A 121,896-nucleotide genomic window follows, 5' to 3' on the forward strand; every position below is an offset into this window, starting at 1 on the left:
TAGATCGTAATAATATGCACACAAAACATTACAGTGCTCGATTTTCTATTCTGACAGATATTACGGAAGATTTACATTTCTTTCTTTTTTTTTAATTAGGGAGTTTTACTGCCATCTATGAGTGGTTTTCGAACGGACCTGTGTTCACCCAGGAAGAACGTGGGTTCGATTCCCCCGAAAGGGCAGTTGAATTTTTCTTTCATTGCTAAATATATCTTCCCGTTGCCAGCTGTTATAAAACCTTCGTATGGATAGCGGAGAATGACATCATCCTCAGATAATGAATACTATCCTAAACATGAAGTTGCCATGGAAACGGAAGAGAAGCATATTAAAAGTGATGTAGACAATTGGCGCTGTAAATAAAAGAAATGTAAAATGAGTGAGATTTCTGTACAGTAAAACTTCGATTTACCGTCACTCGTTTTACCGTGATTTTCTGCGGAAAAAACAGCCCCAGGTTTTAAGGTCCAAAAAGATTGGATCACTGCTATGGTCTGCGGAAATGCCACCGGCAATCATAGATTACACCCCCCTGCTTGTAATTGGTTAATCCAAAAACCACGTGCCTTCAAAAATTTAAATAGGAACGCACGCCTGTGAACCAAAAAAAGCCCCCAAAAAGTGCTTTGATGGACCAAACAATTTTTTCATAATGGTTCCACAAAGTATTCGTGAGTCAAGTTAGAGCCGAAAAAGGGCCGTTCAAGTATTACGTAAGCAAATTTTTAGCCATTTTTGACTCCCCCCCCACTGTCGCAAAACGCCGACCCCCCCCCCCCCCCCCGCTGTCAGCAAAATTTCGTCATCAGCTCTGCCCCTCTGAAACGTAACGCATATTGGTGGGATCAGAGACGTACACGGGGGGGGGGGGGGGCATAGGGGGCTCTCTCGTGCCCCCTTCCCACGATCAAAAATTTATTTTTTTAATGCAAAAAAAAAATTTTTTTTAATTGAAATTTCGGAAGAAAATACCTTCATATGTTGTTATTATAATAAATTTCTGTTAATTTCAATGTTATTTGAAGGCTATGAAATTTATCTTTAATAAATTCATTGCGACCCACCCTCTAAGCCATATAATAAGCTCTGGCCCGCGGACCAAATATGGTCTGGGGTTATCTGATGCGGCCTGCCCTCCTCAAACGTAATTTTGTAAAAATGAACTAAACGGCACTTTTACAGATCGCTTAAGTGTCCCGTGGTACAATTCTAGAACATTTAAGCGGCCCGTGGTACAATTCCAGAACACTTGAGCGATCGGTGACACATTTTGAGATCCCTTGAATGACATGTGACGTAGTTTTAGAGCATTTAAGTAGCCCTCAGTGCGGTTCTACATCCCTCAAGTTACCCGCAGCACATTCTCAGATTATTTTAGTGATCCGTGGCATATAATTACGGATCACTTGAGTGATGCGCATCACTGGAACTGTGCTACGTGCGTATAGTACAGTTCCAGAGCATTTAATCGGGACGGACACATTTCCAGACCACTTGGATCCGCGAAACATTTAGAGAACACTAAAGTGGCTCTGTAGGGCACTTACCAATAGCCCGCAAACTATCAAAGGTTTTCCTCGTTTTTGGCGCACCGAGTAAGATGCCATTAAAAATATTTCATATTTTCATAAAGGGTGGTTGATGACCTAAGCATTATCCGATCCCCCCCTCCGTCATCAAAAGTCAGCAAATCGGACCCCCCCCCCCCCATCGATGATGACGTAATACTCGAACGGCCCCTAATTGAAAATAGGAAGCGACGTTACGGAAAAGCTTTTCATCTGCTGATGCCATCCATGGCTGTTAAAGAATTTTGGATAAGATACAAAACATAAAGGACGCTATTTTCAATGTCGCTACTGCCTGGGCTGAGCTTATATTGATCGCTTTGTGTAAAATTGAACACAATATGTGTACTATGTGTATTATTCATTTTTAAAGGATTTTATTTTCATTTTCATCTCAAGCCCGTGATGAAATCACGTTACTGTACATAAATTGTATTGTATGTATGAACGTGTATCATGTAACATGATATCATGTACGTGTAACATGTATTAAGAGATTTCTGTTATCCGTCTATTCGGTTATTCGTCACTGCCCTGCGGTCCGGACGGTGACGGTTGATCGAGGTTTTACTGTATTTTCAAAACATCACATCCTTTACTCGGGGCTGTAATTTAAGATATTTGTGAAGATGGGACAGGGGAACAATCATGATTCGGCCGTCCCCTCCACTGCGAAATTTGATGATTTTATAATGGTATTTTTTTGTCTTTTCCGCCCCTCTAAAGTTTGCCACCAGGGGGAGAGTTGAATTCTTTGGAAACTCTCCCCCCCCCCATCCTTGTTCTGGCCATGCCTTTACTACATTACAGATGAGAATGGAAAAAAAAATCAATTTTTTTCAACAATCATTTATTTCTATTCGTTTTTTTATTTTTGCTGCCATCTGTTGACACAACATTGCATAATCAGTTTCGAATTTATTCTTGCCGCTAGATGGCGACAAAATTTCAAAATAACGCAAGCAATCGTAGTGAAGAATCATATGAATATTAATCGAAATTTCTTGATGTAAATTTTCCACCATTTCCTCAATATATTATCTTATCACTAAATTTTTTCTTTCTAAAATAAATGGAGATACGGGATTTGCATCGACCGGAAGGGGGGAAGGGGAGCGGCCCTTCCCCACCAGGACTGGAATTTTTAATGGGAGGTCCCAATAGTAAATTTAAAAATAGGTCCACCCGCAGGGCCGTCCTAAGAGCATCATGGGACCCCAGGGCAAGGTGAGTTTTCTGAGACCCTCCCTGGTTAAAAATGCTGGCTCACAAAGTTACATGTTTTCTCTCGAAAATTTCAATCTGATCTCAATTTTTTGTGTCCGTCTTCTCTTGGGGGGGGGGGGGGGGCTAGGCCTTGCCAGGGTAGGTCCATGCGTTAAGACGCCACTGCTACCCGGGCACGACCCAAGACCATCAAGTGAAGGGAGGGAGGACATGAAAATGAGATCTGATTAAAAATTTTGGGAGTACGCATGCAAATTGGTAGGCAAGCATTTCTAGCTAGGTGGGGGAACCTCAGAAAAATCACTTCGACCGGTAGGGGGGGGGGTGGTAGGTGGGGAGCTCCATGATGCTCCTAAGAAGGCCCTGCTGATAATCTGGGGTCCTTGGCAGGCTCTCCGCCCAAACTTTTCACGCGCGTGTTCATAGTGAATTTATAGAGTGAAAAAAAACCCAATTACAGTCGTCCCGGGCTGGAGCACAGTCAGCCCTACCTTTGGGAATATTTCAAGGCTATTTCTGGGAAGAAGGAGGAGGGGGGGGGGTGTACAGGCTGAAGTCTTTCTCTGGGAAGAGTTTGGGGGAGGGCGACACATACTCCCACTTTTGAGTATTTACCTCGGCAACCAAGTTCAAGATGGTTCTGTTATCATAGTTTAATAGCTGGAGCCCCTGGAAAAGAGATGTTTTGACGGGGGAGGGGGGCGTTCCGTGTCTAAAAGACTAAAATGACCTACTATTTAAAGAGATGACGTACTTTTAACATTTTAATACGGAGAGGGGGTGCGCAACCTTTTCGGTCCGCGAACCAGATATATGCAGTAATTCTGCAGCTCGCGGGTCAGAAATTGGTATATTTCCGAAATTGGTGTAGGGTGGCCGTGGTGTGTGTACATGGCCGTGTTTAGTAATTTTGGTCATCCTGACTGTAGACTCACTAATTCGTCGTGTGGTCATAGTGAAGGGTTCGAACCCCCCGTCGCCATAGCGATGGTCGGCTGAAGTTGGTTTTCTGGGGTTCCCAACTTCTCAAGGCGCGAATGTGAGCGGATCTCCCCCGTTATAAAAAAGTCTCGCCACAGAGAGCAACAGGTACAAATATTCAATCACTATTAACGTCTAAAATGTAGATGGCAGCACTGATGAACCACTATATACACACTCAGACTGTTACTACTACTAAACCAGACATGCACCTCGCCCATATTCCTCTGCGGAACCTCTAACGAGTTGGTGCATGTTGGAAATGTGTGTGGACGTGTAGTGCAACCTGGCGTGAAGTTTGTTTCTGTGTAAATGCTTGTTACGTGTAGTGCAACCATCTGCCACCAGTTTTTCGAATTATGCTCAGACTGTGTTAGGTAGACACACTCACACTTCCGGCGTGACTCATTAGGTAGCAATGGCGATGAACCGGAGTTGTGCCAACATCATCTACAGCAGAGGGAAGATGATGATTTCGCGCGAAGCTCGTGACGTCACTGAAGTAAGCCGTTTCACCTGTAGTCATTGGATACAGCAGGCCGACGTATGCAATATGTTTCTACTTTTTTTTTCAGTGACGTCACGAGCTTCGCGCGGAAGCTTTCTGCTATAGATGGCCGTGCTGGGTTTGAAAGAAAGAAAGTAAAAGAAAGCTCATAAGAGAGAAGTGTGGGGGGGGGGCGCAACATGGATAAGTCGTCATCTGGTGGCAATGTCGGTATATTGAGCTATAGCCTGAGTTAGGTCCGACCGCCTACGTACGGTTCCGTTCACACGAGCTCTGAGAAAAGATTGCGATTCGTTGCTTGGTGGTCTAGGGGCAGTGGTGCGCAAACTTTTCGAAACGGCGACCCGTACACAGGCTGACCATATGTCCCCGTTTTTCGGGACATTCCGATTCTTGCTCGTTTCGATTTCAATTAGCGATATTGACTTCCAAAGATATATTTCATTTTTTTTAGTTAATATCATTTAAATATTTTGTTTTTTGATGTACTTAGTGTTGTCTCTTAGGGGACGTTCAAGTATTACGTCAGCAAATTTTTAGCCATTTTTGACCCCCCTTCCACCCTTGTTGTCAGCAAAAGTCAGCAAAACTCTACCCCCCCTCCCACCGTCAGTAAAATTTCGTCAGCACTGCCCCCACCTCCTAATGCATATTGGTGGGATACATGGGAGGGGAGTGGCATGGGGGCTCGTGCCCCCCCAGACGAAAAGAAATTATTTTTTTAATGCAAAAAATTGTTTTAAAAATTTAAAATTTCGAAAGAAAATACCTTTATATGTTATTATAATCGATTTCTGTTAATTTCGATGCTATTTGAAAGGAAACAACTCAAAATTTGTCTTTAAGAAATTCATTGCGACCCACCCTTTAAGCCATGTATGGTGAACCCTTGACCCGCAGACCAAATGTGGCCCTGAAGGTTATCTGATGTGGCTTGCCTCCCTCAAACCTAATTTTGTAAAAATGAACTAAGCGGCACACTTACAAATCGCTTAAATGACCCGTGGCTTCATTCCAGAGCATTTAAGTGGCCCGTGGCACATTCAAAGATCACTGAAGTAGGCCTCAAAGATCATTTTCACATTCAAAGGTCACCTGAGTAACCCGCGACACGGTTACAGAACACCTAAACGATCCATGATACATTTAGAGATCCATTTATTGGCATGTGGCACTGTTTTAGAGCACTTGAGCAGTCCCCAATGCGGTTCTACATTACTCAAGTTACCCGCGGAACATTCCCAGATTACTTAAATGATCCGTGGCATAATTACGGATCACTTTAGTGATACCTGACACAGTTCCAGAGCACTTGAAGGATCCGTGAAACATTTAGTGGATCTGTAGGGGATTTATCAATAGGGAGAATGTTAGTTCAGGTGCCCAATAACTATCGAAAGTTTTTTTTCCCGTTTTTGACGCACCGAATAAGATACCATTAAGAATATTTCATATCTTCACAAAGGGTGGTTGATGACGTAAGCATCATCCAAACCCCAGCCCCCCTCTGTCATCAAAAATCAGCAAATCGGAAAACCTGGACTGTGACGTGCATTGTGCGTCCACAAATGTTTAATTTTCACATTATTTTGTGGTTACCATATATATTTTAATCCCCCCCCCCCCATGTACTTTGAAAAAGTGTTCTCATGTTTGATCGGGTAGGGTGGATGGATTTGATGGACTGGGGAAGGTGTTGCTACTTTTCCAACAGATACCCTTTACGTTAGAGGTTCCGTAAGGAATATTGACGTGGGTATCTGTCTGGTAGTTCAAGTTCAAGCGAATCGGAAACCCCCATAGATGCTGAATGACCCCTTAGGGGGGCCATTCAAGTATTTTGTAAGCTGATTTTCGGCCATTTTTGACCCCCCCCCCTTGTCAGCAAAAGTCATTGCTTACGTCATCAACCACCCCTTTTTGAAGATATGAAATATTCTGAGCGGCTGACGAAATTTTGCTGACAGGGGGCTCAAGAATGGCTGAAAATCTGCTTACGTAATACTTGAATGGACCCTAACATGGGTAGAGTAAACATTCAGACGTCATTTCCCACGTTCTTGTTTTGCAAGGACATTTCACACTCGTGACTCTGGCATGACGGAGCCGTTATATAGATTATCATACACAAGCAGGGCCGTCTTAAGAGCATCATGGGCCCCCGGGCAGAGTGAATTTTCTGCGGCCCTACCAGGCAAATTATGCAAAATTTCAACTAATTCTCATTTTTGTGAGGCCCCTCTTCTTCTGATGCCCCCGGGCCGTGACCGGGTGGGCCCATGCGTTAAGACGGCACGGTACACAAGTAGAATTCGGTAAAATTACATTGTATGGTAATTAGCCCTGCTGAATAAAGGCATTCTTTAGTTTTTTGACATATTTTTAAATTTAAAAAAAAAGGAATTTCTTCTTAGGAAATTTTTCTTCTGGTGAATCCTTCGCAAACCCCCCCCCCCATCCCCGAGGAGTCGTGACCCACGGTTTGCGCACCACTGGTCTAGGATACGCTCATCTGTGACCAGTGAGAGGACGTGGGTCCGATTCCTCACAAGGGCTGTTCGATTTTCCTGAATTCATCTTTCGCATCAGCCAGCCGCTGTTGAAAGACTTCGTATTGCTAAAATCACTTGAGAAACGACAAATGAGGGGAAATGGAGAAAAATGTCGCAAACACACGGCAGTGGATTAAAATTAATTCCAAAAAAAAGAACCTGACAAACAAATGAGATTAATATTCATTCATAATAAAGCCCCTCCTAACGGACACCCCCTCCCCCCAGATGCGGTCACTCCTCTTTTACGGCCAGATAATAATTTCCCCTTGTATAAAAGTATGCATTTCAAACCCCTGATTAACGGTCACCCCCGTCCCCCTCTTTTGTGGACGAGGTTTTACTGTCGGGAGAAAATAATTTTAATCCTTGATTTCAATGAGAATAAAAATTCGCAAGTTGGCTTTGTTTAAAATACGGGACATTTTCACAAGAGCGTCGAGAGGGGAAAAAAATCACGGAAAAATCTGGGGTCATATCTGGTCACCCTATTCATCCTTTATGTTTCTGTCAAACACATACGTATGTTCTTAGGTGATTTTGATCAATTTCCAACCATTGAAGATTTTTCAGCAATTTTCGCGATAAAAAGGGGTACCAAATTTTCTTGCTACCTGCAGTAGGGCATATATAGCCCCCCCCCCCTACTTGATGGGAACGGGATCTTTAGAGGTGCTCGTCAGTTAATATTTTTTGCGCCCCTCTCCCTCATGGTGCAAATTTATGTTATATAAAAAAGAAAAAAAAAACTAATATAAATTTCATTCCAGGTGTAGGGCCGCAACTAGGGGAGGCCAGGGAATGGGGTCTGATGCCCCACGGGCTAGATCAGAGTGAGGGCGCTGACTTTTATGTTTTTGTTTCAAAATTATGGTTCGGGGGGGGGGGGGTGTGATGCAATGGAAACTGGCCCTGAGCAACAGAGTAAATTTTCGTTTCTTGTGGCAGCCCTGCCCAGACATCAATACTGGAGCCCTATTCAGGGCAGCAACTAGATGCTTGGTCGGTCTGGGCAAGCACACATTTTGCCTTTCCCCCTTTGTAATGGTGAAGGAGGGGGTTAAAGAGTGAAATTTGCGCCCTCTCTGGTCCACCCTAAAACTTCAGAGTTTTCCCATGATCAACATTCTCTCTCGATGATTAATTCAGACTAATGTATCACAACATTGTTATGCGTGGAATGAATCGCGACGATCACCACATATTAAAACCGCAATCGGGTCCGGGTTGACCCCTGAAAGGTCGAGTCACCCTTTCCTTTTCCAAGCTCCAAATTCATTACATCATACTTAACATTATTCCCCCCCCCCCACACACACACACACGCACATCACCATCCAGACGTCATCAACGTTATTGGATACGCATGTTATACATTTTAGGTAGGGCGATGGAGAGGTAGTGGCATGCATGCATCCTCTAATAAAAAGAGGGCGACCGACCTAACCAACACCGGTTGCGCATCCCGTTCGAGATTAAGCACCCAATAGAGCGCGGCACCTTGTTTTCTTTTTCTGATGCGTACGTACGAACGTCTTGTCGAGAATCCGGTTCTGGGTTATATGTATGTGTTCTCAACACTTTGACATGCCCAACAAAACTCTTCTTTTCAACAACAGTTAATGGGTGAAGACACGTTAAAAATGGGGGTCGGGGTGTAAAGAGTCGGATCCGCACTATTTGATTTTAGTGCCTGACGAGATTGGGAGCGCAAATCAGTCCGGATCTTCGATAGCGTTGTTGTTATTATTATTATAATAGTGACGATAACAATCGATTTGTGAGGATGTTGATTCGAGTTCGATTAAGTAGCAGTTTATTTGTTTCGACTCGAGTCTACTCCCATGTTCGGCTGGATTTGAATACATTTCTGATGTAATTAGAAATGAGAAAAGCCACCCTAATTCCCATAAGTTGATTTTAAAGAAATGTTCGAATTGAGGGCCTCATTTTATGGAAAAAAATTATCATAATTTTATAATTATCAGGGGAAAAAGAAGATGAATTCACTTCGAATTTCTCACGCGCCATCTTTGGTTCTGAGCGTTTTTTCACAGGTTTTTCTGTGCCGCGTGCAACGGGAATCGCCTAGCGCCGTCCACTCACCAATAAGAAAATCAGTTTGACTGTTAAAATTGCCCATAGATGGCGATAGACTGATTTGTGCCCAGTTTGAAAGAAAGAAAAGGAAGTGTGTCTGTTACGTACACATACTCACACTTCCGCAACAACTCGATTCGGTAGGGAATTGCCCGTGGCGATAGATCGGTGTTGCGCCCGGTTTGAAAGAAAGAAAGTATGACGCTTTTCTAACAGAAAGCGCAATACGCCTCACGAGAGCGCTTTACGTCCGGCGTGATTGGCCGAATGCTTTTGCTCGAGTCACGTGCGCCGCGCGTTTCACCGATCTTCTCTTCATTTTTTTGTTGTGTTTTCTTTCCCTTCAAACCAGAGCTTGTAGACAACAGAATAGCTGATATAGCCGCCCTGAGCTGATGCGCCACACTGGAAAAACACAAACGCGTAGCGTGATTAAGTTGCACGTTTCTGCCGACGCGAAATGATCGTATTCGGTTCACGTGGCACAGAAAAACCTGCTCCTAAGAAAATCTAGCTTATTAAGTACTGGGCGTTTTTGGCAACTACATGCTTCAGTTGCCAATTCGTACTTTTTTTTTCATAATTCTTTTATTTCAAAAAATAAACATCTTTTGTGGTCATTTTTAAGGGGTACCACGTATAATGTCACACCATTATTAAGAGTATCATAATTAAAACTCATTGTTATCATAATTATTAAAACTAAAATTCTTATAAACTCATTGTTACAACAGTAAAAACTCACATTGTTGTAAACTTGTTATCATAGTTAAACTCATATTGTTGTGAATTTGTGATCACAGTTAAAACTCGCAATATTTTAAACTCATTGTTATCATGTTTAAAAGTCACTGTAATCACATTTAAAACCCACATTTTGTTGTAATTGTTAATAATTGTTGTAAACTCATTGTCATCATCATTAAAACCAAAATTACTGTAAACTCATCGTTATCATAGTTAAAACTCACATTTATGTCTTGTTATCATAGTTAAAACTCACATTCATGTCTTGTTATCATAGTTAAAACTCACATTCATGTCTTGTTATCATAGTTAAAACTCACTTAAAATTCACACTGTTATAGTCATTGTAACCAAAGTTCAACTCACATTGTTGTAAAATCATATTGTTACTGTAGTTTAAGCTAATTGTTAACACAGTTGAAATCGCACTGTTGTAAACTCTTCGGTATCATATGTACTTAAAGCTAATTATATTTATCATTGTTATGTGAACATATCATTATCATCATCTAATGTATATCTGTATGTATGAATTGACATCATCAGCATCGTGCCCCCCCCCAGACTTCCAAATCTATTTCCGCCTATATATATATATATGATTACCATAAATAAAACTTACGTTGTTTCGAGCCATTGTTATCATAATCTCACACTGTTATAAACTCATCGTCAAAAAAATCATCTTTACTAACTAATTGTCTCATCAACGCATTTTTATTCTTTGAAGGGCATTTCCATCACCGAGGCCCATTGTTAACTATTAAAATCAATTGTGCATAATTACCCTCTCTCATTGTTAAATATCCATTGTCAAAACCCTACGAGGAAAACATTCTCATAATCGTAGCATAAAGTTAACACACAAAAAAATAAAAAAATTGTATTGACTGTATTATTTACAGTTTAGGAAGTACGTTATTTAAAACGTACTTTTTGTGTCTGAATGATGATGTATTTACAGTTATACACGTCATAAACCTCGAACGCATTTCACAATCGCTGGAAATATTTACGACACCTTGTTGAATTGCATTATTGAATATTGAAGTGTTTCGGCTATAAATTAACTGGCATTATAGGCTTTTGTTGAAATTAAAACAATAAAAGAAAGAAATTTCTTCACACTTCGGATGTGAAAAGGGCCATCGGCAGGTCAGCCATAAAATGCCGAGCACGCCCTGTTTATAGCCCTGTTCCACCGACTCAATTAATTTTTATTTTTAGGGGGCTTTTTTCAGTTTCAGGCCGATAAGTTTTTGAAGATGTGATCCAACATGTGTGATCCAAATGTTAAAGTATCGAAAAGACGTTGATCGTCATTACCTTTCTGTTAATGCAGTCATTTAATCCTCCGGTTGTTTAATGCGCATCATTGAATGCACACGTGTACAAAGCAAAGAATGTTGCAAACGGATGATGCCTATTCGTGCATTAATATCATTGAACTTGCAATAATGGTTTGTTTGTCATTCATAGTTCACTGCACTGCATTCGTTAGGATGGCTTCCGAAGAAACTAATATGAATCCTTCATTTTTCATTTTAGCGCATGCGTATCATGCTTCAAAATTAGAATATGGCTTTTTATACTTGCTTTATCACCTCCCTCCCCCCCGCTTAATGTGATAAATGAGAAAGTTAATGATTATGATGAAGCCATTCCTGTTCTTGGAGCATGAGTTGTCTTTGCCCAGCCGTTTGGAATAGGCTCGAACCGTAACCCTCGAAAACTGAAACAACCCTCTCAGTTTTCGAGGGTTACTCTCGAACACGTACGTCCCGGTCAAGTCGACAACGACAGAAGGCCATCTTTGTGTCAGTCACAGGAAGTAATACGAAATGATCGTCTGTCACTGGCTACCGCAGGAGTATACAACAAACCTGCCGTTCGGAATCGGCAATAAATTGTAAGTCCCGGGGCGTGATTAGCCCTCATGTGCAGAAAATGACCGTGGTGCGACAAAAATGATCAAATGATCGTCTGTCATTGCAACGGCCAGACAACAATCGACCATTTTTTTAAATTTCTTATTACTACTGACACACACGAGGCTTCCTTCGACTGTGATTAGGGCCGGATCCAGTACGCTCATATAGTTAAAAAATTTGCATAATTTTTTATTTTTAGTGTTTGAAATTGTTTTTCCCCTTTCACCCTTGATTCGGAACTCCGTGCGTCCGCATAGGTTACACAGCCTAGAGCATAGTTTCCCAACCTTTTTGTCTCATCGCCCCCTTCTTCAGAACATTTTTTCTCCCATCGCCCCCCAACGCAATCTAACTTATAGGATCCTATGTCGTACCCGTAGCTTCTAACGTCCCATTGGAACTTTCATCACCCCCAAGGGGGCGTTAACGCCCACGTTGGGAATCACTAGCCTAGAGCCACCCTTTTGTGGTTTGTTTTGGATCCCGCTAGAGATTCTAGGTAATCAATGGCTGTGGTTTGGTTTATGAAATCCTAACAAGCAGTCGATGGGAGAAAATACAGTCGAATCCCGTTTTAACGAATACCGTTATAGCGAAAATCTCGTTTTAACCAACACTTTCCTAATCCTTCAGATAAATTTACACAGCAGAAACCTAGAATTCCTTCATAACGAAATTTCGTTACAGCGAAGTGATTTCTCCGGTCTCTTTGAGTTCGTTATAACGGGACTCGACTGTATATTAAAATTTTTTTCATTAGATAAAAACACAACTAAGGCCTGTCTTTTTGAAAAATATGAAAGAAAAATTTCCAAAATTTTCCAAATGATATTGTAGTTCCAAATGACTGAACTGTAGATCAGAGCCGCGTGCCCTTAGCGGGTTTGCGACAGGTGTGGTCGCACAGGGTCCTCCTCCTGGAGGCATCGCACTTATGGTAGCAGAATTGGGGGGGGGGGAAGGGCAAATATATTTTCAATCCTGGGACTTTTTCTCTCATTAATTCAGCATTTTCATCACTTTTCTGGGACTTTTTTTTTCATTCGTAAATTCTGAGTTTTCATTGGTGTGTAGATATCTTTCAGCACATTCCTGTATATTCTGTGATAATGTATGTATCTTTAGATGCCGATACCCCCCCCCCCCGCCCCCACAGAATGTATAGAATCGATTCCGAGGAGACCCGAAATTATTTTCTCACCGTGGCCCCGTGTCTGATGAGGGCGCGGCCCTGCTCCAGAGATCCCAATAAATCTGAAACAAAACCGCGTAATCTTATCAAAAAGAAAAACAACAACTTTGAAGTTTCATTCATTACAATAATTTAATAATTTAACGACATTAGTTACTTGTTATACGGCAAAGTTTACGGAGGCCATTCAAGCTGAGCTGAAGTTAATGAAAAACAAAACAAAAAAAGGCCGAGGAAGTCGGATTAAGCCGCCATCTAGTTTCCTTTTTTTCCACCTTGTTCTTTGTTTGTTCTAATGTCTGCTCTTGTCTCGGGGCAAAAATGAGGTTTATGTGCCTTATAGTTGCTCGTCAGTTTTACGTTTGGTTGCATATAAATAAATTCGCTGCTGAGAGAGAGAGAGAGATAACAAGTTCCGCCGACATCGTGCGCTATCTATTCCCTCCTTCGCTTTTTCTTGAGGGACAAAAAAAAAGTCGAGTTCACTTTGGATTGGACGGATGCTCCTGTTGCCACCTGATACTTACTTAATCTCCTTCTTCTTCCTCGTCTGATTTCGGGTCACCGAATATCAAATTAAACTGATGAAACGTTTCTTCTCTATTCTGTTTTATATTCGTGTTTTTGTCCAATGTGTGTGCTTGGCGAATAATTTCAACTCGTCGATCTCATTGACGTGAATTAAATACTAATAATCGTCACAACAGGCGTGATTCAGTTTCTTTTCAGTGAAATTCGTTATATATTTCGTGAATTCTGCTTTTTTTTTTTCTTTCTAATTTAAAAAAAAGTGGATCAACTCGTAAAATCCACCATCTTATTTAAGGTCATTGCTGTCATATATGTGACGGTGGTTGCGAGTGTAAATTTAGAAGTTAATTCATTAAGAACTCGAATGAATGAAACGAATGATTACGGAGCCAAGGATCAATTTTTTTAGTTTGAAATTTTTAAACATTCTTCATTTTGGAGCCGTTTTCAATCGTCGTTCCTTAGGGACGAAACGATATCAGTTTATGTTCCGAAGCAGGAGTTACTATATTTGACAAGTATTTACACGGACATTTTTCCTTTTTTTCCCATGGTTTTGGCTAGGGCTCCTTTAAAACATGTGTTGACTTATCCGCCATCTTTTGCACGAAGTGTGAAGCCAGTATTATCTCTGTAGCCAATCGCTGTTCCCTATCTTGCTTTTTTTTTTTGCTCTTTTTTTTTAATGATTAGACGTTACTTTGAACAAAAAACTAGTTTTGCTGCTCCAAGATGGAGGACAATGAGTCCAGCCGTTTCATTAGGTGCCCGAGTTAATACGCCTTCCGTATTTTACTATGTATGGGACTACAATTTTCCGTATTTTACTACGTATGGGACTACAATTTTCCGTATTTTACTACGTATGGGACTACAATTTTCCGTATTTTACTACGTATGGGACTACAATTTTCCGTATTTTACTACGTATGGGACTACAATTTTCCGTATTTTACTATGTATGGGACTACAATTTTCCGTATTTTACTATGTATGGGACTACAATTTTCCGTATTTTACTATGTATGGGACTACAATTTTCCATATTTTTCTAGAGGAAATATGGTCAGCTTAATAATATCAGCTGTAGCGCCACTCGTAATTCGCAGCGAGGCCTACGAAATATGATATCCCAAGAGTGAAAACTACTAGACCCAGACGCTCTAAACGATGTGACGCCCTCTTTATGTCATTGTTTTTATTGTCTGTGCTTGAGAGGACCAATGCTAGAGTTAGCAAAACTTTTTTAACTCTCATGAAGTACGGCAAGAAAACAAATGCTATATAATCTCTACAAAGGTTTTTCTAGAGGTGGATGAAATTAGTCATTGGATCAATGACCACGGTTATCTTCGAGCACAATCGCACGTATGGGGGGGGGGGGGGTCCTCCCGGGACAGCACACGAAAATATAAATAAGAATAGTGTTATTTTAGCGAAGTGAATGGTGCAATTGTGTAGAAACGCGGCATTTTTCCTTTCACTGTTAGAAGAAAGTTGTTCGCTCGACACGGAATGTATTTAACACGAGCTCTTCATGCAAATGAGCAGGCTGTAAAAAATATACAAGGTATTTTCGATGTATTTTTGTTTCAAGCACATATTCAGGTAAACCAAAAAGGAATTTACGTTACATTCCGAATCAGAATGACCCCGGAGCTACCCTTTGTTGGGTTAGGCTTCCGTATACAAAAACTGTAGGACAAGAGTGGATAGAGGTGAGTCTAATCTTTAAATAACAATTGTATATTCAGGGCAGGTGAGAACGTTATAAATTTATCACCGGAGCGTACCTGAAGTCACGTGCAACCTAAATATGCAACTGTTACAACATATAAACTCGTTCACGACTAAGATTTCAAGTTCGAAAACTTGACTCGCAAAAAATAAAAGAAACCAATTGAATGATTTTGACCTTATCCATAGGCCCTCCCACGGGGAATGCGTAGGACTTTCTGTGGTATTGATGTCTTTGAATACCCACCTTCTTATATATGCCGTACATGCATACATACATACATACTTTCACAAATCCCACAAATTTTAAAAAGATACGTGAACTCAAAACTACCGCCTCAACGTTGAATAGTAGAATCATTAGTGACCAGAATGTGGCACCAATTATTCAAGGAGGTGGGGGGGGGGGTTCTTCCATTTCTCCAGTTTTCTCTTGAAATGCCATGCATACAATAACCTAACGTCAGACAGCAAATCACAGAATGCGAACCGTGCATTGAGTGACTGCGCGGAGCGACGAAGAAACTGCAATGCTAAATCACGTAAGAACTGTAATCACTTGAAATTTTAGAAAATGAAGGATATCTGCGGGGTTATTTCTTGGACGACGGTACAGATATGAATAGGAACAAAGGTTACAACCAGGGGCGTACCCATTGGCTGCAGCAGCTAGGATGTGTCTTAACCTTTCTGCATCTATACAGCTTACGGGAGTTTCTTCCATCTCTGATTCTCGCTATATTGATATATTTTCGCTATAGTTATCCGGGAAACAGTAACCACACGATGTTGGCTTAACAATGTCCTGAATTTAGAAGCCAGCCGGAGGTGGTTTTGCGTGGTTCTCAATTATAGCGCAGATGCAAGCTAGCTTCTGGTAAAAAACAAAACAAAACAAAATCTCACCATAGTATTTGGTAGTCTTAAAAGATTCCTAAAATACTATCTACATACATCACACCCCCACCCAACGGGTCTAGCAAGGTAAATACTCCCGTAGACAGAGATACTGTCGACTCTCGTCATAGTGACTCCGTTAAACGGAAAACGGACGTTATATCGAACGTTTCTGAAAAAATCATAAAATGTAGCTTCTCCGAGATTCGATTATGGTGATTCCAATGTATCTCTTTGGAATATTCAATGATCCAGCGATTTTGGCTTTCGACAAAAATGTTCTGTCAACTTCGGCCAAAACTTTCGATTTGAGGACTAAAAGTGTGGCGCTCCGTCTATTTAAGACAGCCATGTTGTGAATGAATAATTTTTAGAGTGAAAGCACAGGTTCACACACTGGCCTTTAAATTCTCCCATTGAGAAATTGAGTAAAATTGTATAAAAATCATTCCACCACGTGGTGAGAGAGCCACCGTGAGAGAAAATAAAATCAACATCATCCAGTGGGCCCGCGACGGCGCAGTGTGTCTGTGTTCCTGCCACGTGTCCAGCGAGGGCGCTACTTAACCACAGGGGTTTTCCGTAGCAACGCTTCATCTCTTCTTTTCCAAGCATCAGAGGTCAAGGTCAAACACATTCAACAACGGATTTTGTCCCTTTATTTGAAAAAAAAACTGAGGGGCTGAGCTGAGTTCGGCCGTTGCAATGGATGGGATGGTATTTACTGGGCCGCTGTGGTGGTCGAGTGGTCATAGTAACGGAATCGCTTCGCGAGGTCCCGGGTTCGAACCCCACCGTCACCACAGTGGTGGTCGGCTGAAGTTGGTTTTCTGTGGCTCCCAACTTCAAGGCGCGAATGCGAGCCGATCTCCCCTTTAAAAAGTCTCGCCACAGAGAGCAACAGACCTACAAACAGTACAAATGTAATTCAATCATAACTCATCACTCACTTCACTTCTGAAATATAGATGGCAGAACTGAAAAATCAAACACAACGCTACGTACGCACGCAGACTGTTAGGTAGACACACAATTACACTTCCGGCACAACTCACTAGGTAGTAAATCGCCCACAGATGGTGATAGACCTGAAGTGTGCTCGGTTTGAAAGAAAAGAAAGAAGTCAGTATAACGAGCCGCTGTAGTGGTCTAGTGGCACAGTGACGGACTCGCATCGAGAGGAGCCGCGTTCAAACCCCACCGTCGATACAGTGGTGGTCGGCTGAAGATGGGTTTTCTGTGGTTCCCAATTTCAAGGCACAAATGTGAGCTGATCTCACCTTGAAAAGTCTCGCCGCATAAAGCAACAGGCCCACCACGGTATGCTATTCAATCATTACACTTCATGCATAGTTAGATAAATTGACGGCAGATGGCAGCATTACACATAACAAACATTACACAGAAACGAATTCCACGGAAGGTGCGCTACACGCACACCACTGAGCTATACAGAAACTGAGCTTTCCTTATAGCTCAGTGACGCACGCACATTCCAACATGTACTAATTCGTTGGAAGTTCCTCAGAGGAATATGTACGAGGTGCATGTCTGGTTTAGTAGTAGTCACTATAACGAGCGTCGACTGCATTATGCGATTTCTGCCAGTTTATTTAAAGGCAACCATGGGCTTACTTTTTGCCCACAGCGGCTGTTGAAATTTACGACTGTATGAAGCTGGCACCGTTATTTCTTTTTGAATCTGGGGTGCCTAGAACACATAGCAAATTTTTCCACGTCGGCGATGAGTATTTCTTTGGGAAAGTTCAAATCTTCATGTACAGTCAAATTCAGTTATAAATTAATATTTTGTAACGACACCTCGGCTATAACGTCAATAATTGGCGGTCCGGACTGATTTCCCTTAGAGAGAATAATGTTAATGAACTTTATGTATAACTTCAACGAAAACACAATGCCTTCGGATATAAAGACACGCTTTGCTAGCGTTTTCCCGAGAAATTCCTCGTAACACTCGTTAAACTTCTCGTACCGCAGGGAGTCTCACACCGAGGGGCTAACGCACCAACTTCTCGGTGCGTAATAAAAAAAAAGGCAAAATATCGAACGCCACCGTTTGGAATCGACAAAGAAAACCCGGAATGTAAATTGTAGTTCCCGGTCTAATTGGCCCTCGAGTGCAAAAAATTGAACGTGGTGCGACAAAAATGATTAAACTCCTTGTTAATGCTGTATATTCGACTTACCGTATATGAGGATCTTATTTTCACTAGGGAACATTTCCACTTTTTTTTCCCGAAATGCACTTCTTAACGGTTTATGAATCTTTGGAATAAACTGTGTCAGATTATGCAACCAGAATCATTGAAACGGTAATATTTTTGGTAGAAATTACAATGTATAAAGTTAGTCGTTTTTCTATCAAAAAGGAACACATATCCACCTTTTTTCTCACACACTTCGGTATTTTTTATCTCTCGATAACGGACACCCATGGGACCAAAAATTTTGTCCTCTAACAAGAAGTGTCCGTTAATGATACATTGTGTCCCGTCGATGCAACTCAAAGTTGTGTCCTTCAGTGGAGGTGTCCGTTATGAGAAGTTCCGCTGTAGCATGATCACGTTTCTTATGTTACCCACGAGGGGACAATACGAGTACCTTCCTGGGGTAGGTAAAGTTTTCTGGAATTGACGTAGGTGACGTAGAAATTTCCAATTTCTCCGACTTGACCAGTTTCAATTTTAATCAAAAAAAGGAACACATTTCCCTTATTTCCTATAATTTTGTATCAAAACGAAACATTTTCAAAATGCAGATGTGGATAACTCGCTTTAATGTTGATTAAGAAGAATAGTATTTAAATATTCTTCTACCATTCGTACATGCTGCTACCTATTGGGCTGTTTGCTACTTTTGTAAAGCAATTCCAGTATTCCAGGAATACGTTTCCTGGAATACGTATTCCAGCAATTCTTACTGCTACTGTAAATTTAGCAAAAGTAAAAATGTTCCCTTTTGAAAACAAGCTCCTCATTTGATAACGGCAATAATGCATAATAATAATAATGGCAGAGATACACACACAAATGCGTGAAGTGTGAAGTAGTGAGGATAGTAGTGGCGATGGTGGTAGAGATGTTGCCGAACGGGAAGTCGATTCCTCACTTTGACCTGTCGGTCAATGATTCGTTTCACTGATAGCCCCAACTCGCGTTAAGAGTGTTGTGGTCGGTGTTATTAAGAGGCAGCTTCACCAACAGAGCGCGTCCACTAATGGCCGGTAGTAGTAGTTAGCAATGGTACCGAGAGGAGAAAGAGACACATGCACACGAAAATAAGAAGAAAAAAAGTATGCTGCTTGGCGGACTCTCTAAAAATAATAAATATTGCGAGATGACTGGAAAAAAAAATAAGTCCACCATTGAACTTGGTAACCTGTTTCTTCCTGGCGGCGAAGTTTCCTAAACAAAAGCCCAAAGGAAAGGACGAGTTATAGTTGCTGGTGATGCTTCAAAAAATGGCGTTAATAGCCCTCTCTCTCTCTCTCTCTCTTCTTATTCCTCTCTCTCTTACTCACCTCGAAAAATGAACTCGATGTGTTTTTTCCACGTCAGTGAATGTAACTGAACTCTTAGTCTTATTCTTTCCGCGCCCCTAATGAAACGAAGTTCTTGGATAACAACGGTAAAAAAAATTGCATCAATTTTACCAGTCACGTGACTGGCCATCAGTAATGTTTCTGAGAAGAATCAAGCGAAATTTTGATCCGGCCGACATTTGGAGGATCAGGGAGAGGGCTTTAAAAAATAGAGAAACAAGGTGAAATAAATAAATAAATATATATATATATAGAGTATATTTCTCTCTTGGTCCCTTCTCTCCCCCCTCGGAAAAAACTGAAATGACGGGCCTGCTGGACGATTGAAATTCATATCTTCATTATTTATAGACCGAGCATTGCCATTTTTTAATCGAGGTTTTACTGAGAGAATAAGTAAGCTAACTAACTAATTCTATGCTGATAGTAAAGAGAAATTAGCGGGATTGTAAAGCAATAGATAGAAAAATGGTTATCAGTATTATTCACTGATCTGAAACCACTAATTGGAAATTCTCTTGATTCCGTTTTGGTCTCGAAATTTTCTTGAGTCATTTTTAGATTCAAAATTCATTCGATTTAATTTTAGTTTCGAAATTCGTTCGATTTAGTTTCGAAATTTTTTGTTTCAGTTTCGGTTTCAAATTTTTTTGTTTCAGTTTTGGTTTCAAATTTTTTTGTTTCAGTTTTGGTTTCAAAATTATTTTGATTTCGAGATTCTCTTCACGCAGTTTTAGTTTCGAAATTCTCTTCATGCAGTTTTAGTTCCGAATTTCTTTCAATTCAGTTCTACTTTCGAAACTCTCTTGAAACAGATTTAGTTTCAAATTTCTCCAATTCAGTTTTACTTCGAATTTCTCTTGAATCAGTTTTACTTTTGAAATTCTCTTGAATCAGTTTTAGTTTCAAAATTCTCTTGAATCAGTTTTAGTTTCGAAATCCTCTCGATTACGTTTCGGTTTCAAATTTAGTTCCGAAGTTCTTTTGATTACGTTTCAAATTTAGTTCCGAAGTTCTTTTGATTACGTTTCAAATTTAGTTCCGAAGTTCTTTTGATTACGTTTCGGTTTCAAATTTAGTTCCGAAGTTCTTTTGATTACGTTTCGGTTTCAAATTTAGTTCCGAAGTTCTTTTGATTACGTTTCGGTTTCAAATTTAGTTCCGAAGTTCTTTTGATTACGTTTCGGTTTCAAATTTAGTTCCGAAGTTCTCTTGATTACGTTTTGTTTCGAAAGTCTCTTGATCCATTTTTTGGTTGAGAAATTCTCTTCATGCAGTTTTAGTTTCGAAATTTTCTCGATTCAGTTTTAGTTCTAAAATTCTTTTGTTTCAGTTTAGGTTTCGAAATTATCTTGAATTAGTTTTAGTTTCGAAATTATCTTGAATTAGTTTTAGTTTCGAAATTGTCTTGAATTAGCTTTAGTTTCGAAATTATCTTGAATTAGTTTTAGTTTCGAAATTCCCTTGATTCTATTTTAGTTTCGAAATTCTCTTTGAATCAGTTTTAGTTTCAAAATTATCTTTCGATTTCACTTTAATTGGGAAATTATCTTTCGATTTCACTTTAATTGTGAAATTATCTTTTAATTTCTCTTTGGTTTGAAATTATTTTTATTAAAAATTTTCGTTCCGAAATTTATTGATTCTCAGCTTCAGTCCTGAAATTCTCTTTAGTTTTCAAATTCACTGAATTTTTTCTAGTTCCACAATTCCTTCTAATTTTGCAATTTAATAGCAATTGAAAAATTATTAAGTAACCAAATTAATTTAAAAATTTAAGGTAATTTAATTCTTGGAATTATTTCACAAGAGAATTTCAGAACTCAAAGTAGTCTATAGAATTCAAGACTAGAAAATTTCTCGAAATCGGATTACAATCGAAAGACTTTCGAAACTACGAAATAATCAAGGAAGTTTTGAAGCTGGACAATAATAGTTCAGGAAGTTTAGAAGCTGGACAATAATAGTTCAGGAAGTTTAGAAGCTGGAAAATAGTGGAGGAGGTTTGGAAGCTAGAAAATAGTCGAGGAAGTTTGGAAGCTGGAAAATAGTCGAGGAGGTTTGGAAGCTAGAAAATAGTCGAGGAGGTTTGGAAGCTGGAAAATAGTCGAGGAAGTTTGGAAGCTGGAAAATAGTCGAGGAGGTTTGGAAGCTAGAAAATAGTCGAGGAGGTTTGGAAGCTGGAAAATAGTCGAGGAGGTTTGGAAGCTAGAAAATAGTCGAGGAAGTTTGGAAGCTAGAAAATAGTCGAGGAAGTTTGGAAGCTGGAAAATAGTCGAGAGAATATTATATTTTACAGTTTCGAAATTCGTTGGATTATTAACTAATCACGATTTTCAAATTCTTTAAATGTTTTCTCTGCGCGCTTCCAAACTTTCTCGAATAATTTCGAAACTAGAACATAACCAAGAAAAATTATAAACTTAAGAATGATAGAAGATAAAAGTTAAGGAAGAGTGATTGAGTAAAACCTTTCAATTCCAAAATGAATGTCGCTTTTGTTTTTAAGAGAAAAGAAAAGGTTTTTCTACCAAAAGAAAAGACAGTAATTTTATAAACTATTTAATTTTGCTCATCATCAGCTAAAAAGAAAAGAAGCTTCTTTCTTCATTTCTCGTATAATGTTCCTTTTTCTTTCTCACTCGAGAGCAAACAAGTTTGTTTCTTTTCTTGTATACCATCGACCTGGTTACCTGACAGCGCCTTGCATAAAGGCCGTTACACGGGGAAGGTCGTCGCCATTTTGGGTAAAACCTTGAACTTGGACAGAAGGAAACGGTGTTACACACGTTACGTTATAAACGTCATAACATATACTTTGAGATACGTTCCGATTCCTTTTTTTTGGGAAGAAGTTTCTCTTATAACGGGGCTTCCGAGCTTCGATCGTCTCACATTTTTCTATTTTTTTTATATATATATTCCGATATCCTTCGCGCGTTGAGATGAAAACAGAAGTCGGTGCCAAGGTAAGCCTCAACCTTATATATCTCTATCATATAATTAATTAAATTTTATAAAACAAAAATATAATTTCGATTGAAAGTTAAAAATAATATGGATTTTAAACTGTTTATCAAATATTTGTAGCAGTTTTCGGAATTTTTGGTCCACTATATTTAACTATTATATATAACTATATTTAACTATATTATATTATCACTATATATATAACTATATTTTCCTATATTTAACAGTTTTGAGAGTTCTTAAAAGTTTCCGATTCTTATTTTCGAGAGGATTCTAATTTTTGAATATTATTAAGAATTGAAAGTTACTCATCTCCGCGGCTTTTAGTATTTATATTATTAGTTTTGAGATATTTCTTCCGATTTTAAGATTTTTATCGCATCGTTAAAATTTGCAGATTTTTAGCATTTTTTGAAGGTATTTTTCGCTATTTTTAGCTACTTTGACGTTTTTATCCCAGTTTCATTATATAAACTCACTTTTTTTATGATATCTTGTCCTATTTTTTTTAAAATCATTTTTATAACAATTTTATAGTTTTTTCGCCATGTTTTCACAATTTTTATCATATATAATTATGATTTTTATCCTATCTTTGCGATATATTTTTTTTGTCTTTTCGGTTTAATTTTAAATATTTTTCTCAATACATATTTTGAAAAGAAATTTATAGAAATTTCCATACTATGAAAGATTTTTGTAAGTGCTCACATGTTTAATGAGTGTTTCTAGATTTTTTTTTTTGTTTTCAGCACCAACGTAAATCGAAAAATGATATTAATTTTCATTATAATTTTTAATTAAAATTTCCTAGTCAAAATTCATGAATTTTCATTTATGCGTCCTTATCGAATCTAAAATAGCAATAAGAAAACTTGACAAATTCGAAAATTATTCAATTATTTTGAAAACGTGAAAATTTTTTTTAGTTTTAACCCCCTAATTTATTTTGATATTAAATACCATGTTTATATTACTATGCTATTTGCTTTATGCAATTCGTTTAAACGACGTTCATTTTTATCTTTGGGATGAATTAAATAGTATCCTTAAAATATGTTTTTTCTCTTCCTATAAGTCAATTTATTGTATTCAGAAATATTACTACGCAATCGAATATAAGTGAGAAAATAAAACCCAAAGAAAAAGGAGGTTGATTATCAAGTAAATGTTGTTTTTTTTTCTCGATAAGGTTCGAGCCGGTTTTGGCGTTCCGTGTAGACAACCTAATTCACACGAGGTCCGGGGTCCCTCTTTGGTTTTCTTTTCTTATTCTGCCCTGGTTTTCCTTTTTGAGAACATCCGTTTGTGTTAATTTGAATAATCTGATCGAATTATTACGCATTAAATTTGATCGATTTTTCTTTCTTCCCCCTCCCTCTGATAAGACTTCTGTGAAGATTGATAGGTTTTTACCCAGAAATATAAAATAAATATTCATATTTCTCAGATTTACACCACTCCGAATTGGGTACAATCTGAGACTTGACTGCTTTTGTTTCGGCAATTCAGAAAATTGTAAATTCAGGAATTCGGGACACAGGTGTGCTAATCAGATCATCATCATAATATTTCAGGCCAATAATACTTCATTGGAAATTGACTCACTCTTTTATGGTATGGATTACTAAACTTTTTCACCTTCGGAGCATTCTTAGGGATGAGACTAAAACTTGAAATTCTCATTGCATCTATACTTTGGATCTCAAGGCTCCTTAATAGCACCTTGAAGGCACCTTAACGCACATATTCTCTTAAAAATGTTTTTAATCACATAATAATTAACTGTCATTTCCCTCAGACGTGGAAACATTCATTAATTGACATGCATCCAAAATCCAAGGAGAAGCTTTTTTTTGCAGCAGACTAACAAACAGACCAATCTCATTTTCATCTATAAGTGCCAAAAGATATCAGTTTGAAAATCCTTGTTCTATTTAAAACTATGATAGCCGAAATGTTCACGTTCATAATAATTTTATACTAAAAATGTCTAGTGTTCAAATTGGTCCTCCAGGGCAGATTTCCGTGGTTTCGTACTCCTGAATGGGAAAACAATAGACTCATTATTTTTACAATGCTATATACTGAATATTATTTTGTAAAGGAATCGGCGACCTGTATTTTATTGGCCCAGAGAATTGCGGACATCATCTTATCATGACTCCCCCCCATAAGACTAAAGATATACTATTATAACTCTATGATTCCCCCCATATCCTGAAGCACGGCACCCAGGTTAGAATCTTTTTCACCCCCCTCCCCCAGACTGGACTTTCATGGGCTCCTTCATCGTGAATTAATACCGCGAAAAACAAAAAAATGATGAGAATCGTCCCGTTCCTCAGAGCTGGAGCCCCGTCAGCTCCACTCTTGTGGGGGGTGGGGGGGGGCAGCATGCATCTTATTGGCGTAAAGGGTCTGTAGACTTCATACGAGGCATACGTATTGCTGGCGCAAAGGGCCTGTGGGACACAAAAGATTAAGAGCCCCCCCCCCCCCTCCGTCCTAGATAATCTCACTGCACCCGAAATAGCCTAAGAATCACTGTTTTTGATATAATTTTGAGTTTCTTCGCAGGGAAACTTGTCATAGCATGAATGTTCAGTGATAGGACATTTTTGGATTGCAGTGCTAATTTTACACAGAACTAACGGCTTATCATTATCATTATTCAGCTTTCAACTTTAGTTATTTCCTATCAATTATTAATTGTCATTGAAAACGGGAAAACCATAACTGTGTGTGGTATGGTCATCTCAACAGCATTACGGGTCATCGGGCAAAGTAGTTTCTCTGGCTGGAAGGATACCAATTTACATACTGTCGAAAGTTTTGATGTCATTACCATGTGGCGCTTTCTATGTACCTAGGGCTCCGGGGAGTGGGGGGGGGGGGAGAGGAACCCATGCATGTCGCTCTTGTGCGACGACGGACTTGATTGTCAGGTTGATGGTTAGGCAATTCATATTTTCGTTTTTCTGATATCAAAGGTTTACTTCGGTATTGATCTTCAGTGGTTCTTACAACATAACATGGGAATTCAGGCATTTGACATTTCATTTCGAAATATCGAAGATAGTGGCAACATATCGGTATAACACGAAATAAGCTTAGTTCTGACAACATAAATACGGTCAGGCCACGCATATTAACACCCGAATAAGGTTCAGACATGTATCGATTCGTTAGAAGTTTCCCAAAAGAATGTTTACTAGGTGCGTGCATGGCCCTGCCCCCCGGGTGGAGACGACAGGCCTCCAGCCCTGGTTCTCGGCGCAATAACTCTCATAGTTTTTTCCATGCTATAAATTCTCTATAGAAAGGCCCCGAAAAAATCTGGCTTGGGGGACCTGCCAAAGATCCTAGCCTAAGGGCTCTGCTCTAGGATGTGGGGGCCTGGGGTGTGTGTACGGTTAAGTAGTAGTAGTGGTTATTACAGTATTCACAACTATTTCTCAACCTCATAACGGTCCACATTCCCAAGATATTGGAATACTAAGCAGAAAATAAGTGACTGTCAAAATTATATGGCAGCCAAAATCATCTTTTTCTAAGACAATTAATAATCTTTAAGGGTTAAAACAGTCACCAAATGACAAAATAATTTTCACCGCTGCGTTTTAAAGTGTAACTCATTTTCAACTTCCATTTCCAGTGAAAGTATTCATTTGTAAGTCAAGTATATCTTGAACGAGAAAAATAAGATCTATATTTCCGTATCGATTTTCAGCAATTGATTTTTATATCAGTAACAAGTGTTTTCCTGCTGACATATTATGAAGTACAGTCCTAGGACAAAATTTAACACTTCTTATATATTCGGGCGATTTTCAGCTGTAATCGTGAAAATGTTTTATCGTTTCTTTTAGGCGCCACACTGGTGTGATACTTTATTATAACCCTGCCGCCAAAAAAAACAAAACGGGATTTATCCTCACACACACTCTTATCTCGTTCTCACTTGTTTTTTTCCCCCCTCTAATTCAGCAGATGTACACACAAATTATGTATATAAATTCGGGCGCACCGGGTGCCCCGACTTCTAAAGGGCTCTGAAAAACACAAACTTCACATTTTTTCTAATTTGGGGGGGGGGGGGGTTGGAGCCCCAAATCCCCTCTCTTGGCCTTGAATACTGTGTAGCGTATTTATTTATGATTCGGAACATAAGTTTGCAATAGGGGCCCTGACCGACTTTAACCCGCCACTGGGCGTACTTTATACTTTACTGTTAATTTTTGTATGTGATAAGATATCCCAGAGTAGACCTGCGGCTTGCGATGTGCCAAGATTGACAGAAAGCAGAAATTCTCATCTATAAGCAGTAAAAACCTTCATTTAATTTCGTTTTGCATCGCATTTACCCACACTCGAGTGTTGAATCATGGAAATAATAAAAGCTACGTAACAATTTCGACGTTGATGACGTCATCGAGTCCAACTTCACTACGTTTTAAAAGTGGTTTCTAAACGGAAACTATCTGGAGAAGGTCATACAAAAATAATAAAAGTTATGCGAAGGTTCACGCTGATTACTCGCACCCCGTAAAAGGTGTTTCTTTTGACTTCTTGAAATATTTCCTTTTTTTTTTCTTTCCATAATCTGATATCAAGGAGAAGAACAACAACAACGAATAGAGAAAAAAGAACGGTCAGAGCCGATGATGCGGATGCACTTTAAAAAAAAAGTCGTTAGTTTTTTTTTTGTTTGCTTGTGGCCTGGTTACGCTGGCGGGCATCCGGGTTAGCCCGGGGGGCAATAAGATCGGTATTTGGAAGCTATTCATCCTCTCCCTGACCCAATTCCATTCGACGACGAAGAGACCACGTATGACGTCACTTAACGACCCAAGACGTTGAGGCAAGAAAAAACTGCGACGTGAAGTGCAACCTTAATCCGATTGGCCACGTCTCGTGATTTCTGTACCCCCGTGCGTGATGCAGGAGAGGTAAAAAACATGGAGAAAAGATCAATCCTAATGATAAGTCAAATAATGATCCCCAAACTCGTCAAACTTATGTTTCGAATCATATACGCTACACAGTATTCAAGGCCAAGAGAGGGGATCTGGGGCGATCCGACCTCCCCCTTGAAATTTACCATCACCATAAACTGTGCTCAGTGGCGTCGGTGACGGGGTTGCTCGAGCACCCAGAGAATTTCATACCATCCGGTTGAGAACCATCAGAAGTAATTCAGAAATCAAAGTCCCCTACGTAAAGCACAAGCCAAGCACCCACGGCTTTAAAACACTTCCAACACCCCCCCTGAAATTTAATAAAAGTTACTTAAATATACGAGAATAAACTCAACCAACCTGGTGCCTCACCCCACCCCTCAAAAAAATTAAATTGAAATTAACCGATTGTCCTCGTCTAAAAGGAATTTCTGTCTACATTAATAGTCTTCTATATACAGTAAGAAACGCTTACAACTATAATTTGGCGTTTGTGAAATCTAAAATAGATGGCACTGCTCACATTGTTAATATGGTAATTATTTCTTCAACCAATCACGACACTGGATATTTAAACTTCCTTTCCAGCCCATTGAAATAATTTATTAATAGAGATTTTGAAAATTGGGGGAATATATGATTTGAACGTTAAATATGGATGATGATTAAATATTATACGGATAATGTGCAAGGAAAAATCACAGTGAAAAGAAATTTGTGATTTAATGCGTTTAAGTATTAATAAAATGACAGTGAAAATTTAAAAATAATTATTTCAAATTAATTAAAAGTTAGAGAATATTAGTCTACCTTAAATGTGGTGACCTCGCGATAGACATATTTCTTCCAGACGCACTGTATCCAACCATACACAAAATAATTGATGATTAGTTAAAATAATAAATGAGTTACATTACGATAACGATTTAGAAAATAACAATATTAAATTAATAATCAGTGACAAAATGAACATTTTTACCAAAACATTAGTTACGGAACTTATGGCCACCTTATTTATAATTTATTTTTTCTTGTTTTATTTCTAAAAAAGTAATGTATATAATTATTTTAGAAAGAGACGCATTTTACTTGATATATTTAATTAAATTTTGAATGAAATTCCTAAAAAAAATTAACTTGTAGGAAAAAGGAACAAGAACACATTCACGGTTTCGGAATGTTTTCTTCAAACTTATTTAGGTTTCGATCCGGGTACGTGCCCTACATATGCATACAAATATATATATATATTATATGGTATTTTATATTTAGTACAACACACACACAAACACAAACACACAAAAGTGTATTGGGAACATGCAAAGAGATAAATTGTTTTGATCAAACGGAAACAAAAAACACAAAGAGAAGTTTCTTTTTGTTCTTCTTCTTAATGCGGATGTGATGTCGATTGTTTTAAGAAAAAAAGAAATTATGCTAATACGCCAATACGAGAAATGCTCCAGTTGCACAACACACATAATATTACATTATTATTATTATTATTATTATCATTTTTTTAAAGGACGTATTTTCTGGTCTAGTGAATATGTGAAAAAAATAATAATATATAAATGGTGGATCTCACGCATGCGCATTTGATATTTGGTTATATCGTCAAGGTAAATAACTGTTCATCACGCCGAAGAGGGCGCAGTGTATCATTTGCATATCTTATCGGGACAATGACCTTGAGGCCGTGGCAAGGTAAACTCTAGCAACCTTTATATATTTATGTGATATTTTCCCCTCGAAAAAGAAAAATAAGAAGAAAAAAAAAAGTCGCTTTCGAACAGATTCCCTTGTGATGGCCGCGGGCTGTTGGTTGTACGCTTCTGGTAGTGATGATGATTACAGTCTTCTGCAATTTTTATTATTATCATTTTTTTTTTACCTAACAGGTCAGGACCTGGGCTCTGGTTTACTAGGTCATGAGAAAGAAAAGCCCAAAAATATTTCTCTCGATAGATATAAGAAAAGATGGAGGAGGTAGAAAAAAAAAATAGAAGTGTTTGTTGAGGAATTTCTCATTTTTCTCTCTGTTTCTTTTTTTCTCATTCCAAGTGCTTTCATCTTCCCCCTCTTATGACTTATCGCACGAACGATTTCTAACCGAATTTGAACTGAAACTCTCGGAGAGAAAATGAAACGTCACGATATTTTCACTTTAACTGTATTATACAGTCACCACATTTCGGCACCAGTGTACGCATCTGGATACGTAATTCACGCATCAAAATTGAATTTTAGCCCAACGAATTTCATTAAGAAACGAAAATGCTCCTTCAAATTTTAGGTTTCTGTTGTCTTTTTAGAAGTTATTTCTCTGTTTTTCATTGAAAAAATATCCCTCTTTCTGCAAAACTACCCCTTAAAATTTTGGGGAGAAGTGAAATTACTATACAAAATTATTGTTTTTTCATATGCAATGGTTGGCACTAAATACATGGAAAAAACTTTTTAAAATGGGCGCATAGCCATGTTGGAACCTTAATTACATTTCGACAACTATTGTGTTGATTGGTTTTGTTTATTGCCGACACTCCGATACTCTGTCTGGATCTGTGTGAAGGATTATTTGAAAATTCTCATTTGTTAGACTGCACGATTAGTGAAAATCTTTTCTGAAATATTAGTATCACTCAAATGATTCCCATTCGAGTGGATTTATTAAGCCGAACGAAAAGATGAGTGAGAGATAGTGTCACAGATTTAAACAAACTAAGGAATCCGGAACACACCGTGCACATTCAGACAAGCATTCAACTTCTTGAGAAAACGGATTTTAAGACGGATATTGTTCGTTATGAACTTCGGTTGGACTACTACAATGACACACACACAAGGGGTTGGACAAGGTACTAAAGTCATCAAGAATAAGAAACAAATCGTGCTTCCCCGTTGTGTGATCTCCCTGCACGACAATCCATATTGCTCTTTTGTCACCAAGTTGGAAACATTGTGCACGAGGCTTCTACATGAAAATTGTATGAGGTTTTGCGTCAGCACCACGCAACTTTCATTAGGTTCAGATCTTGGGATTAGCTCTAAAAAAAAGACACAGATGCTTCCGAGCATTGTCATAAACAAAATTACACTACACGCCATACAGTCACGATTAGTTATGATTGCCTTTTGTGATGTCCAATGTTTCATTGTAGTAGTAACGTTTTTCTTTTACGAATGGTTATATGCTTCTCAAGAAGTCAAATGCTTGTTTGAATCTCATGATGGCTTGTTTTTAATAGATACAAATGCATTTTAGCTCACTTAACACAGATTTCGTGTTTCATTCTCATACATCACAGGATATACCATCTCATCAGTCGTTATTCGAACGAATTATATTTGATCCATCCATATATAGGGCATCTTGTAAGTCATAGTTAAACCTTTATCTCATCAACCGTTCGTCGTTGAGGTACGGTTTTAATTTAAAAATGCTCAAAATGTGTTTAGGGATCATTCTGTACCAGTTTCGAGATTGAAAATAGTGTGTTGTACAATGAAAAAACTAAATTTTTATACGGAGACCCCCCTGTTTTCTAACTACTAATTAGAAAGTTGTCGCCTTGTCTTTCCTGAGGCCAAAAAAAAAAAAAAAAAAAAAAAAAGGCTATGTTTCTAAGTGCAAATTCATTGATGTAGTCGAATTCAAATATTGGGGAAAAGTCGGTAAGGAATTAGCATAAACGATGGGAAAGAAGCATTGTCCGTTAGTTTATGCTGTTCTTTCCTAACTTTTCTCTAATCTTTAAATTCGAATATCTCAGCCAACATTGCAATCAGAAAAATGAAGAAAAAATTTTGGCCTTAGGAGAGACAGGGCAACAACATTTTAGTTGGAAAATAGAAGGCAAGCAGGGGACTACAAAAATTTAGATGTTTTAATTACACACTGTATTTTCAATCTCAAAACTGATGCAGAGTGATTTCTGACCACATTTTGAGCATTTTCAAACTAGAACCATGTATCTACGACGAACGGTTGATAAGATAAAGGCCGAATTAGGACTTACAGGACACCCTGTATATTCTAGTTTCTGAACCGCTGTTCATAAAACCAAAGCTCTCAAAAATACCAAGGTTATTTGTTTTCTCATGTGAATGCGTAAACATGTCCTTTTCTGCAGTTATGGACTTACACGGGCCTTTCTTTTCCTTTTTGTAGAAAATGCTGTCGACAGTTATCCTGCTCGTACTCAGCCTGGCAACAGCCTCGGTGGCAGAAACGTCCGACAAGCAATCTGCAGCAGCGGCGGCGGCAGCAGCAGCAGCATCATCTCCTTCTCTGGACGACTTTTCTGCATCGGCGGTTGCCGAATTCCGCCAGGCAGGAGGTGGCGGAGCAGCACTCGGACAGCAACTGCTAAACGGCTATCAAGGAGCCTACAGCGGTTCTGGATATCCATACATGGCAGCGGCCACTGGCGGTGCAAACGGAGCCTACGGTGGTATGCTGAGGCAAATGTACCGTCCTCAATCGATCGGTCTCACCGATAAAGTTCGAAATTGGGTGAAGTCGTTCCTGAATAGGCGCCAGTACGTCAAACCCTACTACAACCCATCAGGCCTGCTAGGTTATGGAGCTGACAGCTCCAAGCCTATCTACATCAACGGCGCTAGCTACAAGCCCATATCGGTTCCTTTGAGGCAACTGCAGAAATACTTCAAGCCCTTCTATGGTGCATCGGGCTCATCTGCTAACGCGGAATCTGCTGCACAGTCTGCCGTGATGGCTCAATATCTCGCAGCTGCTGGCTTGAATCCGTCTGCAGCTTCAGGTTTCTCATACGGTGATGCTTCCGGCTTGTACGCAAGCGAAAGCGCTAATGGTCCGCTGTTCAATCCCGGAGCCGGAAACGGCGGTAGCTTCTATGGAGGTTCCTCTGGCGTCGGTGGATTTGGCGGCGGCAGCGGACCTCTATCTTCTGGTGCAGCTGGAGCGTTTGGAAGCGCCACTGGAGACAGTGCATTCTCGCCGACTTCCAACGTGTACAGTGCCAGTGGCCTGTATGGATCGTCTGGTGCCAGTGGATCCGAATTTTTCGGAGGTAGCACAGGTGGTCAGGGCAATGGCGGTTCTTCCTTCTACGGATCCGTTTTCGGTCCCGGTGGTGCCGATGACCTGACCGCAACTTCATCCACTCACTTTTCGTCTAGTACGGCAAACGGATATTACCCTCAACAAGGAGGAGCCAGTGGTGTCCGCACCAGCGACATGTCATTCGCCGGTTCTAACGGCCCACATTCCGTACATGGCGGCTACAACTACGAGTCCGGTGCTGGCAGCTATCCCGTCGAATCAACCTATTCGTTGTCTTACCAGCGACCGCCACCTCAGAGCCAACACAGTTACTCCGGTGGTGGCGGCGGTGGCGGGCCATCCAACTTCCAGCCAGTCCAGTTCTCCGGCAGTCACAGCAACGAGGGATCTCACAAGAGTCCCTCGGGTAACAGCGGTAACATTGCAGGCCATTCCTCGTCGTCATCCTCTTCTCTATACGTATCCGAAAAGAGCTCTTAACGCCTCTGTATACCAAAAGCGCCGATAGAGGTTCCCATCTACTACAACTACTACCACCATAACTAGAATTCCACCGTCTCCGATTTCCCAAGACGGACTCTGCACTGGTTCAGTCGGTCGTCATCAACCAATACAAACACAACTAATTGCAGTACAAAACAAATCAAAAAATCCAATCCAGTTTTTTCTTTCTTTTCAGAACAGAAAACTGTCTCTAGGGGTATCAGTTCATTCAACAAATGTCGCGGTGCATCAGCGAATCGACCTCAAAGAACATTCAATTGTGCTCAATATCGTTTGAATTAATCATTATATCGGTATTTATAACGGTGCGGAATAATGGTACTTTTGTCGGAAGAACTTAATTTTTTTCGTTCCCCCAGCATTGTGCAGTAGTTAGGAAATGAACGGGGAATATAAATGAGAAGTATTTGGAGGGATGACGAAGATCATCCATTCATACATCCATTCCTAGCCGGACTAGGTGATGAAAAAAAAGCGCATACTTTTCTTTCTATGTCTCAATCTCTACGATCTATATTTCGTCTTGAAGACGGAACGTACTGTACGGCTTTTGATTGCCGAGAACTTTTTCGTTTATTATTATTATATTTAATAATATTTCAACATTTTTTTTAAAAATTTTATAATGTTGCAGGTAAATAACAAAATGATTCTACCTCTCCTGCTGACTAAATTGCAGCCGCTCATTTTTAATTTTTTTTCCCTTTAAATCTTAATGAATGTATGAAAAAAAAAAGACTCTCTCTAATGGCACCAATGTACAAATTTTTAATGTATTTTGTGGAAGGAAATTCTTTTGCGCAGACGACAACCGACCGGTTGCACTGAAGTCCGTGTAATTACATCAGTCTACGGTTTTGCGAACGCGAATTGTCCGTAAAACCGCTTGATTCATGCAGTCTACGGTTATCAGGTTTTCTGATAAGTTGTCATCTGCTTCCAACGATTAGGTCATTTTATCTATTAAAAACAGAATTTTAGAAAAAGAAAGAAGTTAAATTTGTATATTTCAAATAATTTTTCTTTTAAAAACCTCACGAGAGTTCTGAATCGATCACGTTATTTCATTCAAACAAAAACGAAACGAAAGCCATATCGCAATATCTACGAATAAAGTAGTTTCTCTTTCGCCATTTATATCAATTTAATTAAAAAAGAAATTACTTCAAATGTATTAAACATTAAATGTATTTTTAAACTACGTGTGTTAAAAAAAGTGTAAAATAGAGGTAGTATATACATATAAATACATATTAGATATCTTATTGTGAGCGGCTGAAATCGAAAAAAGTGAATTATTATTTTGAATTGCTCTCTTTTATCTGACTGGAAAACAGTGTATTTATTACTACTTTTTTTTTGGAAAATGTTTTTATGTATATTTTTTTTGTCCATTGTATACAAAAAATAAAAGAAAAAAACCAGAAAAGAGCGATTTCTTTGAATACTTTTAATGAGTTTCGTATTCTTTCTCTCGGGTTTCTTCTTCCCTACATTCTGCTTCAATATATTCTGAAAATATTTAGCGTTTAGTTTCACAACTAACTGACGGATCTATAAAAAATACATTATCTTTCATTCTTAAAAAAGAAACCGTATTGATTTTAAATATTTTTAATAGTTATATACTTCGAATAATTTCGATGAATGCGAAAAAAGCTCCGAAACGTTGATTTTCCAATTTGAATAGATTTCGCTATTGCATCTGAAACTCGATTGGTAAATTTTATCCGGAAAAAAGTGATGGAATGTATTCAATGTATGGAATTTGTTGATTGCAAAGATGCATTGTAGAATATACTTCTGAGCAGTTATAAAACAGAAACCAGAATACAGGATGATTCAAAACTCAACGTACAAACTTTTAGGGGAGGTAGAAAACACAAAAACAACAAAACAGATTCACATAGGAATATATGACCGGAGACCTCAACCCGATCAGATGTAGGATAAACGAAGATGCAGAAATGACACGCCAATAATGGGTGGAAAAACTCTTTATTTAGCGATACTTTTACACGAGGACAGTACGTGTACACGTTAAGTTTCACAACAAGTGCTCAAAGTTTTTATTTGTACCATCCACGTCGTAACAATTTCCGTCACAGCTGCAAACGCCCGCCAAATGGTAATTTTGAATGGGTTCGACAATCAATGCGTCGCCGTTGTGAAGCGTGCATAGCTGTAGGTGGTAAGAACTTTGAGAACTTGTTGTGAAACTTAACGTGTACACGTACTGTTCTAGTGTAAAGTATAGCTAAATAAAGAGTTTTTCCACTCATTATTGGATTATCATTTCTGTATCTTCATTTATCCTCCAGCTGATCGAGTTGGGGTTTCCGGTCATATATTCCTATGTGATTCTGTTTTGCTGTTTTCCACCTCCCCTGAAAGTTTGAATGTTGAGTTTTGAATCACTCCGTTTAAAAATATACAATCGGAAACTATTCTAATGTTAAAACAGTCAGTTTAGATTCAGAAGAAAAAGAAACTACCAAAATAGCAACTTAAAGGCCTAATTAACAGTCAGAATGAGGACATGAAAACGAAAATGTGAAGGAAATTTTTTAACTGATAGATAAGAGTGAACTATAAACTCGGGTGAGATCGAATTCCGATTCAAACCTGCCTTGCGGCGGATTTCCATGCGATGAGTTAATCATGGTACATATTAGATACCACTTGATGGGGAAAAGTTCAGTAACCATGGCAGCATTTCTCAAGGTTATGATTCTCACCTTTCTTGGATCTTCGACATTCTTTATCGAAAATAATTTCAATTAGACCTACATACACAGTATCTTATTTATCATCAATGCTCATTGTCAAAACGAATCGAGTTTCGAAGACTTACACATTAGTTCAAATAAATAGCGCGTGGCTTTCAAAGCTGCATGCAGAATGAGGATTAAGCGTTGAAACGGTTCATTTGATAGCCCCGGAAGGAAGCCAGTGAAGTTCAAAGTCATAAGTTTGAAGAATTCATAACAGAAGGCATGTGATTTCGATTCCGATTAGAGAGGGTTGAAGGTTCATCTAGAAATTTTTGTGTAAATTTTGGGTGTGTGTGTGTGTATACGACGACTGGGTGATAAGACATTCCTCACTCGCGGCTATACGACTTGAAGAATGTTCTTCTGAGCCCCTCGTGCATTTTTTTTCATCCATTCCTTGTATAAGCTTCCTTTAATAACACGAAGAAAAAAAAAGCAGTGTGCATTCCACAAACATCACCGTGGATCTTGTTGCTGGTGGCCTAGTTATTGAGAAAGAAAATGCACACACACACACACCAGCCATCCTCTTCAGGACCTGACAAGGATGACCTGACGGGTAATTTCGATTCCCCTGATCCCCTCGAGGGCGAAAACTCGCCTTGAATTTCCGATCAGGGAAATGACCCTGTACCTGTATGAACTGGATAGACGTTCGCGCGTGTTTGTTTGCCTGCAGTGGCAAAAGAAATTATGCTGCCCCAGTGGAATCCCTTCTTGTTTCTCATTTTGTTTCTGGCGCAAAGTGAACGCGAGAGGAAATTTTAATGAAGATGGCTCATAAAACAAACCACTGCTTGTCTGTATGATCAGATTCTTATACACGCCCTACGGTGGGATGAACGTCCATCTTGTAGTACTACTGGTGTTTGTATGAAAATGCATGTGAACTTGACACAAACGAGAGCTTTTTTAGTTGTTTTCTCTCCTCCAGGGAAAGAAAAGAAACTATGTATAGAATTGATGATGTTTCTGTTTCTTTTTTTGGAATACGCCCTTGAACTCGATGCTTTTTTTTGTTTGACTAATACCAGAAATATGATAAATAAGAATTATATGAATGGAAATAGGAAAATTCGTACCCAAAAACATCTGCTCCAGGCAATACCAACGGGTGTTAAAAGGACTCGTTTCTAGCAGATGCAGTTAAAATTTCAAATAATAATTAATAGAAATTGATAATTTATCTTGTATGTTTGTACTAAATTGGTAATCGGATCGATACCACACTTTTTTAAAAAGAAAATCGATATTTTTAATAAAGAATTGTATCATTATTATTGTTTTAAATAAAATAACTGCCAATCAGTAAACTTGATTGTAAGTTAAATTATTATCAAGGACGCAGGGGTATTTTCTCAAATTTGAAACAGCGTTAATGGTTTTATTTTCTTCTCAACGTTTCTGTTAGCATAAATAGAAGCAGTGTGGTCCAAATAGGTGGGACCCAGCCCGAATCAAACTGAGGCCGTAAATTGTTAACACTTTCATTTCTCCTGAAATTATTTCTTTAATTAATTCTCAATGTTGATATTACTTGTGATTCCGAAATTAGTTTTTTTCTCCAGTATATATATATATATATATATACTTCTATATATATATATATATATGTCTAAAATTGCTCTTCTATTAGTTTTCAATTTTTTTTTTACATTCTGATTCTCACCAATTCTGAGATTTTTTCTTTAATTCTGATCCTCAACGATTCCGAAATTCTTTATTTCTGATTCCCATCAATTCCGAAATTCTTGCTTTGATTCTGATTCCCATCAATTCCGAAATTCATGCTTTGATTCTGATTCCCATCAATTCCGAAATTCATGCTTTGATTCTGATTCCCATCAATTCCGAAATTCTTTATTTCTGATTCCCATCCATTCCGAAATTCTTGCTTTGATTCTGATTCCCATCAATTCCGAAATTCTTGCTTTGATTCCGATTCCCATCAATTCCGAAATTCTTGCTTTGATTCCGATTCCCATCAATTCCGAAATTCTTGCTTTGATTCTGATTCTCACTATCATTCTGAAATTCTTTCTTTTTAATTCTGATTCTCACAAGGTATGAAATTCTTTCTTCAATTCTGATTCTCACAAGCTATGAAATTCTTTCTTCAATTCTGATTCTCGGTAATTCTTTCTTTCTTAAATTCGGATTCTCGCAAGTGCTGAAATTCACATTCTCGCCATTTCTGAAATTCGTTCGTTAATTCTGATTTTCAGCTATCTGAAATAATTTCTTTCATTAATTCTGGAAATATTATTTTTAATAATTCTGAGTTTTTTCATTCATTCTGAAACTTTTTCATCTGTTTATTTATAGAATTTTCATTAATTTTGAAATTACCTCTCATTAATTCTGAAACTATTCCTTTTTAATAATTTTGATTTTTTTCAACCGATTCTTAAAATATTTCTCCCGAATTTTTTTCGCTCTCATTTTTCAGTTTCTAGAACATTTTTGGATTCCAGGTTCCAGAACAGTGGTTCTTAACATTTTTTCCATCCCGCGCGCCTAGTGCAATGCGACATACCTTCTTGCACCACCCTCGGATAATGTGGATGATCCATTAGGAAATTTAGTTTTTCTGCGATTAATTACATTTATCCATTATTTAATTTTTATAAACTCTTTCACTCATTATTGAATTCCGTTTTCGGGAATGGTTTTTTAAATTTTAGCTTCTTTTTTATGAAAATTAATTCAAAAACTAAACCAAAAAACTACGTATTTGGCTCTTGGGAGGGATGATTGTTCCTATTCTCCCCGCTAGATCCGCACCTGACCGAAGGCACACATCTTCGGCTACGAATTGAGCAAAACCACGCATTTTCATATTCGAAAAGGAGCGAAGGCAAACATCTTCAGCTTTCAGCTGTGAATAAGGAGGATGCAGGTATCTTCAGGGGCGTCGGAAGTGTTTCGAAACTGTGGGTGATCGTCTTTAGTTTTATATCGGAAATTTTAATTTCTGTATCAATTCTGGGGGTGCTCGGATCCATGTCACAAATTACCGTGCCCACAGCCACTGGGTATCTTCATCTGCGAATGAAGCCGAGGTAGACAGACTCAGCTTTAAATGGAGAGAAGGCAGACATCTTCAGCTTTAAATGGAGAGAATGCAGACATCTTCAGCTTTAAATGGAGAGAAGGCAGACATCTTCAGCTTTAAATGGAGAGAATGCAGACATCTTCAGATTTAAATGGAGAGAAGGCAGACATCTTCAGCTTGCCTATAGAACTGAGGGAGTCAGATCAACAGGGCGATTTGATTATTAATGGTTTTGTTTTTCCCATCGAAACAGAAAACAAATAATATTGCTAATCGAAAAAGAAACTTTTGCAACATTAATTTCACGTGACACATTTTTTTTTTGCAAACGAAAGCTATAATAACGTGTCAAAATGTCAGTATGATTCTGAATAATCAGCCAACATGTAATTATTTTTCCATCTCTCGCTCCCAAAAATGCTCGATGGATCTTAGGATTGCAGATTGCATAAACTCAGAAATTTTCATTAATTTGTAATTACTCCTTACATCAATTCCGAAATTATTTCTTTCATTAATTCCGAAACTATTTCTTTCATTAATTCCGAAACGATTTCTTTCATTAATTCCGAAACGATTTCTTTCATTAATTCCGAAACTATTTCTTTTATTGATTTTAAATTCTCATCGATTTCTGTTCAGTATGCTCATATTTTTGACTAGCTATACCTGGCGCTGCCCGGGTTTTCTTCAATCACTGGGAGGATTGAAAAATTGACTAAGCATTACAAAGAAATGAGCTATTATACCTAATAAGGGCAGCATTGAAGACGTGATAAACCATTGTAAAGGCATATAAATGTCTGAAACGCATTGCTAGGGAACCACGGTAACCAAAGTAAACGTTCCGAAAGAGAATTGGTGAGGCTCAAAAACCATTGTTGCCCGACAGTTTTTTGCCCATTTCGGGCCTTTACCCAAGTCTGATAAATTTTTAAAGTAGCCTATCGTTCAAGTCGGTTCTCGTTTGGCATACATGCAAAATTTGACAACGATCGATCTAAAATTGTAGATTTGTATACAGAACACACACACGGAAAATCAATTTTATATATATAGATAGATTTGGTATTAATGTTTCTATACAGGGTGTCCTGTATGTGCTGATGCAGCCTTTATCTCACTAACTGTTCATCGTAGAGGTATGATTCCAGTTTTAAAAATGCTCAAAATGCGTTCCAAAAACTACCCTGTACCAGTTTTGAGAGTTGAAAATATAGTGTGTCATAAAATAGAAATTAAATTCTTTATACGGTCTCCCCTGTCTTCCAACTTCCAATTAGAAAGTTGTCCTGTCTTTTCTGAGCACACAAAATAAAAAAGTTTTGAATGTTCACTGAGATGTCAGAATTAAAAAAATCGGAGAACAGTTGGGAAAGAACAACAAAAACACTAACAGCGCTTCCTTTTCCCATTTATTTTATTCTTTCCCGACTTTTCCTCTGGTTTTTGAATTCGAATATCTCAGCGAATATTGCTCTTAAAAACGTGAGATTTTTTTTGTTGTTGAGCTCAAGAGAGACCGGACAACAATTTTCTAATTTGAAGTTAGAGGACAGGGGGGTCCGCGCGAATTCGAGCCGATCTCCATTGAAAAGTTCCGCCACAGAGAGCGCGACAGGCCCACAATGGTACAAGTTGTCAATCATTAGTTCCCTTCACTCATAGTTCAAAAAATAGATGGCAGATAGCAGCAGTACACAAAAATAAACTTCAGACACACACGTTATGTTCCCAACACGTACAGCCGCTGTGGTGGTCGAGTGGTTATAGTGCCGGACTCGTGATGCGAGGATCCGGGTTCGAACCCCACAGTGGTGGTCGGCTGAAGTTGGTTTTCTGTGGTTCCCAACTTCAAGGCGCAAATGCGAGCCGATCTCCCCGTTAAAAAGTCTCGCCACAGAGAGCAACAGTCCTACAACGGTAAATCATTCAACCATAACACTTCACTCATAGTTAGTAAAACTGGTGGCAGATGACAGCACTACACATAACAAGGCATTACACAGAAACAAACTTTACGTCAGGTTGCACTACACGTACACGCACATTCCCGCATGTACCGATTCGTTGGGGGGTTCCGCGGGGGGGGGGGGGTGCATGTGTGGTGTAGCAGTAGTAGGTAGGGGATCCATGATGTTCTTAAGTGAGCCACCTCGTTGGGCAATTTGCCTGTTGTGGCGTTGTATTTGTATTTGTACAACACGTGCGTTCCCCAAACGCACATTCCAACATGCACCAATTCGAATTTAGAAGTTCCGCAGAGGAATATGGACGAGGTGCATGTGTGGTTCAGTAGCAGAAGAGCTGCAAAAATTAACTTCATCTATACAACTATGGCAAAACTTGCACATCTGCGAAAACAATAGCACCTGGTATGACCAATACAGTAGAACCTCGCGATAATGGACACCCATGGGACCAAAAATTTTGTCCTCTAATGGGGAGGTACGATATACAGTGTACCCTCGTTTATTCGACTTTCACATTTATACGACGTTCGACTCGAGGCGCAATTCTTACCTATACATTTTAAAGTTAAAAATGCATATGTTACTGTAAAAGTGTTAGTGGTTATTCATAATCACAAATGGTCTCGATAAAGAAAGTTTTATTAACTTTCACTACATTTACAGAAATTATTAGAGTTTGGGGGGGGGGGAATTACTTCGCCTGATTTTACTGTCCGCTATCGAGAGTGTTCGCTAATGGGGAGTGAAATGCATTAGGCACCCCTATTCCATGGGACTGGAAGAGTCATCATCCTCGGATAAGTCGCTCTCTGGTGGCAGTGGCAGCAATTGAGAGCTTCAGTCTGAGATACGTCCGACCATCCATGTACTGTAGCGTTCGGCGCACACGAGCTCCAATGAAAAATCGAGGTATGCGTTGCCTTTGTAGTCTAGTGGTCTAGAACGCTCACCCAGAAAGTGGGAGAGAGCGAACGAATTTTCTCTCTTTCCTAAAGATATCTTCGCATCAGTCAACTGTTAAAAACCTTCGATCAGAAGATTGTCCGTTCGGGGAGGTTCCATTGTAATAGCTTTGGAAGTACCAAGGAAGAAACAGACGGAGAGATTTTCCAATGTTTACTTCTTACTCTTGGTGGTGTCATCTAATTTCAGAACTGCGGTGATAAGAAGTTTCTTTCAAGAGAGCAGAATTGAAAATCACAAACTGGCATTTATTTGGAATTAAGTTCTTTTTCCGTCACATAAGGAGACGTCTGAAACGATAAATTTTTGAAGCAGAAAGAGAGGGGATTTTCCACTGTTCAAAATTCATACTGTTCTTCCTGCCATCTAGTCACACAGTCATAAATCACTTGTCCGGTGATACGAGGTTTTAGTAGAATAAACAGAATTTTTCATTCGGTTCAGTTCCTTACGAACAACACCCACAAACTGAACTGAACTGAACAAAAAGTTCAGTTTGGTTTTTCGGCAAATAAGGAGGCTTCCAAAACGAAGTATCTCACAAAAAGCAGACGACAGGAAGTTTGCTCTGTTTACTCGAACTTTATTACATAGTTCAGATTCAGCGCAAGAAATTCTCGAGCGAAGTTTACAAACTGAATTGCAAGGAAGTTCAGTTCTTTTTCCATCTCATAAGGAGAAGTCCAAGACGATGATCCTTCAAAGAAGCAGATAAGGGAGTTACCATCGTGCTGCCATCTGAGCTCAAAATTAATAACGATTCAAGCAGTTATGATAATTTTTTTAAAATAGAATTTTAATGAAAATGCTGAACTACCAAACGACTGTTCAAAAAACATTACGATCATTTTGTATTCTTCTTCCTGGTTCAGGAAGAACATTTTGTTTATGTAATCTTCTTTTCGGAAATTTATGTCTTTATTATTTGTATGAAAGAATGAAGCGAAACAAAAAAAAACTATGTGTTTGTTTTCATTTCAACGTGTTTGATGTAAACAACTATGTCGGAACCGCGTGAATCTCGTGTATTTCCTTTTATATGATAAATTTTGAGCGTAAAATATCAAAGAGATAAAGCTGATCTATTGTATAAGATGAAATAATTTAATGTACTTTTCCAATAGCTATTGTTGCGACATTATTAATTAATTCTTTCATTATGTAATGTGTAAACCTTGAAGCCATAATTCATCAACTGTAACGTTTTGAATTGGGTACGTATATGCTAATTTAGTTTTGTAATTTTTTGATCTAATTGGATGGGGGACCATGGTGCCCACAGCGGCAGGGAAAACTAATAGAGCAACCCCCCCCCCCATGTAAATTTTGCCTTGGGGGGGGGGGGGTCTCCGCTCCACGCAGGGCAGCCTTAAGAGACTTTTGCCGCCCCCCCCCCCCTGCAGTGATTTTTTTTTAGGTTTATTTAATTCTTTGTGATAATCTTTCATTATAAGTGTTTATTTTCCGAAAAATTGAACCAGATTTTATTTTTAAGAGCCCCCTCCACTGGCTATGCCCGCATGGGCCCCCATGGTACTGGCTTCAGAATTATAGTAAGTAACAAATTTAAGGCTGATTTTGAATGTGGCTTCATAGACACCCATAGTTGGACCATGATTGGTCAAATGACGAACTGAAGCGAAGAGCCGAACTGAACGAACCGAAATACCGGTTTTTCTCCGTAACACGTCATGATCCTAAGGACAATGGCTAAGGGGAGAGAGTGCATCTTGGGACATTGTCCTCCACGCTATCCATAGCGCAGCTCCTTAGTTAAGGACAAGGGTAAACTTAACGAGCAGTTTTTAAGGATGAGGGGAAAGTTCAACCTCAGGATTGTTAATAAGTGAGATATTTAAAAAATATGTGAATGGGAATTCCTGTGGTCTATCCTAGGTGATGTACTTATATCTTGGTATGCTATTAACTTTATTAAATACAGTCCACAGCATTCCTGGCGTCGCAGCCTGCAGTGCTGTGAGTAATCAAGCACCACATAGTATTTTGTAGCATGGGCTAAGGCACCCGAGAAGTGGGATATAATTCTGTAATTGAAATCAATCTGCAATGTGTGGTATACAGTTATATATGGTAGCAGCTGTATTGGTTCAGCTCCATGTAACGTCATCAACTCAGGAATGGACCTATCACAAAATCCCAACAATGACCAGATCACAGCAGACTTGATTAAAGGCTAACAAAGCTAAAGATTATATGATTTTGTGGATTGGCCAATTTCATAGGGGGTTCCCGACTATTCTTGCACTTTGAATCAAAAATTTAAAGACACCTCTCAATAAATTTTGTATTCCAAGTGAATGTAGTAGTAATGACATTAGAGCAATATTTTGAATATTAAAGTGACGATAAATTTTATCGATAATTAAATTAAAATGTTTTTTGCATGTTCCAGGTACCATGTTTGGTCCAGTCTCATACTGCCCTAGAATGTCTTTCAACATGTTGCAGAAAACTTTCCACATGTGCAGAACCTCCTACAGTATACCCAGAATGGCTGCATGTTCCTCTTTCCACAGCAGTTCGTTCGTTCCGGCGAAAAAGGATACAGAAGAAAAGGAAATGGAGAAGCTGGTGGTAGTTAAGGAAAGAGTTTTCAAGACTACGCCGGAGAAAACTAAAACAAACTTCCTTAGCGTGGTAGAATCATACTCGAAGAACATCAAAGGCTTCCGCGGACATCTCGAGTTTGTACATGCTGCTCTGAGAAACATGGACGAATATAACGTGCAGTATGATCTCGAGATATATAAAAAATTGATGAACGTATTTCCGAAAGGGAAATATATCCCTAAGAACATGATACAGGCTGAGTTTTTCCACTTTTTCAAGCATCAGGAGTGTGGCATCGAACTCTTGGACAAGATGGAGTGGAACGGTAACCCATGAAACTCCTGCACATTTACTGTAGTGTATATCCTATGTAACATTACCCTCTATAATGATAATTGTTAAGTATGTAGGTATTTCACAGTATATTAGAGGTATTTCCATGACTTGCCAAATTCCTATATGGAAATTTTGTCCTGATGTTTCGACCCTGACATCTCGTTCCTGGTACATTTCACCCCTGGAAATTTTGCCCGCTCTGACTGTATGAGTGACCACGTAAGTGACTGACTGTGGGAGTGACCAAGTGATGGGGTGAGTGACTGTATGAGTGAATGAGTGCCCAAGTGAGAGTGGGATTGTTTGTATGATTGAAGTGAGACCAAATGAATGGGCGAGTGACTGCACGAGTGCGTGAATGATTAGATGAGAAAGTGTGAGTGGCTATATGGTAAAATGAATGATCAAGAGAATGACTGTATGAGCGAGTGTGTAGTCGTATGAATGGCCATTTTCGTGATCAAGTTAGTGACCATATGAGTGATCAAATTTGTGACACATACTCACTTGGTTTCTCATGCAGTTGCATACTATCACTAACTTGATCACGCCCTTAGTCACTCATATGGACACTAACTTCATCACGAAAATGGCCACTCATTCATACAGTCACTCACCTACCCACTTGGTCACTCGTACAGTCATTCACTCATATAGTCACTTGTCCACTGGTCAGTCTTTTATTCATTCCATCACTCGTACAGTCATTCACCCACTCTCTTGGTTGCCCATATGGCCACTCACATGGTCAGGGCAGGCGAATGGCTGGAGCTGAATGTCGGAAGGGGGGGGGGAATGTATCGAGGACAAAACATGTCCGTGGCAAAATGTCAGGGATGAAACGGCGACAGAAAAATTTCCATAAACCATCCGAGGTGATAGGTCGTCACATAAACAACAAAAAATATACTGGCGGCTAAAATTTTTCATGTGGATTATTGAATTGAGACCAGAGGACTATGCAAAATTTGCAGAATTTATGTAGGTCTAATCATGTCTAACGACATTCAATAGGTATTACCAAGTCTTAGGAATATTGAATTAATTTTGGACTGTTTATCTTGCGAAAAACATGCTCAGCTCCAAAAAACATTTGTTTGGTGCTTCCCCTTCCCCCCTTGGGTGTAAAGTGATTTTCCTGCCCCCTCCCCATCACCAATCTAGGAGTATCTGTTAACCATTCATTATATGCGGTGACTCTCGAAAATTTCAATCGGATCCCGTTGTCATGAGCCCCCGCCCTTCTGCACTTGAGCCCCCTGGTAGGGCCCCATGCATTAAGACAGCATTGCTAATCTCACTCCTTTAATGGATGAATTATAGTATGGCCCTGATTATCCAATTTAATTCAGAACTGACAGAAATAATTTTGGAATCGACAAATAATTTCAGAACCAACAGAAATAATTTTGGAATCGATGGAAATAATTTCAGAATTAGTGACAAATAATTTCAGAATTAGTGACAAATAATTTCAGAATTCACAGAAATAATTTTGGAATCGATGGAAATAATTTCAGAATTAGTGACAAATAATTTTGGAATCGATGGAAATAATTTCAGAATTAGTGACAAATAATTTCAGAATTCACAGAAATAATTTCAGAATCAGTAGCAGAAATAATTTCAGAATCAGTAGCAGAAATAATTTCAGAATCAGTAGCAGAAATAATTTCAGAATCAATAGCAGAAATAATTTCAGAATCAGTAGCAGAAATAATTACTTAAAATTATTTTCAGAATCAGTGAAAAAAAAATTCAATTATTTAGAGCACAATTTTTACTCTGGGCCATGCTGGGCCAACCGTTAAAGACACAGCCACACATTACATCAAGTACTTGTGAATCTTGATTCTTACAATTATAAATACAGCAGTATGACTTGCAGCTGTGGCACTAGGTAGTAAATTGCCTATGGCGATAGACCCGAGTTGTGATCCACACATTACATCAAGTACTTGTGAATCTTGATTCTTACAATTATAAATACAGCAGTATGACTTGCAGCTGTGGCACTAGGTAGTAAATTGCCTATGGCGATAGACCCGAGTTGTGATCGGTTTGAAAAAAAAGATAAAAAAAGCTGTGGCCCGCATTCTGCATGGATAGTTCAAATTTGGCCCACGATGTCTGAAAGGTTGAAGACCCCTGGTTTGAAAGTTCTCCCATACTCAGCCTAGATTCATGTCACAGAATCACATCCTGTGATGTTTACAGCAAAAACCAAACAATGCAGTGCTGCCACCTTATGAGCAATAACAACTTACGTATATGTTTTAAAAATGCTGGTTTTTAATTGTAATATGAATTTTTCCCTCAATGTTATTAATAATGTATTGTGTGTGTGTGCGTGTGTGTGTGATATATATATATATATATTAATATATGATATGACAATTATGATAATCCAACAGTTTTCTTGATTTTTATCTTATCTCGCAGGTGTTCTTCCAGACAAAGAGATGAAAGAAATTGTCTTGAATGTGTTCGGTAAGAGGTCTGTGGTATACAAGAAGTATTGTCGCATGTTATACTGGATGCCGAAATTGAAGAATCTCAACCCGTACGAGGTTCCAGATCCATTGCCAAGTGATATAGAGTTGCTTGCAGAACTAGCGATGAAAAAGATGTCTGTTGATCCTAAAACTAAGATTACACATTTCAAGGTATAGGTTTATGAAGGAGGGTTTATAATCTTTTTGTGCTCTTTACTACTTTGGACTACTTTGTGCCAATAAGGTATGGGGAGGGCCCCTTTCCCAAAATCTCCAAATCAGAATATGCTGAAATCTGCTATGTATACATTGCAAAATAATCTGGAAGAGTGTCGAAAACACTATTGTGGTGATTTTTACTGTAGAACATATCCAGTCAGCCGAGGGCTTGTTGCAGAACAATACAAAGCATACTGCTTTGGGGCACAGAATAATATTCAGTATACTGTAATACAAAAATAATGAGTTGATGGTTTTCTCAATTGTTGATTGGACCCAGAGAATTCACATTTGCCCGGAACCTGATGTTACAAGGAACAGGCCCTGTTCACAGCCACCCTTGGGGGAGGGGGTTGTAACAGGTTTTGGGGTTGCACCCTTCCCCCACATTCGTGGAAATGAAACATTTGGGATTATAAAACAAGATGGCAATGCTTTAATCGTGAGAATGTTAATTTAAATCTAAATAATACAGTTGATGCTTGTTATAACGACCCTCATTGTTCCATCCAAATCGTTCCATGTACAAGTGCTGACTGTATAAGGGAAATCAGTAAACATATTCATACCATGAAATGGAGGGGAGGGGGGAAGGCTGATTATTTATGTACTAGGTCTTGCGTTTAGTGACGAAAGAATGGAACATAAGGTCTTGTCTATGGGATCACACAGACCTCTTCTGTATATCTATGTATAGTTCCCCTACCCGTCTTTCTAGTGTTGCAGTCTGTTCACACATAACAATCATGGCCGGTCTCCATTCCAAGAGATCTGTTATGTCTTTCAGAAACCTATTAGAATAGTATTCTGAACTGCGTCTGACGAGTATGAATAGATAGACTGGTATAGAGAAGGCTTTTTTTTTGAACTGAGAGACGAGAAGAGTCTCTCAGAATGGAAATAGGTCACGAGTGTGAATTGACTTTTAGCCATGATCTTATTATTGAGTTGGGGGGGGGGGGTATAAATAAACTTGCATGAGGCATTGAGCTGTGGACATTTTTATATTACTGTGAAACCTCAATACAATGATACTCGATATAATGATCAATGATATTTTTTCACATCTCTTGTTTGGAAATGCCTATAATCTAATGTTGAACTATCGTCTCTCGATAGAATGATAATCCTTTTACAACTATGTTTTTCTTGGTTCTTGGTCTGTAGAGTATCATTATATCAAAATTTCACTCTGTTTGCAAAATGTATAGATTGGGAGATTAATATTACATAGCCATTGTTGTATTGTTTTGTGTTTTTTTTTTTGTGAAAATTTTCTGAAGTAACTGTCATTCTATTCAATTTTCATTCATCAAGACAGCTGATCTCGAGAACGTAATGGATGACACATGGATCGTCAGTGCACAGAGTTCCATCCAACAAGATATCCTCAAAAAGCATCCTGTTGAAAAGCCGGTTTACGTGGAAGGGCCGTACATAATCTGGTTGAAGAGAGTATCGCTGTCTTATTTTGTTCTGAGAGCGGATCCACCGAACAGACCTACTGTTGAGTTTGATGTGGATGGTGAGTTGAAATCTAGATTATTCTATTCATATCGATTGCATATATAGCTCTGAGAGAGAGAGATTATTTGTACCGCATGTGTGTCTACTGGCATGTATACCTACCATATACATTCGTGTTATTAATAATAATCAACTGAAGCAATGCACAGCAACACAGCAGAATAACTTTTAAATGACTACATTTATGGGTTTTATTCAAACTGTCAAATTACTACAGTGAAACTTAAGACAGACATGGTATGAGCCAGAAACCTGTGTTGAATTGACAAACCTGCCTTTATTTTTCTCGAAAATGTTGGAGATAACTATAAAAAGGCAACTGGTGAAGTGGTTGGACAATAATAAGGTATTGGCCGAAAACCCAGCATTGGTTCTGGAAAGGAAAGTCGTGTGTTACCAGTGTTTTTTATTTTTATGTTCATGTGACTAGGGCTTTGGGCAAAGGCCTAAAACGTTGATGTATATCTTAATTTCCAAAAGGCCTTCGATCAGGTCAAACTGGAGATGTGAGGTGAGAATATTCTCAGAGAACGAGAATACTCTGGGAATATTCTCCTAGATGTAAAAATTGAAAAATAATTGAGAATATTCATTTTTCTTTTAAATAATTTGAATTTGTTTTACTAATTTTGTTTATATTGTGAAATATAAATCAGTTTTCATTGGCTGAAACATTTACAACAAAACAATTTTTGGTATAATCACCCCCAATGGCAACTTATAATTCGAGAATATTCTCTTCATGATGAGAAGTTTTATGTTTGGGTATAAAGATTTTCGAAACCTTTAGGTTAAAACCTTAAAAAAATTATTTTAAAATTAGATAAATTTTCAGAAATAAGTTCAGAACAAAAAATTAAACCAAAGGTGATTGATAAAGGAAGCTATTCTTATATAATCACTTTCATTCTAAGAAGATGCAGAACTGCTGTTTTCTTCAATGCACATACACTTACATTCTATATCACTCACATTTCTTTGCAAGTAATGTAATTCAGCCATGTTGGTTTCATCTTCTTGCTTTTCAACTTAAATATTGTGGGCTAAAAACTTCAATACTCCTTGTCTTTTTGACAGGAAAAGAGATGGGAGACAGAATATTCTCTCGAAGGACTATTATTATAAATTACTAGAGAATATTCTTATGAAAAATAGTAATTATTCTCAAATTATTTATTCAGATTATTTATTATAATACATGTTATTACATATATTCTTGATAATACTCTCTGGAAAGATTTCGGTAACTGAAGAATATTCTCATCGAGGAGAATATTCTCTGGAAGCACTATTATTAATAACTTCAGAATAATAATTATTATTTTATATATGAATAATTCTGCAGTAATTTATGAAAGTAGTCTTTCCAGAGAATATTCTCAAGGATATTATATGTAACTATATTATAAATTACAGGAGAATATTCTCATCAAGAACTTAAAAGAATATTTTCAAGTTATTTGTAATAGTAGTCCTACCAGAGACTATTCTCCGAAAGATTATTCTCGAGAATTTTACATCTCTAGGTCAAACATGATAAACTCTTGAAGCATTTACATGAAATTAGCATTGAGGGCAACTTGTTAAATGGTATAGAATTGTGGTTGTGTGATAGGTCATAGCAGGTTATGTTGAACAAGGAGTTTTTTGATTGGAGTTCCTCGAGGAAGTGTCCTTGCCCCCCCCCCCCCCCATACTTTTTTCACATTTTTATTGATATACTCGATCAGGGTATCAATGGGATTTTTAGCAAATTTGACGTGAAGCTAATGGAGAGGTAGTCGGGAATTAAAGCGATAGGGAGTTGCTTCAGATGAACTTGAATTTGATCGCAGCATGGAAAAATGAATGGAGCATGATTTTCAGTATTGAAAAGTTCACGGTTGCTCATTTTGAACACCCTACGTTTTAGAGTTGAAGGGTGATATTATTCCCAATGCAACTAAAGTAATCAATTAGGAAATTCTCATTGACGAGCAGCTTAGGTTTTCCGAACATTGCTATCAGTGGTGATAAAAAAGAAAATAAATGAAAACGAATGCTCTGAGGTTTTATTCTTAAAAAAAGTCTTTGTGTTCTCTTAAAGTGATCCTTCCTCTTTTCGGGGCTTAGTTTGTCCTGGATATCAGTATGCTAGTGGGTACACAAGGTTTGAGCTATAGAGTCTTAATTCTTCCAATATATTTACACTGGAAGAATGTAAGGAAGGGGGGGGGGAAGTACTATCTATTGATGCTTATTCTTATCCCATCCGAATTATAAGCATAGGTTCATAAGAATGACTTTAAGAATAATCCGGAAAATGCTACCAACAAATTATTCTTAAGCTCACTCCTTAAGATCACATGACATGAAAAGGGGAAAAATAAAAGGAATCGCTTTCCACTCATTGCTTTACACATTTACTAAACCTTTTGTTCAGTGATGGTGGTTGAATTAATTTTTAGTGCACATGCAGAATATATTTTTTTTCTTTTTGCATTCTTTAATGTTAAAAATGGAAGGTGTTAGCGGTGCTATTGGCAGACATATATTTTCCCTTTTTTTCTCCAATAGAGTTATGAATAAATGGAATAGCTCACCTCCAGGTGTCATGAATTCTACCAAAATAGACATTTTTGAAAAGAAATACAATATTCATATTGGGATGAATAGAGAAGCTATGCTATCCATACAAAGAAAAGTAAATTTTAAATTGCTGTATTTTATAGTTATATTAATTGACATCCATATTTTTTGTGGGAATCTTTTTTCATCCACCTCATTGGGCTTTTTGCCTGTTGTGGTCTTTGTATTTGTACATGAACGGAATCAAAAGATAATCCCATCTATGATTATTGTTTCGAAGAGTACCTTTATAAAACAAACTTGTATAAAACGGAATATCATTTCAATCTCTTGATATGTTTTGTTTTGTATAGGTTCCACTGTTGAAATGAATAGGGAGTTGTTTTCAGTCTTTTTTATTCTACAGACCCCCTTGTGGCAATAAAATGGTCATGGACTCCTTTACAGAATAACATTCAATATAAAATATGAAATCACCATGTTAATTGTTTTCTAAAATTTGGTATTTTTGTATTTGTTCTGTCTGATGGTGAGTTTTTATTTCATTATCAGATGTGTCCAACCTTTCACTATACATGTTTGGAGAACCTAAACCAAAGCATCTCACTGTTGCTCCGAACACCATCCATGAACAAGAAGATGGAACAATTTTCGCAGCTTGTGCGACAGGCACCTCAAGTAAGGACTCTGTTTTGTCTTGGGTTCGTTTGCTTCAGCAGTCTAATCCGATTCTTGAGAACGTACCGGTTCTTTTCAAGCTGAAGTCTATAACGGCAGCAGTGACGACACTGAACATAGGTGATAGGACTTCCAGTTTTGAAAGTGAAAGTAGCAAAGAGGATTCGGAACAGAAAACAGACGAGGGAGAGTCTAATAAAACTGAAGATGAGTCCTCAAATGTACAAAAACAGCAGCAGCAAAGCTGATAATGCTCTTTTAATTATGAGATAGTTTCAATGACATTTCTTTGTTTGTGTTGAATGCCCCTGTCGAATTGTCTCTAGTGCATGCTTCCACAAATTCTCTGTAAGCAGGCATGAATATATTGAGATCATTTATTGTTTTTTCGCTCCTAAATGATTTCATAGGGTTCAAGTCAATAGATTCTAATATGATGTTATAGTTTATAATGTTTTAAATTGCTTACTATGCAACATATTTTATCTCGAATTTGATTTTGTTAACCCATTTGCATCCTCCCTACTTGTGCTGTCACTTGTGATGCAACTACTTCAGTTGCATGTATGGTGACTATGGAAGCATTAAAAAAGCCACAACCGTAAAAAAGTCCCGAACCGTTTGCACAGGAGACATCTATTCAACCATTGACTTTAGAAACATACTTTCAATTACAAAAATTTTTTTTAGTGCTGTACGATTACCTGGAAATGTCTTAAATTTCCCAAGGGGTCCTAGATATACATGAAAAATAGAGAAATTAACTTCTTATGTAGACCCTGTGTGCTAAAACTTCCAATTAGTGAAATGTAAAGGTGGGTCTGAGAAGTCATTTACAAAAATATTTGACGTACTTTTAAATTCAATATCAACAGAGATATTTGATTTGATATAATTTCGTACGATTTGTTGGACATAATTACTTATGTATGCCAAGGGGCTGATGCCATCTGGCAGCCTTTGGGAAAAAATAATCTGAATAGGATACAGGGGATCCTAGGGATAGGATAGGGGTCCTATTCCTTAAAAGGGTACAGGAATAAGCTCTTTTTCATGCCACTGGCATTGCATTTTATTTGCAGGACCATGAAAAAACAAAACAGGAAAAAAAGATTTTTGCACTTGAGTCCTTTTCCATGGGAGCTACTGAATTGGAAATTTTAGGACAGGCATCTTCAGCTTGTTGCTCATGAGCACCATGCTGCCTCCCTGCCCGTGTCTAGCTATTTCATGCTAGCAAGCACTTGATCAATTTCCTGATTAACCACTTTACGATCAAAGGGCGTAATATTGCATCCAAATGCCAGTGGAATAAATTCAAACAAGTTTGCTCTGTTTTCTCTCCTCTCTCCTGATCATCCTGCTTTGTTGCAACCTTACAATTTTTTTCTTTTTGGTTTTTTGTGTACCCTGATAGTGATTTTTCCCCCCTCACATATGCTGTATCTTCTAATAGTGAAAGAGAACAGGTAGGGTGACGGTGAAAAGAAATATAACTTCATACTTACATCCTTATCACCTTATCTGTTATACTGTCTTATTTTTTCATTTGTTTTTTTTTCTTCCCTTTTCTGACATGCAGTTAGGTTAGGACAAGGTTACTATATTTATTGCTGATTCGTTAAATAGAGATCATTCAAATTTATTGCCAGTTCACTTGTAAGCGAAGAAACTAAATACCTTGTAAAAATTGCATTCAAGGATTAAAATTGTCCTGATTTTTCATGCATTCCTATGTCAAACTTGGTGTAAGGGCGCTCTTCTTTTGCTGATGGGTGCTATCAGTGCTCGCAAATAGCAAAAGGTTGATGATCTCTGTTTTAGCACATGGGCAGACAAAGTTAATTTCTGCATTTTTTATATATACGACCCCTCATTTTTTTTTTAGATTCCAAGTAATTACACGGGTATTCGAAAACATTTTGTAATTGAAAGTTAGTGTTTCTAAAGTCAACGGTTAGGGAGATATCTGCTGTGCACACAATTTGGGCAACAGGATCGCTGGGGAAAAAAGAAGGAAAACCTTCTCCACTCATCTTTTTCCCTTTTTTATTTCTTAAATGTTAACTATGATAGCAGTTTCTATGATATGTTGGTGGTACCACAACTATGCATCATTCATATTTGTTACCAAAAAATATGAAACTATCATATTACAAGAAATAACATCGAAAAGGCAAAAAAAAGCTATATTTATTCCATGTTTGTGAATTGTACATAAATGATCACATCAACATTTCTCTCTTGTATCAATTTCTTATGAATGACTCATGGATAATTTTTTTTATGGCAGTTACAATGTGCAATGAAAACTTTATTCTTACTCATTTCATCGAACCATCAGAAAGAAAAAAAAATTAATTAGAAATAGGCATGTGTAATAGAAAGTGTAATGATTCAATATTTATGAGCTGTTGCAAAACGACTCTCGAAAGTAAATTCAATAAAAAGGACTATTCAATTACATTATGTTGTTTCCTTGTTACATTGGTTTGTTACACGGATTTCAATATTTGGACCTCTCATTGTTTAATTAAATGACTTTAAACTTCACAATTCAAGCATACAGCAGTTTTTGTTTAAGCCTTGACTTGCTATTTCACACGTATTATGCAGAACATGAGAGGGCGGTTGTTAGGGGACTGGTATGTTATTCATGATTGTCTATTTGTGTTTAATTTCCCGTTGCATCTCTGTATAGTCATTTGAGTATCTGTAAAACTATCGCGCCATCTTCTAGCATGTTTGAGAAGCTTCTGCCCCCCCCCCCCTAACCTTATCAATGTTTACTGTATCTTCATTTTTGTGTGAGATTTATTTTGCCTCGAATGTTGCTGTGATAAATTGTAGTCTTCTGTCATGATTCCCAATGCCCTCAAGATAAGGTGAGCATAAAATAAGTTAACATATTTGGAGCATTTTTTTTCAGCTTTAATGGACGGTTGGATCCAGAGCAGTAAGTAGGATCTTTTGAGAGGGGAGGGGGTGCAAACATAATTTTGCTACCCCTCCACTGTAAAATTAGAAGATTTTGTAAAGGTTTTTTTCGTTCTCACCTAAAATTTTTACGGCCCCTCCTTAAATTTTGCCGCCACCTTCTGGTTTTGGCCGGGTTGGATCTATACCAAAATTTATCTACATACTTATTCAGAGAACAAATTCACCAATTCCCCAATTTTTAAAAAGAAAAATAGTTCTAAATTTTTGTTTACTGCTACAATCTCAGGAGAGAACAATACAGTGAAACCCCTCAATAACAGACACCCATGAAACCGAAAATTTTGTTTGCAAATGAGGAATGTCTGTTAATGGATAGAAAAATACATTGAGACCCGTTGTATTAAAAAAAAGCGCCCATTATTTTATGCCCACCTTTATACTTCTGTGAAATTTATGAATAGTTAATATGGACTTTAATGTTACTTTTATTGCCTTATAATTGAAACACACATAGAGTGTAAATCGATCCTCACTAAAGCGATTTGTTGGTAACCGCTCTCCAGCTGCAGCTGTCTCTAGTAAGTTGGGTAGTGTCGGAAGATTACACCCAGGGATGAAATTGCCCAAGTGAATTGCCCATTCTATCTGTTTATCAAAGTTTTTGTTATTGATTTTATGGCAATTAGGGTGTATTGTTAAGGTTATATATGAATTCACATATTTTGCCATGAAATGCCTTTACTTTTGTGAAATTATTAAGCATCTTTGTTCAGAGTTTTATTTTCGAGCCATTTATACAGAAAGAGAAAGTTTCTGCAATGATAGTTGCCATTTACCATCTTGCTTGAAGTGATTCTAGCTCGTGATTTTGTTCGAATTGGCTATCGTGTCACTAATTTGTTGGCTTATTAAGGACGGATTGCAGTGTGTGTGTGTGTGGTTGGCATTATCTTGTGAATCTTCTGCTTTTATATCTTTAAAAAAATGTTTTTTTTTTAAAAATTCTTGAATAGTCATGGATGCAGGGATTATGCTTCCCTTTTTTTCATTCCGTGGATATGTCCTTTCTTTACAAGTGCAAAATGTGATTTTGATGCCTTCGGTTAATGTTCATCACTTGATAGTGTTTAAGAAAGGGTGGTCATTGATATTCACCAAGTTCAGATCTTCGCCATCCAACCAATACGTACGCATCAGTCCTTTACCCTAGTAATTATCGAGTAAAAGAATGTTATTATAATTCAAACATTAAAATTGAATGACACAAATGAATCTCATAAATTTAAATAGAGTGAAACCTCATTACATTGATACTCATTATAGCCCAAAGTGGAGAGTTCAGAGGAGGGTGGCAAATTTGAAGAATGAGTGGTCTTAAAATGTATTTATCCCATTGGTAGTAGAACCATAAATCTGCCTCTGGCAACAGAGTGAGAGGCTGGGTCATCGAGTGACAAAATGAGGGATTTATAGAGTTTGCAAGCACGTGAGTGAACTGAGGAGTGAACAAGCATCTAAATGACGAAAATAGTGGCCCAGAGGGTGAAGGACCATACTTTACCAAGCACGAACCCTAACCGTATTGCCAAATTGCAATTTACTGTCATTAATGAGATGGGTTGGAAATGAAGGTGCCATCTATCAGTGGTCGCCTCAAACTTGTTAGGGAAATATCTTATCTATATTCTTCCTTGGGTTTGATCCTGGGACCGGCATGGCAACCTTCACAGTGGTAGATGAGCATCTTACAACCACACCATTCAGGCAGATCAAGGGACCAGGTTAGTGAGCGATCAAAAGGGTGATCTAGCCCATGCGCAAGCATCTGAGCACCAAAAACAGTGTGCTAGTTTGTGAATGAGCAAAAATAGTGACCTAGAGGCACAGGCTTATTTACAGCAATGGTGGGGGGGGGGGGACAAGCGGGTTAAAGCATAGGGTGGTGAATTCAAGGAATGAGTGATCAAGAAAGTTAGACCAGAATGAGAGAAGAACGGCAAAATTTGTGTAGCCTTCAGGCAACAAAACTGTAAATCTGCCTCTGGTTATAACAATAAACCCTTGTACAATAATATTTTTTCCTCTTGTTTGGAAATGTCTATAGGTCTATACTCTAATGCTTTAAAAGCTGCCTCTCTCAATATAACGATAATCCCTTTACAACGATATTTTTTCTTGGTCTGCAGCGTATCATTATATAGAAGTTTCACTGATCATCATTATTTTATTTATTTAATGTAGTGTGTTATTTCTGACTAACTTTCCATTTTAACACCAGCAGCGGCCATAGGCAACTTTTATGTACTGGGACCCCCCTCAAATAGATGTTTGAAGCAAATTGTACTTTAGTTCCAGTTTTCCAAAGGGAATCTATCAAGGCTGGGATCTTCAACCGTTCACACATTGTAGGCCGAATTAAAACTTTCCATGAAGCCACTGTATTCCCCGTTGTTAAACAGGGTTTCCAAAATTATTGAGCACTTTTATTTACTCTGAAACTATTTCTTTCATTAAATTTGAATTTTTATTTATTTTGGGAAAATTTCTCTTTCACTAATTCCGATTTTTTTTAAAATTAATTATCCCTTTTATTAATTGTGAAATTTGTTCCAGTAATTCTGAAATATCTTTTTTATTAATTATGAAATTATTTCTATCATAGATTCTAAATTATTTTTTTCATTAATTACGAAATTATTTCTTTCCTAAATTCTAAATTATTTTTCATAATTTATGAAACTGAACTATAGCCGTGGGGTCTGGGGATCAGACCTAATTTATAAAAATTTCGTTTATTATAAATTTACTGAAAAATTCAATAAGTATAGAAAGGGTCTCAGTCCTGAAGGTGGGAGGCAGCTGGATAAGGCAGGAGACCATGAGAAGAAAATATGGTCCAAAGGGGGCCTTGGGCAAAAAGAGCTTACACTGTTCTAGGAAAGATATATTATTCTTACATCTTGTCAATCATTTTCTCTGAAATGAAGTATTTTATCAACTAAATTAGAAATGGCTTTGAAACCTGCATCCCGAAGAGTGTTCCCAAGCATTGAGCCGGCAACCTTATTCAAAAAAGTCATTCCTTGTTTACAGAGCAAACCAACAGCATTCCAAAACTCACTTCAGTCTCCCGTTCACTGATTACTAATTTGATAGATAGATGGCAACACCTCTCAGTATTCACTTTAGCAAATATTCAACAATGATGGTTAACACACTAATCAAACTTTCTCATAATGTTTCTGTCTCCCACAGAGCACCAAGTTTGTTCAGTTGTACTGTATTTACTCACCTTTATTTCAATATCACCTCGGAGAGATATCAAAAATGTTCCAAATAGTGTCAAAAGGGCTTCAGTTTGGGAACTTATGTGGACCTTCATTGCTGAATGAAGAAAACAAAAGTACAGCTTAGATTATTGCAACACGTTGGCAGGAAAATAATTATAGTTACAAAAAAAAAAGCAAACAAATCGTTTTAGTGAAGGGCGCAAGGCCGTAGGCCCTTTAGATTCCCCCCCCCCCCTCCAAAAGAAATTTCTGGCAACGGCCTTGGGAGGATGATTCAAACCTTGGATTCAAACCTCTGAGTTACCCAATGTACCCTACGGTCATTGAATGCCCCTCACAAAGAGCCATAAACACCAACTGGAACCGGTTCTACTTCTAAACCGAACACTACCATGTCACCATTATGGGTAATCTAATACCGTTTTACCTTCTCTTTTAGTGGTAAATAAATTTCGCCGAAAGTGCTGTGCGTGTGTAGTTTTTGTGTGAAACTAGTGCCAACATCTGTATTTCAAATCATGAGTGAAGTGTAATGATTGAGTATATTTCGTAATGTTGTGGGGGGTCTGTTTCCCTCTGTGGCGAGACAGTTGGAAACAGAATGGCCTTACAGCGGCAACTAGAACCACTAGCTCCTATAAAGCCTCCAATGAGGTGATGCTTTTGCCCGTGAATGTGTTTTAGTCGTTTGGTTTTTGATCCGACTTGAGAGTTTTGAATCACCCTGCATATACATTAAACACCGACCTTCTCCGTTGGACTCCATCCGAGATGCTGTATTGACAGTGTCTCCAAAAAGGCAGTACCTCGGTGTCTTCAGCCCGACAACGCCAGCTGCACACGGTCCTGGGCAATGAGAAATTACAAAGATTTTTTTAATGAAGAGAGACTTTACACTGTGTAACTTGCATCTGTAGTGCATGAGAAAAACACACGGGAGACGCTTTTTTTAATTAATTTATAACTATATGGTGAAGTGTTACCAGAATGCAAGCCGATTCGCACTTGGAGCTTCTTATCGTTTCTGTGACGGATCCTAAACTTCTCCATGGCGCTTCGTATCGACAGAGCCATCCTTGCGATTTCCCGAGAGTGTTCGTGTCCGTTACGGATGGGTAACCCCGAGACCACCATGTAGGCGTCTCCTATCGTCTCGACCTACGTAATCGCAAAAGTAACAGTATCAAGAAAACACGGCAATATTATCGGTAAGGATCGGTGAGACAAAGAAGGGAACTCCTACCTTATATACGTTGTAGTTTTCGATGATTGCGTCGAAGCACGTGTAGAGGTCATTCAGCAAATCTACGACCTGCGAATCAATCAACAAGTACATGAATATGCGTACAGCTAGTTCGAAAACTATACCGCCAAAATGAAAGGTATGATGGTACATGTTAAAACAAAACTTTTGCAAAAGGGCATAGCCCACTTATTCGGGGGATACATGTATTACTCAACTTCAGAAGTGACCTTGCTCCCATCATAAGCTGACACAGGCTCCTCGAATGGGGGAGGGGGAGATCACCGAGGGTGTGTATAGTGAACGGGAGGGGGGCGAATGCTTACCCCTGCCCTTTCACCTTTGATAATAGTACAAATTTTTAGGGAAACAGGGGGGGGGGGTTGCCTCTTGCCCCCCCCCCCCCATATCTGCTTAAGCTTGTATCCGTCAATGGCTCTCATTCCTGAGGAGTGACAAGGAAATATCTTCCTTCCAGTCACAGACATTTACGGAGGAGGAAAAAAGTACAGTGTCATCTCTTTTCCTCTCTACAGTACATATTATGTGTGTATATGAAGGGGGTGGGGATATATTTTTGTCCCTTCTGATCCCAGGGTTAATTTAGGACCTCTCCCCTCCCCCTATTTGCGACTCACTCAAATTTCATACTAACAAGCGCTAAACAAAAAAAAAAAATCATTTGCGACTGAAGGTTCCCTCACAAAACTTGTTTGTTTCGACGTTTACTATAGCTGCTCTCATCTTAGCAGCAAACGATATTTCAAGACTTTCGGTATATACAAGCCGGGAACCGTGACTGAAAAACGAAACTGATGATCTCGCAGTCGGAGAACGTTAGTACCGTGTTCTGGGATATAAATATTGCATCGGCTAATTTCTTGTGTTCATAAAATATGAAATGGTACCTCTTTCAACGGAGATGAAAAATACATTTGCTACGAAGAGTTTAGCAAATGATGGACCGTGTTTCTTGAAATATGATTCCGAATACTCGGGATGCGGAGAATGAGGTTCTATGAATACACTCACATGCTTATGTCTTGGACTGGTGAATGGGTGCGCGTCCAATTTCAGCACGAGTATTATTATTATTCCTATAGCGAGGTTGTTAAATATTCAAAATTTTATGTTTCGTTACCGAACGGGAGTAAAACGTTTCGCATGTTAACGAGACGATCTTCCGCTTTTACATGCAAAGAATGTAGTTCGATTCAGTGCGCGCACATGGTGAGGCAGGCGACCGAGAAGTACGGGCCTGTATAATGGAGACCAGAGACGAAAAAAAAACCCCATCGTATTGTTTTGTTCTACACCGCACATACTCGAGAAGCAAGAAGGAAAGAAAGAGTCCACTCAACCAGATGCGCGACTTGAACAAACCTGTTTGTTTTCACCTCGATCTGCTGATTTTCGCTATCTGCTAATTGGACCATTTCTCCTTTCCCCCCCCCCTAACCTCTTCTGTGAAAGGATCATCACATTATCATACCCTTACATTTCAGAACCCCTCCGGTCATTTTCTGTATCCTTCTCCTTTACTTATGTGCGGACATCTCTTCCTCCACTACCATGCATAGTTTGCAATTTTGTAAAACAAATTACAAATGTGCCCCTAGGCACTTAAAGGTTGGGGGGGGGGGTGCTGCCTGGGCTAAACAACCGATTGCCTATCCGGGACCGCAACTAGATACTGTTTCAGCCGGAAAGCATGTGTTATGCCTCCCTCTAGTAACTTTGGATAATTTTGAAAAGAGAATTGAGTGCCCCCCTCCGGTGCAGCGCTTGGGGCTAGATCCACCTTCATTATTCTCCTCGTTTGAGAGGGGGGGGGGTCTGCGAAAACCTTAGGCCAGAGTGTTGGATGCTTGAATTTTAGAGGTCTTGGCATAGTCCCCACATCCTCCAGCAGAGCCCCCCAGGCTGTGATGTTTTGTGGGCCCGCCATAATGAACTTATAGTATGAAAAGTGATGATAATCGTCCCGGGCTTGTGGGCGTTTTGTATCTCGGACTGGAAGTGTTCGAGAAAATCGAGCTGCTCTAGCAGGTCTTGCAGTTTCGTTTTACTTGTTCAGGTGCATCGCAATATGGCGGAATACTCGGAGCTGCTTAGGTGGACATGCTTTGACGTTTTGTCAACTTCTTTTTAGGTCTACCGAAATACCAAGAGCTGCCCGTGTTATCGTATTGAAACTTTTGAATAGACCCCTGTTTTATGAGGCGCTGGAGTCGGTACCCTGCAGAACCGAGTGCGCCCGCTTTGCTGCTACCTTGTAGTTTGCACAATCGTTGTACTGCCCATTTTAATGAATTCTTACCGATTATTTCCATTAGTGTCGGTTTATTTATTGGCTTGCTTCGTTGAGCCATTTAAACATTCAAGATAAGTTTTTTTGCATTTGCTAATGAGGTAACACTAAGAATATTCTTCTCGGATTCATTTCAGTTGAATCACGTACGTCAACTTTTATTGGGTTGATTGAAAGCCAGCTCGAGACACATAATTTCAATTATCTTCGAAACTTTCTAGTAATTTTTAATTGAATTTTTGTTTCGTTTTGAATTAGGTGTAGCTTCGTTATTATCAATACAACTGCAACATAAAAACATAGGAAGCAAATATAAGCGAACTTACAGTTTACTCGATCGAACCTCTTACACTTGAAGACACCCATATTTCCCAAGTCTCTCGAAATCAAGTTACTTGAATCCAAAGTTTCTTTATCTTCCGAGAATTGTTCCTGCACGTTGCAATCGCACATGAACTTAAATTTTTTTATCACTGATTTTCACCCGAATCGCAAAAAAAATAAAAAAAATAAAATACCACAAGCCTGTGACACTAGAACAGCACCACGAACGAAAGATCACTCACTTAAAACAGTCAAATAAGCAACTAAAATTTAAAATAATCCTCTTCAATACTGTACGTTTTGTAAGCTGATGTCGTCTGCGAGGGAAAAAAAGTAACAAGACCGTGACGCCACACAGCAGATCCGAAACCACGCCCACTGAGCCAAGGTGGCAAGCGCAACACCAAAGACATGAAATAGCCCTTACTATATATAGACCTGCCGAAACTTATTTGACTCCCCTTCTCAGAAGAAAAATCCAACCCACAGGATCCCATATTCTTATATCTATAGTCTCTACTCGTCTTTGGTTTGTTCTAGCAAGCTCCGACAAGCTATATCGCCCACTTTGAGAAACGCTGTTTTCATCGGTCGCCGCTGGAAAACAATATTTCATTACAGCATCTGGTAAAGGATACATGATATTGTTACGAAAACTATATATATGTAAATAGTCCTAATTTGTCCTTCAACATAACATGATAATTTTGGAATCATCACTTTCATTGATTTTGGAATTATCTCTCATTAATTTTGGAATTATCACTTTTTCAACAATGCATACTCATTTCAAGGACTTGTGTGTGTGATACGAACGCCAGGACGCTGCCACTAGATTTATCCAGCGGAAGAAACTTCCAGCCCGTATAAAAGTATCCAAAAGAGGTCAATTGAAAATGCTAAACGTCGGTTATTCTCACCTGAATGGGAGTAGACGCAGCAGCAATGGAAGTGAATCCAACGACGTCGCTGAAGAAGATCGTCACCGACTCGAAAGTTTCTGGCATGACTGGCCTGCCGCTCCTCAACTCTTCGGCTACGTATCTGTTGGAGACATTGGCGATCAATACACACGCCAAATGGAGCCAAATCGAGATATAAGAAGAACATGGCAAAGACCCACGAAGTACACTACTTACCTCGGCAGAAGTTGGTAGAGCAGGTCCTCTGTCTTTTTCTTTTCTTCGTACAAACTCTGTGTCTTCTCTTCGACCATCGTCTCCAAGTTGTTGGCGTACTGCTCCATGCGGTTCAGCAAGTTGTCCATGATGTTCTTGCTCGACACTCCCCTTCAAGATTCGACATCGGAAAGAAAAATGACCGAAATTTGACGTTTTTTTGGCTTTTTCCTCTACATTGATCAATATTCACGGAAATGAATTCACGAAAATAGTACAGCATGGGTGCCACTTTGAAACTCATGAAATGGACTTTCATTTGATATGCAACAGAAGGTGGATTATGGGTTATTTATACAAAAATTTTACCACCCTTCTCCAATTGTACTTCACCGCGCACCAACTCCGGTCATAATATCTCCATACGGCAATTTCCAACCAATGGATTTGAGGGAGGAGAAATGAAGGCGCCATCTATCGGAGGTCGACCCTAGTTCGGTAGGTAAAGAACTCGACTCTGATGTTCTTTGGTCGGATTCGAATCCGTGGTCCTTGACGGTAACCTTCATAGTGAAAGACGAGCATTTTACCACTCAGGCGCCCCTTCTCCCATTTACTGGTCAATTTTCTTGAGCACTCATTCCATAAATTTTCCTGCTATTATACCAGTAAATACGCTTCTGTCTCTAAAAAAGTCGCTCTTTTAGACACTCACATGCTTGCACATTTTCTTCGTCACTCTTTTGTCGCTCACTCCCTTGGTACAACGCTCTCTAAGTCATTCTTTCGATCACTCCCATTTTCCATACACTCTCAAGGTCAGGGGTTCCCAACGTAGAATTTCTCGCAGAACCCTTGATATGGTTATAAGGTTGTTCCGCGAAATCCTTGACAATCACAGCATCAGGGCAAAATAGAAGAGAGCTTAGTCACCACCTCTTAATCGGGGGAGGGGAATACGCAGGATCGACCTTTGTAGGGGGCATAAAAGCTTCGGAGGAAGGGATGGACACAAAAATCGTCTTCCTAATTCCCCTATTTCCCTTCTCCGCATACGTCTCTGTTCTCAATATACATATTTAATGCCATGAATCATTCGCCTCCACAAGGGAGGTAGGGCTCGTAGGGCTCCAGCCCGGGAGTTGGAGATGATTCTCATAATTTTTCTTTTGCACACTACACAGGGGGTATCCTGTTAACTGCAATCAGAAAGTTGTTGCCTTGTATCTTCTGAGGACAACAAAAAAAATCCTATATGTTATTGACTGGAATATTCGATGAGATATTTTAATTAAAAAATCGGAGAAAAGTTATGAAAGAACAGCAAAAAACTAAAGGGAAAAACGCACCTTCCCCTCATTTATGCTGTCGTTTCCCAACTTTTCTCAGATTTTTTGAATTCAAATATCCTAGTGAACATCGCATTTTAAAATGCGTAATCGTAATTTCTTTTGTTGGCTTCAGAAGAGACAGAGCAACAACTTTCTGATTGGAAATTAGGGGGGGGGCGTATAAAAATTTAGATTTTTTTATTTGGTTGCACACTGTATTTTCACTCTCAAAACTGGTGCAGCTTAATTTTTGAACTCCTTTTGAGCATTTTTTGAATTGGAATCATTCCTCTTCGACGGACGGTTGATGAAACAAAAGCCACATGCGGGAATGTGCGTGTAGTGAAAACTGACGTGAAGATTTTTTGTTTTATCTGTAATGCTTGTTATGTGTAGTGCTGCCACCTTCCACCAGTTTTTCTAACTATGAGTGAAGTGTTATGATTGAATGATTTATCGTTGTAGGACTGTTGCTCTCTGTGGCGAGACTTTTTAACGGGAAGATCGGCTCGCATTTGCGCCTTGAAGTTGGGAACCACAGAAAACCAACTTCAGCCGACCACCACTGTGGGGTTCGAACCCGGACCCTCGCATCGCGAGTCCGTCACTATAACCACTCGACCACCACAGCGGCAATTGTATTGAGTATGTATTATATTGAGATACATCATTAAACTGGCGCCCCTCCTGCCACCTATCAAATAAAAAACACAACTGTTATTGATTTTTCCATTGGAATCGGTGACCGGTTTTTAATTGATGTACTGCATGAAACAAAAAAATATAGTATGAAGTTCGTAAATATTTTATGAGCAATAATATTAATTGAATTGTCAAATTTGTCTCGAAATTTTAACCGTCGATATTTGTTTGTTGTAAAATAACGTAAGTACAACTCGGGCAAAGTGTGGCCCTCTTTGGCTTCTTGTTATTGTAATCCTAAAACATACGCAACCGAGAACTAAATTAATTGGATTACAATCACAGGAAGTGATGAAGGGTAAACCAGACCAGACCAGAATTGAACGTTTCCGTCGCTGCCCAGCCTTTGCAGGCTGTCTGGCGACTTACAGATCACCAGGGGTGGTATGAGAAGGAAAAAGACAAGTTTGTGCATGTGTGTAAGGTATGTAGTGTATGCGTGTGTGTGTAGAGAATGAATAAGCCAGGAGAGTATTGTTTACAAATCTTCGCGAAATGAATGCTCATCGAGATAAAACACAACACAATCGAAGAACAAGGGGGCAATGTCTTAAGGGAAGTAGCTGATGATATGCTACCCAAAAACTCCAACATTATAAATATTTACATAATCGAGAGACACTAACCAGAGATGTTTGAGGTACTGTTGAACCCTCATCAGTCATATAACCATAATCAAGAACGTCAAAGAAAAAGTTATAATGAAGACATGACACATACCATCTCTGTATTGTAATAACATCAGTTTCAACACGACACGAACCCAAATGCACCATTTTATGCAAGCGCAAATTATGAATAAATGAGAAAAATTATTAATTGCGAAAAAAAAAAAAAAAAAAAAAAACTTATAAATGCCTCTGAATTGCGATCACAGCATCCGCAATATCAAACAAAACTGATATTAGATTGATAAATTAATTTGAAAAAAAAAAATCAAAATCATGAAAATGTTCTGCAAATTACATCAATTCGTCACCCAATCCACGCTCAGCAAGTCCATTGGCCTAGAGTGTACTGTGGGTATTCTAGGGTCATAATAGACAATTTCTCTAAGATGCGGGTGTTCAGAAGATCGTAGCCTGTCAAAATGAGCATTGGCAAGCTCCTTGATATAGTCCAAGATTAGTGGTAAGTCAAGATCTTTACGGATGTTTTTTCCTCTCACATACCAGGGGGCTCTGGTAAACTGACGAAGAATGATGTTCTGCTGTGTCTGTAAACGTTTCATATTTGCAAGACTGGCATGAGCCCACACTGGGGCAGCATATGTCAGAATAGGACGAATAATAGTTTTAAAAAGAATTACTTTATTCCTCAATGTTAGCCTGGCCTGTGGGAATGTGATTCTGGATAGCATCCCAACTGCTTGTGAGGCCTTATTTCTTACGTACATCACCTGAGGAGAAAATGAGAGCGACTTATCTAGTATACAACCTAGATACTTGACTTGGAGTTTTCTTGTCAACACCGTATTGCCGATGTATATGGGAGTTCTTGGAAACTTGTACCGTCTTGTGAAGAGAATATATTGACATTTTTGATGATTCAACTTTATATCGTTGTCTTGGCACCAGTCCTCAACGTCTTCAGTTGATTCTTGTAAATTTTCAATACATTTTTTCCCTTTTTTGTGATTGGTCAACAGGATGGCATCGTCAGCAAATAGACCAAGCATTCCGCGCTGAGGAGCTGGGAAGTCATTGATGTATAACGCAAAGAGCAGTGGTCCCAAACAAGAACCCTGCGGGACAGACGCTCTTATTGGTCTAACAGTTGAGAGACAGTTGCCATTTTTGACTTGGAATCTTCGATTGGAAAGGTAACTGTTTAAAAAGATGATGAAATAGTCAGGCAAACCCAGGTCAATTAGTTTGGATAATAAGGTCGTGTGATTCGTTTTGTCGAAGGCCTTACATATATCCAGACAGAGAGCACAGACATGTTCCTTGTAGTTGAACGCAGTCATCACGAACTCGGTAACTCTGTGCAGCTGAGTAACGCAAGAATGCCCCCGCCTGAATCCGTGCTGCTCACTTCGAAGAATGCCGTTGAAGGACAGGAAAGCGTCAAGACGTGAAATATAGATACGTTCAAAGACTTTAGAAATGTTACTGAGTAAGCTGATAGGTCTGAAGTTTTGAGAGAAAAGTGGGTCAGTTCCAGATTTATGAAGAGGTTTGACGATAGAAAGTTTCCAGACATTAGGAAAATAGCTTGTCTGAAGCATGCTATTAAATATATTAGTGAATGATTTGAGGATAGAAAGAGGAAGATTTTTAAGAGCGAGATTTGAAATTTCATCATGACCAGAAGCTTTTTTAGTTTTGAGTTTGTTAATCATGCCCCTGATTTCGTCAACATTGGTCAAACCGGCAGCACCCATTCCGCGCAAGGCATCCGAGCGAACTCTATCCAGGAATTCTTGAACTTTTCCATGATGAGCTGAAGCAATACTTCGAGATTGCAGACTGTTTGGCATGAATTGCTTTTCATAGTTATCAGCAAACGTTTCAACAATCTCTTCATTTGTATACAACAGTTGACCTTGTTCGTTTGTAATTTTGTCCACCGCTGGAGATTTTCGTTTACAGATTTTCCACGCCTTCCAAAGTGAGCCATCGGATGCTGTGGCCTCCTCAATGAAGTGGGTGAATCTCTCATTGACATATTCAGTTGTTTCTTGTCTTATTTCCTTTTCTAGTCTGTTTAGAGTGGTTTTGTCAGACCGTCTTCTAAATCTTTGCCAGAGTTTTCGGACCCGATTTTTTAGTCTGATTTTGTCCCGTAATTCTTCCGAAATGCCAAATCTGTTTTCTTTTGCCTTAATCTTCCTGGTAGAGGCTTGAATAGCTGTTTTAATTTGTTCAGTCACATCAACTACTGCATTTTCAATACAGTTCGTCGTCAATTCCGCTGAGTTCCACACTGGTAATGTTTCCAGCGTAGAGCGGAAGATTTCCCAGTTGGTAACCAGTTGATATGGAATATCCTTTGGTCTAGTTATATCGATGGTGAAAATAATAGGGTTGTGAGTTGAATTAAGTTTGGCAGTTGTTTCGAAAAAGATGTTGTGCCTAAAGTTTTTGGAGATTCCATAGTCCAGAACATCGGGTCGATAAAATCGACTAGTAGGATAATTGGTTGGAATGTTCGATGAATGAATGCACAAGCAATTATTCCTACAAAATCTTTCTAGAACTCTACCTTGTCTATTTGTGGAATGGCTGAAGAATGTAGGGCTTTTACAGTTCCAGTCGCCAGCAATTAGTACCGGATTGTTGATATTAACGAGATAGTTTAGGAGATTGATATCAACATGGTTATTAGGTGGTTTGTAAATTGCACAAATGGTTATTGGTGATCTGTTGATGAAGATGTTTACTGCCAAAGCTTCCATTTCAGTTGAAGAAGGAATCGAAAGTTTTTGGTGAGGAATGTCCTTTTTAACGAACACCGCAATTCCACCACCCCTTCCATGTAGACGGTCTTCACGTAAACAGATAAAATTAGAGATATTGGAAGTATGAGAAGGTTTTAAAAAACTTTCACAAACCAGTGCTACATCAATTTGTAGGTCATAGAGTAATTGTTTGAATTCTTGTAGTTCCTGTTTAAGCCCAGTGGCATTCCATGCCAGAATTTTCAGCGGTTTGCTGATAGTTGACACTGGTGTATTAATTTTTGAGCGCTGAAATAAAACCAATCAGAATTTGAATAAGGTTATGAGCCTTATCTTCAGAAATGCCCATATTGACCAAAAGTTCTCGCACAACATTGGAAAAGTTCTCGATGTTTTTCTTCTGTGAATTCTCCACTGTTTCATTAGTAGTTGAAGACATACGAACTGAATGTAGAGACGAATCAATGACATCAGTTTCATCAATGACAAGGTAAGGTACTGGCATTTGCCTGTTTACAGAATTATTATAAGATTTGGAAAGTTCAGACGGCTTAACTATGTGATCGCCGAAAGAATCATCACGATTATTAAGATGTTTGTTGAATTCATGAATTACATCTGTGAAATTAATTCCAAATTGATTATTTTTGTTATCTAATATTTTCACTTGCTCGGCTTCGTTATACTTTCTGTTCAGCTCCTCGACCAGTTCGGCTTCCGTGAGATGCACTTTGCCTATTCCAAGAATATGTGGTCCCTTTAAGACTTCATCTACAGAACGTTGTAATACCAACGGGATTGTACTAGCCTTGACCCAAGGATTTGACTCCGTTTTAGTAGACAACTTATTTTCAGAAAAGTTGTTTTCCCCATTTCTGTCTCTTCCTCGTTCTAAAACTACGTTATTTCCTACGCTGCCTAGAAGGGGGAAATCTCGAAGCGAAGGTGGAAGCTTGGAGATGAAGGTTCTTCCAGATTCACCTGTGGAAGCAGGTCTGGCAGGGCACTTAGAATACGTTCCTGTATGAGGGCCTCCACAGAAGTAACACTTTATCTTGTTCAGATCTCCCTTAACCAAGCAGCTTCTAGGGAAGTGATGAAGGGTAAAACTTTACACAAGTTTTACTTACATTATTTTACAACAAACAAATATCAACTGTTAAAATTTTGAGGCGAACGTAACAAGTTAATATTATTGTTCATAAAATATTTACTAACATTATACTGCATATTTTTTTCCATCCGGTACATTAATCAAAAACCTATTACCAATTCCAATCGAAAAATAACATAACAGTTGTATTTTTTATTTGATAGGTGGCAGGACGGGGTGCCAGTTTAAAAGTAATGAAAAGATTTTCTAGAAGGCATATTTTGGCTGCTAAAATTTTATTTTTTTTAGCAGCAATTATTTATTATATATTATTTTTATCCGTTTGTTGGTTATGGGCAAATGCGCGACAGAAAGTTGCCATTTTTTTTCATTGTGAATAAGTTTACAAAATATGGACGTTTAGAGTCTGCGGATGACTGAGAATCATTGTTATCCAAAAAATTTCACTCCTTTTTAAAATTTGAAGAGGTAATTTCCTTTTTATGACAAACTGAGAAATATACAACTCTATTAAAAATTGAAACTGAAATTCTAAGGAATATTTTAACTGCTCAATAAAATTTTGAGGAGTAAAACTGAATCTTGATGCGTGAATCGCGCATCTAGATGCGCATTGGCGAACACTGCTGAGAATGCTTCCGTGTTCACACAGTTTTTTCCTAAAAAAATTCCCCATATTGTATGTATAAAGTGGTATGATATATCTTTCTTTCACTCTGCACAGATATCGAAATTCTGTGGGCAGAGAAACAACAGGTTTGTGCAGGTGGAAATTAAAGAGGATGTTGCCACAATCTGGAAAATAAAAAAGTACTACCGAAATTATTCAGCTCAGCGGGATCTTTTAAGCAGACTGATGTTTAGTATTTTTTATATTTCATAGATGGCAGAAGGGGCTCCAGTGTGTAACGATGTTATTCATTATTTACGTTCTCAATATGCGAGAGAAAGCGTTGAAAAATAAGGTTACCAGAAATTCCTAAACTTGGGCATGAGGACGCATGAGCATGCAACCTTTGGCTATGTTGCTTCCATATGTTTGCAACAGATGGCACCACTGCACCAACAACGAACAACAGTTGTTTCACAACCAAAACAGAACAGTACCTCCGATTCTTTTCAACGGAGGGTTTTATTAATTGAGTGAAACAGCACTCAACGGTCAACCATTGATAAGTGTTGTTTCACTCGTTTCGTTTGTTTCTGAATTGAAAGAAGGAAGGGATTGCTAAGTTCTTTTTAACGAACTACCCCAGGGCCGTCTTCACGCATGGGACTGCAAAACACTGTCCGGAGGATCTTCTCTGGTGCATAGGGGCACTCCACGATATAATAGGATCAGGTGCTATGATAATAGCGGTTGCCGCTATTATCATAGTTTCACTATTACATGTTTCAGCAGTTGGATTGAGAAAAACTAATGGTAAAAATATCACGTACTTGGTTATGGACTTGACTTGCGACTTGATCTCTGCCGCCAAGGGTCTCTCATCTGGGTCCTCGGCCCAACACCTGCGCATCAAGCTCAGTAATTCAGGTGGACCGCTGCTGGCGTCGACCTCGGGTCGGAATGGTGGCGTGGTACCCCTCCTGAGCCTGTGAAGGACCTCTGATGACAGAAAGAGAAGGAAACAGGAATTCAGTTCGAAATGCAACTTGGCAAGAAAATAGGGTGGCGCCACACACCGCTCTTTATAATAGTTCGCATGGTTGTTCAGTCGCAACAAATGTCGGGGGTTCCCGCAGGCATTTTTTATTAATCAGTTATGACATGTAATGTTTGTGGTGACATTCGCGAATATTTTAGCCATTTTTTGGTGACATTAATGAACGAACGCTTGCTATTGGCGCGTTAGCAAATTAACACTCACAGTTTCGGAATTCACTCGCTTGTGGCTCTAGGTGCAAGAACTAATTATTTAGTTTGATTAATAGATACACCCATGTGATTTTGACGACATTACCGAATTCGATATATATTTTATTACTCCGCCGAATAAAATACATTTATTCATACAGTCATGCTTTCGATGCGGGGCTGAGAATCAACTACCTTGTGGCGCCACCTTGTAGTTGGAGGAATGGCGAAAGTACGAACGTTAAATTACCTTCGGGTTCGATGCATCTGGTTTGGTTCCCTTCATCGAAAGGGTCGGATCTGGTGAGGAGTTCTTTGAGGACGATGGCGAAGCTGTAGACGTCACCTTTCTTAGAGCTGAACTTGAGCGGGTGAACTTCCCTCAAGTGCTCTGGTGCGCACCAGAAGAGACTCCCTGAAAGAAAGATGAAACAAACCCCCTTTTTCTGAAAGCCGATTCACAAGAGACCAGTGTTGTGTCAAATATCACTTACTCAGGAAGCTAAAAAACACCCAGACATGCGACGTGTTTGTGTGACCTCGCGCTCACCCCCTCGCCTCCCCTTAGGACAACTCTACTGCCGTTTCGCCCTCTGAAAAGCCAAAAAGTTTAACATAAAAATTAGACTAGCAACATAAAACTTCCGTGCGAAAGTTCACTCATTACTCACTCAGGGCGAAACCTCCGGGGGTGAAAAGTGCCAAGGGTGAAACGTCCTTGGGACAAAATGCCCTAAAAAATAAGTGTGACATACGTCGAGATCTTGTCAAAATGAGATCTGGTTGAAATTTCCTAGAGTAAACATGTAGCCAAGCATTTCTAGCCACGTAGGGGCCTCAGACAAAATCACTTTTTCCGGGGGGATCTCTGCACGGGTGACTCGATGAAAAGGTCCCGGAGTGGCCCTCTCCACTCCGGGACCTAAGTTTAGCATCCCGACCATGTTTTTTTTTGTCGACAAAGCCTTTTTTTCCACCCTTTCGACTTGGATTTGGCACCCCCCTACTAGAGCTCCCCGTGCGGTCACACTGGTTCGCACGGCCTAAGAGTCAGTCTTGATGCCCTTGGGACGTCCATGGGATCGAGCCATGTCTCTCTGGTAGCATCACCCTGGATCCGTGCTTTTTTCTGCTCTTTTTTTTTTTTTTTTTGCAGCTGAAGATTTATGTCTTTCTCCGTTCGCAGCTGAAGATTTATGCCTTGGCTTAATTAGGCAGCTGAAGATGTCTGACTCAGGTTCACTCGCAGTTGAAGATGTGTGCCTCCACTCAGGCGCGGATCCGGAGAGGGGCACAATAGGGACGATCACCCTTCTCAAGAACCGAATAAAATGGTTAAAATTCATCTGTCCCATAAAATACGGGATGACCTAACGAACACACATAATAAGTCACCCCTACCGACACATCGCCCTGGATCCACGCCTGTAAGCTATAAACAAAAGATCAGATCAGAAGATCAGAAAGCTATAAAGCTGCACCTATTGCACCGGAACGTTCGGACCCCCTCAGGCACGGAAGAGAGGTCGTGAACTGCCAACCACTCTGCACCCTAGAGTAGCGTGATCCGACGTCACCAACCGTGTAGAACCCGAGTCTATCACTACAGAGGCATCGCCAATAGCCACCGAGATGGCTACCTAATCGGATCAAGGCGAATCCAATCCATCAACCAGAAGAGGAAACTGCTATGATGGATGGCAGGCATCCCATCGATGGCTAGAAATGCCGCACGAAAACTTCTCTTCGGGTCCAATGAGATTTTTATGTCTTTTTGCTGCCCGATACGATATCCGGGTCGAGACGAATAATCTTGTTTTGACTCCCGCGATCCGATTTTCCCATATTTATAAGCCAAAAGTATTCCGCGTAGCCATGATGGGATGTGACAGATGCGAGATTCTGCGTATATGATGGGGGGTATAACGACAAAAGCTTTATTGAGCGCTTCTCGTTTCACGAGATTTCGCGAGAATGCCTCAAAACGGTCTTGATGCATTCGGCTCGAATTGTCACGTGACGTATCAATTCAAACTTCAATTCTATGGGATCGGATTTCGCGTAAAGTATGCAACACCATTTGTCTGCACGGCAGGGATTCTTAACTTTTTGCTTTCAATGGAGCAAGAAGCCCTTGCACCTAAAGATTGAAAACCGCGGACCCCTTACACCAACAAAGTGAAGGCCGCGGACCCCTTGCACCAACAAAGTGAAGGCCGCGGACCCCTTGCACCAACAAAGTGAAGGCCGCGGACCCCTTGCACCAACAAAGTGAAGGCCGCGGACCCCTTGCACCAACAAAGTGAAGGCCGCGGACCCCTTGCACCAACAAAGTGAAGGCCGCGGACCCCTTGCACCAACAAAGTGAAGGCCGCGGACCCTTTGTACCAATGACGTGAAGGCCATGGACCCCTTACACCAACAAAGTGAAAGCCGTGGACCCCTTACACCAACAAAGTGAAAGCCGTGGACCCCTTACACCAACAAAGTGAAAGCCGTGGACCCTTTGTACCTATGAAGTGAAGAACGGATCCCTTGTATCGATAAAATGGAGGACGCGGAGCTCCTCTATCGGAGAAATAAAAGACGCTGACCCTTTGTATCGATAAAGTGTAGCCCACGCGGACCGGTTTGTATCAATAAAATAAAAGTCGCTGACTCCCTGTATCGATAAAGTGAATACCGTGGACACCTTTTTAACAATGAAAAAAAATGGCTGTGGACCTTTTTCAGAATAATATCTACTTATTATAAAAGTGTTAATATTAAAACAGTTGATTGTTTTTCCATCCAGACTAACAAACCCTCGAAGGCTTCCGGAGAAGTCAGTGGCAGTGCCGTCTTGACGCATGGGCCCACCCAGGCAAAGCCCGGGGGGCCTCAAGAAAATAGCCCCTAAAATGAAATCTGGTTGAAATTTTTTAGAATTAACGAGGTGGGGCCTCAGAAAAATCATTTGTCCCGAGGACCCATGATGCTCTTAAGACGGACTTTGTCCGTGGACCTCCTCCCTGGTCAAGAATAACTGCTCTATGGTGATAGATCGTGCACGGTCCACACTCGCGCCGTTGTCACTTATCATCGTCATGGCTAATGTACAAAGTCTGGGCCACCGATCACTTCGTGTATCAAGTCGAAATTCGAAGTATACGGAAAGCTACAGTTCTTCTGGGTTTGGCCAGCCAATCCGTGATTTGTGCTGACATTGCTCATATTCTGATGTTACGCTAATGCGACAATTAATGTCCAAAATGGCCAGTACATGCAACATTGGTAGAATAAAAAAGTGAGTCATTTTACTAGGATTGAGTTTCTCTCTGTCGTCGTCGATGTCGTCAAGTATCTGTTCGTGGACGGCTCTCAGGTCGTAATCGGCCAATTTGACGACGAATCGGCTGTCGATGACGCAGTTGGTCGAGCAAAGGCGGCCGTGCACCTCCATTGGACTCGAATGAATGAACAATAGGCCCTTGGAATATAAAAACCAATGATATGAATTAAGATCAATCAAATCAACCAATCGCGTTCATTGCCTTGAGCGACGTCACCAAACCCGACCAATCACGTATTTGTAAAAAAAGTTTTTGATCAACTTTGATTTCAGGTAATGTAGGGAAAATGAAGCCATCAAAGCCACTTCGAAGAGCATTGTTGCGTGAAGCATTGTCTTAAAAGAGCTCTGTTAATGAAAGTATTGTTTAAAAATAGCATTGTTGCATGAAAAAGATCTGTAATGATGGAAGTTTTGTCTTAAAAGTGATCTGTTGATTTGTATTGTGTGAATTGTTTGATTTGTATTGTTACAGTATTGTTTGATTTGTATTGTTACAGTATTGTTTGATTTGTATTGTTACAGTATTGTTTGATTTGTATTGTTACAGTATTGTTTGATTTGTATTGTTACAGTATTGTTTGAAAATAGCATTTTTGCGTGAAGTATTGTTTGATTTGTATTGTTACAGTATTGTTTGAAAATAGCATTTTTGCGTGAAGTATTGTCTTAAAATAGCTCGGTTGATGGAAATATCGTTTGAAAAAATAGCATTTTCGATGGAAGTATATTGTTTGCAAAAACTGCAGTTTTGTGTAAAGTATTGTTCCGAGTATTCCACTCGAGATGGCAAAGCACGAAGCAATTTGAAGGACAACACAGATTTACAGTGAAACCTGTACGAAACGTGATATAATATTCCGTTAAAGACAGATTTCCGTTTTATAAAGGTGCAGATCAAAGCACTAATAATTGAACAGACTGTATTTTGATACATGGTTTTTTTACCGTTTAAGACAGGTTTCACTGTATTTTATAGAACAGCTATTTTTACTCGTACGTACTCATAAGCAGCGATTTGACTAAACACGCTAAACAAAGAGCGTCTTCTCTCACATCCAAGGGATCTCGTCGTCAAAAACTCAACAAACTGCCCATGTTTCCACTCCCAGAAAAGTCGGGAACATTCTGGAAAGATTCCTTGGCGATCATCATGATCGCCAAATCATCGGAGTGATTGCTAAATTCGCCAACTTTGTCGTCAATTTGGCGAGATTTACAGGGAGATGTGTTAATGACTATTTGCAGGTGAAAGATGACATAATACATGATAAATAATGACTCTACATAATTTTCTTAGCAACATTGTTGGAAAAACCTTTTGCTTGAAGCATTGTTTAAAAACCAGCGTTGTTGCGGGACGTATTGTTTGAATGAAGCAGTATGGCTTTTGAAGTACTGTTTGAATGAAGCATTGTTCTTTGCTGCAGTATCATTGTTTCTTCAAACATTATTTGTGAAAACATTGTTGCTTCAAATGTTGAGGAGAAAACACATAGTTTCTTGAAGTATTGTGAGATATAAGTATTGTTGGAACTGAACATGGCTGTTGGAAAATTGTTTAAAGAAGCATTGTTGGAACTAATCTCTCTTACGTGAAATACCGTTCATTGCCGAAATTGCTGCTTGCAATACTGTGAATAAAGCATTGTTACGTGTTGTTATTGTCAAAACTAGGTTTTCTTCTGCAATACCGTCTTGAGAAATCATTGTTGGTGGAAAATACTGTTAAAACTAGACGTTTTTCCTTGCGATACTTTTTGAAGCTTTTGTTGCTTGAAGTATTATTTTAAGAAAAAGTATTCGCTTGCTTAATACGGAGCGTTTGCGTAAGTAAAAGGTAGATGTGGCCATCTAGCTTTCAAATAAACAGCGATTTGATGCAATATTTGAAATGAAAGTACTATTCTCATAATGTTGTTAGATTATTGATTATCATAAAAAATACACTTGATCAATTGTTACAGGTAATAATGAGTTTAGAACTCTGTAATTATTGATTAATTGAAGTAATCAACTAATTTACCTCGACGATGTCAGATAACATTGAGCACTTGAAGACCCAGTCGATCTTCACCGAGTCGTTCTGAAGGAAATCCTGCAAAAATAATATCCACATGCAGTAATTAATAACATAATGATTATCATTATAACTATTTTCGAGTTGAAGATCCAATTTCATCACCTGCAAAGTGCCCCGATGGCATAGTTCGGACAGGATCGAGATGTTTGGCGCATCGGGGCAGATGCCGACGAATCGAACCAAGTTCTCGTGCGTCAAGTCCTTCATCTGTAAAGAAATTATTGTAAAAAAAGGGGGATGGAATTAACTGCACTTTAGTTTACATGTTCTGCAATATAAAACAGATAGTTTGCACTTTGAAATGCATGCTTTGCACTTTAAAATGGATAGGTTGCATTTTAAAACGGATGCTTTGCACATTAAAACTGATAGGTTGCACGTTAAAACGGATGCTTTGCACGTTATAATGGATAGTTTTCACTATAAGTGCCCGACACACACACAAAACGAAACAGTAGTTGAGGGAGAAGAGCAAACGTACACACAAACTCCTGTGTACGTTTGAGAAGCCGTCTGTCAGGGGCTCTCTGTTTAGCGTGTTTAGTCAAATCTCTGCTTGTGAATACGTGTAATTAACTACTTTAAATGAATCTGCGACTTATTGTGAAGGTACATTAGATCATGAGATATTTTATGGGACAGACAAATTTCTCTTATATTATTCAGGTCTGGGGCGATCGCCCCCATCGCCCTTCCTCTGGATCTGAGCTTGAGAAGAGAGCACAACCTAGCGACGTAGGAATATATTTTCGGTTTTTTTTCTAAGCAGTACACACACACACACTCGCAATACTTACTGTGTACTACGTACTACTCACCATTTTGAGTTCTATGAGAACATCTCTGTTGATCATCAATTTGCTCATGTTCAGCGGCTTGACGACAACTTTCGCTCCCTTCAAAAGACAAACAAGAACTATTATCTTCTAAAAGAACTCCAAATCGTTACAACTCCCTTCCGCTTTCCTAGCTTATCGGTCTGCCGTCAGCTTTTTGGCGAGAATTTCTTAAACTAGCGACCTCGATTAATTTGAACATTACGAGTTCATTTCTGAATTGAGAAATGGAAGATAGCACAAGCTGAACACATCTACAAAGACAACAGTCGGGGGGGGGGGCTAATTAACACATGGGTCCCCCTTCATAATTTTGGAGCAATGTGAAGGGCATTCCTACCCACGAGGGTGAGGGTGATGGGATCCTGAAAATTCGCCTCCGACCATTTCACCCCGAGGACGTTTCGCTCTGGATTAGGCTAAGTGAATGGATGAGTGACCGTATAAGTAAGTGAGTGATCGTTTGAGTGGATGAGTAATTAGTGAGTTGGTTAGCAAGTGGGTGAGTTTTTCATACGAGCACTCACTAGGTCGGTAACTCACCTACTCACTACTTACTTGGTCGCTCAATCACATACTCACTCAGTCATTCATACAGTAACTCAATCAATCATTTGATCCCTCATACGGTCACTCACTTACTTGGCGAAATGTCGAGTCGAAATATCCGGGGTGAAATATCTCGTACGAAATGTCGGAGGTGAATTTTCCGGATCCCGATCATCACGATGCCAGTCCATCGCGATTCCCAGTAACGTGCAATGAATGGCCATTAAAATCAAACAGCTAAAAAAACACCGTGAGCATAGATATATTACGCACCTTGTAGACTCCTATCAACGCCCCATCTATCGGCGCCACATCGATGGTGCTGAGAATCGATGTCGACACGTTCGACGTCGTTCTGTTGCTGAGCTATGAACGGAGAGAGAGAGAGAGAAAATTCGATTGTAATACCTTAAAAGAACATGAAATCAGTATATACAGGGATGTCTCGTAAGTACCAATGCGGCCTTTATCCCCTCATCATTACGCCTAGTTACGGGACCAACCACATAATTCTACGACGCACGGTTGATGAGATAAAGGCCGAATTAAGACACCCTGTATACGATACATTGACATAGTTGTCATGGCGATAGGCCGGGGTTGGCGGACGGCAAGGTAAAGTAAATTAGAATATTAAAAAAAAAAAACGTGCCTTCGCTTCATCCGAGTGACGGACCCGCACACTGCCCAGAGACTTGGAATGCCTGAAGTCGATGATGGTCACTTCCTCCCACCTGACCTTCCACCAGAGGTCGCCTAGTTTTGATTCCAGTGACATATGCCTGCAAAAATAATAACATTTACAGCACATGATTAACTCATGTGTTTGTATCATTTTTTCAACGCTGTAGTACAATCTTTTTCTCACAGATCACGATCACGCCTCGAAGCTGAGAAATCACAGAAAACCGGCTGTTCCGTTAGGCCTGTGCAATTGCGTGCATGTACAGGGTGGGCAAAAAGTCCGTAGAAACTTTAAAAATTCATGAAAACCGGGAAAATAACCGAAACAAAAAAAACGGTTTACAGGGTTAGCATCACTAGGTCACGGGAATTTTTTTTTCTAAGACGGAAAAAAACCAGCCGATAGGTGGCGGTGCTGGTACGAGCGACTTCGGATGCAAATGAGACGGTTATAAGAACTTGCGCTCCTAATCCCCAACCAGTTCACCGTTGTAAGCCGTGTATGTGGACCTGCTGCACTCTGCATTCTGTTCGTTATTTGCGTATATTTTCTTGGACTTGTGTACGTCAGCGCCACCTATCGGCTGTTTTTGAGTCCCCCCCCCCCCGTCTTAAAATATTCCTGTGGCCTAACGACGCCAACCCTACAAACACTTCTTTATTTCTGTTATTTTTCCGGTTTTCATAAACTTTTAAAGTTTCTACGGACTTTTTGCACACCCTGTATACATGGCTCTACTTCAAAGGTGCTCAACCAGTTCGAGAGCGCGGAATGTTTCACTGATTTGAAAACGTGTCAAGGGCCACTTAATTCTGAAGATGTGCCGCGGGTCACTTGAGTGAGCTGTACATATGACGTAGGCCATTTCGAGTTATCTGGAACTGTGTCGCGTGTCTTTCAAGTCGTAGGGGCCGGAACCTTTGAGGGAGGGAGGGAGGAGCCGAGCCCCTGTAATAAATTTTGGAAGGAACCTCAGCCCCTCCAATAATATATATAGAATATACAATGCAATGTAATCGTCCCTCTCCTGCGTACGTGTTCGAGTCCCGCACATACGGGACGACTGGCAACTTTCAACCCCCCCCCCCAATGTTTTCTTTATATTGGCGCCTCTGCCTTAACTGATCTGAGAACGTGCCGCTGGTCCCTCGAGTGAGCTTTAAATGTGCCGCGAGCAGCTTGAGTAAGTAAATGTGGCACGTACATATCTGTTAATGTACCACAGGGCACTTTAGTAATCTGCCGATGTGCAGGGAGACACTTGGGTGATCTGAAACTGTGCCGCGGGTCACTCAATTACTCTGGAACTGTGTCGTGGTGATCTCTAAATATGCCGCGGGTAACTTAATTGATCTGGAAATGTGCCACTTATTTCCTTTTCGCAAAATTACGTTTGCGGTCTCGGGCCACATCAGATGACTCCGCGGGCCATGGATTGAGCATGTGTGCTATACACGCTCGCACACATAGACACATAGGTTTGTGGGCAGGCGTTTTCCCTGCCAATGGAAAAGGAAAATCGCGTCGTCACAAATACCGGCAGACCCGTGCCATTCCGCAATCAATTGCCGATTGTCCCTCTTCATCATCCCTCTGACATGAAAATTCAAGCATTTACCATCTTTACTCCAAAATGCGGAACACAGATGGCAGCACCAGGAAGAAAAAAAAAAAGAAGCGGGCACAACTCCTAAAACATAAATACGTCAGGGCTATGCATTTTTTCACACACTCACGCAATACGTTCCGACATGCACAAGTTCGTTAGAAATTTCGCAGAGGAATGTTCACGAGGCGGGTAGTAGCACCACTAGCAAGATAAGCATCTGTAAAAATGGCCGTTTCCAGGCTGTTAGGGGGGGGGGTTGAAACGGTAATGAATTGCCGTATGGTGATATCTCTAGGGTTGTGGGGCGAGTTGAGAATCGATTATGCAAATGAACGATTTACGCCTAATGTGTAGCTTCTTTGCACAATTGCTATCATTGCAGTGAATCAACTCAATGGAGCTTTACAGGCGCAATTCAATCGATAAATCCCGGTCTATGTGACTCACAATCCGTTTCTTTTATGAAATTGAGCCGAACAGTGGATGCATGAATGTTTGGACACTAAGAACCCCCCAACACCATCCGATTTCGTTCACGGGTGACCCCCTTTACAGCTAGGGTGCTCAACCTTTTGGGAAGTGTGGGTCATTTGATTGGTTTGGAAACGTGTCGCGGGCCACTTGTGTTATCTAGAAATGTGCCGCCAAGCACTCAGGTGTTCTGAAAGTGTGCCGCGGGTCAATTGAGCCATCTGGAAATGTGCCGTGAACCACACAGGTTACATTTAATTGGCGACTTGAGCCATATGGAAATGTGCTGCGAGTTACTCGGGTATTCTGAAATCGGGTTGTGGGCTCCGTGAGTTATTTAGAAACGTGCCGCGATTCAATCAGGTGATCTGAAATCAGGCCGTGGGCCACTTGAGTCATCTGGAAATATGCCGTGGGTCACTTGAGTGATCTGCAAATGTGTCGAGGGCAATTTAAGTGATCTGAAAATGTGCCAAGAGCCACCAAAGTGATGAGTAAAATTGCATTGGGCCACGTTTAAGTGATCTGCAAGTGCGCCGCGAGCTACTCAAATGACCAGGAAGCGTGCCGTTGGCCGCTCGAGCGATCTGCAAATGTGCCGGCCAGCCAACCACATAAGAAATCCGCTAATGCATCGCGCGCCAATTTAGTGAACTGGAGGTGAGTGCCTCGGGACGCTCAGGTGATGTGGAATTGTGTTTGGGGGTCACTCGAGTGACACCTGTATATGTGCCGTTGGCAGTTTAAATGAATCTGGAAATGCTTCGTGAGCCAATGAATTGATATAGATAATTTGCCACGGGGCCAGTTAAGTGATTTGATCACTCTTCCTTGGGTCGCACCAGATGACTCTGAGGGCCACGCTTTGCCCGCGGGTGATGGGTTGATCACGTATGCTTTGCTGGCTCGTTGCTGGAGATCGTGTATCGCCGCAAGTTAATTTGATTGGGCAAACAGTTCCGCGCCGAGCCCCAGAGCTTCTGAGTATCCTTACACAAACTTATTTATCCTATATGTATGTTGTAATACCGAATTTCTAAAACATATTCATATTTATAAATACATATTTATGTTTCTTCAGCGCCGACCCTTTATCATGTAAATTCATGGAAATGAAGTCGCTCTTGTGCATTTCCAGAATATTCTAATAAATCGGAGAAATAATAACGTCAGAAAACGAATGCGACGCGGAAAGTCTGAAAATTCAACAGTTTCTTATTAAGTAATAGATAGAAAACGATGCCAACAATTCCTTTTAGCGCAGCAAATTCTCTCTTAACAATGTTATCTTTTTTTTTTACTTCAATCGCTCCTCAGATCATTTTTGCAGCAACGATGCTTATTAACAATGTCTATCGATAGTGTATTCAAATAAGGTTCATCACGAACAAGGGAAACACGGAGGGGGGTTATGGCATTATTACTGGTGAAACGTTCATTTTAGAGGTATACATACTAGCAATTAGAAAAACCATTCAAATAACGTACAGTATTCGGATATGCCATTCATGTTGCATGGGGTTTTGTATAGTTGTTAAAATAAAAGTGTCAATTTTTTATACGGACACCTTGCGCTTGAAAAACCAACTAGAAAGTTGTTGCCCTGCTCTGCTGATGCCAACAAAGAAAAATTCCATGTTTCTAAATGCGATATTCGAATTCGAAAAACGGACGAAATTTGGGGGGGGGGGGAAACCGACGTTAAATGCTGGTAAAACAGTTTTTTCCGCATTTAATGATGTTTTTTCCCCCAAATTCCTTCCGTTTTTCGAATTCGAATATCTCAGTGAATATTGCACTTAGAAACGTGGAATTTTTTTTTGTTGGCATCAGAAGAGAGACAGGGCAACAACTTTGTAATTGAGTTCTTCAGCACAGGGTGTCCGTATAGAAATTTAACATTTTTACTTTAAAATAACTATATTAAAACCCCTTGCAACACGAATAGCATATCTGAGTACTACTCGTTATTTGGAAACTTTTTCTAATTGTAAGTATACCTCTAGGATCAATGGTTCGCCAGTGAAATGTCATACCAACCCCCCCCCCCCCATACAAAAATAATCGTCGTGAAAAACAGAATAAAATAATGATTGTTCTTGCTATTCATCAATTAAACTGAATCATTGTTTAATTAACACCACATGAAATAATGATTGTTATTTCTATAGGTAGACATTACCTCTACCTTCAGGATGCCTATATTTAATGGCGAGCTTCAATGCGCCGAGGGATTGAAGTGAAAAATCGAATTGTCGCCAAAACCTACTAAAATAACTTCGACGAACGCAGATTTCAATGATGTATTGCAAACAAAAGGCTAAATTTCCCCTGCGCTAGACCATCGTAGAGTTTTACTGTGGGTTCTTCGGGAGCTGGTGCAATGGTGCAAGTTTTCGGCGAACTTGACCGATTGTAGCTAGAAGGGTGTTTGCAGAATTGAAAAACTTTGGCGACAATCAGATTTTTAACTTCGCCAATCTTTTAGTGCTTGTAGCTTGCCATGAAATCGGTGTCACCATACAGAATTCTTTCTGCTCTTTCCAAGTATGTGCTTAGTTTTTTTGTGTAGGTCTCTCAGAAACTTCACGAATTTGTTTTGTTTTTTTCATACTTGACGCATTTTTTCCCACCATAATTGATTATCCTCCATAACCCGAAAACGGTTCATGATTGGACAGGGTTGGTAGGGCGTTTCGTATTCCTGTTGAGCTCTTCTGTCACCCCCCCCCCCCCCGTTCGGCAGAACGTGTCATGTTCACCCTGTTTATATTTTTTCATACAGAATTTGAAAATAAAACAATATTAGTTCTAATATTGGTTTGTGCAGTACCGTGGGGTGGTTCACACTAGAGCAATGAATGTTTAAAAACATAAAATGATTAATATTTCTTAAAATTGAAATGAAAAATGTTCTTTGAAAAGTGTGAAGTGTGTGTTAAAGTATCAATAATATTTGCTGAAATTAAAAATCGAAATTTATTAGTGAAATAGAAAAATTATGTGTTAAAGAATAGGAGCAATATGCCTTGGAGCACCCGGTATGTGCAGATTTCTCGACGTGTTGAATCGCGAATTTCGCCGAGCGTAAAAAGCATGAGTCACCAAACATCATCATCACAACAAGACGTTCCAAAGATGAGTCATCGCCAGCAGCAGATCGCCTCCGAAGATCAATCACGTGATCTAGCGTAACAAATAGGAGTCTCGGAACGACATGCTCTATGGGCGGAGAATACCCAAGGAATAGCGTTTTTCGCGGCAGTTGAGTAAGAGCGACCACTAAAGCCGGGTTTTCCCAGGAATAGGTTTTTTGTGCCACGTGAACCGAATTAAACCATTTTGCGCAGGCAGAAACGTGTTGCATAATCACGCTACGCGTTTGTGTTTTCCTAGCGGGGCGCATCAGATCACGACGGCTATATTATAGTATATGGCCTTGGCATCAGCTACTCTGTCGTCTGCATGTTCCGGTTTGAACGGAAGGGTAAGAAAACACACAAGAGTGAAGAGAGCATCGGCAAAACGCGCTGCCACGACGCATTTGACTCCTCTAGAAGCAGTCCACCAATCACGCCCGACGTAAATCGCTGTCATGAGCTGTATTGCGCTCTGTAGGAAAACAGTCATACTGCTTTTGTTATTGGTGAGTGGACGGCGTGTCGCGCTGGGCGATTCATCACGTTGCGAAAGGCACAAAAAACCTGCTCCTAGGAAAACCCGGCTTTAAGAGAAGATGAGGAAGTTCGGGCGTGCTAACGGGGTCGCTGTAACTCCTCCCCTTCCCCCCACTTCTTTCGTGTGATTTAAAAGTAAATTCCTCGCCTGAATCGCAAACAAAGGCGGCCCGCAATGGTGATCGACAACTCCGCACATAGAGACCATTGGAACTGTCATATAACATATTCCCATTTATAAACGAGGAAAAGGCTGCCCGCAATGGTGATCGACAACTCCGCACTTAAGTCTACGAAAGGCTTTTAGAACTGTGATCTAACATCTGCTCAGTAATCAATGAGATAAGGCTGCCCGCAATGCCGCTCAACAAATAAAGGAAAGAAATCATATTGAACAAGAAATAAGAGTGAAGGCGCACCGGATCATAATATTTAAATTTAAAATTTTGTTTTATTTAATTTGTACTATTTTGATTTAAAAAAATTAATTTAATGTGAATCCGAAATTTGAAAAAAAAAACAAAACAAAAACACCAATATTATGATATCCAGCAGCAACATGAGATAATGTACGATTAAATTTCCTACTCTAATCATAATGGACTGACTCTTGGTCACTCACCGTTTTGGTAATTGATTTTCTTTTCAAAGCTTTCTCTTTCAGCCCCTTATCACGGCCACCTAATACGAACCTGGGTTCGTATGGACTCTCAATTTATTACACAGCTTCAAGCAACAATGTTTTTTTCAAACAATGCCCCATTAGAATAACATTGTTTCTTTAAATAATACACCATCCGAACAGGAGACTTCGAGCAACAAGGCTTCATTCGAAAGCAACGATGTTTCTCGCACAAACTGCTTGTTTCCAAAAATACTTTTAAATAAAAATTTTCAAGTAACCATGTTTCATTCAAACGTTTCTGCAATCGACAATGCTTGTTTCTAACAGCACTCCACGCAACAATGCTCATTTCGGAAAATACTTCAAAACACAATGCTTTTGCCGACAATACTTTGAGTAACAATACTTTTTGAAACAGTATCGCAAGTAACACTGTTTCACTCAAACGAAACTTCAAGCAATAATGCTTCACTCCATCATTTCTGCAAGCAAATATTAATTTATCCTTAACAATGCTTTTCTCTTGTTATAATTAAGCAAAAGTGTTTTTAAGCAATGTTTCACACAGTAATGCTTCTTTCAAATAGCAGTACAAACAAAAATTTGTTCTTTTAACAATACATTCAAGAAAAAATGCTTAGTTCCTACAATACATGAAGTAGAAATGCTTAGTTCCTACATTACATCAAGTAGAAATGCTTAGTGCCAGCAATGGATACAGCAGAAAGGCTTAATTACAACAATAAATCCAGTAGAAATGCTTAGCTCCAACAATATGTCAAGTAGAAATGCTTAGTTCCAACAATATGTCAAGTAGAAATGCTTAGTTCCAACAATATGTCAAGTAGAAATGCTTAGTTCCAACAATGTATACAGCAGAAATGCTTAGGTCCAACAATGTTTATAGCAGAAATGCTTAATTACAACAATATTTATAGCAGAAATGCTTAATTACAACAATACGTCGAGTAGAAATGCTTAGCTCCACCAATGCATCAAGTAGAAATGCGTATTTCCAACAATAAATCAAGTAGAAATGCTTAGTTCCAACAATGTATGCAGCAGAAGTGTTTAAAAAAAACAATACATTAAATGAAAATTCTTAATTCCAACAATGCATCAAGCAGAAATGCTTTTTTCATAAGGTGTTCAAGAAAAACTGTTTGAACAATACCTCAAAGCTTCTTTTTCATTTAAAATAAAAATTCTCACATCAAACAACACCTAACGCAACAATGCTTAATTAAAAATGATTAGCTCCCGTCTTAGACAGAAAGAGGGCTATATTACAAAAACCCATAAGGAGAAAATGGTTACCTATTATTCTCTCAGACACACACAAAAAAGAAAGCCATCCACCAACAAATCGCACTTGTCAAAGTTTTATTTAAACAGAAATCGAACCTGCTCCTTTAATATTAGATCCGAAATGAAACTTTTCATCTTTTGCTATCAATATACGTACTACATAATATTTTTCGTCATTTAAAACAGAGGATTCTTTTCCACGGGACAAAGAAATCATCGAGAAACAAAAAAAAGTCCTTCTTCCATATCTTTCAATAAAAGAAGACATTAATACTACACACGAAGAAAGAAATTTTTTTTGCAGACGACATTTGAAGTTTTCTTTAGATTGTCTAGTGGGAAAATATTCTTCTATTTTTATTTCTGATCGGAGCAAGATCGGGTAAGTAATAATGCGTGAAGGACATCTTTTCATTGTTCTGGAATGTTCTGCAATCCGTGAAATCGTCTCATGACTGGCATTTTATTTCATGACCGATTTTTTCCATTTCATATTTTTATTCATTATTTTATTCATTTTTCTTAGAATTTCCCGACAATATTTTTCTATATGACTGTGGGATATTCTCCAGGGGTAAAATAAACTTCCACAGAGAAGAAACGAAATCATTTTTATACTCATTTATTTCACGCATAAAAGACAAAACACAACGAAACATGCACAGAGCACCAAAAAAAAAGTGGCTGACACCATCTTGCCACACACACACATCGACTGCTGTTGCCCAAAGCTCTTTTCTGTTGCCAATATGACGTACCTAATCTTTCCCCCTGTTTTTCGTGACACCGTAATGCCATCTGTTAGACAAAAAAAAAAAAAAAACTACAACTATAATCCTGCGTGAATGTTTTAGGATTTCACTTCAAAATAAATCAATGTTTCGACTATTTACAGAGAAAAGCGATGCCGCTAGACTTGATCAGATGTTGAGACTCGTTCTGGCCCAGTGTTGTGGATGGGAGATGCAATGAAGCGCCCTCCACTGAGGAATTTTGTCAATTATATTTTTCAACTACGGGAATCGTTGCACTGCGTGAAATAATTTCGCTGTCTATTCGACAAACAGTTACAGTTGCATATTGCTTTGTACAGGCCTGCTTACCTTATACTCACACGTGTAATATGTGTACCCAGCACAAAACTAGCACTGAATATCGTCATAGGGTGATTCAACGCCGTTTTACCATAGAAACAGAGTGATTGCGTTTGGAGGATTGTATTCGATGAAGTTTCAGCACTTGCATTGCAGTCTAGAAGTGCTCACTTTTAGAGATTTGTATGTTGGTGGATGCTGCCATCTACCTTCAAAATTAGCAACGGGTGAATATAATGGATGTATTTTTGGAATTTTATCGAAGTGTAGCAAATAATGTTTTTTTTTCTGCATTGATATTGAACTACCAGACACGCGTGCTTCACATCTTCTCTGAGATATCAAAGCGTTCTCGGAAGGTAGGTGCATTTGGGGGTTCGAGAAGCCACCGATAATCCACACGGGCCTTAAGGGTCGAAAAGCCAACGCAACTGCCCCTCAACTCGATTTCTATATATACTGAATTTTATGTTTTTTGAAAAATGTTCCTATCGGCAGACACATTATCATGTGTCTTCTCCTCCGTCACCACAGCCCCAGTCGTTTATTTACAAATCAGTATATGACATCCCTAAGGCCCCAACATCTGTCATCTAAGCCTCAACAGCCTCAACAAAGCTTCCATCATTACCTGGACCTGAAAGATTCCACCACCATCATCCAGGAACTGAAGACTCTGGCTTTCATCATCCAGGCCCCGACAGACTCTGTCGTCCACCATCCAAGCCTCGACCGACTCTGCCGCCACCAACAACGTGCCGACAGACTCTTCCACCGTCATCAACGCGCCGACAGACTCTTCCACCATCGTCCAGGCCCCGACAGACTCTGCCGTCCACCATCCAAGCCTCGACCGACTCTGCCGCCACCAACAACGTGCCGACAGACTCTTCCGTCATCATCCAGGCCCCGACAGACTCTCCCGTCCCCGCCAGACTCTTCGATCATCATCAACATCCCGGGTCTAGGTCAATTCGTAGCGCTCAACTTGTCGCGTGACAATTCGTCGCGCTACAAACTGGTCGCGGAGTCATTTCGTTGTGATGCCAATTTGTCAAGACAAATTTGAATTGCTTTACAATTCAAATGTTTATTGCGATCTTATAAGTAGGATATTTCCTTTAGGCGTAAAAAATGAAACTAATTTATTTTTCTCATTTATTGGAAATGTTCCTCCTCCTCGTCTAAATATTAATTTTTTACGAATGATGGAAAATATTCATTGAAGTCATCGAGGGACATTTTGAAACGCACACCAAGATAATAAATTGGGATCAAATAAATTTTGAAAATTTAATTTTCACCGTATAAGCCGTACTTTTCTGTCGGTGTTTCAATTTCTTTCAGCGAGGGGCGTCGAGGATCAGATCAAGATAATAAATTGCGATCAATGTGCCTCCTCCACCCCCCCCCCCCCCAGGACAATTTCGGTAATTCACTATTGAATACATCTCTGAGGAATATTTTATCGACAATGTATCTAAGTTTATATATATTACAGCTGTGAAAAGTCTTATTTTTAAATTATTTCTGTGCAATACAATATACATTTCAAATCGCCTTGTATTATTATATGCCAAAATAATATTCAGACACTTCGGCCATAGGCACCAGAACCTGGGGGCTGATGCAATTTGTGCTCCCCACATCCCCCAATAACTCATACGATGCAAGGGGACCATTCTGCCTCCTTTTTACGGGTTTGAGTCCCGTATATACAGAATGAATGGCAATTTTCAGAACCCTCAATGTTTCCTTCCTGCCAACGCCTTTGACTGGCCAAGTGCGCCGGAATTAGTATTGATGGTATTTTTTCGGCTGAGAAATTGACTTTTCTGGATGTTGTGCCGAAACTAATATTTGGAAAGGAAAGTGATTTGTCTCGTCCGGGAATCGGACCCGGATCCCCCTGCATACCGGGAAAGTGAGCTAACCGCACACCAGAAACACACTTTCCAATTCCTTCTAACACGTATTAGTAGCGTGGAGCGCTCCCTTAACTACAGAAATTTTCGTTTTTCAATTGCCATTTTTGTATTAAGAGATGGCATTTTATGTTTCGGCCCCGAAATATATATATATGTATGCCGGAAGTGTTTGGAACTTGTGGGTTTTTGTCTTGATCTCTAAGTAGGAAATTTTAATTTCTGTATCTATTTTCTGGGTGCTCATAGCCATTCCCATAAAGCACCGTGGACACCGACAGCATCCTTGTCTATGACGTCACTGCAAATGTCAATCGATTTTTGATTGTTTTTCAACTCTCAAGTAAAAAGGATGAAATCAGACTTTTAATTTGTACCGCGACGAATTGACACTGCGACAAATTTGTACCGCGATGAATTGGAATTTCGACAAATTTGTGCCGCGACGAATTTGAAACACGACAAATTGAGGGGCGACGGGTTGAGCGCAACAAGTTGAGTGCGACAAATTGACCGGCTACGTCAACACCCCGACAGACTCTTCCGCCATCATCCAGGCCTCGAAAGACTTCCGCAATTCCGGTGTATAAGGTATGTGTCACCCCCCATCTATTTTCTAAAAATCAGTATCGTAGGCAGCATTTTCAGAATGTTGTGGAAGGTCTGTACGCTTTGGTGAATACGGTTAACCTGTACCTCTTATCTGGGGGGGGGGGGGGGGGGGAGTTATGTCCGGAAATGTGTGTGTACCGAACAGTCCACTTTTTTTTAGCGTTGGGCGTGAAGTTATAGTGCCGCCATCTATATTTCAAATCGTGAGTGTAATGACTGAATATTTGCACCGTTGTAAGAGGGTCTGTGGCGAGACTTTTTAACTCGGAGTTTGTCCGTCCCCAGTTAAGGATTTCTCGACGACTTTTTGTTCCCCACAAAGAAGTTAAATTCAATTTAATACAGTCAACCCGTACAAAAAGTACAATAATGAAATCCCCATCCAAAATAGAGTCCGAAGACATTTTTCTTTTGTCTTTCTTAGACAACTTCTTTGACATAGGAAGTCAAAACAAAAAGAAGGAAACGACAAAATGAAGACATTAAAGACTTTTCTTCCGTGACATCTTAGCCTTCGGGAGGGGGGTAGTGGAGGAGAAGTGGGGGGGGGGGGTTATTGGTCTTCAACAGTGTGTTTTGTGGCTAAAGAAATAATAGAAAGAGTCTTGTCTAATGGATACCATCACGACATCACGAGTCTTAACTGTTTGAACAGAAAAGCCCTGGTTCAAATCCAGACGAGATTATGTCCCTCTCTTCCCCACAAAGAAAAATACTCTCGTCTTCCTTTTTTTGTGTGTGTTCCTACTTATACAGCAAAGCCACGCCTTTGCACGTGTAATCCGAGAGGATCGACGAAGAAATAAAAAAGAAATCACACGCAGTGATCCGGCGGAACGTTTCTTAAAGATCATTTATAGGGTCGTTTATTTCTAGAAGAAAATTGATCTAAACCATAAATGCTCATTCAACTCATGGCCCGCAGGCCAAATGTAGCCCTCATAGTTATCTCGTGTGGCCCGCGACCGAAAGCCAAATGGTGTAAAAATGAACTAAATCACTTTGCGTCCCTATAAATAATTGTGTGGTCAAAACTGTGGTAATTTCCCATTGTTGCTTTCTGCTGCGATCGGCCCTCGGCGTTGTTCCAGAACATTTCAGTGGCCTCCGGCACATTTACAGATCACTTAAGTGGCCCATGGCACTGTTCCATATCATTTTAGCGACCCACGGCACATTCTAGATAACTTAGGGCCGTATTCACCGACATGGTTTAAACTGTAGTCACAGTTTTTTGATAAGAGATCAACATGCATTGGCTAAAAACCTGAATTTAACCAATCCACGTGGATCTGTTATTAAAAAATTGTGACCATAGTTTAAACCATGTCGGTGAATACCGCCCTTAAGTGGCCAGCGGCACATTTACAGACACTTAAGTGACCCGCGGCATGATTCCATATCACTTTGGTGACCCGTAGCACACTTACAGATCACTTGAGTTACCCCCCCCCCCGGAAGATTTACAGATCACTTTGGCGACGCACGGCAATGTTCCATATTATTTTAGCGGCCCTCTGCACATTAACAAATCACTTCAGTCACCTGCTGCACAATTCTAAATCACTGAAGTGACCCACGGCACATTTACAGATTACTTGAATTACCCGCGGCATAATTCCAGATCACTTTAGTCACCTACGTCACAATTGCAGATCACTTCAGTAACCAACGGCACATTCACAAATCACTAGCGACCCGCGGTGCATTTACACGTGAAATAGTTTCACACAACAGTGGTGTTGAAATTTGAGTGGGGACGACGACGACCCCTAAAGGCGGCGCAGTGAGCCGGCGATATTGATGCGCCCGTGTCCAGATTTTTGCAGCGATTCTTTTCCAGATTATTCTGAGCAGCCGTTGATAACTGGTGAACCTCTGGGAAGGGAAGCGATGGCTGAAACCACTCAGTATCCGTCAACTGATTTTTGTACATCCCAGTTAAAAAGTCTCGCCACAGAGAGCAACAGGCCTACAAACGGGGTAAAAATATTCAATCAATATACTTCACTCACTCCACTTCTGAAATATAGATGGCAGCGCTGAAAAATCAGACAAACACTAGATACGCAGTCAGACTGTTAGATGTACACACGCTTACAACCAGTGATGGTAACTCGTGGGAAAAATTGGCCAAAATTGGTTCACATGGGAAATTTCTTGGCATTTGTGGGAAAGATTTTGAGAGTCCATCAAACAAAAGAATTTTCTTTGAAAAAAAAATATATATAAATGCAAAACAATGCTTTTTTCTAGTGTAAAATACTTGACTGCATAATTCCACCGATAGATGGCAGGACAATTTTCGGACTGTGTGGGAAAAATTTAGTCAAAGGGGACCATTCAAGTATTACGTAAGCAGATTTTTAGCCATTTTTAACCCCCCCCCCCCCCTGTCAGCAAAAGTCAGCAAAACACCGACTCCCCCCCCCCCCCCCCCGTCAACAAAATTTCGGCAGCTTAGAATATTTCATATCTTCAAAAAGGGTGTTCGATGACGTAAGCAACCTTCAAACCCCCCCCCCCCCTTGTCACCAAAAGTCAGCAAATCCGTAACCCCCTCACCCCCCGATGATGACGTAATACTTGAATGACCCCAAAGGAAAATTTTGCTTGACAAGGTTACCATCTTGGTTACCATCACTGCTTACAACTCACTAGGTAGTAAATTTCCCGATAGACCCGAGTTGTGCTGGGTTTAAAAGAAAGACTTATGTATCCACACACACACCTTCATTGCACAGAAGGAGTCTATTTTTTATTTTGTCCGAGTGGGTGCGGGGTTCTATACTGTGGTTATTCATCAAATATGGCTGACCTACACGAACCGACAACCTCGGGGGAAAAATATTTTACAGAATATATCCGCGATGGCGTATGTTGTAATTATTACGCTTCTGTTTGTGACACGGGGTTGCTATTGATGGTCGCCCTCTGTTGACGGAGCTGATTCAGCACGAGAAGAAAAGACTCATTTATATATAACATCACGTCGGCATCAAGATCAGGAACGCATTTACAAGGTGGGTGGGTGTCTTCTAAAGCATGAAAATTAATGTCTTCGTATTGTGTGTCTATATTCAACTGCATCAATTCATATAGTCTAAGCTAAATTAATTATGGGCCCGTAAAGTACATCGAAAAAATTCCACAGCTTTAACTAAACATTTTTGGAAGCAAAAACAGGCAGAGAGATGGATAACTGAGAAGTTCAAAGGGGGGGGGGATCGGAATACCCAGCGCCCCTTAAAAAAAGGGGAAAAAATATATATTCATTTCTACAAATCCAAATTTGTTTCTTTCATGAGTACCGCAGGAAGTCGCCATATTGGTTAACTTGGACATGGTTTGCATGTCCCTAAGAAAGAGAGAGAGAGAGAGAGAGTGATATCACGTGATCCAAAAAGCCTCATTGAAGAGAACCCGGACAGCGCCGGGTATTATAGCTAATTCTTTCCTTTCCTTTCTATGGGTACGAACATAATGGCAGCTGGTTTCAGACTCTGCGAGTCGGCGCCATTATGGATTGGTTAAAAAACCTTGAAATTCAGGTTTTTAATTAAGAGGTCATTCAAGCATTACGTAAGCAGATTTTCAGCCATTTTTTACCCCCCCCCCCCTTGTTAGCAAAAGTCAGCAAAACACTGATCCCTCTCCCCCCCCCCTCCGTCAGCAGCTTCGAATATTTCATATATATGTCCAAAAAGGGGTGGTTGATGACGTAAGCAACCTTCAAACCCCCCTCCCTCTCTTGTCATAAAAAATCAGCAAATCCGAAACCCCCAACCCCCAACCCCTCGATGCCGACGTAATACTTAAATGACCCCTAAGTGGTCTGAGGCAGATTTCCAGATCGCTTACGGGACCAGCGGTACGTTCTTAGATCACTTCAACGACTCGCGGCACTTACCAAGAAATACTTCGTAAGTAATAATAGCTTTTGATAATATTAGCATTCAAAATAATAATAACTCCAAACATGCTCTAAAGCCGGGTTTTCCTAGGAGCAGGTTTCCTGTGTCGCGCGCAACGTGATTCGCCCAGCTCGACACGCCGTCCACTCACCAATAAGAAAAGCAGCAGCATGACAGTTTTCCTACAGAGCGCAATACGCCTCAAGACAGCGCTTTATGTCGGGCGTGATCGACCGACTGCTTCTGGAGGAGTCAAATGCGTCGTGAGCCGCGCGGTTTGCCGATATTTGTGTGTTTTCTTTCACTTCCTTCAAACCGGACCATGCAGACGACAGAGTAGCTGATGCCAACGCCATATACTATTAATATAGCCGCCCTGATCTGATGCGCCCCGCTAGGAAAACACAAACGCGTAACGTGATTATGTAACACGTTGCTGCCGACGTGAAATTATACTGTTCGGTTCACGCGGCGCATAACACCTATTCCTAGGAAAACCAGGCTTAAATGATGCCTTATGGTTAGAAAAGGGCAGGATAGAGAAACGGGGGCTCTTGAGTAGAGAGCGATAATAATGACGTCACACTTTCCCTTGAAGATTGCGGGGTTCGAGTCTCAGTCTATTTCACCAAACACCAACTCTGACCATATCGCTAAAATTGCGGTTTACTGCCATTAATGAGATGGGGGTTGGAAATGAAGGCGCAATCTATCCGTGGTCGCCCCAAGCTCATTAGGGAAAATATCTTATCTGTGAAAAGACCTGAGAAAACCCATCTTTCTGTCTTTATACTTTGTATGAAATTTTTTTGTTCTCTTAAAATAAATTTACATAATGTCATACGTCTCTTTCCAACGTGACTTTCTTTTTTTCATCCAAGTGGGGTTATACTTCGAGCCACACACACACACATCTTATGATAATTAAGTACATCCTAAATACATCGACCATAATTCGATAGTTATTATTGTCAAGCAAAGTTAGAAGTCACGGAAAGAACAACTTTTCAAGTAACAAGAACATTTCTTCCGTTTATATAGATATGATCGTCCTCCATCAAAAGTCCATCGTTTTAGTTTCAATCATACCCCTTATACAGATTCAATATCGAAGCTATTATTTACACGCACATCAACCAGAGCGATATCGTTGACGACTTGATATCAACTGACAAAAAGTTTTGCGCCCTTTCCCCCCCCCCCCCTAATGAAGGGAAGTCTCGTCCTCCTTCGTGTCCAAGTCACGACCTCGAATATTTCGAAATAAAATGTCCTTTATAAACTGCAAACATTCCCCATGCGAAATGTGCGTGACCGTCTTATTAATAATAATGTCGAAACTCATGATTCCAAGTTGTCTCGTGACGAGTGTCGGGACGATTTAACAACTTAATATAGACTTGGGACTTCTTTTCTTTCTTTCTTATTATTGCTCGTTATTGCCATCTAATAAACTGTGTGTGTGTGTATTTCTTGTTTCGCTTCTTCTGCTGAGCTGTATCATAGTATTTATTCCTTGGGGAGATTTATTCCTTGCCGAACTTATCGACCAAAGTCGGGATTAAGACTCGTGCACTGAGACAGCTCTTTAGAAAATGTAGAATTCCCGATTGAGTTGCCTGTGAATTGAGTGGAGTCTGTTATTCGCCTTGTAGCTGCAAAAAATGTGTGTGCAGTGCGTGGCCCGTATTTCGCGAGTGGTAGCGAGGTTCTCGCTAATGGGTGAGATTGTTTAAGGGAGGAAGAGAGGAAGGAAAGAAGAGAACACGCGGATATGATGGATCACACCTGGACCAGCAGTTTATAATCGGCGGGTGCGGGATTAAGACAATATCATTATACAGGGCGTCCATAATTAAATGACCCTATTTCAAAGTAGCCTACAGGCGAAACCAGTCATCAGAAAAGCGAGAAATTTTGCGGAGGACTTCATGAAGTGATGGGAATTTGTTTCAGGGGTAAGAAAAATTAGTTGCGCATGTCGCCACCAGAGCGCGTTTCACTTTGAATACCTGTAGTAAACATGTAAATGTATGTGCTGTCACGCAGCAGCAGCTGTTATAAAAACTAGAAACATTCGCGGGGATCTAGTTTCTCCATGTGTTTGCAGCTCGCAATGACGAGATAAGTTTACGATATAGCGCTTTCTTGGTCAAATTGTTTTACCAAAACAGCAATTCTGTAGTAACTGCTCTACGGAAATATCGTCCAATATATAGGTCCAATGAATGTTAAAGATCTTCGGAGTATGGTAACGAAATTTGAAACCACAGGATAGTTGGCTGTTCGTCCTCGAAGAGGAAGAACCCCCGTTTCTATAGACGCAGTACAGGGGGTCTATTACGCTCACGTCGTTATACAACGAGGTCGTTAGTGACGTCACGCCCTTAACGCAAATTCTCAACGAGCCTCATAACGCAAATTTCAGCGACCATCGTCAAAAACTTGATTTTTCTCAGCAACCCTCGGTATGTCGTTATCTATTTTACGAAAAACTCCCTGGTCCGAGAGTTGCGTTAGCTCCGAAAGGGGTGGACCAATCGGATAATTTTCTCCGCTGCTGATAATCATCATCACTATCAACGAGTGCTGCAGCACGTGCGTTATTCTTATTGTATTTATTTGTGCACGTTGGTTGTCCCTCATTTTCTATGCTACATTTTTTTTTTTTAATTCATCCGGATTCTTTTTATTTTCATCAAATATTTGAGAAAAAGGTAGGCTGTGCACGCACATGATACTGGCGCGGGGAAATTTTCTAAATTATTACGTTTAAAAAATGATTTTCTATTGAAGTTCAATGATGTTATGGATTTCCAAAGCGACTATCAAAAATATCATCATATCTTACCATGTTTTTAACACATTTATCTACCGTCTTGATATTAAGTCGAAATCAAGAACAAGTAACCTTTTATTTACATCATTAATTAGAAAATTGGTTTCCTTGTTTGACACATGAAAATGAAGTGCCATCAAATTTACACTGTTGTTGACATCTCTTTTATACTCCGATCGGAAAATGCACTCAAGGATTGGAAAAAATTTATTTGTTGATTAATAAAATTTACTTTGATTCTTTTATAGTGTCCTTAGAGTGTGCGCAGAGTATTGTGTGTGTGTGTGTAATGGTGTTTACTGCATTACACTTCTGTGTACTGCACAGAAAGTAGCAATACTTAATTGATATCACAAAATATCAATGTTATTAAACGAATTAAGAAGGGGAAAATCTGGAGACGTTTAAATAAATATTGACGTCGATTTTGAACGAGGTGTAAAAAAAATATTGAGCGAATTTCAAAATGTCTTGAAAACATCGCGATCGAGATTTGCCAGTTAAATAATATTCTTCTATTCAGATGAATTTAAGATCAGAATAACGGCATTTCCATGCAAAATTTTAAAAAAAAAATCGTTTTGTAGGGGGATTTATCTTTGTACCGAGTATAATAATTTATAATGATTTACCACTATGAATAATTTTTTTCCAATCAGTATGTGTACAGATAACATTTTAACGATAATGCTGTCTCTGAATCATGTTACTAAATTAAGTAACGTAATTCAGAGAATTATTATTCATTATAATAATTCTCTCCGTTGCTCTTACCATCGAAAAATGTACGCGCGAGCGGCCATGTTTATTTCCGTAACGCGAACATAACGAGTGGTCTCCGGTTCTCGTTAGTTAACGTTTAACGAAGCGATGTCGATAACGAAAATCGCTAGTAACGATGTGAGAAAAATCAAGCTTTAGCGATGGTGACGTAAATCTATCCCACAATGCACCGCAAACCCCAAACACGTTTGAAACGCGGGCATAACGATATGAGCGTAATAGACCCCCTGGGGGTCGACATCGCTACGTAAAACGTTAACTAACGAGAACCGGGGACCACTCGTTATGTTCGCGTTACGGAAATAAACATGGCCGCTCGCGCGTACATTTTTCGATGGTGAGAGCAACGGAGACAAATTAGTTAGAATTGGAAATTATTCATTCATTATTAATTTATCAAGTTGTTCATTATAATGAATAATAATTCTCTGAATTACGTTCCTTAATTTAGTAACATGATTCAAAGACAGCATTATCGTTTAAAATGTTATCTGTACACATACTGATTGGAAAAAATTATTCATAGTGGTAAATCGTTATAAAGTATTATACTCGGTACAAAGATAAATCACTCTACACAACGTTATTATTTTTTTTAATCTTGTATGGAAATGTCTTTATTCTAATCTTAAACTCATCTCAATATAAGAATATCATTTAACTGGTAAATCTCTCTATCACGATGTTTTCAAGACATTTTGAAATTTGCTCAATATTTTTTTTACACCTCGTTCAAAATCGACGTCAATATATATTTAAACGTCTCCAGATTTTCCCCTTCTTAATTCGTTTAATAACATTGATATTTTGTGATATCAATTAAGTATTGCTACTTTCTGTGTAGTACACAGAAGTGTAATGCAGTAAACACCATTACACACACACATACTATACTCTGCGCACTAAGTACACTATAAAAAATCAAAGTAAATTTTATTAATCAACAAATAAATTTTTTCTAATCCTTGAGTGCATTTTCCGATCGGAGTATAAAAGAGATGTCAACAACAGTGTAAATTTGATGGCACTTCATTTTCATGTGTCAAACAAGGACACAATTGTCTAATTAATGATGTAAATAAAAGGTTACTTGTTCTTGATTTTGACTTAATATCAAGACGGTAGATAAATGTGTTGAAAACATGGTAACATATGATGATGATATTTTTGATAGTCATTTTGGAAATTCATAACATCATTGAACTTCAATAGAAAATCATTTTTTAAACGTAATAATTTAGAAAATTTCCCCGCGCCAGTATCATGTGCGTGCATAGCCTACCTTTTTCTCAAATATTTGATGAAAATAAAAAGAATCCGGATGAATTATAAAAAAAAAATGTAGCATAGAAAATGAGGGACAACCAACGTGCACAAATAAATACAATAATAATAACGCACGTGCTGCAGCACTCGTTGATAGTGATGATGATTATCAGCAGCGGAGAAAATTATCCGATTGGTCCATCCCTTTCGGAGCTAACGCAACTCTCGGACCAGGGAGTTTTTCGTAAAATAGATAACGACATACCGCGGGTTGCTGAGAAAAATCAAGTTTTTGACGATGGTCGCTGAAATTTGCGTTATGAGGCTCGTTGAGAATTTGCGTTAAGGGCGTGACGTCACTAACGACCTCGTTGTATAACGACGTGAGCGTAATAGACCCCCAGGAGGTTTCTCTTCAAGTGGAAGAGTACAAAGCTTCAAATTCTCGTGGTAGCACTAGTGCGAGGCGTGTAGCACAGGCGTTGGATAGGCCACGTTCAACAATGCGGAATATCCGCCGATAGTATCCGTACAAACTTTCACTTGTGTAGCGGTTGCTTCTGTTATGGAGAATGGGAAAAATGGAAGGTGTAGTGTTATTATTTTTTGTGAATATCATTCTTCATACACACACACACACGTAAATACTCCCTATTCATATGTGGCCCACACGTAAAAACAAACACTACGCAGTCACTAATTACTCTTATTAGTTATTATATGTTTCAGCAAGGCTGAAAATTGTATTAATTAATAAGAGTAATTAGTGACTGTGTAGTGTTTGTTTTTACGTGTGGGCCACATATGAATAGGGAGTATTTACGTCTGTGTGTGTTGTGTGTGTGTGTATGAAGAATGATATTCACAAAAAATAATAACACTACACCTTCCATTTTTCCCATTCTCCATAACACTTCCACATGATTATGACGCTAGACTCGGGTTCTCACTGCAGTTTCTAGCTCGCGTTAAGGCCGATTCAGAATGGCCTTGGATTATCCTCTGGACAGACGAAGCGCATTTTCACTTGGTTGGTGCAGTCAATACTCTCAACTGTCAAACCAGAAAATCCGCACGCTATTTTAGAGGTTCCGTTGCATTCACAAAAAGTGACAGACAGTATGGTGTGGATTTACTGCCTCATTTATTCTCGGTCGCTACTTCTACGAGGAGTTACGTTCTACAGGTCCAGTGACATGTTCGATCACCTGGAAGCGATATGCATTGCTGTTACAGAACGAAATTGTTCCGGCTCTGCAATCACGTCACTGCCTTGCAGACACAATCTTTATGCAAGATGGAGCGCCTCCACACATTGCAGTGTGTGTTAAGAATGTTCTTAAAACACATTTTACAGAAGGACGTGTCATCAGCAAGCACTTCCCTAATCTATGGCCTCCCCGATCCCCGGACTTTAATCCATGCGATTTTTGGCTTTGGGGGCATTTGAAACGTCTGGTAAGTCGTGACAATCCAACTTTATCTGACAACTTATCGGGTAAGTTGTCAATAAAGAGAGAAACAAATATTAATTAATACAGCAAATGTTTGTGAAATATAACTGTCATAATCTTCAAAAATTAATACTACGCTCCTACAGTTGCCAAGCTCATTTAATGTTACCGTCCATTGGTTAATTTTTTTCCTCTTCAAAATTTCAGACCAGGCGGAAAAGAGGAGTAGGATGTGATGACCACCAGAAAGCTATACAATAGTCTTGGACTTGAAACGACTCTAGTCAGACATGAGTTGCGGCAAAAAAAAAAAGGAAAACAAAAGATCCGTCTTCCCTCGCTCTCAATGAATTGTTCCCATCGTCTCTGGTAAGTTTTATTACTTTTCGCCTGGAGCAAGGAGGGGATTTCCTTTCTATACCCTCAGAAGTTTTTGAAGAATCTTTTGCGAGCGCTGTTTTTTTTTTGCCAGAGAAATCAGCGTTGAGTTGTTTGCTTGCATCTTATTTTCTTTATTTATGAACGCAATAGGTAACCCCCTTCCCACTTCAGTACAAGACATGTGCCGTTAGTGAACAAACAATGGTATTCTGAAAGTGGATATATTGCGGTTTTCTTCTTCCAGAACTGTTTTTCTGACTGTCTTTTTCACGTTATCCTGGGGGCAAGCTGAAACATGGTCAGAAGGTTAGAATGGCATCTGCCCTGCTTGGAGGCAACTTGGATTCGTCTGAGAATTTGGGGGGCGTTGGTCAAAGTGTGTAAAGATGTGAGAGGAAAAAACACCCACACGCAAACACTCATGCCAATAAAGAGTGAAAAAAAAAAATCCCTTAAAAAAGGGAATGATTCCAGAAACCTGAAAAAGAGGACAAAAGGACGAATTTTCTAAAACGTAGGAGGACGCTTGAAACGCCACCGAACATGAGGACTAGGGTTATCACCCTAGCGTAAATACGCATATATATACACACATAACACGTGTCGAAGCAAATCGAAAATGGTGAAACGGACTTAAAAATATCTCGATAAGTTTTACTTTTTTTCGAAGTAAACACGATTTAATATCAAATTTCAAACTGGAAAAGAAATGAAGACTAAACATGTTTTATTCTTCCAAGAAATGAATCGATACAGTTCGCGAGTGATTTCTTACAAAGCATCGAAGTTGTTTGCTTCGGCTTTATTCTGGCCGAAAGAATAAAAAGGAGCATAAAAGTTTACAGCATTTTCTTATTTCTTTCCGTGAAATAAGTTTCAGCAAAATTACTGAACTGTGGGAATGTCATGAAATCTCTCTGAATCACACACGCAACGAGACCATAACGAGACAAAAAACTAAAAAAAAAATTCTTGATCTCACTTCAACTAGTAAATCCAATTATTTGTTTCGATTTCCCTTTCACTGACTGGTTTGGATTCTTTGTTTGCTATTTATTTCGGAACAAAAAGAATTGAACAGGTGCCATGAAATTTCTCGATTGAAAAGGATTGGACCAGACCAGAAAAGTGGAATCCCTCAAGGAAGTGTCCTTGCCCCCACACTTTCTATTGATAAACTCGATCAGAGTATCGGTGGGATTGTTCGCAAATTCGCAGATGACGTGAAGCTAATTGGGTCTGTCGGGAATCAATGCGATAGGGAAGTCTAGTCTATCGTCGGGGGTGTTTGGCTCTTTTAGTGCTCCAGGGACCCTTAGTACCAATAAAATGACATCACGAACCTTATACAGGGTGATTCAGAAAAGAGGGCGAAAACTTTAAGAGCTGATACGTACAATACCAATACAAGCAATTGTCATCAAAGAATTCATGGTGTAACACGAAACGCAAACGCGCTAGTGCGATTCGAAAAGCCCGCGCGCAAACGTTAAAATGGCATACCTGTTGAAATTTACCGGGAGAAAAAAAACACCAGGGGATCTATTACGCTGATGTCGTTATGCCAGCGTTTCAAACGTGTTTCGGGTTTGCGGTGCATTGTGGGATAGATTTACGCCATCATCGCTAAAGGTTGATTTTTCTCACATCGTTACTGGTGATTTTCGTTATCGCCATCGCTACGTGAAACGTTAGCTAACGAGAACCGGAGACCACTCGTTAAGCTCGCGTTACGGAAATAAACATGGCCGCTAGCGCGTACATTTTTCGATGAAGGTGAGAGCAACGGAGACAAATTAGTTAGAATTGGAAATTATTCATTCATTATTAATTTATCAAGTTCTTCATTATAATGAATAATAATTCTCTGAATTACGTTACTTAATTTAGTAACATGATTCAAAGACAGCATTATCGTTTAAAATGTTATCTGTACACATACTGATTGGAAAAAATTATTCATAGTGGCAAATCGTTATAAATTATTGTACTCGGTACGAAGATAAATCACTCTACAATGTTTTTTTTTTCAAATCTTGCATAGAAATGCCTTTATTCTAATCTTGAACTCATCTCAATATAAGAATATTATTCAACTGGCAAATCTCTCTCTGTCTATCGCGATATGTTTCCAAGGTATTTTGAAATTCGCTGCAATATTATTTTACATCTCGTTCATAATTTTATAAAAATGATAAAAATGAACCGACACATTTTTACAGATCGTCTAAGTGACCCGTGGCACAATTCCAGAGCATTTAAGCGGCCCGCGGTACATTTTCAAATAATTGGAGTAGGTCCACGGCACATTCCCATATTACTTAAGTGATCCGCGGCATAATTACGAATCACTTGAGTGACGCGCTGCACACTTCCAGAGCACTTAAGCGGCCCGCAACACATTTCTAGAGCACTTGAACGGCCCGGTTACATCTCCAGATCACTTGAAGTATCCGCGGAACGTTTAGAGACCACTGAAGTGGCTCAATATTGGAGAATGTTAGTTCAGGTGCCAAAAAACTAACCGGCTAAAGCTTTCTCTCGCTTCTGGCACATAGATTAAGATGTCATTAAGAATATTTCATATCATTATGAAGAGTGGTTTTGACGAAGTAAGCACCATTCAAAACCCCCCTCCTCCCGTCATCAAAAGTCAGCCATCCCGGAACCCCCCCCCCCCCCATCGATGCTGACGTAATACTTCAACGACCCCTTATTACACTATCTCAATGATTTCAATTTCTTACGGGGTTTCTTTTTAAGCTCCACCGTCCTTTTTCCTCTTTTCCGTCCGGTGTCCAATCATATTGCACTGAAGATAGCGTTTACTAATCGAAGAATTCGATTCACTTCTGTGAATTCGTATCACGAAAACCTGACGTGACTTTTCACTATTAGATATTATCAACTTTCTCAAAACGATTACATTCGTTCGTCTCATCAGAGGGAATAAAATGGCACCGAGATTACTCTTCCGACGGAAATGGCGAAATTTGCAAATCCTTCTCGTTTTTAATGAAAAGATCAGAGTTTTTTCCCTTTTAAATTCCTTCTGGAATTGGTGAATGTATACGTATATTTCTCTCATTAAAAGTTAAAAGAATATTTTGGGTTTAATTGAGCTGGAAATCCGTATAATATGGGCTATAAAGTCAAGTCCTCTTATACACTCTCTTTATTTTTCTTTTGAACAGTTTGGTTATAGTTTTGGTAAGTTTTCTAATCGAAACACACATACTTTCGATTAGAAAAAGTACCCAAATAACGTGCTCAGCTTAGATATGCCATTTATTTTACCAGGAGTAGTTTTTGTACCGCGATTTCATTTTTTTAAACGGTACCCTCGTCTTCTAATTTCTAATTAGAAGGTTGTTATTGCCTTTTCTCTACTGAGCCTAAAAAAATCATTGTTTCTAACAAGGAAAGGTTCCCAAGGTGACGTCCTCCAAATGTTTTCGAAAAAATTACCACCGATTTTACTCATTTAAATGAGCACAAAAATATAAAAAAATCGGGCGGAATTATTATGGATCACTCAAAAAAAAGTAAATACAGTCGAATCCCGTTTTAACGAATACCGTTATAGCGATAATCTCGTTTTAATGAACACTTTTCTATCCCCCCCAGATAAGTTTACATAGGAGCAATGCAACGAAATTTCGTTTTAACGAAGTGATTTGTCCGATCTCTTGGAGTTCGTTACAACGGGATTCGACTGTATTGTTCTTTTGAACGCCAGTAGAGGCCAAGAATGAATTTAAAAATCCAGAGTGACGTCAGTCAAACAACACGTGATCAAATACAGTACAGACAAAGAAAGAGAAATAATTATTTTTTTGAACAAAGAAACTGGAGAAAAGAAAGGAAAAAGAAAGTGAAAAGAGAAGTTTTTTTATAGATATCGCCAAGAAGCGCGAGAGGCGATGAGTAGCCGACATGTTATCATTTTTTTCCATTTTTTTCAAGGGTTTATTAATTACACTCCGCCGCTAAGTCCTTTGTTTTTATGTGTTTCTGGATGAGACGAATTTACTAAATTTTTTGTCATAATATTATGAGGATGACACCCCTTGGGACCCTTTCCTTGTAAATGCAAAATTAGCTGAGATATTTGAGTTCAAAAACCGATGAAAATGAAGGAAAACAGCGTGGGAAGTAGGAAGATTCTTTAGAGAGTTGCAGTTTATTAAAACTTTTAAAGAAATATTTTTAAAACAATTGAATTTCGCATCACGGTACATATACGGCCCTAGTAAAATAAATAGCATGCAGTCATACCTTTGTATTACGTCAGTGATTCGTACCCAGATGTCGACCTAAAGTAGAGGTGAATTTTTCCACTGATATAATTGCGAAAATAACGAGGCAACTATAAGTTTCTGTGAAATCTAATGACCATAATTAGGGATGCATAATTTTCGTATTTTTGCGAAATAGATGTGATAAATGCAAAATTTTGTCGAAATAAATGCAAAAATTTCATTTTTACTTTTTCCACGGAAACGAATTCACGATAATTGACGCTTTTTGGAGCGAAAATTGGTCGTAATTTTGCTTTAGTATCTGCGCCCCGTGCGTACTATTATGTGCTTAAAAGCTAATATTCCCCGGCATAAACTAGATCACCGTAAACGATTATTTCGAAAAATATGCGTCTGGTGAAAGTGACCTTTTTCCCTTCGATTTTGAAGGTGAAGTTCTAACTCGTATAATACGAGTTCGGTTGAGTTTCGTTTCTGAGTTCTACAAAACAAAATTTCGGAATTGCTCGACAGTTCAAAATGTCTATTCACACAAGTTTTGTGGAGTAAGTAGTAAGAGTACGGACTTCGGTGTTACTAAAAGGTGCTGTTATCCCGTATGTTACAACTGTTATAACGTGCGCGCGCGGTTGCACGCTGAAATAACTTCATAGGGCTGGCGTCCACGTCTTTTATTGACTATGATACAGATTTGCATACGGTTTCTCCTTCTTCCCAGGTTAGATTTGCATGCCTGTGGTGTTCTTTTTTCTCCCGTTAAATTTCAGCAGGAATGCCGTTTTAACGTTTGCGGAGCTGCCGTTTCGCGTTTGCGTTTCATGTTAGATCATGTATTTTTTGATGACAATTGTTTGTATTGGAGTGTACCATCACCTCTTAAAGTTTTTCCCATCTTTTCTGAATCACCTTGTATACACTTTTTTTGCAAAAGAAAACGAAGCACCCCTAAAACATAATCTGATCATCTCGACATTCCGCATGCAAATTCCTTTATGCCCAGTATGCAAATTATTAAATTTTCAAGGAAAATGAACGTTAACTGCGGTCATGGCGCGCGTTACTACGGCGTAACGCGGAGCACTGTATAAAGTAACAATCGCGGACGGTTTATCTTTTCTCGTTGTCTGCGTTGCAGTTCCTTGGAGACGCAACCAATAATGCCATTACGACGTTGTCAGACTTTATAGCCCTTTGAACGCATAGTCGGGATACGTGTTGTGCAGGTCTGGTTTAGTAGTAGTAGTAGTCGGGATGCGTGAAGCTGTCTGGTCATATCAAGCAACAGGCAGCCATCCGCACTGTACGGACACGGCTGCGCGAAGGTGCTGGCAGCAATTGCTGCTGCAAGGAACTCATCAGCGGAATGAAGGCTCTGAAAGACCAAGGTACACGAATGCGAGTCAAGATCTGATGATTGTGCGACAGGCCCGAACTCCACCAACGACGTCATTGTCCGCTATCCAACTTGTTACAACCTCTTCGGCACAAATGTGAGCCGATCTCCCCGTTAAAAAGTTTAGCCGCAGAGAGCAACAGGCCTACAACGGTGTACTATTCAATCATTACACTTCATGCATATTTAGAACAATTGGTGCACACACACACATTCGAACATGTACCAATTTCATGTACGAATATGGACGAGATGCATGTCTCGTTTATATATATATATACACCCTTTTCCATACCACCCGTGGTACCTTTTCACCATCTCGCAGTGCTTGGTTGAGGCGGGGTTACGCTCACAGCGGCCTTTAACCCCCACAACATCGATAGAGTCATCTAGCGTTGTGTAGTTGCACAGCCGATCATCATGGCTTCCAGCAGACTGCCATCACATAGTGTTCAGCGATGAATCCCACTTCAGAGCAGATGACCATCGGACCAGTGTGCAAAGTGGCCGGATCCAGCGGTCCTAATCAGCCTTTGTTTTACAGAGGCATACTGCCATTAACCCTGGTGTGATGGTGTGGGTTGCTATCTCTTACTGTAGCAGGTCGCCTCTATAGTTCGTTTCAGGTTAACTTTGCAGTGAAAGGGAAGCTACGAGGGAACCGCATCACACGTTGCTATGACAACGAAAGCCTTTCAACCAATGTATCGATGCGCAGTCGCGGTAAGTTATAGCTGATTCTCGCCAATCTCACTGAGAAAAATCTTTTTTTTACGCATAATGGTGATCATTTTTTTTTCTATTTTAAAATTCTTAAACGAATAAAGATCGATTCAGAACACTATTTTTTCAGTATTCATTTTCAATCATTCAAAAAATCGAAATATTCTGCATAAATGATCATCGTAAGCCTCCGATATATGGGAACTATATTTTGCGGCGAAGGAATACACTCTCTACCTTTCTTACCTTTCTCTGCACTGCAAAGTTAACCTGAAACGGACTATAGTCATCCTGCGTACAACTTTAACAGTTCAACGATATGTTGATGACATCCAGTGTCCGGTCACGTTACCCTTCATGACACGTCGTCTTGAAGCAATTTTCCAACGAGATAAAGCCACGCTAAATACGGCTCGCACATCTCTCTACTGCCTCCGTGCTGTTGATACTCTTCCTTGGCCAGCAAAGTCACCGGACCTTTCGCCAGTCGATTATATATGAGATATGGTAAGCTGCCAGATTCGGGGACCCCCCAAAGGGGCGCAGATCTGGAGCAACAATCGATGAATGCCTGGCAGAATGTGTTGCAAGATGAGATTAGGAATCTTTATCACTCCTTACATAAACATATACAGGCATGAATCAATCGCCTCCAGGGTAAGGAATTCCCCAATTACTCATTTGAACATTCAATGTGCAATTGCTAGCCATTGATAGGTCCTTCGGCTTTGAATTTTTAATCATTGCATTATCTATGTATGAGCTTAACACATATTTAATTTCAATAAAAACTGGTTTTTTTTTTGCAAAAGAGTGTAGTTCATGACAAATGTTTAAATTCTGAGTAAATTTATTATGTAATTTACGGTAATAAAAAAACTGTTCATGTCCGATTTCAGCCAGGAATGCAAAATTAGGATAAATGTATTGAAAGTCCAGGAAGAACAGGAACGTCGCGTAAAATACGGGTCATATGGTCAACCTACATTTACTTGCAGCAAAACTATCGACTGAAGAGTTTGCCTGAGACATTCAACCAAGTGGATCGTTTATGAAAGAGATAATTTGCTATAATTGATGGATATTGTCATCTGAGAAGAAACTGTTAAATGCAAATTTGAGAAGACAACGGGATAGCTTTAGACTTGGCTCTACCAAAATATTCAACCCGAACTCATGGAATCAAATATCATCTTCCGAAACAGACCAGCCAATCAGCTGTCGGTATTGATTAGATTAAGGGAATCAGAATCGTCCATAAATTAGTTCAACTTCATCAATCAACCAATCCGCTGTTAATCTTGCCGCGGAGAGTTTCATGTTATTATTCGCTCATTATCTGGCTCGAGACTTGTTCAATGATTTATTTTGATGAAACCTTAGTAACATCGTCTATTGCAGTGGTTCTTAACCTTTTTTTTTTTCTTCCCGCACCTCCTTGGACGTTGCGTTATTTTTTCCGTAATTAATTACATTAATTATCCATTAATGAATTTTTCTACGAATTCTTTTACTTATTATTTAATGCTATTTTCGGCTATGGCTAATATTTAATTTTAGCTTCATTTTTTTGAAAAATTAATTCAAAAACGAAACTAAAAAAAAAAGTTACAATTTTTTAGCATTTTTTTGGGACTTTGAGGAAAAGATTCATTGAATAGTTCTTGATTTATTGATTCCAGCCGCAACAAATACATATTAATGTTTCTTTGACACTTGACTGAATTTTTTGGCGTTTTTCCTGAATCATGTGTTCACGAGAGTATCAAATCTAAGCACAACGTGCTAATGACACGAGGTACCAATGTAAACAAATCGGGAAATAGTTTAGGTAAATAATATTTTTCCTCAGCGGAAATGCAAAATAATTATGATCGATCGCTAATCGAAAAAGAATCTTTTACGACGAAAATTTCGCGTGACAGTATCTCTGTAAGCGAAAGCCAAGGGATGAAGTGCATGATTCGTATGCATTTAAGAATTGAAAAATTTAATTTTTATCGTCATTTCAGTTTTTTTCCCATCTCGCTCCCCCACAAATGCTCTCCTGCACCACTGGGGGTGCGCAATCCCCCCCCCCCCACCCGTCATTTTTATCAACAGTAGATTTGAATTTTTCACCAATTGGAACAAAGTATGCTTTATGAAACGGAATCAAGGTTGGGGAAAAAATTTACCGAAAATCAATAATAAAACAAAAACGAAACAATCGAAAATAAAAATGAGACGAAAATCAACAATGGAGAAAAACGGAATGGAAATCTGCAATGTCAAAAAACAAATCAAAAATCAACTATGAAGAAAAAACGAAACGGAAAACAACAATTACGGGAAAAGGGAGACGAAAATTGACAATGAAGAAAAAACTAAAAATAAACAATGGAAATAAACGAAACGAAAATCGGAAATTGAGAAAAACGGAACAAAAATCGACAACGAAAAAACGAAGCGGAAACTACAATGGAAAAAAAGGAAACAAAAATAGCAATGGGGGGGAAAACGAAAAGAAAATTAACGATATCAAATGTCTGAGTGACAAAACAACAATGCCTTCATCTTCTCAAAGCTACTTCAACAAAAGACATTTTTTCTTCAACAGTGTTTTATCCACGTAGTAGGAAATTTAAATGGCTAATTACTAATGAAGGTTACAAGATAGACAGAAGACTGGATGTTGTGAAGATATTTATTATTTGAGATGTTAATTTTTTAAGGAAGGAAAAAATTAACATCTCAAATAATAAATATCTTCACAACATCCAGTCTTCTGTCTATCTTGTATTAACAAGTGGAGAGCGACATTCATGTCGTAATGAAAGTTACTTATTTCAACAATGGCTCATTTATTTCACAAAAAAAGTTGGTTATTGAAACAATAGTTTATCTATCAGTAAAATTGGTTCTTACAGCGATGGTTTCTCGTTTAACAGCATTTTCAACAATGGTTTCTCACTTAAAAATTATTTCAAAAACGGTAACTCACTCACCGGTTCTTTCAAGAATAATTTATTTTTTGGATGAATGTGTTGAATTTTCAAGAATGGTTTCACTCTTAAAAAAGTCCTTCCAACAATGGTTTCACGTATACAAAAATTCTATTAACGAATTCTTTTCCCTGTAGTTTTTTTGAACAACGCACTTTCTTTTCCCAAAATAGTCTCCATCGATGTTTTTTCTCCGGGAAATTTTCAGTTATGAGGTGCATTACTTCATAAACACCGTTGGAGTGGTATTTTGCACAATAAAATTTTTTCAACAGTCTCCGCTGGTAAATTTTTTTTTCCTACAATGATCTGTCAGCTAAAACGTTGTTTTTCAGAAAAGTTCCTCGCTTGGCACAGTAGTGTTCTTTTGACAATGGTTTCTCGCTTGATACAGTAGTTCTTTTCGACAATGGGATCTCGTTTGGTACAATAGTTGTCTCAGTGATGGTTTCTCACTTGATACATTAGTTCTTTCGACAATAGTTTCTCGTTTTTATACTATTAGTTTTTTTCAACAATAGCTTCTTAATACAGTAGTTCTTTTAACAACGGTTTCTCACTTGACAATTCTTTCACGTGGTTTCTCGCATAACAGTTTTTTTAAATTGTTCCTCATTTAATTGTTTCTTTCAACAATGGTTTCTTGCTTCAGAGCCGTAACTAAGATTTTTGCCGCCTCCACAACTGTAAAATTCGATAATTTTATGACGGTGTTCTTTTTTCCCACTTGAAATTGCCACCATTAAATTTTTCCGCCCGGGAGAGTGTGCAAGAGGAGTTTCTCTTGCAAAATGTTCTTTCAACAATGGTTTCCTCACTAACAATTCCTTCAGCAATGCTTTCTTGATTGATGCCTTGACATCAATTTCAATAATAGTTCCTCACTTTGTTCCTCAAAAATGGTTTCTTATTTAATAGCTCTTTCAACAAAACGCCTATAATGATTTCTCACTCAACAGTTCTTTCAACAACGGCATGTTACTCGACAATTCTCTTAATAATGGTTTCTTTCTCAATAAAAAAAAATTTTTGAGAATGATTTCGCAAGAATTTCATTTTAGCAATATTGTTTACGTCGCAACAATGGAGTAGCGCGTGATAAAGCTCATTGAACGTTGGTTATTCCGCTAAATAAAAATCATTGTTGAAAAGACTATAGTTAGTAAGAAATCACAACAGATAGAATTTTATCAAGCCATTATCGAAATTTTGCCAGATGAAGAAATATTGTTAAACGAGAGAAAATCAGGAATATTTTCTCGAGTGACACACAGTAACTTATTTTTCTACCGTAGCCTACTTTTGATCGAAAATTGTTCTTCAAACACAATTGTTTAATTCGCCCAGAAACAATTTTTTTTTCAACTATATGAAGGTCAATGGATCATTCTTTTCAACAATAGATATCAAGCAAAAACTTTTTCGTTCCGTGAGCTGTTCTGACAGCTCAAAACAGCGGTTTCACCCATAACAAAAAAACACCACCTACGAATTCCTTCAATGCATCATTGTAAATATATAACAACGGATAGTATCTCTAAGAATGGAGTACGATCCATTAATATATTTTTATAGCCTTCCATCAGAAAAGAATCGAGTGTTTCTGCCCATGAATACCTCCAGGGCGAGGTCCTCCACACATCACAGTTCGACGAGAAAGTTCTAGACGCATTTATTATGGTCGAATATCGTATTTATTTGTTGTCCTTCATGAATAAAAACCACGAAATCGATCGGGACACTCCCGGAAACAATGGATCTCCCGTAATTTCCGCTATTTTTGGTCACTTTCGACCACCATTTTTGCTTTCGGCTTTAATTATGAGTGTATACATAGCGAGAGAATTTCGTAAAAGGTAAACAAACGAGTTGCCCATTCGCTGGTTGAATATTTCAAGTGAAAATGAACACATTCTTCTTCAATAATAATTAATTATCATTTTTATTCAGAGCTGCTTATTAAACTGCTTTGACATTTTCAATTAATTTCAGATCTTTCACATCGTACGGCTACCACATTGCGAACAATTTTCCACAATTGGTCGTATAAATACTGAAAACTCGTGCATGAGTGTATTGGTGTCACATTTATGATAGCCCTTGCGTAGGACGTAAGAACCGCATAGGTCAACACCACCCATAGCACGAAGCTTGTGACGTCATTAAAGAAGGCCATCTTACCTATAGCCATTGGATATACTACAAAAGAGAAGTAAAGACGGCGCATGCGTCGGCCTGCTATATCCAATCTCTATGGGTGAGATGGCCTTCTTCAGTGACGTCAGGAGCTTCGTGTAGAGGCCTACTTCTATAAGTAATGTTTAGGGTGACCATACGTTCCATATTTCCCGGGACAGTCCCGGTTTTTTCTGTTTTTCTGGATGTTCCGACTTTTTTTGAAATATGTCCCGATTTTTCGCGTATTTTCAACGAAGCCAACTTGACTTTTTATTCTTGAAGTCAGTGATTGAAATTATCTTCTACATTACGATCATTACGAGTACAAATAAGAATATTCATCACTTCCGGCACAACTCACTAGGTAGAAAATTGCCTATGGCGATAGACCTGAGTTGTGCCCGGTTAAAAAAAAAAAAAAAAACATATTTGTCATGCTTTTATTATTATTATTCATTGCAATGTGGTTTGGGGCTTCATTTAACGTGATTGGCGACTGTTATGTGATTTCAGCATGAGTTGGCAACATTGCTTACTTTTGGCATCACTTTTGGCGATAATTGGCATTGTCCAGTATTTTGAAGCCCTTAGAAAAACTGGTGGCAGATGTTACTACACATAACAAGCATTACCCAAAAACAAACTTCACGTCAGGTTTTACTACACATTCCAACATGTACCAATTAGTTAGAGGTTCCGCAGAGGAACATAAACGAGGTGCGTGTGTGGTATGATAGTATTTTTTGAAACTCAGTTTCTCTTATTTTACTCGGGAAAATATGGTCAGCCTATTTGTGTTGATCTAGCTTTACACGTTATATTCGAATAATGTAGGTCGAAACTACCGATATTACATTTCGTGATTCCCAAGTCTGTGTAGAAAGTGAAATTTTGGAGCTCTTCGCCACCCACTGAGTGCTTGATTCATTCTGTACTCTTCTCCCAATGTGCGTGATACCATTTTTATTAACTGATATTCGAAAACGTTTGAAAGGCAGGCGGCATTTAGCTCCGTGTGTTCAGACGCGGGAAAAACAGTTTAACATAATCAGCAAATTGCATTGGTGGCATTTGGTGAAAATGTAAAGAGTAATACCATGCTTGAATAGGACGGAGAAACAGTAGTGGACCCAACACTGAACCTTGCACCACACCACTGGAAACGTCTTTCTTCGCAGGACCGAACAACGGCCGATCTCCATTTATTGCAGATTTGAAGCTCACTACAAACGATGCCTTGAGCTTAGATATCACTGCAGTACACGGCATTTTGTTTCACCCGGGTCCTTTTCTAGAGGCTTCTATAGCTTTCTGACCACAAGAGAAAAGTCTACTTTATCAAATGCTTTGCGAAAATCGATAAACAGAATCAGACCGTTATTCGGGGAGGGGGGTCGGAGGGGCCGTCTCCAACCCCTGGCTTTTGAAAATACACTAAAAATGGTATATATATATATAAAATTATAAATACATTGAGTACATGTTCTTTGCCCCCCCCCCCTGGAAAAAAGTTGGAATGACAGCCCTGAACAGCATATCAATTTCGACTTTTGTTCCTTCACTGACGTTCGTTCAATATTCATTACATAATTAGTTGCTGTTACTTAACATGTATGTTTACATTACATGTTAGTTAGCCACACACATGGTTCATTGGTAGTAGTTTGCTGACAATATGCTAATGTAATAATATGCTGACAATATGCTAATGTAATAATATGCTGACAATATGCTAATGTATTAATATGCTGACAATATATTGCTAGTATAATAATATATAATATGCTAATGTAATAATATGCTGACAATATGCTAATGTATTAATATGCTGACAATATGCTAACGTATTAATATGCTGACAATATATTGCTAGTATAATAATATATCATATGCTAATGTAATAATATGCTGACAATATGCTAATGTATTAATATGCTGACAATATGCTTATATAATATATGCTACTGTTTTTCTTTAATGTAAATTTCTTATTGTAAGCTCGAGAGGCACCAAATTGCTGCTTTTTGAATGTTTGGGGTCTGGTGCGTTCCCGGCGTGCCGGAAAAAAAGCGAGGTTTAATAAGTCGCATTATGCATTTGGCGGTTTGAATGGATTTTTTCAATAAAAGATATTTAAGAATTTTTTTCAGAATCTGCGATCCGAATTTCCTGGCATGACCCCCCCCCCCCCCACACAAGGGTGGGGCTGACAGATACCGGGACGATTCTCATCATTTTTTGTTTCTTCGCGCTATAAATTCACCATAAAGAGCCCGTGAAAGTCAGATCTGGGGAAGTGAGGGGGGACTAGCAAAAAAATTCCAGCCTACGGGCCCTGCTCCAAGATGTAGGGCAGGCATCTTCGACCCGTTGCTCACAAGCACCACGGTGCTCCCTGAAGTGCTTGATGCTCAAGTTCTATTTCGTGCTCGCGAGAACTTGATCAATGTTCCATTAAACACCTTGGAGAAACTGCATTCAAGGATTGAAGTCATCACATTCATATGCATTAAACTCGCCATATGTGTGTTTTCGATGATGGGTACAGACAGACCCATGACGGACGCTCGCGACTGGGAAAAAGGTTGAAGACTTCTGATGTAAGGCCATGCATGTGTTGGTGTCCCCTCCATGTACCCCGGCATGCCGGAGAATACGGTAAAAATACAGCGCTCCGTTTATTGATACAGCCATGCCGAATGAATAATTTTTCTGAATGAAAAATTAAGTTCAGTTGCCTGCATATTCTTAAATTTAGAAATAAGTGACAATGCTTTATCTCCCCCCCCCCTTCCCAAAGATCAAGCAAACTGTACGAAGGACTTTTTTTCATTTCGTTTGTAAATAAACAGGAGGCGCAGCTGAGAGATACGTAGGTCGTTGTGATGGATTGAGTGATATTTACCGTCATATTGGATGAAAATAAAATGGCAGAAATAGGAGAAAGATTGGGACCTGTTGTAAACTCTCGTTATAATGGAAGGGTCGTTGTAACGAGCGTCGTCGACTGTATCTAGCTATATATTACACAAATTCTAAATCGACAGCGTTGAGAACTCACCTGTAGACGAAAATGACCCCGATGACGACCATGAGCAGTAAAAAAATGGAGAAGAAAATGGCCGTGCCTAGAACAACCGACATTTCTGAAATGAAATGGAAAATTAACAATCTAATGTGTAAAATTGGCGGTTTCTAAAACAATATTGCATACTATGTGCAGTGGCGTAAATTAACTCTTGTGCTAATGAGAATTATGTAAGTCAGGGGGATATCCGCTCCCCTTTCCTATACACATATGATACAGACAGAGCAGTAGCCAATGAAGTTTCAAGATTATCTACGAATACAGAGCAATAGAGTTCACATTCAAAGTAAAGTTTACGGATCAGAGCAGCACCTCCTAGAGATAGAAGGCCTCTGCACTGTTTGCCATAAACGTCATTCAGACTACCTAGCAAGTTTGCCACATTTTGAAACACAGCATCCAATTCCGTTTTTTCTTATTTTGGCGTAGAATCTTCCTGATTGGCTCACAAATACCGCATAGTGATTGGAAGTGGTGCATAGAAATCGCCAATTCTGAGAGCGATCATTTCTTTTCCTCACAACGATGATACTGGTACGAGCAGGGAATTTTTTTCCCTTGAATATTCTGAGGGAAAATGGACTACTTACTGACGTCACAAGCAGCGCGCAGAGGCCTTTTATCTCTAGGAGGTGCTCATCAGAGTCGGAACTTAGGAGTGTGCGACAGGTGCGGTCACACCGGGCTCGACGCTTTGCGAGGGGTTTTCGGGGGAGAGGATTTTCACTCATAGTAAAAGCGGCTTTCATTAATTCTCAAATTATTTCTTACATTAATTCTGAATTATCACCAGAATTGTGGGATTTTTCCCCGTTCTCATTCTGAGTTTTTTCATCAATTCTGGAATTATTTGTTTCGTTGATTCTGAATTAAATGTAATAGGAATGAATAATATATCAATATTTAAATTGAGTTATTATTGAAGGGGTCATTCAAGTATTGCGTCAGCATCGAGGGGAGGGAGGTTTCGGATTTGCTGACTTTTGGTGACGGGGGGAGGGGGAGGATTTCGAAGGTTGCTTACGTCATCAACCACCCCTTTTTGAAGATATGAAATATTCTAAGCTGCTGACGGGGGGAGGGGGGTCAGTGTTATGCTGACTTTTGCTGACAAGGGGTGGGGACGGGGGTCAAAAATGGCAATCTGCTTACGTAACACTTGAATGGCCCCAAAATATGTTCTGTATGGATACTCCTCAGCATTCCTGCATATTTCGGAATAAAAGATGCCGATTCCTTTTCTCTCCTCTCCTTCCTCCAAAAATATATATTATCGGGAGCAAAGTGGGCCCTAAACATTTCTGGTGCTCCGAAATTGAAACGCACCCGTTTTTATGTAACACGTTTCTACCGGCGACGCGCGAAATGATCCAGTTCGGGTTCACGCAGCTCAAAAAGCCTACTCTTAATAAGAAAACCCGGCTTAAAAGCCACGCACCGGGTTCCGCGTCTGTCGAGGAGACGCACCTGCTCCGATAGGAAGACACCACGGATAGTGTTTGTTTATCCTATCACGTTCCACCAGTGGTGCTGAAAAGGAATTGATTTATATTCGATATAGTATACACCGGTGGCTCTCTTTACCTTGGGGGCTATCTTGGATGCTGCCGCCTGTGGGCCTGGAATTTTCTAATCTTTGTAATCTAGGGGAAGGGGCTGGACACAGCTGAGGAAAAATAAAAGCTCTCTGCTGACTTTTCTAGATCTAGCGGAACTGTCTAAAGAACCAGGCTCATATTTACTCCCATTCGGGTCCCCACGTTTATTGGAGGCCCTATGATGAAATCTGGAACAATGATTTCCGCAATTATGTAAGCCTTACTTCCAGCTAACGCACCTAAGAAAAGGAGGGGGGGGAGCACTCATCGTCCTCGATCTTTGAATATAACACTGGTTTTGCCGCCGCGAATGACGTCTAATCGTTAAAAAAAAGCAGGATAGGGAACAGCAATTGGCCATAGTGATAACAGTGAAGTCACAGTTCATTTAAAGATGTGCGGGTGAGTCAGTCTGGGGTTTCAAATAGTTCTACTTTCATCTAAAAATTGGGCCTCGGGAACATTACTTTGTCCCAGGCGCCGTGATGTTGAGATGGCCTTGCAGCCCCTCCTCCCCCCCCCCCCCGCAAGGAGAAAGCTCAGCGAATTCTAGCCCAGTGGTTTGGAGATCTCATTTGTAAATTGATTCAGGGTATCGGTCGGATGAGGGTGAGTGGAAGGGCTCTGGATAAGACGGAAGGCGTGGGACATGGGTTAAAATGGTTAATAAACATTGGCATTCACTATTTAATTGTATAATGTACCTCGGCCAGGTTTACGGAAACTTGCCCCCCCCCCTCCAATATTTCACCCCTAGCACGTTTGGCCCCGGATATTTTGCCTTGATTTCTTGCCCCTGAGTGTCACTCGCACGGTTACTGACTCACTCAGTCGCTCACTCATTCCGTCATTCACCCATTCCCTGGTTCACTCACTTAGTCACTCATCAGGTTACTCGCCCATATGGTCAATGATACGGTTACTCGCCCATATGGTCAATGATACGGTTACTCACTTGGTCATTCATACGGTCACTTACTTACTAAAACATACAGTCATTCACTCAATCGCTCATTCACTCGATTGGGGCGAAACGTCGGGGGCGAATTTTCCGGATTATGCAAACATTGTGAATGTGGGAAGAAGCCATGGCCCCACAGGGTGGTGCTAACATGGCTTCAACCCGAAGACCAGGGGCAATTCTTGTCTTTTTTTTCCCACTATAGATTCACTACAGTAGGGGTCGTGAAAAAAGCCAACCGAATACCCCAGTCAGGGGTTCCTAACTTACACCTGTATGTGAGGCATAGGTAGATACGGGGGGGAGGGGCGATCATTCTCCCCCCCCCCCGTTTATGGTCCATCCGCCACCGTCATCCGTTCGAGAGAAGTGGGGCGATCACCCTTGCCCTCTTCAGTGAAAAATTTGTATTACTAGCATAGGCGAGAGGGTGGAAGTAGAAATTCAAAACCCCTTCCCGTTCGCGAAGTCTGTACCCGCTCGTGAAGTCGTGATGCAAACGAAGCCACATAATTTTACGTACCACTGCTCTTGCAATGCGGCGCATCCCCTCGAAATCCACAGGACGGCACGTCAGGTGGAGCGACTCCAGTCGGCCAATGGATGTAACTGTCTTCGATCCGTTCATAAGTGTGTCTCGAACCAATGTAACTGGCCACGGGCTACGGAAGAAACGTCAACTTATAAGAATCCATTAATTTCAATTAGAACATCTCAAGAGGATCTGGGGGGGGGGGGGGGGGAGTACCGAGACTACTTACCTTCATGATGTTGGTATTGGGATCGAAGTCGTTCAAGGTGTAATCAGCCTCCCGGTCGCCATTCTCGTTGATGAACACGCTCCCGGTCAAACCTACTAACGAGTTCAAACAAAGCATACGCCGCAAAAGGATTCAAATACGAGCTGTACATAATCATTGTCTAAATTTTCGGATGTGACGTCATAACAGTTCGAGGACCCCCTCCTCCCACTCGGACCAATCACATGCCGCAATAACAACGACATGCTTTTCTGGGTTTTTTTTTCAATGGACAACTCAATGCTCAATGTTTCTTAGAAATATAGGACTCTATCGGAAATATAGGATAGAGGGGGGGGGGGGGGGGAGTGGTTTTTTTTTTTGAAGCAATAGAGGGCGTTACTTCCGTCTGCTCTCATTTGGTGCGTTTCCGTCCACACCGTCGCTTGGCCACAAGCAGGTATTTATCCTCCAGGAAAATCCTATGAAGTTATTAGGCTAGCCGTCCATTGGAGGCAACTACTACTACTACTACTTAGGATGGATTCACGTCTACAGACACTCACCGCGTCGCGTCAGACATGGCGAACATTCCTTAGCATAAAAATGTCTGCCTGCGCAGCCACCACGCGATAGATATGAATACGTTCATTGGCTTTATGTTTAAGAATGTTTGCGTGTCTACCACGACACGGTGAGAGATGTGAATCTACCTTAACCGTACACGCAACAACTATGCAACGCATGCATTGCGTATGAGCGACCAAGTGAGGGGAGTGACTAAGTGCGTTACTGTATGAGTGAGCAAGTGAGTGACGGTCACTCATATAGTCACTCACTTGATCATTCATATGGTCATATACTCAACCACATACAGTCACTCACACTAACTCACTCATACGGTCACTCGCTTGATCATTCATATGGTGATTCACTCAACCAATACTGTCACTCACGCTCACTTACTCATACGGTCACTCACTTAGTCACTCATACGATCGCACAATCACTTGGTCACTCGTACAGTCGATCGCACAATCACTTGGTCACTCGTACAGTCATCACACAATCACTTGGTCACTCGTACAGTCATCACACAATCACTTGGTCACTCATACCTGGTCACTCACCCAATCACTGGGTCACTCATACGGACAGGGCAGGCGAAATTTCCGGATCTCACATGGAACTCGCACAAATTCCTCAGCGGAATTTCTAACGAATCGGTATGTACCGGACCGGAATGTGTGCCCACCTAACATATTTATATTGTCATAGTTGTGCTTGTTTCGCGTGTTCTTGCTGGTGCTGCCATCTCCCTTCCATATCTTCAAGCGAAGTTGGTAAATGTTTGAGTTTTCAGGTTATGCAAGTATCGTGTTGAACGCGGAATCGTCTCTCTGCGGAGAAACCTTTCCCAAATGAACGCTTCGAACGCTCTGTGGACTCGCTATGAGCAGGATGCGTCTGTCGTGCAGCGTTCTTGAGCTAGGTTTTATAACCGTTCGACTGATCGTATAATCAACGATGGAGGAGATTAGGGGGGGGGCGGTCTTTCTCTCATCTCTCCTAACGGTAAAGGGAGCGCTTGGTCGCCCCCCCCCCCAGTAAATTTTGTTCCTTGAAAAGTGTTATAGACGGCAGCCACGACTTGTTTATTGTGTGTGTGTTGCGTGGTGGTAATTTGGACCGGCTCATCTCTGTTAGGGGCCGTTCAAGTATTACGTCATCATCGATGGGGGGGGGGGTTGGATAATGCTTACGTCATCAACCACCTTTCATGAAAATATGGAATATTTTTAATGGCATCTTACTCGGTGCGCCAAAAAACGAGAAAAACCTTTCGATAGTTAGAGGGCAATTGAAGTAACATCCCCCAATTGATAAGTGCCCTACAGAGCCACTTTAGTGATCTCAATGTTTCGCGGATCCGAGTGATCTGGAAATGTGTCCGGGCCGCTTGGGTGCTCTGGAAATGCATTCAGGCCATGAGTGACCGAAAGAGTGACTCGGAGCTTGAGTGACCAAAGAGTGGTTTACAGAAAGTCATTTCGCCTATAGCCATTGGATATACCACAAAAAAGGGTAAATATGGCGAATGCGTTGGCCTGTTACATCCAATAGCTATAAGTAGACTGTTTTTTTAGTGACGTAACGAACTTCGCGTGAAGGTATTCTACTATACTGTGGACAATGTTGGCTAACCTGGTTGAGGGTGGCCCAGTGTGGCCAATTCGAAAAATGAGTGGGGTCAAGAAAGTGAGGCTAGAATGAGTAAAAAGCGGCAAAATTTGTGTAGCCTACAGCCGGCACTACACTTGAGGACGGACAAGCACCAAGTGAGAAGCGAGAGGGCAGATGCAACCTACGCCCCCCCCCTCTCTAGTCCCCCTCCTGTAAAACAATCATCTTTACTTTTGGGTCCATCCTAGTACACACACAGTGATAGCCAATAACGTGAAAAATTCCTACATATTCTCGTCCTAGGATCATCATCAAGCATAGGTAACATTCCCTAGAGGGAAAATCTATCTACGGTAATTGGAATCGGACACTGATTATATTACGAGGAACACATGGACAGGAATGCGGCAATGGCGCAATATCCGACTACATAATAACGCTTCTAGGACACATCACAAGTGAGTCTAATAAACCCGGAAAAAAACAGATGACGAGATCAGATATCATATTGGAGTCAGATACACCATTGGGG

The 121,896-nt window shown here is 39.5% G+C and overlaps 3 protein-coding genes across 3 annotated transcripts; 2 read left to right on the forward strand and 1 right to left on the reverse strand.

The window, feature by feature from the left end:
* The first annotated feature begins 22,273 nt into the window (after nucleotides 1–22,273).
* LOC149081241 (uncharacterized) lies at nucleotides 22,274–34,447 on the forward strand. Its single transcript, XM_089238073.1, has 2 exons — nucleotides 22,274–22,505; nucleotides 31,639–34,447. Exons 1-2 carry the CDS (start codon nucleotides 22,482–22,484, stop codon nucleotides 32,992–32,994), a joined length of 1,380 nt encoding a protein of 459 aa, XP_089094199.1. The 5' UTR covers nucleotides 22,274–22,481; the 3' UTR covers nucleotides 32,995–34,447.
* Nucleotides 34,448–42,745: 8,298 nt separating this feature from the next.
* On the forward strand, nucleotides 42,746–54,642 carry ECSIT (evolutionarily conserved signaling intermediate in Toll pathway, mitochondrial). The gene is made up of 5 exons (XM_089238077.1): nucleotides 42,746–42,997; nucleotides 44,197–44,679; nucleotides 47,133–47,356; nucleotides 48,722–48,929; nucleotides 52,052–54,642. The coding sequence occupies exons 2-5, from the start codon at nucleotides 44,202–44,204 to the stop codon at nucleotides 52,423–52,425; spliced, it is 1,284 nt and encodes a 427-aa protein (XP_089094203.1). The 5' UTR covers nucleotides 42,746–42,997; nucleotides 44,197–44,201; the 3' UTR covers nucleotides 52,426–54,642.
* Nucleotides 54,628–119,524, reverse strand: LOC149081243 (atrial natriuretic peptide receptor 1-like). The gene is made up of 18 exons (XM_089238074.1): nucleotides 119,202–119,524; nucleotides 118,964–119,102; nucleotides 115,855–115,939; nucleotides 79,263–79,392; nucleotides 78,884–78,976; nucleotides 78,044–78,121; nucleotides 77,328–77,432; nucleotides 77,169–77,240; nucleotides 75,112–75,280; nucleotides 72,062–72,226; nucleotides 71,394–71,562; nucleotides 63,425–63,574; nucleotides 63,206–63,329; nucleotides 59,651–59,719; nucleotides 59,391–59,565; nucleotides 59,155–59,253; nucleotides 58,410–58,501; nucleotides 54,628–56,323 (listed from the first exon to the last, which is right to left on the reverse strand). Exons 1-18 carry the CDS (start codon nucleotides 119,316–119,318, stop codon nucleotides 56,231–56,233), a joined length of 2,124 nt encoding a protein of 707 aa, XP_089094200.1. The 5' UTR covers nucleotides 119,319–119,524; the 3' UTR covers nucleotides 54,628–56,230.
* Nucleotides 119,525–121,896: the final 2,372 nt, after the last annotated feature.

This window comes from Pholcus phalangioides, unplaced genomic scaffold, assembly GCF_987345545.1.
Source record: "Pholcus phalangioides strain wild (caught in Gottingen) unplaced genomic scaffold, Ppha-v1.0 ptg000010l_1, whole genome shotgun sequence".
Classification (NCBI taxonomy): Eukaryota; Metazoa; Arthropoda; class Arachnida; order Araneae; family Pholcidae; genus Pholcus; species Pholcus phalangioides.

What these genes read in the sequence shown, in the direction of transcription:
- ECSIT (XM_089238077.1), top strand. Translation starts at nt 44,202, where the DNA reads ATGTTTGGTCCAGTCTCATACTGCCCTAGAATGTCTTTCAACATGTTG. An exon ending in GGACAAGATGGAGTGGAACG is followed by an intron (nt 44,680 to 47,132) that starts GTAACCCATGAA and finishes CTTATCTCGCAG; the next exon opens with GTGTTCTTCCAGACAAAGAG. An exon ending in CTAAGATTACACATTTCAAG is followed by an intron (nt 47,357 to 48,721) that starts GTATAGGTTTAT and finishes TCATTCATCAAG; the next exon opens with ACAGCTGATCTCGAGAACGT.
- LOC149081241 (XM_089238073.1), top strand. Translation starts at nt 22,482, where the DNA reads ATGAAAACAGAAGTCGGTGCCAAG. An exon ending in AAACAGAAGTCGGTGCCAAG is followed by an intron (nt 22,506 to 31,638) that starts GTAAGCCTCAAC and finishes TCCTTTTTGTAG; the next exon opens with AAAATGCTGTCGACAGTTAT.
- LOC149081243 (XM_089238074.1), bottom strand. Translation starts at nt 119,318, where the DNA reads ATGCTTTGTTTGAACTCGTTAGTAGGTTTGACCGGGAGCGTGTTCATC. An exon ending in CAGAGAGAAACTCAATCCTA is followed by an intron (nt 72,227 to 75,111) that starts GTAAAATGACTC and finishes TCTTTCTTTCAG; the next exon opens with GGAGTCTCTTCTGGTGCGCA. An exon ending in CAGATGCATCGAACCCGAAG is followed by an intron (nt 71,563 to 72,061) that starts GTAATTTAACGT and finishes TTCTGTCATCAG; the next exon opens with AGGTCCTTCACAGGCTCAGG.